The following is a 110939-nucleotide window of genomic DNA, read 5'->3' as shown; positions in this document are numbered from 1 at the left end:
GTAATCAAATATACTTACCCTTGGTTTCTGCTAGATTGTAGGGCATGTGTAGATTTAGGTTCTCAATGTACCTAGAACTATTATTTGGAACAATGATACGTACGTCCTGCTATACATGTGCATTATTCTTCACTTAACGCAGTGGCATGTTCCCTCCAACCTTATTGTTCATGATGTGCTGATTATAAATGCTATACCATCTTTTTCCTGAATTGGCTCATAAGTCATAACTTACAGTTAATGTTTAAGTCTTCATCTTTGGTTCAAAATATTACATATTTAACTGATTCTGTGAATAAGAATTTTCATCATTTGAGCATAAAACTACAAGAATTAGTTCCTAGTCCATTTTAAGGCTCAACTTTTTAGTGGACACAGTTGGCCTTCCAAGCTTCATCTCCTTCACTTTCTGTGAGGTCTCTTAGAGACAGAGATATAGAAGAGTGATTGGTTCTGCATGCAAGTCAGTAGCAGGCTACCGGAACCAAAATATGGAGCAGAGCAATACCTGCCTACTGCAAGTCTATGGTTCTCTTTAGGGTACATTTTGGATGTTTTCAAGGTTTAATGTATTCCTGATCGTGACGCAACTATTGGCTCGCCCGGACGGCTTCGGCTGCACACCAACAGTACACAAACACACCAACAGTACACAAACGCAAGAAGAGGAGGGAGAGAGAAATAATTCAGCAGGCAGCAGAAGCAGCACGAGCGCGAAGTGGAAGCAGCAACAGCGAACGAGGTGTATGTATTTCAGTAGAGGATGAGCTCCATGGCACAAACCTGATCGTGACATCCTGGCGACGTGGGTTCCTGCCGGCGTGAAAAATCCTTCGGCGACGTGAGCTCCTGGCGGCGCCGCTGGAGATCACGAGGGGGAGGTGGGCAGCTCAACTAATGGGTTCAATACGATGACATAATTTGTTTTGAAATATTGAGGGCTAGTTTTTAGCGTTCTTCTGTGGGCTAATATAGTTTTTGGGGGAAAAAAATTTTAGCATAGCTTCCAATACCTCGTTTTGGGGAAGAATTTTTGGGGAACTATTGGAGTTGCTGCACCACCGAACCCACCCCGAATCCACCCTCCATTCTGCTCCCCGTCTCCTCCCTCCTCCGACTCCCCCCTCGGAAGCATTCCGACTTCCGAGTGCCATTGCACGTTCCATTAATTCGATGATGTTCCTTTTCCGAGTTCCCGGTGAGCAGTAACCAGTAAGTGATGCGATCCTCCTCTCGCTACTGTTGCTTTTTATTTCCCGAATTTTTGGGGGGAACGAATTGCTTGCCTGCTGCTGTTTGTGTCTGCGAATGGGCGGGCACTGCCGTAGCTGGTGTTCTTGTTCGTTTTGGGCCGGAAAGTTGCAGTCTTCGCTTGGGGAGTAGTGGTGCGGGGAATGCTAGGTATTGGCTACCGTTTTAGTTGCTGCAGCTCTGCGGGCTTAGAAGTTGCAAGAAATTGGAGCGGCAGGGCGCGTGTTAGTGTTGTGGAGAACAGGTGTTACCTTTTGATAGCAAGCAAGAGGTCGTGGGATCGATTTTCGGACCCAGCAATTTTGGGAGAACTAAAAGTTTTTTTTGGGTCTTTCTCTTAATGATCAATGCATGCACATCTGCACCTACTGTTTGTTTGTCTGTGCGAATTGGTTTTCTGATATGTCCAGCACTCCAGCCATCTGTAGAGATTATTGCCGCTCCTGCATTGTGTGAAGCATTTCCTTTTCTGGTTGGAATCAAGGTTGCAGTTTAACTACGCCCTGTCAAGAAAGCTGATAATGTCGTATTGTTATCTGCAGTTATGGACCTGTTGGATGAGCATGCCAGTGATGATACGCAAGCAGGGGCTGCTTCTATTGGTCAATCCAGATTCAGAAATAAGATAGCTAAGCTGTGGGATGATTACAAGCCTGTGTGCGAAAATGAAGTGGTCGATAGAGTGGAATGCCGATACTGCCATGTTCACTTGAGCTGCAACATCGCGCGTCAACATCCAGATGTACTCCGTGAGGCTGGGCCCACGCGCTGTCCTTGACGCCAGTGAGCTGCAGGCTACGACACGACGGCAGCGCGCGCCGCCGGATGGTTTAATCATATTTTATTCAGAGTTTCAGAGAACGCATGTGAGATGCCCAGAGTTTCCTGGGGGTGTTTGGGAGGAGGGTCCTGGGAGTATTAAATCTAAATTAATTATAAAATTAATTACACAACTCCTAGGCTAAATCGCGAGACGAATCTATTAAGTCTAATTAGTTCATAATTTGATAATGTGGTGCTACAGTAACCATTCATTAATGATGGATTAATTAGGCTCAATAGATTCGTCTCGTGATTTAGCCTAGTGATTCTGCTATTAGTTTTGTAATTAGTTTATATTTAGTCCTTCTAATTAGCATCCGAATATCCGATATGACAGGATTAAAGTTTAGCACCCGTCTCCCAAATGGCATCAATAACAATATGATATGAATCCAATCTCATCGGTTGGATCACGCCGGAGGGCCGGCCGACACGACACGACACGACGGCATGACATGACGGTGGGAATCTCCTGCCGCTTTCAAAAGCGCTTTCAAGGTTTTCAAGAAACGAGAGCGCGTGTTGTTTACTTTGTGTTGTATTAGTCTATTTCAATACATAATGTTATCTTACTTTATAAAGGGTTGAGGTATTGGAAATTTTTATGTAGAATTGAGCCCATCAGAACAAGTGGAAGTGGTGTTAATTTATGAAAACATGTATGGTTTTTTTTGTCATGGAAGACTCTTAATTTGATACTTTTCTACATTCAATGTTCTACATATTGTTTGAGCCTATTTGTTGAACACTTGGAATCTAAAGAATTATATAATTATTTGTGCTCTTTAAAAAAATATTAAAAAAATATGTTATGTCTAATAGTGTATGGCTAATAAGATTTTAAACCTTCAGTTCGTTCGGGTTAGTTTGGTACGGGCCCGTGTCTGAATCCGGCACTGCTTACTTCCTTAACACTTCCTACGCCCAGGCGGCAGGTGAGGGGTGTCGACACCACGGCGGACCCCACGCATCATTTATCAGACTGTGCACCCGGCGGGTCGGCGGCCCGGTCACCTCTCGGTATAAAACTATAAATGTCCGTTGCCTTTTTCTCCTCTTCGGCAACCTCCTTCTTCCCCGGTATAAATGCCAGTATGCCACCCCGGCCTCCCCTACCCCAACCATCTCGCTCCTCCGGCTCTCCCCGTCCGCTGCGCACCGCCCAGATCCTCCTCCTCCTCCTCCCGCTGCATTCTTTGCCTCTTTGGCAACGCTTCCCTCCCCGGTGCGGCGGTGCCTCGCCTGCTCGCTCGACGGCCCTCTCCAATTAAGCAGGGGACTGCGGTGCCACGCGGCCGACGATGACCACTCCGGGCACCACGGCGATGTTCGCCGGCCTCGCCATCTTGCTGTTCTCCGTCAGCGCCGGATTCAACTCCGGCGCCGGCGGATTCGGCTTACTACTCTGCTTCGCGGGGGTTCTCGCCGGCGCCAACATCGTCGCCGTCGGCATCCAGATGTCCGACGCCGACCTGGCACCCGTCGTCCCGGCAGTGTTGGCTGAGGTGCGTGCTCTCGCAGAGTTCCTTCGTCGCAACGTCGCCGTCGTGGGGCTCGTGATGGCTTCCTGCGCCGTCACGGCGGTCTCCGGCGAAGCAGGCCAGGTGCTCTGCTTCGGCATGTTTGCTCTGCTCCTCCTCGGCCTCTCCCTGATCAGCGTTGGGATCCTTGGCCTCTCCCAGATGCATTGAGTATCTGTTGCTGCTGCTGCCTCCTGCTTGCTGTCATTCTCATGCCGCGTGGGCTCAATAATGAATGTGAGCTACTATAGTTCAAGTGTCCTTCTTCCCTCTGGCCATGTAATACAATAATACTGTCTCTTCTGAGAGATGATGACAATACTCTCTCTAATACCACTTTGTGTTCAGTATAGTTTGGCCATGTAATGCCATACTGTCTCTTCTGAGAGATGATGTAAGACAATACTGTGTGTCTTAGTTCGCAGCATGACAGGCTGCACACCTTGTAGTATGTTTTCTTTTCTGTTTTCCCTTTTGCTTCGCTCTCGTTTTGCTCTTCCTGTTTCTGTACTTGGTTTTCCTTTTAGCTTTTAATATATAACCAGTAGGGACCCTCCCCTCCTGTTTCTTCAAAAAAAAAAACTATGTGTCAGCATTGGATAAAATGCAATCACGTGCATAGTTTGATGAAAGCGTGATGTTTTGAGTATCTGTTTGCAATTTTCCTAAAATTATTCTTGTCCTAGGAAATGCTAATCAACTAAGAATCTGCTACATGCTATCTCTGTTCAGAATAAGATGACGTTTTGGACAAATAATTTGTCATGTAGCATGAGAGAACTGAACAGCTTCCACCGGGTGGCATGACTCTTTACTGATTTTGGTTCCTCGTTGTTCCACCGGCATGACTCTCTTGGATAGTAGTGTTGTCAGCACAGTTGAACACTCTTGGATATCCTACTATCCATCATCTTTCAACTGGTTCACCAGACGACTCACAAGAGGTGCCAAGGCGGTGAAGTCTGATTGCTGGCTTCACCGGCAAGCTGAGAGAGTCAGGTGTACGCCGCGGACTCGGGAATCATTCAGGCATCAATTCACCCCAAGACGGCAAGTGGGTCGCCGTCAACCCGCAGTCCGGCGCGCTCATCATCAACATCGGCGACCAGCTGCAGGTGATCAATTATCTCCTCAACATCCATTTCAGAACAAAGCTTAAAATCTGTGTTGGCAGCGGGAACTCGGCGACCAGCTGCAGGATATATCTTAATTAGACTAAAAAACTCCCTTGGCTATTTAAGAAAAAATACTAAAAATCCTAAACAAAACAATAAACGCCGGCCATTTGGAAAAATACTCGGGAAATGGTTTAAATCTACTAATGGATTACTGATGGAGAAGATGTTAACCCTTGATTCAAGATCCAAGGATGGTAAAAATCAAGTTCCAATTGGTCTAAAACACTTGAGTGGGCTCTTGACGTGCTCTAAAACTTTGGTTAGTGATAACACATGATAGTATTACAAGTTGGCAACTCTCCTGTCTGGTTTATTTCAACAAATAGCACTTCTTCCGTTCTAAATTATAGATTTATAATTTCGGATGGAGGGAGTACTACGCACACTGCACGATTGAACATGCACGAGACCGACGCGTACGTTGCATGTAGCATCATCTGATGCTGATAGCGCTATCGCCTACCGGCCGATCGAGTCGCACTACACGATCAATCCATCGACACGTGCGGCCCCATATGCATGCATCGGTCATCGCTGTCGTCACGCGTGCACGGCACCGACCGCCGGCGTCCCTCGAATTCCCGCCGTCGGCTGCTGCATCCAACGGCAGACGAAAAATCCAATGTGCAGCTAAAAAAACAAATAATCTCATCCGACGTGGCTTGCCCTGGGCAACTAGCTTCGTCTTCCTTGAGCAACTGCCCTTCCTCCCCTACCTCTCTTCTATATAACAGCCCCCGCCCCCCACCTCGCAAAATTTCACCTGCGAACGAACTCATTCCAGCAGAACAAAGCTTAAAATCTGTGTTGGCAGCGGGAAGTGGTGAACCCGCACCCCGGCGCGCTGATCATCGGCATCAGCGACATGCTGCTGCAGGTAATTAATGTACCCAACACCCAGTTTATTGCAGATGAAGTAATTAAATTGTCTCCAAGTCTTTTGATAATCTTTTTTAACTTGTGTTCCTGATCGTGTAGATTCGCATTGAAAAGTCCGCGGGTGCTGAGGCCGGCGATCCATTCCACCAGGAGCCAAGAAGGCGTCCGGTGAAGACAACGGGCGGGGGAACGGGCACCGTCACGGCCGTGGCAGCCTCTCATTTATGCTGGGGATCGTGGCCGCATCCTCAGCCGTCCACGCCGTCGCCGTTGGCGCCGTCACCCCGGTGGTGGCTTTCGGACTGGCTGTCGTCATGTTCGCCGGCGTCTCCATGGTGATGGCCGGTTTTCTCTGAGACTAGGATAGGCGGCTCTGGAAATTCTGTTCCACTGTCGTCGTTGTTATTGCTCAGTTTCTTACTCAGAGCTTCTCCAAAAGCCACTGGTCCGAGAATGTAAGCAGGCTCGTCTGTTTGATAGCCTAGACTTTTTTTTCGCTAGGCTGATGATTTGAATAAATCCAAAGGATGAGCTGTTTGAAATACGCACTAGTTATATGTTTGTTCTAGTTCATACAAATGTCTACTTATTTTAGGATAGCTTGAAATTGCTTTCATAAGGCACATAAGTACTACTCCATTCTTAGGAGAAGACAAACTGAGATTTGTCTTAAGAGATTGGAGTATCAACTCCTCTCATATTCTACTATTTTTCTTACAATATCAAATTTTCAATTTTTTATTTGAGTATATTATTATTTGTACATCTCTTTTATTTACATCATGTTATTTTTCTGATGTTCAGTCTTTCATTCATTATTTATAATCATTTGCTCATCGTGTTATTTTATTTGTTTGCATTAGACAATCATTTATTCTAGTTATTCAAGTATTTATTCGCTATGATCAAAATTAATATTTTCTATTAGAAAATAGTTTTAAATTTTTTGATCCAAACATAGTCAACTGTGATCCTGTTTTGAAAATTTTGTCAAAAGAAATACAGTGGTGCAATCGAAATCAAATATGAATGCTTGGTTTATGATTGTTTATTTTTTTAATTTCAAAAATTTTCATGCATGTGGGTATCCGTTTTTGTTCTGCAAGTTTGTATAATTTGTTTGATGTGTATGATTATTTTGTTCCATAAGTTTCGTAGAATTTGTTCCACGTGTACGTGTCTCGCAGAAAATATGCGACCTTAATTAAAAAATATGAATAAAAAATGCTTCAAAATATAGTCAAGTGGGATCTTGCTGTGAAGGTTTTATTATAAGAAACGCAATCGTGTAAGCTATAAATCTTACACCGAGCATCAAAATTAAATTCCGATTGCACTATTGAATTTCTAACAATAAAAGCTTTACAACAAGATCCTATTTGACTATATTTGGATGAACTTTTTTATTCATATTTTTTTAATCAAGGTAGCATTTTCTATGAGACATATACATGTGGAACAAATTATACAAATCCGTGAAAAAAAATCATACGCATAGAACAAAATATACGAACTCAAAAAACATATTTAATTTTTTGTTCACAGAAATAGTTATTTGTTCGTGGTATTGAAGCATTTGTTCGCAGTATTCATAACTAAATAATCCGCATCTAAAAAATATTTTTTAAAAATATTCTCCAAACACAGTCAAGTGGGGTCTTGTTTTGAAAATCTTGCTATAAAAAATTTAATGGTACAATCGAAATTTAATTTGAAGGTCCGATTCAAGAGTGATGACTTTTTTAGTTTTCGGACTCTCTTACACGGGGATGACATTATCAACTCTAGTGAGTTGTTACTCCGCTCAATTCTTTCAACGGCACAGCCTAATAATCATCACGTGACCTACCAATCAGGCTGCAGGCCAGCCGCAGAAGATAACAATGATTTATCTGTCATCTTCTGTGATGCATAACCGTGCCCTAGACGGAGTGCCCCTCAAATGGAGGGTACTACTCTTACCCGAGCTGCTCATTGGTTCTCTAGCTTATTCAGTCTCACCATGGCCAAATGGTCCCCAAGTTGGAGGCTAATTCAGGATGCCAAGTGCTCGGCAGCTTTCGATGCTGTCATGGAGGGTTTTCTCCATAGGCCTGGAGCTCCACCCTAGCTTCTCAAGCTTCTCCGTGTTACACCTGGTGCTGTTTTCTGCTTCCACAAAGCTGCAAGCCATCGCATTGCAACAGACAAGGATATTGTAAGCAAGCATTTGAATGATCTAGCAAAACATATAGTGTTTCAAAACATAACTTTTTCTATGCAGAGATAAAATCAGACCAAATCACTTGCTGAGAAAAGGGATTTACTTTTTGTGATAGTTGTACGTTGGGTACGAATTCTTTAATATGTTTACAATATCGGAGACTCTTATTAGTGCTGAACTGCAGAGGTACCTTCCAGACGCCTTTGGGTTTTCATAAGCCAACAGAAGAGCATCAGCAACATCACGAACATCCACAAAATGCTCAAACTTATGTTCGACGGACTCCTCCTCATCTGTTGCAGTAGAGAAGGTAGTGTTTGTTTCAATAGACAAAGCACCAAACTCAAATACTAGGATGATCGATTGATATGCTTCATTGTTTTCTATTCAAAACAAGCAACAGAGAGGTACTACCTTAATGGCTTAATATATACACTTTTTAGTTCAAATATAAAAGCTATATGATCATTTCGAAAAGGAAAAGGAAAAATCTCAACCCAAACTATTGCTGTAACTTTAGCGAAATACTTTATGCACGAACCATTTGTTACAACTTACAACCAATTGGTTTTTGGCCGAGTGAGGCATGACTGCATCAGTCAAGTGATTAGAGTCCTTTCGTCTAGTTGTTGTAAATAATAAGTTTTATGTCATCCCATTTTTCTCTTTTCTCGGCTCGCTACTAAATGCAAATCAAGATGACTAAATAGAAATAATTTAATCATATCCACCTTTGATATAATTAAGAAATATTTTAACGCTTGTGCTAATTGAAGATTGCATCAATGGTCCGATGACCAATGTTGGGCAAACAGTTACAACATCCAGTCCAGTTTTTGCTGCATAAGCAAAGGCCTCACGCTCCGCCAATGTTTTAGAAAGGAAATACCATCCAAATTCCTACAAGAACAAAAACAAGGACAACATTATTTTTATATGATCCAGACAAAAATCGAATCTGCCTATTCTTCCAGGATAGAAGCAGTCAAGTCATTGATGGAAGGATATTACATCATGCAAAAGCTATAAACCAAGTGTTGATAATGCATTCATATTTCAGAAAAGAAAAATCAAACTGAAACAAATCAATGTAGAATGCATGAAGAGGACATGCTCTTAGCACCTGATGAAGAGAGAAAACATGCTCAGTTCCATCTGAACATTAGCACAAAAAGATTTCAGCAGCTACTCCTGCGCTACGTTACTTAAATGATCTACTATGATATACCTGATGCTTTCTGCAATACTCCTCATCTGACCAGCTATCTTCGCTGAAGGCGATGCCCTTGGGCCACTTGGGATTGAAACCCACGGCAACAAATGAAGATACCACCACAACTCGCTTAACTTTTGCCTCGTAGCAAGCTTTCAACACATTCAGTGTGCCAGTTACAGTAGGAGCTAAGACATCTGCCTGCAACGCGGATTGTAAAAGGTAGTCTCAGGAGGTAATAGAATACCATAACTACTGGTTATTTCTAACAAATTGACAAGTGCTACCCCCGTCCATCAATATATAAGATGTATTTTGATAGGGTGGCTCCTAATTTCTGGTATAATATAACCATCTTAAAACTACTTTGAGTGCAAATCTGATGTTTTAGTTTTTATACACTAAAATGTAAATAATTTGATAAATTGTTGGTTAACTTTGACTTTTCCCTAGTCAAAAACTCAAAATATGCGTTATATTGGTAGACAGAGGAAGTACTAAGTATGTACTTAGTGTACTTGAAGAAGCCAAAAACTGGTGCTCCTCTGTCTACTTTTATAGGACGTATTTTCATTTTGTTAGAACAAAGACTTTTACCAACATTTACTCTATTAATACATAATTTTGTATCACAAGTTGATGTTATTAGATTTGTATTAAAATACTTACTTATGTTATAAGTTTATATCACATAAGTTACATATTAGCAGAGTAATTGTTGGCAAAATATTTGTCCTAAAGAAATAAAATATGTTTTGTAAAAATAAATAGAGGGAGAATAAGACTGGTATCACCCACAAAGAGCCAGAAAGCCTGGTTGGATTAGCAACACTGATATCCTATTTCATATATTTTGCATTGGAAGGAGCAGCAGACACATGGAAATATCATCAAAAGAACAACATATACACGAAAAATCCCGGGTAGGTAATTCACGCCCCACCCAATAGGTGAATCTTTCAAAGTGTGGGAAATCTCCCCTTTCTTCAATCCTAGAATCGATGCCTAAGAAAAAGGGTATATCTATGAAAATGCTCAACCCATTCATGCGATTCAATCCTCTGCTCTGATTCTATTAAAAAGGAAACACTCCACTAAGTCGTACACACTCCTCAATAAGTCTGGTAATTAATTCGTTCAAATCAATGCTCGGTGCAGCAGGTAATGTACGTATTTTGATTCAGGCATTTGCTCATATAATCTCAGTATTGTATATTGTCGGGGGAAGCTACTGCTTCTACGACAGCTCCGCTTCCTCACTTATGTGCGGCTAGTAAATGAACCAAACAAATCAAACACAATTAAATGACCATTTCAAGCGATTCTAAAGCTTTCACCTAGTTTATCAAAACAAAATGATCCTGCAGAAATTACATACTCTTGGCGTGCCAATTGATGATGTCGAAAAAAATCAGCTTAATTTGTTTTGTAGGAGTTTATTTTCAAATCATATTTTTCCAAAAAATTTGAATCCGAAAAGGTTTCTACGAAGCTAGCTCTACACCCCTGCCTTAAAAAAAGTCCTTACTAAAAAGGACGGCTAATGATGTTGTACACTTATCAGGGAAAAAAAAGAAAGAATGAAACAATGTACAGAAACTAATAAGAAAAAAAAAGAAAAACATAGTACTACTGTATTGCACTGTAGTATGAAGTCAAAACGCAAACCGAGGCACAAAATGAACTAGAGGAAGCTGGTGAAGCAAAAAAGAAAATAGCTTCCCCGGCTCCAGCTCGGCACGCGCTAGATGCACTACAGTGCCGAAACCGAAGTCAGCTAAAGCTGTGCCAAACGAGCCTTAAGTTGTTTCACCTCAGGTCGGGACATGGGCCGGACGGCACAGGGCTGGCTACATGGAAGACACCATCACAGCCGGCGATTGCCGACGCCACGCTGCTGTGGTCCAGTACATCAGCCTTGACCAACCGAAGCCTCTCCCCGGCACCTTCCAGCGCCATGAGATGAGCATTCTTGCCACCACCTACACCGCGAATGTTTCATGCTGGAATTAGTATATCCAGTGCCTTGTCAACTGCTTGCAGAATCAAGGGCCCTGTTTGCCATCAGAAGCTTCCCGGCAGGGAGCAAGGCCGGCGGCGAGGGTGTGGTTACGTTACGTACTGGGATCGCGCACGGTGCCGCGGACGGCGTAGCGGCCGGTGGAGAGGAGGAGCTTGACGAGCCACGACGCCACGAACCCTCCCGCGCCGGTCACGCACACCGTGCTCCTCGCCGGCGCCGCCATGCTTTTTCTCCCTCTGCTCAGTCCGTTGCTCTCCGGCCGTCTCAATGCCCGGCTGACTCCTGCCGTCTTGCTTCCAGACTGAAGAGCGATGCAGCCGTTGTGTATTTGGGTTTAGAATAGCCTTCAGCACTCTTCGTTTCTGGTAATTAATTTGAACGAACTGCTTAGGCGCATGTACAGCCATCAAATTAAAGCAGACGTCACATACGTGCCAAAATCATGCTTAGCACATGGTGCTAAAATAGTTAGGCATGGGCAGTAATGTACTGCCGTATGTACTGGGGTACTTCCAAATACATTATTCCTTGAAAATATTCCATTCAATACGGATGCCCTGTTACCTCTCGCTCACCTTGCTTAACCTTGGCCCTATGATGAAAGTAAAGAAAGATTTGAAAATGTGTTGCTGTACAAGCTACTGAGTCCTGCTTGACTGCTTCAATCCCTTCAGCAGCATCAGAGAGCCACAGACATTATTTTTACGAGCTTTTTTAGTGCATAATATTACCAGTATAAAGTATAACTTATTTTTAGTATGAGTAAAATTGTAATTAGCATAACATATATTATTCGGGGATTTTTTTTCTACACGGCATTTTCTCACTCGGCTGCTGCCACCGCCCGCACACAGAGCCCGTCCATCTGACAGCGCTCGACCGCCGCCGCCACCCGCACGCTGTGGCGCCTGTCGATCTCCCAACAATATCATTTTACATATTTCCAATCATACCACTATACTATTCATACTACTCATGCATACTATCTATACTACAGTTTAAGGTTTCAGTAGTATACAATTAATCTCAACCGTCGGATCCTTACATATGAGTTCTTTTTGAACAGTAGTATAAGGTAGTATTGTGTACCGTAAAAAAGCTCTTTTTTTACAGCTCAAATTTCATGAAAAAGTTCTTTTCAGCCATCTCCAAAAAATGAATCCTACTCAGCACCCAAAAAAAGCCTGAAGGCTAACCTGAAATATTTTCAGATAGCAAGTTTGTGGCCACATAAGTATCATCAAATATGTTGTGTCTGGCCATAAAGCCCATGTCAGCAATCAGGAAGTGCACATTTGGCCTGGAAACTGACCTGCCAATTGGATTTGTTCTTGAAAACTCTGAATTGGCAGTTCAACTCTGTACTCACAAATTTACAACACATAACAAGTAATCCTCATAGAATACTGCATGCTCTGCAGCCTAAAAGCCTAGAGACGACTCTGAAACGATGGCGTTCTGAATCTCAACATGTGCATCACCTCGCACCGTGCAGTAGACACAAACAGTTTGCATGTTTGCCTGTCAACACAAACAGTTTGCTAGTAGCGAAAGCTGGCAAAGGTGTCCCAGCCTGGATGGATGCTCAGTTCAGGATGCCCAAACCTCGGTAGCATTCGACGCTCTCCCGGATGGTTTCCTCCATAGGCCTGTAGGTCCACCCTAGCTTCCGAAGCTTCTCTGTGTTATATGTGATCACTTCCACAAAGCTGCAAGCCATTTCATTGAAATGGAGACGGATAATTTGCACCCCAAATGTGAGGGACTAACTTTCTTTCACATCAAAAGAAAAGGTTGAGTGACTAGAACAGAAGGGAAGGAAGAACATGGTGAACATGCATTCAGTGTTCTGGCAAAACAGTAGTTTTGCAAAGTTCCAAAGTGCATAATTCATCAATACCTGCTAAACAGCGTGAATAATGCCCTAGTTACGTAATGGTAGGCTTATAGCACTATTGCGCAGCCAATTAGGACAGTGCTTGGTTGAGGCGGATCTTTTCCTTAATCTAAAACTTAGGACAGTGCTAACATGTTAAGAGAAAAAACTGGGGACAGTTTCATTTTTCACCAATTCAACTCTAGATAATTCCAGCTATGCAGGGTAAAATCAGCAATCACACATGCAGAGCCGCATGCCAGAGACACAACAAAATTGTTTTCTGAGAAAGGGTCTTACTTTTCAGGATAAGTATGTGTTGGAAATGAGCTCTTTAATATGTTTACAATATCAGAGACTCTTATTAGCGATGAACTTCTAGAACTGCAATTGCAAGGACCGTTGGTTCCTGTGATCCTTTTTGTGCAACAGGAAGTCAGGAACGGATTTCAAATTTACCATAATCGAATTCTTTTTTGGAGGCGTCCCAGAAAACTTTTAGAGCATCAGAGATTCAGAGGCAGGATCCAAATATTCAGAGAACTTCAGTGGATGGGGACACGAGGAACCCAAGAAAATGAAAAATCCATTTCCTCTTTAGCTGCTTCGATCCATTCACGGCAGATGCAGGCTCTGGGAGGCAGGGAATCGGAGCAAGGGGCTGGCGGTACGTTCCGTGGCACGGGACCACTGCCTTCGAGTTTTTCCTATCTTGTGGCGAGTCCCTAGCCACGTCCGAAACCGGCCCCGGGGTGGACGGCTGGGCGCAACGTGACGGGCTCGGGCTCCGGTCCGTTCGGCAAAGCCAGCCGAAGCCCAGGCCTGCTGGCCGGCGACCCCGGTCCGGCGTCAGCAGTAACAAGCAGCTGGATGTTCTTCCATGTTCACTGTTCTTCCTCCTGCTGTCCTGCAGCAGCACGTTACCGTGTACCTCATTTGCTCATGCAAGTTATGCTGAATTGTGGCTAGCTCCAGTTTCGCCGCTGCCGCAGTCACTACGACTCCATGAGTCTACGACCGATCTACTGATAGGGTAAAATCTGCCATCACTTGGTGCTCGCGCAGGCGGAGTTCAGCGAGGTACAACTGACCGCGGCAATCAATTTAGGCTTTATCTGGGAAGGAGGGCTAAACTTTAGCCCTATCATATTGGATCTTCGGATGCTAATTAGGAGGACTAAATATGAGCTAATTACAAAACTAATAGCAGAACCCCTAGGCTAAATCGCGAGACGAATCTATTAAACCTAATTAATTCATTATTAGCGAATAGTTACTGTAGCACCACATTGTCAAATCATGAACTACTTAGGTTTAATCGATTCGTCTCGTGATTTAGCCTAGGGATTGTACAATTAGTTTTATAATTAACCTATATTTAATACTCCTAATTAGTATCAAATATCCGATGTGATAGGGGCTAAAGTTTAGCCCCTGTCTCCCAAACACCCCCTTAGATCTATTAGATATATGGGCCAGGCCCATATAAATGATAATTCTGAATAAATCTCAAAGGCACATTAGCGTAAGAGGGGGTACACCATCTATTAGTCCCATATTGCTAATAAACGAGGGTGTTGGGGCTTTTCCTCCCTATATATATGGACCACCTCCCTCATGGAATAGACGCAATATAGACTACTATACGGGAAGACCCCAAGTTAGGGTATCCCCAAGGTGGTCTGTACGAGTTACGCCGTCACCATAATCTACTCCATCCTGAGTGTCGGCGTGCACCGGTGAACGGGAGTGCAGGTCTCCGAAACCTCTTGCTCTTGTGATCCTGCATCGGGAGAGGGTGAATAAAGTTTTTGGGAAGCGCTCAACGCGACTGCTCAAGGTCTTCACCACGACTCGTCTTTTGTCCAAGTCCGGCGCTGCGGCGGCTCGTCGTCTTCAGCGTCGTCTGCTGCGCTCCATCCGCAACACCGTCGTTGTTCCGTCGGCACCGCTTCCCATCACGGCTGCGCCCGCTCAGTATGTATGATGTGATTTGATCTATTATTTTAGCATATTTTATGAGAACATGATGTCGTTCTTGTTGTTGCCTAGTATGTTAGAGTCTTGCATGTTTAATTCTTTTTATGAAATATAGTTCGGAATTTAATCATACAATTGCCTAATTTTCCAACAAGATCATGTTTGGATCCACCCATCTAAACTTTAGCTGGTTAAAATTTAGTGTATCCTTTTTAGCTAGTTTACCTTAGCTAGCTAAATTTTAGCTAGATGTGTCTGGATCCACCAACTAAGGGGGTGTTTGGATACGAGGTGCTAAACTTTAGGAGGGTCACATCGGATGTTCGGACGCTAATTAGAAGGACTAAACATGAGCTAATTATAAAACTAACTGCAGAACTCCTGTACTAATTCGCGAGGTGAATCTATTAAGCCTAATTAATCCATCATTAGCAAATGGTTACTGTAGCACCACATTATCAAATCATGGACTAATTAGGCTTAATAGATTCATCTCGCGAATTAGACTCCATCTGTGCAATTAGTTTTATAATTAAACTATATTTAATACTCTTAATTAGTATCAAACACCCCCTAAATCCACGCATACAATGGTTGGCGCATACAAAAATCCACGCATGAAAAAAGTTTGCAGATTTGACTCTCGGTGGTCCATTCCAATAGCTGGCGCATACATCTGGCCAACATCTTTGTAGTTTGGGCCAATATTTAAGTGATTGATGGATCCACATCCTCAAAAATATGCGCTGAACAATCCTTGACAATGGATCGATAGCTTATATGAAGCACAAGGGAGAAAAAAAAAGGTAAGGTGGTCCATTCGGTCCGCTGTCGCCGTCGCCGGCGCGATCGGCACACCCCCCCCACCCCGTTACGAACGCGCCGCCTCTGTCGTGGTCCGTCGCAATCTGCACGCCACCCACCCCGTTCTCCCGACAGACATCCACGTCAGCTCCATCGCTGTCCTGTTTGGATGGTCTTTAGTACTGCAGTGGCCATGATCGGGATGTAACCGAAAAGTGGCGTCGGATCTCGCAGGTCAGCGCCGGGACCCACATGGATAAGTCTTGTGTCTCGACTCCTGGCGTCAAAAGCAGGGGCAGGATGATCTTCTGCTACTCAACTTGGATAGCAGGTGTGGAATCATGGAGGTGGAATATCACATGTTCCCGTGAAAAGGTACTTGAGCTCACAAACGTAATTCAAGTACAAAGAAGCACGTAGTAATTAAGGAAAAACATACTGGTTGATTATTCAGAAATAGTACTCCCTCGGTTAAAAAAAATGCAATTCCAATTCTAATTCCATTTCCTTTATTGCTGTTACTCGAAAACTATCCGTGGACAGAGGCGGCGATTACTGACAGATAGTTGAGGGGAACGTCAACGTATGAAGAACGATGCGAGCACCAACGGACCGGAGCTGACACACCAGACTAGACGCCATGAACTCCGATGTTGATCAGAGAGACCCCGAACACCAGCAGGACAAACATCATGAAGGAGAACGCCGGGCCTGTCTCCCCCGCAACCGCTGTGGAAGCAGAGGAAACCATGACGAGCCCCACGACGGCGAGGTTGCGCCGCATGAACGCACGTGCACCGGCGAACGCTGCGGGCGCGGGGCCGATGGGTGCTGCTGGGTCGTCGGCCGTCCGGACGCCGCCGGCGATCATGTTGGCGCCGGCAACAACCCCCAGGAAGCTGAGGAGTGGGCCAGATAATCCGTCGCAGTCGCCCAAGTTGATGCCTGCGCCGACAGCGAGCAACAGGATGATCAGGCCGGTGTACATCGCCCTGCTGCTGCCCCGAGTAAGGCTCATTAGCATTGGCGTCGGCGCTGCGCGACTCCCTGTTAAATAGAGCAGCAGCAACGAACATGACGCTTATCACTACATCCATGCTCGCAAGAGAATTGGGAATTTCGAGAAATCCAAAGGTTTTGACCTTTTGACGTACCTCACGGAGCAGGAGACGAGGGAAGCAGGGAAAGGCAAGAGTTGAGTTGGACCGGAAGACAGGAGGGAACTGGAGCGACGCTGGAGGCTTGCCGCTTGCCCTTGGTCTTATGGGTGTACAAAACAAAAGGGGGATGCAAAGATGCAACGACAAAGGGGGATGCAGTTTGACTGTGGACCGTCCTTGAATAAATAAAGGGGGATGCGAAGATGCAACGACAAAGGGGGATGCGAAGACGCTGGAGGCTTGCCCTTTGTCTACGGGCCTACGGGGCCAAGGCCTTCTAGGTGGCACATGACGTTGTTCGGCTGGGACATGACGTTGGGCGGTTGGATACGGCCGGAAAACAATAGGATCAATATATAATGAAACTATGACAAAAGGAAACTTCCCAGATCCTTCTCCGCAACTATTTCTCCATGGTAAGAGATATTAGAAGTTGTTACACATATTGGATTGAAGTGCCCACAGGAGGATGCGAAATGGTGGCATAAAATTTACTTCAGGCTTGAAGTTTTTCTGCATTTCAAGAAGGCATTCCCCTCGGAAGAATTGTTATCTGCAGAAGATACTAAAACTGTGGAATCTGTTTGCAGGATACTGAGGGCTTTTTATCGTGCTGTTGAAGTAATTTCTGGTCCTGTTTGCTCCACAGCAAATATATACTTCAATGAACTATGGAAAGTTAGAACAACTTTGCAAGAAGAAGCATCCTCTGATCACACTGAACTTGCTAACATGGTTTGGGTGATGCAAGAAGCGTTCAATGAGTATTGGCAAAGTTCATACGTGTGGCTGTCAATACCTGTTGTTCTTGATCCGAGATTCAAAATTACTTTTATTGAGTTCCATCTAAAGCGAGCTTTTGGTACAGATGCAGAGAAGTATGTATCTGCCGTGCGTGATGCAATAAGGGAGCTGTTCCATGAATATTGTGGTCCTTTAGAGAAGTCGGGGCTTGACACATCAACTCGTGAAGCTCGTATTGTTGAGTTTGATGGATTTGATAGTGATTGATTGGAAGATTGGGATGAGCATCTTAATGCACAGACAAGGAGCCAACTAATGACAGAACTTGATAACTACCTTGAAGATGGTCTTGTCCCGAGAAAGGATGGTTTCGATATTCTGAACTGATGGATGAGTAATTCTACAAAGTATCTAACCCTGTCAATTATGGCACGTGATGTCCTGGCAATGCCAGCTTCTGCTGTTAATTGTGAAGCTACGTTGAGCAGTGAGGGCCAACTTCCCGAGTGCCATTGCGCGTCCCATTTCTTCGATGATGTTCCTTTGCCGAGTTCCCGGCGAGCAGTAACCGGTAAGTGATGCGATCCTCCTCTCGCTACTATTGCTTTTTATTTCCCGAATTTTTTTTGGGGGGGGGGGGGGGGAACGAATTGCTTGCCTGGTGCTGTTCGTGTCTGCGAATGGGCGGGCACTGCCGTAACTGGTGTTCTTGTTCGTTTTGGGCCGGAAAGTTGCAGTCTTTTGGCGAGCTGGGAGCTTGGGGAGTCGAAGTGGTGCGGGGAATGCCCGACTTTTTTGTTTTTTTAGCCCTTTTTGCGAAAGATTCTCACAAATAGACCCCTGGCGGAACCAATTCCAAAAATGGACCCTTAGCTTGGCGCCATCCACGCTGGCGCCAAGCTACAACGTCTCGGCACCAGCCATCCTGGCGCCAAGGTCTATACATAGCTGCTCACACGGATGCCGACGTGGCGGGGGCTTGGCGCCATCTATGATGGCGCCAAGCCTTGACGCCATGAATCTTGGCGTCAAGCTTGGCGCCGTAGATCTTGGCGCCGAGCTATCTACCCCGTACCCCTACGCGTTTCGAACTGAACAAGTATAATTATTCCGAGGAGTATGCAACAACCTAAGAACTCAGTTCTTCAGGATAAGAAGTCCACCTCCTAACCAGTTAAACCACAACTTAGTTTGTTGCATGCTCCTCGGAATAATTATACTTGTTTAGTTCGAAACGCGTAGAAGTACGGGGTAGATAGCTCGGCGCCAAGATCTACGGCGCCAAGCTTGGCGCCAAGATCCATCACGCCAAGGCTTGGCGCCATCATGGATGGCGCCAAGCCCCCGCCACGTCAGCATCCGCGTGAGCAGCTATGTATAGACCTTGGCGCCAGGATGGCTGGCACCGAGACGTTATAGCTTGGCGCCAGCGTGGATGGCGCCAAGCTAAGGATCCATTTTTGAAATTGGTTCCGCCAGGGACCTATTTGTGAGAATCTTTCGTAAAAAGGGCTAAAAAATAAAAAAGTCGGCGGGGAATGCTAGATATTGGCTACCGTTAGTTGCCTGCGGCTCTGCGGGCTTAGAAGTTGCAAGAAATTGGAGCGGCAGGGCGCGCGTTAGTGTTGTGGAGAACAGGTGTTACCTTTCGTTACCAAGCAAGAGGTCGTGGGATCGATTCTCGGACCCAGCAATGTGGGGAGAACTAAAAGCTTTTTTTTTTGGGTCTTTCTCTTAATGATCAATGCCTGCACGGCTGCACCTACTGTTTGTTTGTCTGTGCGAATTGTTTTTCTGATATGTCCAGCACTCCAGCCATCTGTAGAGATTATTGCCGCTCCTGCATTGTGTGAAGCATTTCCTTTTCTGGTTGGAATCAAGGATGCAGTTTAACTACGCCCTGTCAAGAAAGCTGATAATGTCGTATTGTTATCTGCAGTTATGGACCTGTTGGATGAGCATGTCAGTGATGATACGCAATCAGGGGCTGCTTCTATTGGTCAATCCAGATTCAGAAATAAGATAGCTAAGCTGTGGGATGATTACAAGCCTGTGTGCGAAAACGGAGTGGTTGATAGAGTGGAATGCCGATACTGCCATGTTCACTTGAGCCGTCGAAGTGACTCTTTGTATCAACACCAGGAAATCTGCCCAGGGAAGGAGAGATTGGCTACAAGCCAGCAGCAACAGGATGCAGAGTTTCGATAGGGTATGCTTTTAGTTACCGAGTAACTCTTACGCAATAGGATAAATTTGAACTTAAATAGCCACAGTTGTAGAGTTATGATCCTGCTTGATGATTTCTTTTCTATATATATTAAATAATACATAATCTCTTCATCCTTATTGAGGATCTTCATATTATGGTATGGCAAGTTTAGCATGATGGCTAGACTATAAGTTTTTGTTACTTTAATGAATTGAAATATTTCACAGTTCTGTTGGGGTAATCTTCTAGTTTGGGAGGTTCCCATCAACATTTAATTTTGCATGCTACATGTAATGGTAACTGCAGAAACTACCAACACTACTAATGGTTTTTTTTTTATCAGCAGAAGATTACTGGCAGTATACACCCTTGGTGCTTCGAATCTAGGATTCTAGGATGGTATCACAAACACTACATTTCCTAGTTGGCTTGTTGTGTCAGACATCTTGCATCTGCCAGTATGTCTGAATATTCTCTTTGGATATGATACTATTATCAGGAGCCTTTTGATTCACGGAAGCTACGATAACACGTGCTTCTGGTTGTTGGAGTTTCAGATGTACCTCCAATCGTCGTCAATCCACGTACTAGGGTTTAGGCCTCTGGCATAGATTATGCATACAGTGCAAATTAACTGGCGGTGGCAGGAAGTTTCCCTTATGAAGGCAATAATGAAAAAAAAAATACAAATTGCTGATCTGATGCTACTAATTTGTGTTGTGTGGTAACAGTTCGGTCTTCCTTTGTGATGGTACCTTTTTATGCTGTTTGTGGTACAGATGTGCTCATCTTGGTATAGGTTTCTTCTTCCATTATAAGTTTGCTTCTGTGGTGCTGGTCATTAGGAGCTGACTGGTCTCTTGATCAATTTTCTGCGCACAGGTTGCATAAAACTTAAGTTTCTCTAAAATTTTTAAAAGAAAGTGATTCAGAGATTATAAAAAACTGCCAAGTTTGATCCATCCATAGCATAACCAGCAGATTCAGTTAGCCAGATAATACAATTTGCCCCCAAGTAGCACGGAAAGGTGAGCGTGCGAGCAATTTATGCATTCATTATATGTAAATCATATAAACAACTAAAATCCAATAGCCATTTTTCAACAATGCAGAGTGTAGCACGGAATTAACAACTGGAATCCAATGCACATGTGACGAACTAAGTTCCTGTAATTACGACTCAAGAAGACACTAATCAACCAGCCCTGCTGCCTTGAGGTAGGCCCACGGCCGCCACTGAACTCGATGTCGGCGTACCCCTGGAGCGCGTACATGTCAATTTGCTTCTGAGAGTAGGCGGGCGAGTTCGTCTTCCTGGGCGCGGCGGGCGGGATCGCCCAGCTTGTCGTCGGACAACGGGCATGCGCCGGTAGCCCATGGGAGGAGGCTCGCTCATCTTCATCTCGATGTACTCCTTGCTGAGCCTCACCAGCTTCTTCCTCTTCCCGCCCCCCGCTGCTGGCTTCTTCGACCTGCCGCTGCCCAGCGCGGCGTTGGGGTGCATGGCCTCCTTATCCATGGTGATGTCGACGCCGCCGCCCTCCTCCTTGGACTGAGCTTCACCCGACTACCCGAGCAAACCCCAAATCCACGGTGACGCCGACGCGGCTTACCGTCACGCCGGCCGCCTCGGACTTGGAGGGCTTCTTCCCGCCCTCGGTGTTGGGGTCCTCGGACTTGGCGCGCTCCTCCAGCACCAAAGTCGAAACCGTCACCGCCAGCTGGGCCACACGCACCGGCCGGCGGCAAAACCGTTCGCGCGCTGGCATAGTTGGGCCAAATGAGCCATACGTAACCATAGGCCCAAACTCAGCATTTCAGCGACGAATTTGTTGTTTCCAAGAGTGTCACATCAATGGATAAAAATAAAACCATTCATGAAATTCTAAGTCTGCTTGGTTGTCTTGTTCAAACTTGCCTACTAGCCTTGCTTGCCAAGACTTGGCAATGCAACTGGGGACAGAAAAAAATTTCGTTGCCACGTGTAATGTTGGAGCCCAGATAATAAGCGAGCAAAGATTTTACCACTGCATGGTTGTTTTGGGAGGAAGGAGCGGTGATTTTGTTCTAAATGCAACGACCCTCCACTTCTTCTTTAGTCTGGCTCAAGCATAGGAAAACCTTTGTTCATCTCCTCTCGGTGTAAGGAAATCTTTCCGCATCTCCTCTCGACGCAAGTACAATGCTCTCTCACTAGTCACTATATCGATTTGTATGTACATTCGACCTTGGCCCCTCTTTGATCAAACTAATTTCTATTTGCATTTCGGGATCGTCGACATGGCTGCTCCACCTCCTCCTCTGGTCACCACTGTCTCCGTGTCTATGCTGCAACATCTTGGTCTCCAGGTGACGGGTCCATAGACTCGGGTCCCTAATGGGACCATTTCCCGAGACGCTCAACCCAACGAGGGACATCTCGGTAGCAGACGATTGGGCCAACTCGATCGCCCCGATTAGGCTAGAGGTCGAGGCTCAGTCTCCGACTAGGCTCTCCTGAACTAGGGGCCGAGCCACGTGGGTCCCACCGAGCAGGGGATCACGGTCCGACCCCAACCTAGAACGTCCAATCAGTTTCGCTCGGGCGGGCACCCAGGCCCGCGCCTCTGACCTAGCGCCCCGATCAGGTCCCGGTCGTATCGCCAACGCTGACTTCCGACTAGGGACGGCCACCCTGTGTGGGCCCTAGGAGCAAGTGAAGCAGCCCGGACAGTAGGCCCATACGCAAAACCATACCAGGCCAGGTCACGCGCGTGACCGCACAGTAGCGTCGTAAACCTACCCCCTACGGCGGGATGGCCAGACGTAACAAAATGATGACCTGACACGGCAAACAGGGACCAAGGATGGAGGCTATACCGTATTTGTCGGGCAAAGGATTCGACAAGATAGGCATGGCTCGTATACCAACTTTCTGACTTTCTTACGACCTGTAAGGGACGCCCCCTTGGACTATAAAAGGACACGTACTCATCCCCATTCCATAGGCTCATACACATACGAATTCAGCATCCTCATAGGAGATAGGATAGAGGACGTTCGAGACGCCCACAACGTTCAGGATCAAGTGAAAATGGATCTTCAAACTGTGAACTGCTGCGACTGCCACAGGTAGCCGCATGCCCCGCACGAGCTCTCGTCACGGACGCAGACGCCGCGGAATTAATCTCCATCCAGGTGAAGGTCCTCATCGCTGGATTAATCGTCTGATTTGGCTTCCTGCAGCGTGGGCTGGCGGCGGCGGGGTGGCCTAGCGGCGGCGCTAGGTTACGGCGAGCGCGAGCGCCAGGCCTACAACTTCGGGGGCGCAGGCGGAGCAGGGGGTGAGCCCGTGCAGCCTCCGACGGCGCTGCCGCCGCCGCCCGCGGCCGGAGCGGACCAGGTGGAGGGGAGTGGGAGGGACCAGGTGGTGGAGCTGTGTTCCGAGCCGTCCATTCCGATGGTTGGCGCATACAAAAATCCACGCATGAAAAAGTTTGCAGATTTGACTCTCAGTGGTCCATGTCAATGGCTGGCGCATACATCTGGCCAACATCTTCGTAGTTTGGGCCAATATTTAAGGGATTGATGGATCCACAACCTCGAAAATATGCGCTGAACAATCCTTAACAATCGATGCTCATATGAAGCACAAGGGAGAGAAAAAAAGAGGCGAGGTGGTCCATTCGGTCCGCTGTCGCCGGCGCCGGCGCGATCGGCACACCACCCCACCCCGTTCTCCAGACAGACATCCACGTCAGCTCCATCGCTGTCCTGTTTGGATATGGTCTTAGTACTGCAGTGGTCATGATCGGGATGCAACCGAAAAGTGGCGTCGGATCTCGCAGGTCAGCGCCGGGACCCACATGGTCTTGTGTCTCGACTCCTGGCGTCAAAAGCAATGGAATAAAGCGGCTGAAAAGCAGGGGCAGGATGATCTTCTGCTACTCAACTTGGATAGCAGGTGTGGAATCATGGAGATGGAATATCACATGTTCCCGTGAAAAGGTACTTGAGCTCACCAACGTAATTCAAGTACAAAGAAGCACGTAGTAATTAAGGAAAAACATACTGGTTGATTATTGAGAAATAGTACTCCCTCGGTTTAAAAAAATGCAATTCCAATTCCAATTCCATTTCCTTTATTGCTGTTACTCGAAAACCATCCGTGGACAGAGACGGCGATTACTCACAGATAGTTGAGGGGAACATCAACGTATGAAGAACGATGCGAGCACCAACGGACTGGAGCTGACACACCAGACTAGGCGCTATGAACTCCGATGTTGATCAGAGAGACCCCGAACACCAGCAGGACAAACATCATGAAGGAGAACGCCGGGCCTGTCTCCCCCGCAGCCGCTGTGGAAGCAGAGGAAACCATGACGAGCCCCACGACGGCGAGGTTGCGCCGCATGAACGCACGTGCACCGGCGAACGCTGCAGGAGCGGCGCCGATGGGTGCTGCTGGGTCGTCGGCCGTCCTGACGACGGCGGCGATCATATTGGCGCCGGCGACAACCCCCAGGAAGCTGAGGAGTGGGCCAGATAATCCGTCGCAGTCGCCGAAGTTGATGCCTGCGCCGACAGCGAGCAACAGGATGATAAGGCCGGTGTACATCGCCCTGCTGCTGCCCCGAGTGCTCATTGGCGTCACTGCATCCATGCTCGCAAGAGAACTGGGGAATTTCACAAGACATTATATCCACTGAAAAATCCAAAGGTTTTCACAAGAAGAAAACAACCTGCGGACCCTTTGACGTACCTCACGCTGTATCCTGCAGCAGTTGAGGAGCAGGAGACGATGGAAGCAGGGAAAAGGCAAGAGTTGAACCGGAAGACAGGAGGAAACTGGAGCGAGTGACGCTGGAGGCTTGGGCCTCGGTATGTATGCATATATATGTGAGGGAACATGACGGAGACCGGAGCGAGTAGAAAAAAGACGACTGGAGGGAACATGACGGAGACTGGAGCGAGTAGAAAAAAGAGGACTGGAGGGAACATGACGGAGTGGGCGGTAGCTTCTTGGAACCGTCGTCCAAATATTATTTTCAGTAATGCTCAGGTGCCGATGTCCTACGCGTATCGGAACCTCTAATCCCGTCACTTTTTGTTGGTAGTTAGAACAGTATAAAATGATGTGGCCTAACTTTGCACCATATATTTTTCTACTTTCATTCTTTATCTCTCCTAACTGCTCTCTCTCCAATTTCCAACCATTCAGCTCGATGAGACTTCAACGAGCGCAACGGCCGAACGGGAGCAGCGATATCGGGGCAGCGCTCGGACGGACGAGGAATAAGCAGCATGCCATGGCACTTCGACGAGCGTGGCAGCGAGAAGCAGCGTCAGTGTGGTGAGCGCGACAGCAACACGGGCGGCACTCCGACGAGCGAGGCAGCGGATTGCCGTGATTTCACCCGATTCCCGTGAGCTTATGGATTCTGTGGGGCAAGACCGTGGCCGATCTACGCACACTGCCGGAGCCTGGGAAGGGTGTTGGGTGCTGCTCGAGCATCGGGGCGCGGGCCGCCGCTCCCCCGTGGCCAGGGGGCGAGCCACGCCGGCCGCTAAAGGAGTTGCTCCGCCCACAATGAGCTTGGCCACCTGGGAGATTCACGAGGAAGGCTGTTGGGCGCCGGGGCGTTGCCGGGCGTGGGTTGTAGCTCCCCCGCGGCTAGGGACGAGCCGCGCCGGCTGCCGCCATCCTCCTCCAGCACCGTTTCCTAGCGTCGGATCCCGCTGTGCAGTGCTCCTTCTGCTAAGGTTTGCTTCATGTTGCAAGCGTATGTTTCAAGTATTTCAGAAGAATGTTGCAAGTGTTTCATGTGGATGTTCCAAAGTAGATCCAGATGTTGCATATGTTTCACACATATTTTATCTGGATGTTGCATTTTCAATAAAAGATTTGAATGTTCCATGCAACACGAAACAGATGTTGCGGCGTTTTTTTTCCTCATCATCAACGGATAGCCCCCCGATTGCCATGTTGCAATAGGTATCTCACGATGTTGCAGTAGGGATTCTCGGATGTTGCAATAGGTACATCATCATCAACGGGAACATTATGTTTACATTGAGCTATTTTTTCGCATCTTTTTCATGTTACAACCATATATTTTTGATGTTGTAGCTATTTTATTTTATTTTTTCGCATCTTTTTCATGTTACAACCATGTATTTTTGATGTTGTAGCTATTTTATTTTGATGTTGTAACGAAACGTCGGATAATTTTGATGGTATTTATTGTGGTACTACTGTAACCGTCAGATTTAAAACGGACGGTGAAGCGTACGTCCGACCAGAGTTGCTCCGCCGGAGGTCCAGGCGCTAGCAAACCCCTATTATTTTACACAAAAGTCAACCTGCAGTCCTTAAAATAATAGAATGTGTCGTTTTTGCTCAAAGGTCCTTGCCATCCACCCGTCCGTGTCTCATCCTTCCGTGCCCTCCTCTTCCAATCCGCCGCCGGCCCCCTCGCCATCCATATCCACCGGCCGCCACCTCCGCATCCGCCCGCCTCACCACCCCTGAGCCCGACTCCTCATCTCCTCTCCATCGACGTCGCCGCCGGGTCTTAACCACCGCCGCTGGTTGCGCAGATGACGACCCCCACGCCGCCGCCACCTCCGGAAGGGTAGGGAAGGGTCAAGATCCATGGTGCCTCCGCCGGATCCGCGTCCACAGTGAGGAGCAACTCCATGACGACGGCCCCTTGCATAAGCTTTGTTGTCGTGGCACTGTTTACAGGCGACGGCGACTAGGGTTTGGGCGTCGCCCCGTTCCCCAACGCCATTTGCGCCCGGTGCACTCCGCTCGTTCTCCTTCCCAGGCCCTTCGCCGACCGTGCATGAGTGGACACCCGAGCGCACTCCTCCAGGCCATTGTCGGATCTGGGATTTGGCCAGGCCATGAAGGTATGGTTTCCTCGGATTTTGTGAATGATTTAACTGATTCCTAATCCTAACCAAAATTTGCCTGCAATGTGCAGATCAGAGAGGGCAAAAGTTAATTTCAGTGGATGACTGGCATCGCTTATCATTGATATGGGAGAATCATAATGTAATTGATGCCTGAACCATGAACTGCAGTGGACTACATGAAGGTCTTTCATTGATGGCCATCAGACTGAGGTAGCAGGTGCCATCATCATCCAGGATCCAACTGCTGATTACCGCTGCCACGACATGTTATGGCCAGCAACAATAAATCCACCAAAGTCCTTGCGAGTATATGTGAGAATAGCTGACAGGTTTAACACTCCTGCTCCTATTTGTCTTTCTGTGTCCAATTGATATATGTGCTAGGCATCCCTCCTAATTTGATTGTTGTTATGTACTGAAGCTGATTAGCTAACCATCCCGATTAATTTAAGTACTGATTTCTTTTTTTCCCTTTAGAGGTTGCTGCTCAGTGCGTAGTAAAATATTGGTGTCCTATCATTTATTATTTCTAAGAGAAGGACTATCAGAGTGTCATCAGTTGAGGCAGGTATGGAAATCCCAATGCCCCTGTGCATCATGTTTCTATGCAGTTTTAGTAAAATATTGGTGGCCTAGCATTTATTATTGCTAAGAGAGTACTTTCGAATGTCATAAGCTTGTGCCTGTTGAGATCTGTCACTCTTCTATCCATGTCACTCTTTTGTTGCTGCATTTCCTGCACCGTGGCTAAAGATGACCCCCAGGACCACTCTTTTGGTGGCCTACCATGTATACTTTCTTGTTGTTAATAATGTGGGTCTTGCATTACATCCATTTTTAAGTAACAAAGGTCTGATGCCCTGGCATTACATCCACTCAGTGAACTCCATCTTTTGCTGCTCTCATGGTAGCTGTTTGTTGCCATGTTAATCAGGTGGGAGAGTGGATTTTGTTCTACACAGCCTGGAGCTACAGAATTGAAGTTTGGCACCTTCAAGCTGTTGATATTCAGGCTATATTGGTGTGTGCACTCATGACTGGCTTCTATTATGTTAAGCTTGTCATTATTCACGGTTTTTCTATTATTTAAATGTATTACATATTATCAGTTGTTGTCTTAGTGTATTAAATGTATTTTGCTATTTTTTTGGAGGTTCAGATTGCACATGGGCCGACATACTCAGACTTGTCCAGCATGAAGTGGAAACAGCATAAATCATCAGCAGGGCGTTTTGTTCCAGTCCAGTGTACCGAGTTTTAAATCTAGGCTTCAAGATGAGCTTTCACCAGCCTTGACAAATGGTAAGGTTCAGATTGCAGAGTATGCTAGTAAGTTCCTCAAGGGCAGTTCTGGTAATAGAAGCCCAGTGGAACGTCACATTCTAGCTTTGCCAGCAATGGATGAGACGAATTCCACAGAACAAAATACCACATCAGCTCAGACTGCTGCAGATATAAGCAGGAAATTTGACCAAGAAGCATCTTATCAAGAGCTAACTAAAATGATTATTTCACATGGCTATCCCTTGTCAATTGTGGAACATGAAGAAATGAGAAGGTTTGCAAAGAGCCTGAACCCTGCATTTAACATGGCTTCGAGCATTGATATAGAAGAGTATTCAACTCTTTTATTTCAGAAAGAAAAGACTGATCTAAAGGAAAAGATTGCTCTTTTATCCCATCGGGTTTCCTTATCAGCAAGTGTGTGGGCTCCTCATGGAGCTGAGGCCTCAGTGAAGTATCTCTGTCTGCCAGTGCATTTTATTGATTCTGAATGGAAACTTCAAAGGAAAATCATCAAATTTGGTGTGTTTTGGTCCTCACCTACTAGTATAGAAAGGATGATACATTTTAAGGAGGCCTGCGTACTGGATTCTGATAGTGGACCATTTAATGTCATACAGGAAGCTTTAAGAGATTGGAATCTTGATCAGAAGCATTTCAGCTTGACATCTGTCAATGCAATTAGAAGGGATGAGGGTACCTCAAAGCTGATGGACTTGCTCATCCAAAGAAAATGCCTTCCTATTAGAGGTGAACTGTACAATGTTGCTTGTGCGGATGATGTGCTTAACAGCATTGTTTCAAAAGGGCAACCAGTGCTTCACCATGTTGGTGACATACTAGAGAAATTTATTCAGGTACAAATGTCCTCATCGCTGACTCGGCAGCAACTTTTAGAAGTTGTTACACATATTGGATTGAAGTGCCCACAGGAGGATTCGAAATGGTGGCATAAAATTTACTTCAGGCTTGAAGTTTTTCTGCATTTCAAGAAGGCATTCCCCTCAGAAGAATTGTTATCTGCAGAAGATACTAAAACTGTGGAATCTGTTTGCAGGATACTGAGGGTTTTTTATCGTGCTGTTGAAGTAATTTCTGGTCCTGTTTGCCCCACAGCAAATATATACTTCAATGAACTATGGAAAGTTAGAACAACTTTGCAAGAAGAAGCATCCTCTGATCACACTGAACTTGCTAACATGGTTTGGGTGATGCAAGAAGCGTTCAATGAGTATTGGCAAAGTTCATACGTGTGGCTGTCAATACCTGTTGTTCTTGATCCGAGATTCAAAATTACTTTTATTGAGTTCCGTCTAAAGCGAGCTTTTGGTACTGATGCAGAGAAGTATGTATCTGCCGTGCGTGATGCAATAAGGGAGCTGTTCCATGAATATTGTGGTCCTTCAGAGAAGTTGGGGCTTGACACATCAACTCGTGAAGCTCGTATGGTTGAGTTTGATGGATTTGATAGTGATTCATTGGAAGATTGGGATGAGCATCTTAATGCACAGACAAGGAGCCAACTAATGACAGAACTTGACAACTACCTTGAAGATGGTCTTGTCCCGAGAAAGGATGATTTCGATATTCTGAACTGGTGGATGAATAATTCTACAAAGTATCCAACTCTGTCAATTATGGCACGTGATGTCCTGGCAATGCCAGCTTCTGCTGTTAATTGTGAAGCTGCGTTGAGCAGTGAGGGAAATATGATTCATAAGCAATGGAGCACATTAAATATCAAAACAATTGAGGCTCTTGTATGTACTCGAGATTGGATTAAATAGAAAGGTAATATTTTCACTTTGGTCGTTCTGTTGGTTTCCTTCTTTGCTTATTTAAGTTTTCTAAAGATACTCCTTTTTATTGGAATTTTTGTTTATATTTGGCATGTCAGTTCTCAATAAAATTTTGCACTGTTGGAGTTGGAGCATTCACATTATCATATTTTATTAGCTAGACAATTAGTAGCAGTAGGACCCTCACAGCATCCATTTTTTCTTACTAGATGGTTACTGGAAAAACATCAGTAAATCAATAGGATCTGCCTTAGGTCAAACAAGGGGTTTGCTCTCAACTAACAATATTGAAATTGCGTCACTAGAATAATTACTGAAAGATAAACACCAGTAAATCAGTAGGATCTGCAGTAGCTTACAGAAAAAAGGTTTGTTCTCAGGGCAGTGCTACAGTACACCGATTACCTCCTAGGAGGTAAGAGTTCAAATTAATGAGGCCCTTAAATATTAAAAAAGGCAACAAAAAAAAAGAAACAACCGGCTCCCCATTATCACGGCTTCCTTCAATTTAGGATCGGAGGAACAGGTCCAACATCTGCATGTGAACATGCAATTTCTTTTCTTTTAGTTGCAACCGACGTCATAACATTTTAACAGAACACACGGCCGCATCTGGATGGAGAAAAAAAATACTTGAACATCTTCATGTTTACTTGAACATCTCCACATGACATGCAATTTAACTTCTGCATCTGCATTTCTTCTTTGAAACGAAACATCTGCATCTGCAGTTCTTCTTTGAAACGAAACATCTGCACCCGCATGGGGGAAAAAAGAGATGGCCATGACACATTTCTCCGTGTAACACATTTACTTGACTTATGTCACATTTTTCTCGAACAGATCCATGTCACATAAAGGTGTCATGTTCTTCTCTCTCTTGTTTTTTGAACCAGAACCGCCATCCATGTTCACGTGGGAGGCAAAAAAAGAAACTTAGATATGATATAGTACAATCATGTGTGGAAGTTAGATCTAATAGAAAAATACTTTTCCTATTTTCAGATTTAAAAAATAGATATAATATTACTTCCTATGAGGTAATATGTTATTAGATCAACGGTCCACAGTCATTTGGGAGTACCTTAGCAAAACCCTTGTTCTCAACTAAAAGTATGAATAACTGTGTTTCTGTTATGGTGAGCATGCATTATCTGAACTTGGAAAAGATAGAGTAATATGCATTGCAGGCTTGCAGATCAAGGATGTCAGGGGTTTGTCATAGACCTTACCTTGCTAGTCACCGTGCCTATGATGCAATTTAGTCATGATGAATTTCCCTTTACGAAACAGTATGTAAATACACAAGTAATGGAGGGAAAATTTGAAACAGTATGCACTTTATCCTTATCGAAAAATTGTATTGTCAATTTAGCATCATGCAAATACGAGTAATAGAGGGGGGGGGGATTAAATTGCTTGTATTGCGTGGAATAGAAATATTCGTGACACTGGACGCTCTCTGGGGGCAAGTGGTTCCTTGCACAGCCCATTTATCATGCTGCTGCTAACTACCAATAAGCTGACAGCTGGTAGCATGCTTCCTTTTTTTTAATTATCAACAGAAGATCACAAGCAGTTCATGACCATGGTGCTTCTAACTCAGGAACCTAGGATGATATCAGAAAAGAGTGCACTGGCCAACATCTTGCAGCCACTGGTATGTGCTTGTATATTTGAGCGAATCTTTCCCCGGGAGTGTGTATTGCAGAAGCTAAAAAGGAGAGCTTCTAGGTGTTGACATGTATTATGCATTGTTGCCTAGGATTTTGTTAGGCTTCTGGTGCAGATTATTTGTACAGTGCGAATGATGTGCTGCTGCTTTAACCTGAGAAGTCATTTGATATTCTGTCTATCGTGGCGTACTGGGTGTGTTCCCCTGCAAAATCTCAACTTGAATTTTAAACGACATCCAGCTGGGCCCGAATCGCGGTGCGGCCCGAATCCATGTTGTGCCGTTGCCCCCAAAGGGACGACGGGCCGCACAGCCTATTCGGACCCAGTTCGCCGGGAAACGCAGAACTTTTTTTATTTTTATATATTTTTTTCCGATTTCTCATAAATATACGGTTGGATGAAAAAATTGCAAAATTAGGCAAGGGAAAATTATATGAAAATTATAACTAATTATAACTTTCAAAAAATTATAACTAATTCATATCAACTCGGATGGAGATAAACTTTATATGAAACTTGTAGATCTCGATGATATCTACAACTGTGTAGTTAAGTTTTTTTTCATTTGATATTATATTGATGCTCAAATAATCGATTCAGCGCGCGCCGCCGGATGGTTTAATCATATTTTATTCAGGTTTGGTTCCATTTGCTTATTTTTAAGCAAGTGTCACATCAATGTTTAGATACTAATTAGGAGTATTAAACATAGACTATTTACAAAATCCATTACATAAGTGGAGGCTAAACGGCGAGACGAATCTATTAAGCCTAATTAGTCCATGATTTGACAATGTGTTGCTACAGTAAACATTTGCTAATTAGGCTTAATAGGTTCGTCTCGCTGTTTAGCCTCCACTTATGTAATGGGTTTTTGTAAATAGCCTTCATTTAACACTTCTAATTAGTATCTAAATATTGATGTGACACTTGCTTAAAAATAAGCAAAGGGAACCAAACGCCCCCGTATACGTTGCCTTGGATTACGTTGCCTTGGATTACGTTGCCTCAAGATTCGTGTTGACTTGTGTTGTGTTAGCCTATTTCAATGCATAGTGTTATCTTGCTTTACAAAGGGTTGAGATGTTGAAAATTTTTACGTAGAATTGAGGACGTCGGAACAAGTGAAAATAGTGTTAATTCATAAAGACATGTATGGTTCTTTTTTGTCATGGAAGACTCCTATCTTGATACTTTTCTGTCTTCAATATTTAATGTATTGCGTTGAACGCTTGGAATCATCAAATACATGGAATCTTGAGAATTATAAATATCCACTGCGGACCCCACGCCTACTTCCTACGCCCAGGCGGCACCGCGGCAGGTTACTTCCTTAACACTTCCTACGCCCAGGCGGCAGGTTAAATATCGGGCGCATTCTTCCCCTCTTCGGTAACGCTTTCCATCCCAGCCTCCCCAACCCCAACCATCTCGCTCCTCCGGCTCTCCCCGTCCGCTGCGCACCGCCCAGATCATCCTCCTCCTCCCGCTGCATTCTTTGCCTCTTCGGTAACGCTTCCCTCCCCGGTGCGGCGGTGCCTCGCCTGCTCGCTCGACGGCCCTCTCCAATTAAGCAGGGGACTGCGGTGCCACGCGGCCGACGATGACCACTCCGGGCACCACGGCGATGTTCGCCGGCCTAGCCATCTTGCTGTTCTCCGTCAGCGCCGGATTCAACTCCGGCGCCGGCGGATTCGGCTTGCTACTCTGCTTCACGGGGGTTCTCGCCGGCGCCAACATCGTCGCCGTCGGCATCCTGGCGCCCGTCGTCCCGGCGGTGTTGGCCGAGGCGCGTGCTCTCGCAGAGTTCATTCGTCGCAACCTCGCCGTCGTGGGGCTCGTGATGGCTTCCTGCGCCGTCACGGCGATCTCCGGCGAAGCAGGCCAGGTGCTCTGCTTCGGCATGTTTGCTCTGCTCCTCCTCGGCCTCTCCCTGATCAGCGTTGGGATTCTTGGCCTCTCCCAGATGCATTGAGTATCTGTTGCTGCCTCCTGCTTGCTGTCATTCTCATGCCGCGTGGGCTCAATAATGAATGTGCGCTACTATGGTTCAAGTGTCCTTCTTCCCTCTGGCCATGTAGTATGTTTTCTTTTCTGTTTTCCCTTTTGCTTCGCTCTCGTTTTGCTCTTCCTGTTTCTGTACTTGGTGTACTTGGTTTTCCTTTTAGCTTTTAATATATAACCAGTAGGACCCTCCCCTCCTGTTTCTTCAAAAAAAAAAAAAACTATGTGTCAGCATTGGATAAAATGCAATCATGTGCATAGTTTGATGAAAGCGTGATGTTTTGAGTATCTGTTTGCAAGTTTCCTAAAATTATTCTTGTCCTAGGAAATGCTAATCAACTAAGAATCTGCTACATGCTATCTCTGTTCAGAATAAGATGACGTTTTGGACAAATAATTTGTCATGTAGCATGAGAGAACTGAACAGCTTCCACCGGGTGGCTGCCGACTGCCGTGCGGCAGGACTCTTACTGATTTTGGTTCCTCGTTGTTCCACCGGCATGACTCTCTTGGATAGTAGTGTTGTCAGCACAGTTGAACTCTCTTGGACATCCTACTATCCATCATCTTTCAACTGGTTCACCAGACGACTCAAGAGGTGCCAAGGCGGTGAAGTCTGATTGCTGGCTTCACCGGGAGCCAAGAAGGCGTCCGGTGAAGACGACGGGCGGGGGAACGAGCACCGTCGCGGCCGTGGCAGCCTCTCATCTATGCTGGGGATCGTGGCCGCATCCTCAGCCGTCCACGCCGTCACCCCGGTGGTGGCTTTCGGACTGGCCGTCGTCATGTTCGACGGCGTCTCCATGGCGATGGCCGGTTTTCTCTAAGTCTAGGATAGGCGGGCTCTGGAAATTCTGTTCCACTGTCGTCGTTGTTATTGCTCAGTTTCTTACACAGAGACTCCGAACACCAGCAGGACAAATATCATGAAGGAGAACGTCGGGCCTGTCTCCCCCGCAACCGCTGTGGAAGCAGAGGATACCAGGACGAGCCCCACAACGGCGAGGTTGCGCCGCATGAACGCACGTGCACCGGCGAACGCTGCGAACGTGGGGCCGATGGGTGCTGCTGGGTCGTCGGCCGTCCTGACGCCGGCGGCGATCATGTTGGGCCAGATAATCCGTCGCAGTCGCCGAAGTTGATGCCTGCGCCGACAGCGAGCACACATGATGATCAGGCCGGTGTACATCGCCCTGCTGCTGCCCTGAGTGCTCATTGGCGTCACTACATCCATGCTCGCAAGAGAATTGGGGAATTTCACAAGACATTATAGCCACTGAAAAATCCAAAGGTTTTCACAATCACATGAAGAAAACAAACTGCGGACACGACGCTGAAACCTGATGAGACTGGAGCGAGTAGGACTAAACAAAGAAAGAAGGAGACAAACGCGTGGGCCGTCAAACTTCCCATCTATAGACCCACTTTGGGAACGTGCGCCAGATTTACCCTGGTAGCATATCCCCGATGGGGATTTATTAATTTGCCAGTCGTTCGCCGATGGGGATTTATTAATTTGCCGGTCGTATGCGCGGGGCCCGAATCGCGGTGCGGCCCGAATCCATGTTGTGCCGTTGCCCCAAAGGGACGACGGGCCGCACCGCCTATTCGGACCCAGTTCCTCGGGAAACGCAGAACTTTTTTTATTTTTATATATATTTTTTTCGATTTCTCAGAAATATACCATCCGACGAAAAAAATTGCAAAACTAGGCTATTGTCATCGGCTGAGACAGCGGAAGGGCCTCATCGCCAGCCCAGGTGGCAGTTGGGCTGGCGGAAGGGTCTTACCGTCAGTCCAGCCGGCACCAAGGGGTACACACCTCCGCGCTACAATTTTAAAAAATTATAACTAATTCATATCAACTGGAGATAAACTTTATATGAAACTTATTGATCTTGACTAAACCTTTCCCAATCGCGATTCCCGCGCGCTGAGCTGCCCTTTCCCGCGCGCGAGCAGACCAACCTTCCCGCGCGGCCTCTTCCCGCGCGCGCAGCGGTGGCGGCCGGGCGAGGGGTGGCGGCCCTCCCCACTCTGGCGCACCCCCTCCGTCCCATTCCTCTCCTCCCGGGCCCGGCGCCGGTTCCAGGCGGCGGCGGCTATCTCCAGCCCCCTCCTCTCCCGGCGGCGGCCCTCCCCACTCCGGCTCGCACCTTTCCGGCCCACTCCTCTCCTCCCGACGCCGGTTCCAGGAGGCGGCGGCGGCCATCTCCAACCCCCTCCTCTCCTGGCGCGTAGGAACCGACGTGTGGCTTTCCGTGGTTCTCCCGTTGACTCTGCTGGTTCGAACCGCGCGCAGGAGGCCGACGTGTGCGCGCTCGGCGGCTGCTCGCGCTCCTGGCGCACCACCTGCGACGCCGACTGCGTCTGGGAGCACCTCTTCCGCTGCCGCTGGCCGGCCGCCGCGGCGGAAGTGGCGGTGGCGTCCCGTGTGCAGGTAGGTAAAGAGGGACCAAGTTGAGGTCTTGATGTAGCCATATTCGGATCATGTAGTCATCATAGCTCAATTTCACCGGAATTTTGTTAGTCATACTAGCTCAATTTCACCAGAATTCGAACCTCGAGCTGTACATCTTCGGGACTTCTAGTATCAATGTATCATCCTGCCTTTAGGCTCGTACTGGAATTTTATCTGTTATGCTAATTGATAACAAGGAAAGTTTTCATATACTTGATCTGAGATTAATATTAGTACTATTTCTTTTTTATGCCAATCAGAAAACTGTTGTTCACTGCAATACAAGTTCTTCTTGAATTTTCTACTGAAAAAGTGACCCTCACCTTTATGTTCTTAAGTCTTAACAAATGGGAGAATGGGCAATAATCAAATATACTTACCCTTGGTTTCTGCTAGATTGTAGTGCATGTGTAGATTTAGGTTCTCAATGTACCTAGAACTATTATTTGGAACAATGACACATACGTCCTGCTATCCATGTGCATTATTCTTCACTTAACGCAGTGGCATGTTCCCTGCAACCTTATTGTTCATGATGTGCTGATTATAAATGCTATACTATCTCTTTTTCCTGAATTGGCTCATAAGTCATAACTTACAGTTAATGTTTAAGTCTTCATCTTTGGTTCAAAATATTACATATTTAACTGATTCTGTGAATAAGAATTTTCATCATTTGAGCATAAAACGACAAGAATTAGTTCCTAGTCCATTTTAAGGCTCAACTTTTTAGTGGACACAGTTGGCCCTCCAAGCTTCATCTCCTTCACTTTCTGTGAGGTCTCTTACAGACAGAGATATAGAAGAGTGATTGGTTCTGCATGCAAGTCAGTAGCAGACTACCGGAACCAAAATATGGAGCAGAGCAATACCTGCCTACTGCAAGTCTATGGTTCTCTTTAGGGTACATTTTGGACGTTTTCAAGGTATAATGTATTCCTGATCGTGACGCAACTATTGGCTCGCCCGGACGGCTTCGGCTGCACACCAACAGTACACAAACGCAAGAAGAGGAGGGAGAGAGAAATAATTCAGCAGGCAGCGGAAGCAGCACGAGCGCGAAGCGGAAGCAGCAACAGCGAGCTAGGTGTATGTATTTCAGTAGAGGATGAGCTCCATGGCACAAACCTGATCGTGACCTCCTGGCGACGTGGGTTCCTGCCGGCGTGAAAAATCCTTCGGCGACATGAGCTCCTGGCGGCGCTGCTGGACATCACGAGGGGGAGGTGGGCAGGTGGGCAGCTCAACTAATGGGCACAATACGATGACATGATCTGTTTTGAAATATTGAGGGGCTAATTTTTAGCGTTCTTCAATAAGCTGATATGTTTTTTGGGGAAAATTTTTTTAGCATAGCTCCCAATATTGAGGAGCTGCTTCTATTGGTCAATCCAGATTCAGAAGTAAGATAGCTAAGCTGTGGGATGATTACAAGCTTGTGTGCGAAAACGGAGTGGTTGATAGAGTGGAATGCCGATGCTGCCATGTTCACTTGAGCTGTCGAAGTGACTCTTTGTATCAACACCAAGAAATCTGCCCAGGGAAGGAGAGATTGGCTACAAGCCAGCAGCAACAGGATGCAGAGTTTCGATATGGTATGCTTTTAGTTACTGAGTAACTCTTACGCAATAGGATAAATTTGAACTTAAATAGCCACAGTTGTAGAGTTATGATCCTGCTTGTGATTTCTTTAGATTTTGTTTCCTTTGGTGGGAATTTCTAGTATTTTCCTCTTCATTCGCAATTAGTATGGAAATTATGAACCTTGTATAATTTGTTTGTATTATGCCCGGCACTTAGTTATTTGCACAATGACTGTCATACGGTGGAATAAAAATATAGAAAGTACAATGTTTCGACATATTAACCCTACATTAATGTTGCAAAAGAGATCAAGTGTTTGGTATTTAGTTGGTTTGCGTACATGGTAAATTTGGACAATTATTGCAAAGTGGAGGGGCATACATTAGATTCTACACAGCTCATGGTTCAGTTACAATGATTGATATACTAATTTTTGCTGTTGGTCGGTTTGTATGGTGTAAATTTGGGTGTGCTATTCGCACATTTTATGTCCTTCATATAATATGCATAATTTTCTGGATGAATTATTCAATCTTTATGCATATTACTGGTGAATGATGTAGATCTTCTGGACTACATTCTTACAGATTCATATGGTGGCATTAACTTGGTAGCTCATAGTGACAACAAAAAAATCAGGTCAATGGTATGGAAAGATTTTATACCATTATATGTTGAGGGGAGGATCCAGGAAGCTGAATGCGTCCATTGCCACAAGCGACTCAGTGTGGATAAAAGTAGAAGACAACTAAACTGACATAGTCAGACTTGTCCAGCCCATGGTAGAACTAGCGTAAATCTTCAGAATAGAGTTTTTTCCCAGTCCAGTGAACCAAGTTCCAAGTCTAGGCTTCAGGATGAGCTTTCACCTGCCTTGACAGATGGTATGGTTCAGATTGCAAAGTATGCTAGCAAGTTCCTCAAGGGCATCACATCGGGTTTCCTTATCAACTTGCTTGTGGACTTCTCATGGAGCTGAGGCCTCAGTGAAGTATCTCTGTTTGACAGTGCATTTTATTGATTCAGACTGGAAACTTCAAAGGAGAATCATCAAGTTTGGTCTGTTTCAGCCACTCACTAATTTGGATAGGATGATACAATTTAGTGAGGTTACTGTACTAGATTCTGAGAGTGGGCCATTTAACATCATATGGGAAGCTATAAGAGACTGGAATCTTGATCAGAAGCTTTTCAGCTTGACATGTGTCAGCGAAATTAGAAACGATGAGCGTACCTCAAAGCTCAAGGACTTCCTCGGCCAAAGGAAATGCCTTCCTATTGGAGGTGAGTTATACAATATTGCTTGCGTGGATGATGTGCTTAACAGCATTGTTTCAAAGGAGCAACCAATGCTTCATCTCGTTGCTGATATACTAGAGCGATTTATTCAGGCACAAATGTCCACAGCGCTTACTCAAGAGCTACTTATAGAAGTAGTTACGCATATGGGATTGAAATGCCCCCAAGAAGATGCAAAGTGGTGGCACAAAATTTACTTTGGGCTTGAAGTTGTGTTGCATTTCAAGAAAGCATTTTCCTCTCAAGATTTCTTATCTGCAGAAGACACTAAAACTGTTGAGTCTGCTTGCAAGATATTAAGGGCTTTTTATCATGCCATTGAAGTAGTTTCGGGTCCTGTCTGTTCCACAGCAAATAGGTACTTCAATGAACTGTGGATAATTAGGACAACCTTGGAGAAGAATCATCTACAAATCATACTGAACTTGCTGGCTTGGTTTGGGAGATGCAGGAAGCATTCGACGAGTATTGGCAGAATTCATACTTGTGGTTGTCAGTACCTGTTGTAAAGTATGTGTCTGCTGTACGTGATACAATCCGGGAGCTGTTTCTTGAATATTGCAGTGCGTTAGATAAACCAAGTGTTGAGACATCAAATTCTGTTGTTCAAGTGGGTGGATTTTACAGGGATTCATTGGAAGATTGGGATAAATACCTTTATGAGCAGACAAGGACCCAAGCGTTGACAGAACTTAAGAACTACCTTGAAGATGGCCTTGTTCCAAGGAAGGATGATTTTGATGTTCTGAACTGGTGGATGAGTAATTCTACAAATTATCCAATCCTCTCAATTGTGGCACGTGACGTCCTGGCAATTCCTGCTTCTGCTATGCATGGTGAGGCAGCATTAAGCAGCGAGGGACCAGTGATTCATAAGCAATGGAGCACATTGAATATCAAAACAATTGAGGCTCTCATATGTATGCGAGATTGGATTAAATAGAATGGTAAAGTCTTCATTTTGGTTGTGCTATTGGTTTCCTTAGTTGCTTATATAAGGTTGTAAATCATGTGTTTGTGTTTTTGGCGGGCAGCCTATATTTTGCATCTTAATTATCAACGTTTGTTTATAGTGCACAATTGAAATGTACCACTTGCACCGCATTATTATTCAGTATTATCTAGACAATTACTAGCAATTGGACTGTCACAGCATCTGTTCTTCTTAATTGATAGTTACTGATAATAAGCAACAGTGGATCAACCAGATCTATAGTAACTTGCGCATAGGAAGGTTATTCTCTACTAACAATATTTAAACTGCATCTAAAAGAGAAGAACAATATTAACTACTGAGACTTCTTGTCCCATGCGATTGCATTTACTTAGATGACATGTGCCTACATAAGTAATATACATCAGAGTTGCAGCTAGTTATCAGGTAGGTACAGTGTGATAAGGATAAGGACTTTTCATAGGACTCACCTTCAAGTCCGGTGCAATTTACTCATAACACATTCTTTTCTATATATTCACATTCTTTCTATATATGTTAAATAATACGTAATCTCTTCATCTTTATTGAGGATCTTCATATTATGGTATGGCAAGTTTAGCGTGGCTAGACTAAAAGTTTTGAGAGTAGAAAATAAGTTTTTGTTACTTTAATGAATTGAAATGCGATGTTGACATGCGATGTTGTCATGCGGTGCGCAGCGCGGTTGACATGCGATGTTGTCCAGCCTTCGGGCCGGGCCGCCGCTGCAACATCGCGCGTCAACATCCAGATGTACTCCGTGAGGCTGGGCCCACGCGCTGTCCTTGACGCCAGTGAGCTGCAGGCGACGACACGACGGCAGCGCGCGTCGCCGGTGTTGGCTTCGCCTTCACTCGCACTCACGAACACAAAGCACCAGCGAGGGAGACGATGAACACGAACGCCGCGGCCACGTCCTGATCTGTATCTTGGCACTTTATTTTCTCTGAACTTACCTACTACCGACGCGCTCGGGAGGAGCAGCACAAAACCGAGCCTTGGGGACACACATGCAGGACCTGCTCCAGCCGGATGGTTTAATCATATTTTATTCAGAGTTTCAGAGAACGCATGTGGCCCAAGTGATTCCCAACGTAGTGTGGCGTATATAGCACCCCCGGGCCTCCCCGACCCCAACCATCTCGCTCCTCGCCTCCTCCGGCTCTCCCCGTCCGCTGCGCACCGCCCAGATCATCCTCCTCCCGCTGCATTCTTCGCCTCTTCGGCAACGCTTCCGTCCCCGGTGCGGCGGTGCCTCGCCTGCTCGCTCGACGGCCCTCTCCGATTAAGCAGGGGACTGCGGTGCCACGCGGCCGACGATGACCACTCCGGGCACCACGGCGATGTTCGCCGGCCTCGCCATCTTGCTGTTCTCCGTCAGCGCCGGATTCAACTCCGGCGCCGGCGGATTCGGCTTGCTACTCTGCTTCGCGGGGGTTCTCGCCGGCGCCAACATCATCGCAGTCGGCATCCTGGCGCCCGTCGTCCCGGCGGTGTTGGCCGAGGCGCGTGCTCTCGCAGAGTTCCTTGGTCGCAACCTCGCCGTCGTGGGGCTCGTGATGGCTTCCTGCGCCGTCACGGCAATCTCCGGCGAAGCAGGCCAGGTGCTCTGCTTCGGCATGTTTGCTCTGCTCCTCCTCGGCCTCTCCCTGATCAGCGTTGGGATTCTTGGCCTCTCCCAGATGCATTGAGTATCTGTTGCTGCTGCTGCCTCCTGCTTGCTGTCATTCTCATGCCGTATGGGCTCAAATAATGAATGTGCGCTACTATAGTTCAAGTGTCCTTCTTTCCTCTGGCCATGTAATGCCATACTGTCTCTTCTGAGAGATGATGTAAGACAATACTGCGTGTCTTAGTTCCCAGCATGACAGGCTGCACACCTTGTAGTATGTTTTCTTTTCTGTTTTCCCTTTTGCTTCGCTCTCGTATAACCAGTAGGGACCCTCCCCTCCTGTTTCTTCAAAAAAAAACTATGTGTCAGCATTGGATAAAATGCAATCACGTGCATAGTTTGATGAAAGCGTGATGTTTTGAGTATCTGTTTGCAATTTTCCTAAAATTATTCTTGTCCTAGGAAATGCTAATCAACTAAGAATCTGCTACATGCTACCTCTGTTCAGAATAAGATGACGTTTTGGACAAATAATTTGTCATGTAGCATGAGAGAACTGAACAGCTTCCACCTGGTGGCTGCCGTGCGCCAGGACTCTTAACTGATTTTGGTTCCTCGTTGTTCCACCGGCATGACTCTCTTGGATAGTTGTCAGTACTGTTGTCAGCACATTTGCGGATGGTACTGTTGATTCCATGCTGTTCGGAACTTCGGATAGTAGTGTTGTCAGCACAGTTGTACTCTCTTGGATATCCTACTATCCATCATCTTTCAACTGGTTCACCAGACGATTCACAAGAGGTGCCAAGGCGGTGAAGTCTGATTGCTGGCTTCACCGGCAAGCTGAGAGAGTCAGGTGTACGCCGCGGACTCGGGAATCATTCAGGCATCAATTCACCCCAAGACGGCAAGTGGGTCGCCGTCAACCCGCAGTCCGGCGCGCTCATCATCAACATCGGCGACCAGCTGCAGGTGATCAATTATCTCCTCAACATCCATTTCAGTGACTTGAGGCCTGCGAACGAACTCACTCCAGCAGAACAAAGCTTAAAATCTGTGTTGGATGATGCGTGCAGGCGCTGAGCAACGGGCAGTACCCCGGCGCCCCGCACCCCGGCGCGCTGATCACCGGCATCAGCGACATGCTGCTGCAGGTAATTAATGTACCCAACACCCAGTTTATTGCAGATGCAGTAATTAAATTGTCTCCAAGTCTTTTGAGAATCTTTTTTAACTTGTGTTCCTGATCGTGTAGATTCGCGTTGAAAAGTCCGCGGGGTGCTGAGACCGGCGATCCCATTCCACCAGGAGCCAAGAAGGCGTCCGGTGAAGACAACGGTCGGGGGAACGGGCACCGTCACGGCCGTGGCAGCCTCTCATCTATGCTGGGGATCGTGGCCGCATCCTCAGCCGTCCACGCCGTCGCCGTTGGCACCGTCACCCCGGTGGTGGCTTTCGGACTGGCCGTCGTCATGTTCGCCGGCGTCTCCATGGTGATGGCCGGTTTTCTCTGAGACTAGGATAGGCGGCTCTGGAAATTCTGTTCCACTGTCATCGTTGTTATTGCTCAGTTTCTTACTCAGAGCTTCTCCAAAAGCCACTGGTCCGAGAATGTAAGCAGGCTCGTTTGTTTGATAGCCTAGACTTTTTTTTCACTAGGCTGATGATTTGAATAAATCCAAAGGATGAGCTGTTTGAAATACGCACTAGTTATATGTTTGTTCTAGTTCATACAAATGTCTACTTATTTTAGGATAGCTTGAAATTGCTTTCATAAGGCACATAAGTACTACTCCATTCTTAGGAGAAGACAAACTGAGATTTGTCTTAAGAGATTGGAGTATCAACTCCTCTCATATTCTACTATTTTTCTTACAATATCAAATTTTCAATTTTTTATTTGAGTATATTATTATTTGTACATCTCTTTTATTTGCATCATGTTATTTTTCTGATGTTCAGTCTTTCATTCATTATTTATAATCATTCGCTCATCGTGTTATTTTATTTGTTTGCATTAGACAATCATTTATTCTAGTTATTCAAGTATTTATTCGCTATGATCAAAATTAATATTTTCTATTAGAAAATAGTTTTAAATTTTTTGATCCAAACATAGTCAACTGTGATCCTGTTTTGAAAATTTTGTCAAAAGAAATACAGTGGTGCAATCGAAATCAAATATGAATGCTTGGTTTATGATTGTGTATTCTTTTAATTTCAAAAATTTTCATGCACGTGGGTATCCGTTTTTGTTCTGCAAGTTTGTATAATTTGTTTGATATGTATGATTGTTTTGTTCCATAAGTTTCGTAGAATTTGTTCCACGTGTACGTGTCTCGCAGAAAATATGCGACCTTAATTAAAAAATATGAATAAAAAATGCTTCAAAATATAGTCAAGTGGGATCTTGCTGTGAAGGTTTTATTATAAGAAACGCAATCGTGTAAGCTATAAATCTTACACCGAGCATCAAAATTAAATTCCGATTGCACTATTGAATTTCTAACAATAAAAGCTTTACAACAAGATCCTATTTGACTATATTTGGATGAACTTTTTTATTCATATTTTTTAATCAAGGTAGCATTTTCTATGAGACATATACATGTGGAACAAATTATACAAACCCGTGGAAAGAAAATCATACGCATAGAACAAAATATACGAACTCAAAAAACATATTTAATTTTTTGTTCACAGAAATAGTTATTTGTTCGTGGTATTGAGAGTATTCATAACTAAATAATCCGCATCTAAAAAATATTTTTTAAAAATATTCTCCAAACACAGTCAAGTGGGGTCTTGTTTTGAAAATCTTGCTATAAAAAATTTAATGGTACAATCAAAATTTTTAATTTGAAGGTCCGATTCAAGAGTGATGACTTTTTTAGTTTTCGGACTCTCTTACACGGGGATGACATTATCAACTCTAGTGAGTTGTTACTCCGCTCAATTCTTTCAACAGTACAGCCTAATAATCATCACGTGGCCTACCAATCAGGCTGCAGGCTAGCCGCAGAAGATGACAACGATTTATCTGTCATCTTCTGTGATGCATAACCGTGCCCCAGACGGAGTGCCCCTCAAATGGAGGGTACTACTCTTACCCGAGCTACTCATTGGTTCTCTAGCTTATTCAGTCTCACCATGGCCAAATGGTCCCCAAGTTGGAGGCTAATTCAGGATGCCAAGTGCTCGGCAGCTTTCGATGCTGTCATGGAGGGTTTTCTCCATAGGCCTGGAGCTCCACCCTAGCTTCTCAAGCTTCTCCGTGTTACACCTGGTGCTGTATTCTGCTTCCACAAAGCTGCAAGCCATCGCATTGCAACAGACAAGGATATTGTAAGCAAGCATTTGAATGATCTAGCAAAACATATAGTGTTTCAAAACATAACTTTTTCTATGCAGAGATAAAATCAGACCAAATCACTTGCTGAGAAAAGGGATTTACTTTTTGTGATAGTTGTACGTTGGGTACGAATTCTTTAATATGTTTACAATATCGGAGACTCTTATTAGTGCTGAACTGCAGAGGTACCTTCCATACGCCTTTGGGTTTTCATAAGCCAACAGAAGAGCATCAGCAACATCACGAACATCCACAAAATGCTCAAACTTATGTTCGACAGACTCCTCCTCATCTGTTGCAGTAGAGAAGGTAGTGTTTGTTTCAATAGACAAAGCACCAAACTCAAATACTAGGATGATCGATTGATATGCTTCATTGTTTTCTATTCAAAACAAGCAACAGAGAGGTACTACCTTAATGGCTTAATATATACACTTTTTAGTTCAAATATAAAAGCTATATGATCATTTCGAAAAGGAAAAGGAAAAATCTCAACCCAAACTATTGTTGTAACTTTAGCGAAATACTTTATGCACGAACCATTTGTTACAACTTACAACCAATTGGTTTTTGGCCGAGTGAGGCATGACTGCATCAGTCAAGTGATTAGAGTCCTTTCGTCTAGTTGTTGTAAATAAGAAGTTTTATGTCATCCCATTTTTCTCTTTTCTCGGCTCGCTACTAAATGCAAATCAAGATGACTAAATAGAAATAATTGAATCATATCCACCTTTGATATAATTAAGAAATATTTTAACGCTTGTGCTAATTGAAGATTGCATCAATGGTCCGATGACCAATGTTGGGCAAACAGTTACAACATCCAGTCCAGTTTTTGCTGCATAAGCAAAGGCCTCACGCTCCGCCAATGTTTTAGAAAGGAAATACCATCCAAATTCCTACAAGAACAAAAACAAGGACAACATTATTTTTATATGATCCAGACAAAAATCGAATCTGCCTATTCTTCCAGGATAGAAGCAGTCAAGTCATTGATGGAAGGATATTACATCATGCAAAAGCTATAAACCAAGTGTTGATAATGCATTCATATTTCAGAAAAGAAAAATCAAACTGAAACAAATCAATGTAGAATGCATGAAGAGGACATGCTCTTAGCACCTGATGAAGAGAGAAAACATGCTCAGTTCCATCTGAACATTAGCACAAAAAGATTTCAGCAGCTACTCCTGCGCTACGTTACTTAAATGATCTACTATGATATACCTGATGCTTTCTGCAATACTCCTCATCTGACCAGCTATCTTCGCTGAAGGCGATGCCCTTGGGCCACTTGGGATTGAAACCCACGGCAACAAATGAAGATACCACCACAACTCGCTTAACTTTTGCCTCGTAGCAAGCTTTCAACACATTCAGTGTGCCAGTTATAGTAGGAGCTAAGACATCTGCCTGCAACGCGGATTGTAAAAGGTAGTCTCAGGAGGTAATAGAATACCATAACTACTGGTTATTTCTAACAAATTGACAAGTACTACCCCCGTCCATCAATATATAAGATGTATTTTGATAGGGTGGCTCCTAATTTCTGGTATAATATAACCATCTTAAAACTACTTTGAGTGCAAATCTGATGTTTTAGTTTTTATACACTAAAATGTAAATAATTTGATAAATTGTTGGTTAACTTTGACTTTTCCCTAGTCAAAAACTCAAAATATGCGTTATATTGGTAGACAGAGGAAGTACTAAGTATGTACTTAGTGTACTTGAAGAAGCCAAAAACTGGTGCTCCTCTGTCTACTTTTATAAGACGTATTTTCGTTTTGTTAGAACAAAGACTTTTACCAACATTTACTCTATTAATACATAATTTTGTATCACAAGTTGATGTTATTAGATTTGTATTAAAATACTTACTTATGTTATAAGTTTATATCACATAAATTACATATTAGCAGAGTAATTGTTGGCAAAATATTTGTCCTAAAGAAATAAAATATGTTTTGTAAAAATAAATAGAGGGAGAATAAGACTGGTATCACCCACAAAGAGCCAGAAAGCCTGGTTTGATTAGCAACACTGATATCCTATTTCATATATTTTGCATTGGAAGGAGCAGCAGACACATGGAAATATCATCAAAAGAACAACATATACACGAAAAATCCCGGGTAGGTAATTCAAACACGCCCCACCCAATAGGTGAATCTTTCAAAGTGTGGGAAATCTCCCCTTTCTTCAATCCTAGAATCCATGCCTAAGAAAAAGGGTATATCTATGAAAATGCTCAACCCATTCATGCGATTCAATCCTCTGCTCTGATTCTATTAAAAAGGAAACACTCCACTAAGTCGTACACACTCCTCAATAAATCTGGTAATTAATTCGTTCAAATCAATGCTCGGTGCAGCAGGTAATGTACGTATTTTGATTCAGGCATTTGCTCATATAATCTCAGTATTGTATATTGTCGGGGGAAGCTACTGCTTCTACGACAGCTCCGCTTCCTCACTTATGTGCGGCTAGTAAATGAACCAAACAAATCAAACACAACTAAATGACCATTTCAAGCGATTCTAAAGGTGAAAGTTTATCAAAACAAAATGATCCTGCAGAAATTACATACTCTTGGCGTGCCAATTGATGATGTCGAAAAAAATCAGCTTAATTTGTTTTGTAGGAGTTTATTTTCAAATCATATTTTTCCAAAAAATTTGAATCCGAAAAGGTTTCTACGAAGCTAGCTCTACACCCGCTGCCTTAAAAAAAGTCCTTACTAAAAAGGACGGCTAATGATGTTGTACACTTATCAGGAAAAAAAAAAGAAAGAATGAAACAATGTACAGAAACTAATAAGAAAAAAAAAGGAAAACATAGTACTACTGTGTTGCACTGTAGTATGAAGTCAAAATGCAAACCGAAGCTGGTGAAGCAAAAAAGAAAATAGCTTCCCCCGCTCCAGCTCGGCCCGCGCTAGATGCACTACAGTGCCAAAACCGAAGCCAGCTAAAGGCGTTTGGATACCAGGGGCTAAACTTTAGCCCTGTCACATCGGATGTTCGGATGCTAATTAGGAGGACTAAACATGAACTAATTACAAAACTAATATTAGAACCCCTAGGCTAAATCGCGAGACGAATCTATTAAGCCTAATTAATCCATCATTAGCGAATGGTTACTGTAGCACCACATTATCAAATCATGGACTAATTAGGCTTAATAGATTCATCTCGCGATTTAGCCTAGGGGTTGTGCAATTAGTTTTGTAATTAGCCTATGTTTAATACTCCTAATTAGTGTCCAAACATCCAATGTGACAGGGGCTAAAGTTTAGCTCCTGTCTTCCAAACACCTCCTAAGTTGTTTCACCTCAGGGTCGGGACATGGGCCGGACGGCACAGGGCTGGCTACATGGAAGACACCATCACAGCCGGCGATTGCCGACGCCACGCTGCTGTGGTCCAGTACGTCAGCCTTGACCAACCGAAGCCTCTCCCCGGCACCTTCCAGCGCCATGAGATGAGCATTCTTGCCACCACCTACACCGCGAATGTTTCATGCTGGAATTAGTATATCCAGTGCATTGTCAACTGCTTGCAGAATCAAGGGCCCTGTTTGCCATCAGAAGCTTCCCGGCAGGGAGCAAGGCCGGCGGCGAGGGTGTGGTTACGTTACGTACTGGGATCGCGCACGGTGCCGCGGACGGCGTAGTGGCCGGTGGAGAGGAGGAGCTTGACGAGCCACGACGCCACGAACCCTCCCGCGCCGGTCACGCACACCGTGCTCCTCGCCGGCGCCGCCATGCTTTTTCTCCCTCTGCTCAGTCCGTTGCTCTCCGGCCGTCTCAATGCCCAGCTGACTCCTGCCGTCTTGCGTCCAGGCTGAAGAGCGATGCAGCCGTTGTGTATTTGGGTTTATAATAGCCTTCAGCGCTCTTCGTTTCTGGTAATTCTTTTTGAACGAACTGCTTAGGCGCATGTACAGCCATCAAATTAAAGCAGACGTCACGTACGTGCCAAAATCATGCTTAGCACATGGTGCTAAAATAGTTAGGCATGCACAGTAATGTACTGCCGTATGTACTGGGGTACCTTCCAAATACATTATTCCTTTGAAAATATTCCAAACCAAAAATGTACTAGAGCCATCCAATACGGATGCCATGTTACCTCTCGCTCACCTTGCTTAACCTTGGCCCTATGATGAAAGTAAAGAAAGCTTTGAAAATGTGTTGCCGTACAAGCTACTGAGTCCTGCTTCAATCCCTTCAGTAGCATCAGAGAGCCAGAGACATTATTTTTACAGCTCAAATTTCAGGAAAAAGTTATTTTCAGCCATCTCCAAAAAATGAATCCTATTCAGCACCAAAAAAAAGGGAACAACATTCTGCCTGAAGGCTAACCTGAAATATTTTCAGATAGCAAGTTTGTGGGCGCATGAGTATCATCAAATATATTGTGTCTGGCCATAAAGCCCATGTCAGCAATCAGGAAGTGCACATTTGGCCAAGAAACTGACCTGCCAATTGGATTTGTTCTTGAAAACTCTGAATTGGCAGTTCAACTCTGTACTCACAAATTTACAACGCATAACAAGTAACCCTCATAGAATACTGCATGCTCTGCAGCCTAAAAGCCTAGAGACGACTCTGAAACGATGGCGTTCTGAATCTCAACATGTGCACTACCTCACACCGTGCAGTCGTTGCACTAACCGGTTCCATGACCAGCTTATTCTGTTTCCCTGTTTGCATGTCAACACAAACAGTTTGCTAGTAGCCAAAGCTGGCAAAGGTGTCCCAGCCTGGATGGATGCTCAGTTCAGGATGCCCAAACCTCGGTAGCATTCGACGCTCTCCCGGATGGTTTCCTCCATAGGCCTGTAGGTCCACCCTAGCTTCCGAAGCTTCTCTGTGTTATATGTGATCACTTCCACAGAGCTGCAAGCCATTTCATTGAAATGGAGACGGATAATTTGCACCCCAAATGTCAGGGACTAACTTTCTTTCACATCAAAGAAAAGGTTGAGTGACTAGAACAGAAGGGAAGGAAGAACATGGTGAACATGCATTCAGTGTTCTGGCAAAACACAGTAGTTTTGCAAAGTTCCAAAGTGCATAATTCATTACTACCTGCTAAACAGCGTGAATAATGCCCTAGTTACGTAATGGTAGGCCTATAGCACTATTGCGCAGCCAATTAGGACAGTGCTTGGTTGAGGCCGGATCTTTTCCTTAATCTAAAAATTAGGACAGTGCTAACATGTTAAGAGAAAAAACTGGGGACAGTTTCATTTTTCACCAATTCAACTCTAGGTAATTCCAGCTATGCAGAAAGTAAAATCAGCAATCACACATGCAGAGCCGCATGCCAGAGACACAACAAAATTGTTTGCTTAGAAAGGGTCTTACTTTTCAGGATAAGTATGTGTTGGAAATGACCTCTTTAATATGTTTACAATATCAGAGACTCTTATTGGCGATGAACTGCAGAGGTACCGTCCAGACGCCTGTGGATTTTCGTAAGCCAACATAAGGGCATCAGCTACATCACGAACGATCCACTAGATTCTTGAATCCATTTTGAACTGTCTCCTGGTCTCCTGCATGAAATGTGAAACAGAGTTTACTTCCATAGACAGCATACTTCAACTCCTTCACGCATACACTAAAATGCTAAATAAGGGTGCTTGATCTTTGGAAAAAAAATGAGTTAAAGACTATGGGATTGATTGATAAGCTTCATTGCTTTCTGTTGGAAACACACAACAGATGATACATTAGTATATTTTTTCTGCACTCCTGCTCAAATAGAAAATCTATAAGCTCATTAATGGTAGTGTTGTTGTGGATGCCAATAAATCTTGAAACACTGTACATAAGAGGAAACAAATATCTTTGTATTTACTCCCTCTGATATCTAATACAAGTCCATTTGGCTTTGTCCTAAGTCAAACTTTATTAAGTTTAAAGAAAAGTCATTTTTTTATGTGACCACGAATAACTAAAAATTTATATAGATTGACAATTGAGGTTGATGTGATTCATCATGAAAAATATTTCCATAATATGCAATTATATCTATTAAAAATAATACTTTCTTATAAATATGGCTGGCAAAAGTGTAAATTGAAGACCGTGCTGATGTCCTAATTTGGGATCAGAGGAGTAGCTGAAAAGCAATGCTTCTACCTTGCATTTCAAAAGAAAAAAAAAGGAAAATGTGAACTACTTAACCATCATTATCATTGTACTACTCGATGCAAATAAAAAAGACTCACTGGTAACAAGTTAAATACTGTCCACCTTTGATATAACTGAGGAAGACTTTGACACTCGTATTCACTGTAGGTTGCATCATCTGTCCAATTACCAATGATGGGCAAATAGTGACGATGTCCAGCCCAGTTTTTGCTGCATAAGCAAAAGCCTCATGCTCTGCCAGTGTTTTAGAAAGGAAATACCAATCCCGCAAGAACAAAAGCTCAGATGATTTATTATGAGTTCTTGAGGACATAAATATTACTTATCCCATTAAAAGCAGTAGTCCGTGAGGTTTAACAAAGAACTTATATTATCAAAATACTAAATCAAGGCTGGATGTCAGCATGTCAAAAACAGTTTGGCCTTTGGGGGGCGGGGGGGACGCCTGGCAGTAAGAACAAAGGGCATAATCCTGGACGGTCCTGTGATAATAACTTTGTTGGATAGTAGATTGTTTTTTTTTTGAATGAATGGGCACGAGACGGTGCCTATTTCATTGATAGAGTAGGTTATTACAGTAGTGTTTCATATTATGGTACGCTTACATGATTACTCTCTAGATAAAAAGGTCGCTAAAGCTTTTGCCCCTGCTAAGATCCATGTGCTTGCTTCCTCCTTGACTTTAGCCAGCAGAGAGGTTGTTGCCATCTCTTGATGGTTGAAAATTCGCCTATTTCGCTCCTTCCAGATTTCCCATATTAGCAGCAGCGCCACAGAACATGTGCCCTTTCTAGGTGCTTCAGTCCTTGTAGTCATATTCATCCACCATTCCAGAGCGGTTTCGGTTGGGGGCCATTCCGAGGGTTGTATGCTTGGTTGCGATGTCCAAGTGGCCACGAGGCTCCATACTCGCTTGGTGTATCTACACTGAGCCACTAGATTGTAGTTTCCATGTAAAATGTGAACTGCCACATGATAGATTTGTCTGTATTTTCTCAATTCATCATGCTGTTCAGATGTTCAGACCTGAAGAGAAAACATGCTATGATGTATACCTCATTCTTTCTGCAGTACTCCTCATCTGACCAGCTGTCCTCAGTAAAGGTCTTGTCCTTAGGCCAGTTAGGATTATTGAATACAGCAGAAACTGAAGACACCACAACAACTCGCTTCCCTTTTGCCTCCTTGCAAGCTTTCAATACATTCAGTGTGCCAGTTATAGCAGGAGCTATAACATCTGCCTGCAAAAGATGTCCAGACAGCCAATGAACACATAAACTCCAAAGGAATAGAAGTACAGAACATCATAACGCCTTCTGTTATCAGCAAAAGTAGCAAAAAGTGGAAACATTAAGAGAATGATCACCAGACAGCCAATGAACACATAAGTCTCCTGAACAGTAAAAAGATAATCTTTTGAGAAAATACAATCCATGAGGCCATGTTAAATATACAGATGCATAGAGTACTATGCAGATATTATTAACAGCATGTCAGAGCCTACTGGATCGCAGTGTTCAACTACTTATGCCCCTTCTTCTAAAAGTGAATAAAAGTTTGCAATACACAACCCAGTAAATAACCTGAAATTTTAAGAAAAAGAAAAAACTTTTTGTGCAAAATCACCTCAGGGTTGGAGGATTTGCCCGAGGGGACAGGGCTGGCGACATGGAAGGCACCCTCACAACCTGCGACCGCCGACGCGACGCTGCTGTAGTCTAGCATGTCAGCCTTGACCAACTGCAACCTCTCGCCGGCATCTTCTAGAGCGGTAAGATGAGCATTCTTGCGGTCACCTAAAGCGCAGGAGCACAACACATCATCATTACTATGAGCTGTTACGATCCTCTTGCTCCATAATAACAAGCATACGGGGTGGTGGTGGTCCTGATTAACAGGCCGGTTAACTGAGGGTGTGTTTGGATACGAGGTGCTAAACTTTAGTAGGATCACCTCGGATATTCGGATGCTAATTAGAAGGACTAAACATGAGCTAATTAAAAAACTACTTGTACAGATGGAGTATAATTCGCAAGACGAATCTATTAAGGCTAATTAATCCATCATTAGCAAATAGTTACTGTAGCACCACATTGTCAAATCATTGACTAATTAGACTTAATAGATTCGTCTCGCGAATTAGACTCCATCTATGCAATTAGTTTTGTAATTAGACTATATTTAATACTCCTAATTAGTATCCAAACATCCGATGTGACACGTGTGCGTTGTCAAACACCCCCTGATTGAGTTGATGGCAAATCCATGTGGGATACGTCTTTCAGGTTAACAATAAATAGGCCATCACTTTCGACCTATTTATTGTTTCGCGACTCAAGTCATTAGCGGCTTCGAAACCGATGTTTCCGAAGCTTTGGTTCTGATGATGTTTCGCAGGTCAACGCCGGGACCCACATGGATACGTGTTGTGTCTCGACTCGTGGCGTCAAATAAAAGCAATTGAATAAAACGGCTGAAAAGTAGGGGCACGTGTGGAATCACGAAGATGGAATATCAGGGCTTGTTTAGGGACAACCAAAATTACTATAGCGTAACTGTAGCGTTTCGTTTGTATTTGTGAATTATTGTCCAAATATTGACTAATTAGGCTCAAAAGATTCGTCTCGCAAAGTACAACAAAACTGTGCAATTAGTTTTTGATTTCGTCTACATTCAGTACTCCATGCATGTACCGCAAGTTTGATGTGATGGGGAATCTTCTTTTTGCATAGTGTCAAAGTTGGGATTTGGAGGTGAAGCCATGCAAAAACCCATCACATCAAACTTGCGGTACATGCATGGAGTACTGAATGTAGATGAAATCAAAAACTAATTGCACAGTTTTGTTGTACTTTGCGAGACGAATCTTTTGAGCCTAATTAGTTAATATTTGGACAATAATTCACAAATACAAACGAAACGTTACAGTGTTGCTACAGTAATTTGAGCACCTCAAAATTGGGTAACTAAACAAGGCCTCACATGTTCCCGTGAAAAGATACTTGAGCTCACAAACATAGCAGGTCGACACCAACGTAATTCAAGTATAAAGAAGCACGTAGATTTTAAGGAAAAACATAGCGAGGCGACGGGTGCAGATGGAGGAGGCAGCGGCTCGCGTCCGCACGTCACGCTCGCCCAACGCACTGCCGAGCCGAGTCCGTGACCTGGAGCCGCGTCTGCGTCTGGAGCGGCGTCCGTGACATGGAGCCGCGTCTCCTGAATCCCTCGGACGCCCACGTGGCACGTGGCGCACATCGGCGTCGGGTATGCAGGGAGCGGGGTTTGCATCCGGTCTCTAAAGAATTTCTTCCCACCCGCACCCCGTTACGACTTACGAACGCGCCGCCTCTGTCGTTGTCCGTCGCAATATGCACGTCAGCTCCATCGCTGCCCTGTTTGGATCCAAATTTAGCTGGTGGATGGTCTTAGTAGTACTGGATGGTCTTAGTAGTACTGCGGTCGCCCATGACCGGAAACCAACCCGAAAAATGGCGTCGGATCTCGCAGATCAGCGCCTTGACCGACATGGATACGTCTTGACTCCTGGCGTCAATTAGTCTCCAACGGCAATTAAATAAAGCGGCTGAAAAGTAGGGGCAGGATGATCTTCTGCTACTCAACTAGGATAGCAAGTGTGGAATCATGGAGATGGAATATGACATGTTCCCATGAAAAGGTACTTGAGCTCACAAACATAGCAGGTCGACACCAACGTAACTCAAGTACAAAGAAGCATGTAGTAATTAAGGAAAAACATACTGGTTGATTATTGAGAAATAGTACTCCATCGGTTCAAAAAAAAATGCAATTCCAATTCCAATTCCATTTCCTTTATTACTGTTACTCGAAAACCATCCGTGGACAGAGACGGCGATTACTGACAGATAGTTGAGGGGAATGACAACGTATGAAGAACGATGCGAGCACCAACGGACCGGAGCTGACACACCAGACTAGGCGCCATGAACTCCGATGTTGATCAGAGAGACCCCGAACACCAGCAGGACAAACATCATGAAGGAGAACGCCGGGCCTGTCTCCCCCGCGACCGCTGTGGAAGCAGAGGAAACCATGACGAGCCCCACGACGGCGAGGTTGCGCCGCATGAACGCATGTGCACCGGCGAACGCTGCGGGCGCGGGGCCGATGGGTGCTGCTGGGTCGTCGGCCGTCCGGACGCCGGCGGCGATCATGTTGGCGCCGGCCACAACCCCCAGGAAGCTGAGGAGTGGGCCAGATAATCCGTCGCAGTCGCCGAAGTTGATGCCTGCGCCGACAGCGAGCCACAGGATGATCAGGCCGGTGTACATCGCCCTGCTGCTGCCCCGAGTGCTCATTGGCGTCACTACATCCATGCTCGCAAGAAAATTGGGGAATTTCACAAGACATTATAGCCACTGAAAAATCCAAAGGTTTTCACAATCACAAGAAGAAAACAAACTGCGGACCCTTTGACGTACCTCACGCAGTTGAGGAGCAGGAGACGAGGGAAGCAGGGAAAGGCAAGAGTTGGACCGGAAGACAGGAGGGAACTGGAGCGAGGCTGGAGGCTTGGGATTGTCTAGGCTGGAGGCTTGGGCATGTCTTGTTTATAGACTGGAGCGAGTAGGACAAAGAAAGTACTCCGTAGGAGACAAACGCGTTGGCCGTCAAACTTCCCAATCCATGCCACTTTCGGAACGTTCGCCTGATTGGAACGTGCGCCGATTTGCCCTGGGTAGCAAATATTACCTGTTGGAAGCCGTTCTCCCTTCCCTGTCCCCTTACCTGTTGCTTCCCTGTCCCCTTACCTGTTGGAAGCAAGGCCTCTACAATCCTCGGGAGCCGATATTCCTTGGAATCACTCAGATTGCCCACGATGCCCACGCATATTATGACTACAGGGTGTTTGGATACCCCTTGCTAAATTTTAGCAGCTAAAGTTTAGCAACTTTTAACAAAAAATTTGCCAAACACTCTTGCTAAAGTTTGCTAAGCTATGGTTGCTAAACTTTAGCTCTTTAGCAAGTTAGTTGCTAAACTTTGCTAAAAGGTGAGGTGGACACCCTTTGCCCCTCATTATTGCTTGTCTGGCAAACAGGTCTTTATTCACCTCATTAAATGTTGTTTAGCAAAGGTATCCAAACAGCCTTGCTAAAATTTAGCAACTTTTAGCTGCTAAAGTTTAGCAAAGGTATCCAAACACCCCTATATTGATTACGAGCTTCCTCGTTGGTACGATACCCAGGATGTATGTACAAACTTGCATATCATGACATATTGATTATGAGCTCGTTGTAAGCTGTAAATTGCACATGTCCAATATTCTGAAACTCCAAATAAACACTCAAACTGACATCGCTCTGAAATATAAACTAAAAGCTAAAACAAGTGATCTACCTCAGCAATATAAACTGGAAGCTAAAATCTGCACCAATATTTAAATTATAGTCATCCAGCTCAGACACCAATATATTACATAGACGCTAGTAACATAAAAAATAGATAAATAGTAGATGCATGTATATAAAAATTGATAGACAGGAGGAGCAAAATCTAGCTACGATCTTGAACTTCTCAGATGCTAATGATGAAGGCCACTTCACATTTCTCTGATCATATGTTGCTTCCGCCAAGTCATATGCAATATGGTGCCTCATAATGCCACATGTTTGCAATATCAATTGGAACACCAAATTGTAAACATTTTGTCTCATGAACAATGGAAGCGAAAGATCAAGCAACAAAGAGATATGACGTGAATATATAGTTGACCAGTTATGTGTGAGGCAAGTAAACTAAGGCATTATACTTTACTCTGTATGTGGTACATTCTAGCTCTATTTCCTCGTATATAAATCCGAGAATGCTTGATTAAAAAGTAAATTTCTGCAAGACGGACCTACTTATCTTGGACTACACAAGTAGCAAAACAAAAAGGTTCTGAATCTACTATTAATGAAGCAACAGAGAATGAATGAATCCACGTTGAGTACTCTCTTTCAATTAATTCCATCTAGTATCGGTTAAGTCAGTTAGCAAGGGGCGCTTAGCTTCTTATCTGTCCTGAACCGAACTGATAGAAATTTAGAGAAACAAACCAGCTGAGCAGCTGAACTAAAAAAAGCTACTGCCACCGCTAGCTTACGTTCTGAACTAAACAAGAACCTGCACTGCTGCTGCCAAAGCAATCTGCCAATCTGTTGTTGTGAATGAAATAATTACAACTAACCAAAGCAAGCTATCTGAACAGACAACCAAAATAACAAGACTGATTCATTCGACAGCAGTATCTAACATAAAACATAGCCAGCATATCAATCTATGGCTGAATTACTACGTAGCGGTCTTTCCACCAACATAAAACAAACATCAGGACTAGTGGTAGGCATCATTCTTAATATTTTTATTTGGCCACATTATTCAGAAAGATGTTGTTTAAGAAAAAAGGCACATTAATTACAAGATGTACAATATTTTGATGCTAACTAGGAATCAAGAGAGACAAAAGTTAGTCTGCATATACATCCTGATGCTAGTGAAGGATTGATTATCACCTCAACATTAGCATAGTTGACGTGAGAAGCCAATATTGATCTAAGCAGCAGCAAGCAAGCTCACAAACCGGGATCGTGTTTGATAGAACAAAAATCTTATCACTATTTACAAAGTTATTTTTCAGTAATCATTAAACCAAAGGACGGATAAAGCTTCAGCATAGCATCACAATTTCGTTCAGCATCACAATTTTAGTGACTAAATACAGACTACAAGAAAATGCTACTCTGAATAGTCATATAGCATCACAATTTCGTTCAGCAGGTTCGCACATCTTGGATGCAAAGGTTGTTGACGGGCAAGAAGTGGATCTTGGAGCTAATACACCAAGATCTAAATGGAATCAGGAAAGGGGAGGAGAGGGTGAGGGAGAAAATTTACATATGTTGGCCGAGGAGGAAGAGGGTCTTGTCGAAACAGATCGAGATGGCGGAGTTGCTCCTAGGCAGGCACGGGGATGCGGAGGGGGGCGACAGCGCATGGACAGGGATGCGGAGGGGTGGCAGCGCTTGGTCGCTAGTCGAGGTGGTGTCGGTGTAGATCGAGAAATTCGTCGCGGAGAGTACCGGAGACGGCGAGTGAGTGGTAGTGTTGCCGTTGATGGGGGAGGCAGAGCGGCGGCGCCGGACGGGAAGGCGTAGGGGCAGCGGCGCCGGATAGGAAAGCTGATGGATGGCGGCTCTTGGATGGAGTGGTGGGGGCTTGAAGAGTTGGCGCTAGCTTCCTCACGTCGCAGGCGGTGACAACACTCGGGGATGCGCCGCCAGGACCCTCGAGGTGAGGACGGCTCGTCCTAGGGAAAACTCGCGGATGTGGTCAGGCCTCCCCGTCCGATGGGCTCCCAAACGACGAGGTGATTCGGCCCGTGGTGAGTAGCCCGCGTGGGCTTCCAACCCGTGAAAAATAATGGGATCCCCTCAGGGTTTCAAGTTACCAAAGAAGTCCTTATAATATTACGTAGAATATGAAGTTGGGTTCCCACCATCCTGAACACCTCTTAACTTTTTTATTACCTTTTTCGTAATCAACCGAGAGGGTTTTGACTTAATATTTTTACAAAAGTCCGTGTGCCATCCACCGTCCGTGTCCCATCCCCTTCCGTGAGCTCCTCTCCCAGTCCGTCGCTGGCCCTTCCGTGAGCTCCTCTTCCAATCACGCCGGCCACGCCGGGGCGCCTCTCCTCCACGCGGGCGAATAGGGCGGCGAGGAGACCGCCACAACGTGCTCCCTGACGATGAACTCTTCTTTCCTCGGATCCCTGGCTCCCTCCGAGATCCAGTCCTCCTCCATGCGTGCACACATCAACCTTCCTCTCCTGCTAGGTCTCCACACCGCCGCCTCCTGCCCACCTCGTCGCACAGAAGGTCTGCGCCGGCGTCTACAGGGGCGTCACTACCAGCTAGATCGGTGAGCTTGCCACCAAGACCGCCGCCGCCATGACCGCCTCGCACCCCGACTACGCATCGGTGACTGATCTGCTCGCCCCATAATTTAATCGTCTGCGAGATTTTTTTGGTCTGCTGCTAGAGCAACTCGATTGGATAATTATTGACTGCTTTTGCCTTTTCCTCCTTTGCTCTATGAAGCTGGCAGGGAGGATCGCTGTCTCCAACCTGCACAAGAACACCATGAAGCCCTTCTCAGAGACGTACGATGACTTCATTTTTCTTGTCTACTCTAGGAGGAGAGTTTGATTATCCGTGCCGTGATTGGTTCTATTAATCTCTGTATGCAGGGTAAAGGTTCTGTATGTGCATTGCGATGAGAGGTCTGGCTTGATGGCTCCCATGATTGCCGATGTTGTGTACGAGATCATAATGAAGGTGTGATGCATGGGCTAAGGGCCCAACAATTTATTTAGAGAAAAAACATGTATCATCTTTCTTGCCATTTCGATAGTTTGTGTGTTTTACTGTTTAAACTTTCTGTGATAGCTTATCATTGGAATGCTGTAACACTACGGGAAACAAGAAAATCGCCGAGTGCCCTGGCACTCGGCGAAGGGCAAAATACACTCGGCGAGCCGTTTGCCGAGTGTAACACTCGGCAAACGGCACATGGCAAACTCTGTGACGGCAAACAAGGATTTGCCGAGTGTTTTCTGTCGCGCACTCGGCAAAGACTTTGCCGAGTGGCCAGAAAACACTCGGCATACAATTGTTGAAAAAAATAAAAAAAAAACCTGTTCCGCCGCCGCCGCCACCACCACCAGCACCACCAGCCACCACCGGCCACCACCGCCAGCACCACCGGCCACCACCGGCCACCACCGCCAGCACCGCCACCACATCCTGCTCCGCCACCGCCGCCACCACATCCTGCTCCGCCGCCGCCGCCACCACATCCTGCTCCGCCGCCGCCACCACCACCGCCTGCTCCACCAGCACCACCTCCCATGCCGCCACCACCGCCTGCTCCGCCACCACCTCAGCACCACCGCGGATCTGTAGAGGAGGCCGGCGCCGCCGGATCCGGCGAGGGGAGGGCTGACGCCGCCGGATCCATCGGAGAGGGAGGGGAGGGGAAGGGAAGGGGAAACCGCACCTGCCGGCCACCCTCCACCACCGCACCTTCCGGCCACCACCTCCACCAGCGCACCCGCCGGCCACCACCACCACCACCTCCACCACACCTGGCCTGCCACCACCTCCACCACCACACCGGTTGAAGGGATCCGGGGCGGAGTCCCCCCCGGATCCGGGGAGGAGGGGCGGGGTGGCGGCCGGATCCGGGGAGAGGGGCGGGGCGGTGGCCGGATCCGGGGAGAGGGGCGGGCCGGCGGCCGGATCCGATCGGATCCGGGGAGGGGCGGCGGAGATGGAGTGGAGGGGGCCGGGGCAGAGGCGGGATTAGGGAGGGGAAGGGTAGGCGGCGGCGGAAATGAGAGAGAGGAGGGAGGGAGGGGCGGACGCCGGTGGGGAAGAAGAAGGGGAGGGAGGGGAGGGACCGGCCGGCGACGGGGAAGAGGGAGAGGAGGGAGGGAGGGGGTGGCGGCGCAGGGGTGCAGGTAGGGGGAAGAAGGAGAGGAGGGAGCTGAGGAGGGGGCGGATGCGGGGCTTGCGGCCGGGAGGAGGACGACGGCCGGGTGCGGGGCTTGCGTGCGGGGATTTGAGGAGCGGCCCGGGTTTTTTTTTGGCCTTTGCCGAGTGTCCTATGTGGACACTCGGTAAAGGGTATCTTCGCCAAGTGTCGGCAAACGGTTTTTGAAAAAAATTTAAAAATATCTAACAGTTTCAAAAAAATACCAAATTTTCACACGAACCAATATATGTTCTCTATTGACTATACAAAAAGTTTTGTGGTCAAACCAAACTCGACCGTCACTTCGATTCTAAATCTTATCGAATGCTCTCAAAGTTCTTATTTTTATTCTGAGATGCTTCGGTTTGTAAACATCGTACGTGACGAAATGTGCAAAACATTCTCAATTTTTTTTCCACAGCCTCCACCTATGATATCATCACATCATGACAAATCTCATGATTTTCAGACTTTGCTTGTTTTTTTTATAATTTAAAAATACCACTGCCACACGTTCGTGGTCGTGTTTCCTGAACAAGATGTTCGAAATTTTCTTGTCATTTCATGGGTCAGGTCTCAAATTGGGCCGAGAAACATGAATATAATTTTTCTACTCATTTTGTCCATAATTTGAATCACTTGCAGTTCAAATTTGACTTATACCAAAAATTCCCTTGAAATGCAATTAATTAAATAAATATAGCAAATAAATCCAAAAATATACCAAATTTTAACATGGAGTACCACATGTTGTATGTGGGGAGTAGAAAAAATTTCATGGCGAAAAGAGGAAAAAAAATTATTTTTTTGCCGAGTGTCAAAAAAAACACTAGGCAAACCCCCCTATTTGCCGAGTGTTTTTTTTGACACTCAGCAAACCCCCCTTTTTGCCGAGTGTTTTTTTTTGACACTCGGCAAAGAGGGGGCTTCGCCGAGTGTTTTTTATTTGACACTCGGCAAAGCCCCAAATTGCCGAGTGTTTTTTTTTTGCCGAGTGTTTTTGGCTTGGCACTCGTCGAAGAGCTTGTTTGCCGAGTGCTCGAAAAAAAACACTCGGCAAAAAAAATACACTCGGCAATTTTAAGGTTTCCCGTAGTGTAATTAAGATCCGATATGGTTCTTTTGGTGCTTAATTTTATGCAAAAAAAACCATGAAATAGATGGAATACTATTTGTGGTTGTAATTTACATTGGTGCATCTGTGTACTTAGTTTATTTTATTTCCGACTAACTCCTCTTATCATATAGTCTGACTCATGCAACTAAGCACTCAACTTTTGACTTCTGTATAACTTAAGAATGCTGCTCGCTTGGACAATGAGATAAAATATGACTGAGATTTCGACTATGATTATTTTGGTTTTAAGACACTTGAGAGGTCTTATCTGTTGAAAGTTGGTGGAAAGGTCGTGGAAAGGCCGCAGCATATGTTGATGAGAGTTTTTGTTGGCATACATAAGGATGATATTGAATCGGCTGTCAGAACATACCACATGATGTCTCAGCGCTGGTTCACTCATGCTTCCCCGACCCTTTTCAATGCTGGCACTCCAAGGCCCCGGGTACTGCAGTGCCAAATTTAACCAAAAATGCGTTCAGTGTGGAGTGTGGACTGTTAACTTGTGCATTTAATCTCATCCTTCTATTTAATGTTGTGCAGCTAAGTAGCTGCTTCCTTATCTGCATGAAAGATGATAGTATTGAGGGAATTTATGATACTCTCTCGGAATGTGCTGCGATAAGCAAATGCGCTGGAGGAATTGGTGTCTCAATTCACAACATAGAGCTACATTTGAGGAACAAATGGTACTTCTAATGGAATTGTTCCTATGCTACGTGTTTTCAATGATACTGCCCGTTATGTTGATCAAGGTGGAGGCAAGAGAAAAGGTAAGTAGCATCAGTAAGTTAGCCCGGTCCTATTTACATGATTGCTGAGGATTTCTTACAAATACCTTTTGTTAGGTGCATTTGCTATTTATTTGGGGCCTTGGCATCCTGATATCTTTGAGTTTCTTGATGGAAGAAAGAACCATGGAAAGGTAAAAGCTCTTGAACAATAGCACACATTCTTGAAAATTGCCAGCTGCGATTGAATACATTTTGACAGTTGATTACTGTCTTCGTAGCACACTGTATAAGAATTGCACTATAAGCGCTTGGCATGCTATTACATTAGATTGCCTCATCTGTGAAAAGTTTTTTTATGTGATATTTATAGGAGGAGAATCGTGCAAGGGATCTTCTATGCTCTGTGGGTTCCTGATCTATTCATTGAAAAGGTACAACGCAATGAATAGTGGTCACTGTTTTGTCCCAATGAAGCTCCAGGCTTGGCTGATTGCTGGGGAGATGAGTTTCAGAATCTGTACGATAAATATGAAAGAGAGGTAAGCTGGATGCTGCCAGCAGGTAAACATGTTCTCCATCAATCTACTAGCTTTCGTGTAGTTATTTATCGTTCTCCTAATGAACTGTGTTGCGCTCGCATGGTGTGGACATGCGGCCGTACTGATATCTTTATGGGGGATGCATCCAGGTTGAAATTGATTTCTTCTCTTTCTGTTCCGTATTGAACTACAATATGCTTAGACTTTCTAATGCAGGAATTGTACTTCAGCGTATGCAATGGTCTTAGAGAAAAGAATATCGATACTAGAGAGTGATTGGGTCCCTGTTTGTTTCATATGCATAGGGATGCTTGTGTTTGCAGGTCTGCAGTTTGACCCAAAGTAAATAGAATAAAAAGAAAAGTTTCAACTGTGGTTAATACTCTCACCATTTTTGCAGGCGTACCTCAAATACCACTAGACGCCTCAACTTGGGATCCTACAAGGCTACAAGAATCTTGGATTTGCTGCAGAAGATGAGTACTGCACTCCATCTGTTTTTGAGTCTGTTACTCAGCAAGCACCTACGGTGTTAGCGTTGATATTGGTATATTTGATTGGGAGATGGACATATGTTCACCTTGTGAGTACATCCATTTCAACTTGTCTATTCCAATTTCATAGGCATCAGGATATTTGGTAGATGTGTGCCCAGAACTGAGTGTTACGTGTATTGAGCTGTAGGAAAAACAGGACCCCGGAATGTGTGCTTACAGATTCGCAATTGGCTTTAAAGAAACTGATCAGGTGTGTAAACTGATCAGGTGTGTAAACTGATCAGGAGGTGGTGCTTGTGTTTGCACCGGCGAACGCTGCGGGCGCGGGGCCGATGGGTGCTGCTGGGTCGTCGGCCGTCCTGATGACGGCGGCGATCATGTTGGCGCCGGCGACAACCCCCAGGAAGCTGAGGAGTGGGCCAGATAATCCGTCGCAGTCGCCGAAGTTGATGCCTGCGCCGACAGCGAGCAACAGGATGATCAGGCCGGTGTACATCGCCCTGCTGCCCCGAGTGCTCATTGGCGTCACTACATCCATGCTCGCAAGAGAATTGGGGAATTTCACAAGACATTATAGCCACTGAAACATCCAAAGGTTTTCACAAGAAGAAAACAAACTGCGGACCCTTTGACGTACCTCACGCTGTATCCTGCAGCAGTTGAGGAGCAGGAGACGAGGGAAGCAGGGAAAGGCAAGAGTTGGACGGGAAGACAGGAGGGAACTGGAGCGACGCTGGAGGCTTGGGCCAAGGTCTTATAGGTGGGCACATGACGTTGGCGGCTGGGACATGACGTTTTGAGGTTGAATATGGCCGGAAAACAATAGGATCAATATATATTAAAAGTAGGACAAAAGGATCGATATATATTAAAAGTAGGACAAAAGGAAACTTACCAGATCCTTCAAACCCGTGGTCCGCGCCTGATCCAGCAGCAGCCAGGCAGAGTATGATAGTAAGTTCCTCAAGGGCAGTTCTGGTGGTAGAAGCCCAGTGGAGCAATTTGCGGAAAAGGCAAGAGCCTAAATGCAAAAGAAGCGGTGCGGCGTGGGCGACTGTGCGCGGAACGGATCTGTCTGTGGTGGTGGGACGGCGGCGCACAGCGGGGACTCGCCGGCGAGCGGCGGCGGCCGGCTGGAGTTGGCTGAAACGGCGCTCTAGGGCTCAGTTTCGCGAGCGAAAACCACCGGGAGCATGAGGGGAGCGCCGCGGTCACGTTTAGGCGGTCCATGCTGGGCGAAACGTGGCGGAGGCGGCGGCGCAGCGCGTGGCGGCGGGAAGTTCTCCGGCGAGGTCTTGCGGGCGAAGACGGTGAGATGATGCGTGGGAGTAACTCGGCCGGGAGCCTCACCGGTGCGCGAAGCTTCGGGCGGAGCTCAAGACGGCGGAGAGGCGATGGCAGCAACGTTGCAAGCTCGGAGGCAGTGGCGCTGCAAGCTTGGAGGAGGTGGCTAGGGTTTGGGGAAAAAGGGCCGGGGGCATCAGCTTTTATAGGGGCGTCTCAGCGTGCGGGCCCACGGGTGAGCGGACGCAGTGCGGGAGTCCCGCTCGGACTCGAGCTCGGGCTCGAGGCGGACTCCGCGCTCGGCATGGAAGGGGAGCGAAGAATCCAGCCGGCGGTTGGGAGGTGGGTGATGACAGGTGGGTCCCACCTGTCGGCGGCTGAGGGAGGAGGGGAGCGGAGCTGGGTCGGTGGAGAGTTGCTGGGCTGGAAAGGAAAACGGGCCACCTGCTGGTGCTGCTGGGCTGCAAGGTTAGGAAGGGAAGGAACTGGCCCAAGCAAAGAGAAGAAACTAAAGGGGAGGGAAAGGTTTTGAAATGAAATCGAATTTTGAAATTTAAATTCAAATTCAAACTCAAGCAACACAAAGATATGCACCAGCATGAATGCACAATGAACTCCTATGATGGATTAATTAATTGTGCAAAGATTATTAAATGCCTACGAATTTAAATGCGACCTTATTTGTATTGACACCAAAAGTGTGCTGACGCAAAAATCATGCGGTGACCTTCACGTACAAACACACGAAACCTGAGAGTTCTGCTTCGCTCAAGTATAGGTTGTAGATCGGCGCGCGTGGTATACGCGGGCGTGCCAGTCAGTTTGATCATTCAACTGACAAGGTGAAAATAATCCTTTGAAGTCCGAGGCAACCGGCCGATCAGGCTGATGTGATCCTAACACCAGTAGCGATGATAGTGTGGCAAAATAAATCATGATGACTAAATTATCAGCCATGAAGCCGATTCCAGCATCTTGACGAGCGTGAATGGCTCATCGACTATCCAAGACGATTTGATAATGGAGCATAAAAGCTATCAGCTAGAAAGCTGATAAGAAACAGAGGCTAACAGTCAACTGCTTGATATAAATAGATCTACGACTCATCAAATCTTCCCTATTATCCTTAACAGTGGGGTTCGATTGGGTCGATGGCAGCCATAATAAGGATAACAGATTAAACCTTAAAAGTAAACAAATTTATCTACACTTCAACAGAACTATGAAAACATGCCATGGGCATCGAAGCACGTGCAATCGGCTAAACAACCGATGCAGGCTATCGGCTAGAGAGCCGATACGAGTAACTATGATTCTACCACATCTAGCAAGAGATCAAATGATGCAGCCTTACAAGATATGATAAAACCGATAACCGGTGAATACCATAGATCGAGACAGAAACGATGCGTCATAAGACAAAGATCCAAGATACTCGATAACTTGTAGGTAAGAACTAGATCCAACAACAGCGATGTGCCTGGAAGTTGAAGTCTAGGATACCTGATAACTGGTAGATGAAACTAAACGAAACCACAGCGATGCGCCCGGTGGTTAAAGCCTAAAACACCTGGTGATGGGAACTTGCAGCTTGCCGGAGATCGAAGTCGATGCAGCCCAGCTTACTAGAAGGAACTCATCGAAAAGAAAAATCTACATTACTCCTACTCCTAATGCGATGGCGTGAAGTCGAAAAGGTAGATGCGTTGTATTGATCGAGAGATGATAATTACAATGGCCAGGGGTACATATTTATACCCTGGACTAATGACTCGTGACTAAGCCATACACAAACTTGCCTAATACTAAATACCTAAACAAAAAGAAATATTAAAATACATGGACTCTAATTTCCTTTCTATAGAATCCTTGCTATCGAAGCCTTCTCCAATCCATCCGTACCAAGACAGATCCACCTGCATGATTAATCTGGACTATTCCCAAGTGATGTATGCAAGACAAATAAACACACATGTCGTATCCTTCCATATTTATTTAATCACCTTTGCTTATATGTGGAGGCTTTTTCCTTCCATCTTGCCTTTTTTATTCTAGTTACCTTGCCTGACCAATCCGATAGAACCAATTCTTGTATCATAATCCTGGACTCCACATCTGACAACTTTGTCCACGTTGGATCAAAAAACATAACGGAGGTTTGGTCTTCTCTTGAACGAACAGTCAATCCACTAGCAAAAAATATCTCTGGATAGGCCATTATTTGAATTGTTGCTGCATAATTCTCTAGTCTTCTGCCGATCACAGTCTGCATGGATGCTCGCAGCCGGCCATCTCTCACTCTGTTTCTTATGGGATTTTACTAGTCAAAATCCGGTATCAACACAGCCTCCTAGTTTCGGAGTGTGAATGCTTCATATTCCAAAACTAATTATAAAAGTCCGATGCTTGTCTTTAGAGCCAATGATGTCTGATTGCAACATTCAAAGCCACATAGACTCCTCTTGAAATATAAAGAACCCATCGGCTTGATACCTTGATCCCACTCTGAGCCGATAAATTTGCTGACAGTGGAAACAACAAATCAGTCTGTTGATACCAAAACTTGGTGCAGTAACCAGCAAACTTTTGTTGTCAATACGTAGCCCCCCTAATTTCGGAATATGAATATTTCATGCTTCGAAATTAATAGCCAATATATTTTATAAGCAGCCCATACTATTTTGCTTGAAACAATCAGTCGTTGCAACTTCACTTGAACCAATCAGCTGGTGCAATTTTCTTTATTTACCGAGCAATCAGCTGATGCTATACTTTATTTTCCAGGCAGTCAGCCGATGCTATTATTTTTTTTATTTGCCAAGCAGTCAGCCGATGCAATTTTCTTCGTGCTCCGAACTATTTCAGTCCGATGATCTCCTCTGCTTTTCTTCCGTGGTCAGCAACAGAGCCTCCATGGGTTAATGATACACTGAGATCCGTTGCATTGGCCTCATCCATCGGCTCCATTAGGAAGTAGCAATCGGTTCTTCCTCTATTCCTTCCATCGGCTGTCCATGTACTTATAACAGGAGGGTACATAGCCGATGGAGACTCCGGATGAACAATATCGGCAGCAAGGAAAAACTATGAGCCGGCAGTCGCAGCAGTAGTTAAGTCCAACAATCTTTTGTTATTGTTAGCTTTTCCAATTGCCGATCAATAACATGTAGCTCTCCAATTGCCGACGGAATATTATAATCATCACTAGCAGCTACCCAGTATTTTATCATCCAATTGATTTGCCGATGCCCTCTATGAATATGGATTTCTTCTTCTTTACTGTCATTGGCTCCCAACTTATACATCGACTGGGTCATCGGCTGAGTTCTTATGGCAGCTCCAGTTATATTTGAAGATCGAGTGGAGCACTTTGTGAGCATCATAAGCTTCATTTAGCTAGCGATTCTCCTATGCGGGCCTCTTCTCTTCATCGGCTCAACTCTGTCACTAGTAGCCGATGCATGAAACAGATCGTCCAAATATTGAGAGGGAATCCATCCGTCGGCAATCATTTAATAATTGTATTCATAGGAGACGCTGGAGCTTCTTTGAACATTAATCTTGCTGCCCAGATTTTTAAATAAACATCCATCGGCTAAGACGCAGCAAAGGACTTCATCGGCTCCTTTTCATTCATTGGCTATATAAAATAACTCCATCGGCTCAAGAGTTGTTTCAGCGCCATCGGCCATCAGAAAAGCTTCTATAGTTAGAGTCCTGGCTGAGTATGATGTCGTAGACCAAACTTGCCCTTAGCTGATTGGTTTTCCTCTCGGCGGGATAAAAATGTCTGAACTGGACTTTCAGCCACGTAGATGAGTAGATCCTTGCACCACATGCATGCTTGTCTTCAAAAATAACTCGTCGTACTTATCAATAAAATAATATCAGTTGCTTCAGCAGCGCCGAATATTCGGCCGAACCAAAAGCGAATCGGACGTCGGTCTTAGCGATGGAAAATCGAGATCTTATTCGGTCCCACGGTCGTGCCAAAAGCGTGTTGACACAAAAATCGGACGGTGACCTTCACATCCTAACACACGAAAGTCTTGGGAGATTTGCTTCACTCCGGTGCAGATCCTGTAGATCGGAGCGCGTGGTGTACGCGGGCGTGCCAGTCAGTTTGACCATTCAACTGACAAGGTGAAGATAATCCTTTTGAAGTTGGAGACAACCGACCGATCAGGCCGATGTGATCCTGACACCAACAGTTATGATAGTGTAGCAGAATAATACATGATGAATAAATTATCGGCTATGAAGCCGATTCCAGTATCCTGATGAGCGTGAGTGGTTCATCGGCTATCCAGCCGATTCAACACAGTTGGTGATAATGAAGCATACAAACCATCGGCTAGAAAGTTGATAGGAAACGGAGCGCTGTTGAGCTCTTGCCCCACCATTGCTAGAGCCACAAGTCGATGAGATTTGAACTAACGTCACTACCAATATTTCTAGGTGGAACCACAGTGATGCGCCCGGTAGTTGCAGCCTAGAAACACTCAGCAGGACGTCAATCTAAACCCCGCTAGCCGATGAATCTAATCACAATGGAACTCGATTCCAACAGCACTCGAGGGGTAACCGAGATTAAGATGCAACAGGCTATTAAGCGATCTATCTTCTGTGATGATACGATCTAAAGCTAATTAAAGTCAACTAGACAGCAAGATGATAGATTAAATAAATATCAGCCGATCCAAGCTAAATCAAGGCAGGATAACTGTGATTCTACCACATCTAGCAAGAGATCAAACGATGCAGCCTTACAAGATATGACAAAACTGATAACTGGTGAATACCGTGGATCGAGACAGAAGCGATGCGCCGTAAGTCCAAGATCCAAGATACACAATAACTTGTAGGTAAGAACTAGATCCAACAACAATGATGCGCCCGGAAGTTGGAGTCTAGGATACCTGGTGGTAGGAACTTGCGGCTTGTCGGAGATCGAAGTCGATGCGCCCCGCTTGTCAGAAAGAACTCATTGAAGAAAACCTACATTACTCCTACTCCTAGTGCGACGGCTTGAAACCGAAAAGGTAGATGTGTTGTATTGATCGAGAGATGATCGGAGTTGGTAGAGTGGAGTTGAAGTGGAGTGAAGTTGGTGGAGTGGAGCTAAAAAAATTGAAGTGGAGTGCTGCCAAAAGCCCCCGAATTAACCATTTAAAAGGTAGTTATAGCCCATCCAAATAAGGTTTAACCTAAGCCACTGTACCTACAATGGGATGTGCACGATGGAATAGTTTGAGCGTGCCGTCTCCTGTTTGATGAAATACGGTGCATGTGAAATGATATTACATGGCCAGAAGGGCTAAAGAGCCCCACACGGTGACCAGCGGAGGCTGATTTAACTCTCTTGTTTGAATAAAAAAATATTTTAATTTAATAGGTATTTGAGTTGAAGGAAATAATTAAGTAAAAATTCTTTTGGTTTTCTATTAAATGTGTAGACATCCAATAAGTGGAATAAAAATTTAGTGATGGAAATAAAAAATATCATTAGTTTGGAAAACACAATTAATCTTTTACCGTAGTAATGCACAGGCATTTTGCTAGTATTATTAAAGTGAGGAACGCTTCTACTTACTTTTTTTTGTTTGGTCCAACCCTAGGCGGCGCGCGGCTAGCGACGGCGGCGCGCAGCTGGCGAGACCGACCAGAACCACCTCCACCGCATCCCCTCACGCCCCCACGCTCTATTGAATTGGCCGCCGGCGAGATGGTGACGTCGACGCCTCTCACCATGGAGGACATGCACGTCAACGGCAGCTGCCGCTTCGCCGCCGCGATGGCGGCGGCCTCCCCCTTCGCCTCCCTCGCCGACGCCCTCCTCGCCGCCCACCGCATCTGGCTCAACGAGGTGGCTCGCCTACTCGCCTTCGCCTTGGCCTCCACCCCCTTCCTACTTGAAATTCTTCCCACCAGGCCATCTTCTCTCCGTGTACTGATGATGCTTCGCTGCCCCTGTGCGCGCGCGGCTCATCGCTCAATCGGATCAGGTCGATGTCAATGGATGGCTCGAGGCCTTTGCGGCGCACCCGGCAATCGGAACCACCTCCCCCTCCATCTCCAAGTCGGTGGAGTGCATCCCTCCTCCCCCTCCTGTCCACGCAATCCCACTGTTTACTTTCAGTTCTCGTCTTTCTGTTGTTGATCGTTCGAAGCTCAAGTAACTGTGGTTGTGTGTATCTTTTAACCGGCGTACTAATAACTACTCCTATATAAGGCATGAAAACAAGTACATGACATGCTTGCGCGTTATGTTGAATCCAAAGCATTAAAACGCGGAAATTGAACTGATGGATTCTTTCACTCGACATGACTAAGGACAAACAAAATGGCACCAGTCTGTGTTGGTAATCTCTGTTAGCCTTTTGGTTTAGGTGGAGCAAGGAAGAACAATCGGCAGCTATCTCCACGGCCACAGATTCGACTTCCCAGGTGCCTTTTACATCAGCTCTTTGGTTTCCTTGTACTATGGTATATGATCTCTGGACTTAATTTGCTTTCTCCACCTGCTGCAGGAGCTGGCAGAGTGGAATGCCAAGTACAGGGAGAAGTTTGGCTTCGTGTTCATGATTTGCGCGTAGTCTTGGCTGAGCTTAAGGTCTGCACACATCACTTCAATCTTTCAGATTCCAGTGTTTGTTTTCCACAGTTGATATTTGTGCTACAAATTTCTGGTATAGTCCTCCGGATTCAGTGTTTCGATTTTTGCATTGGTAAGTCCTCAGGAAATACCAAGTTGAAACCCAAAGTATAATCAGGACCATTCCTGCACATATCTGTAATCTTTGAAAATAAAAGACTGGATGAATCTGAAATCTTCTTCCAAACTGAAAGCTAGAATGATATTGCTTTTGACTCTGTCAGGTTTTATATGTTTAATGATTGCTTTGGTATGCTTCACTGTGTTGGTAATATCATGGTCCATCGCTGAAGGATTAACTTAAAGAATGTATGCATTTTTTTATTTCATTCATTGTAATCACCTTCATATTGTCCTGCTGCTATTTCAGAGACATTATGTGAATAAGCCAACTGTTGAACTTAAGGCCGCAGCACAGGAAGAACTTACGATAACTGAACTGCTTCTTGCAAAGCTTTTCTCATCAGAGCCGACTGTTCCCTCTACTACTACTAAAGCCCCCAACATCCAATCAGATAAACCAGAGGTATCAATTCCATTCGATCTGCGGAAGTTAGGGTTGTCGAAACGAGATGGGGTTGCGGAGTTGGAAGAGTTTCATGTGTGGGTTCGACGTAATAAACAGATAGCATTAAACCATCCACAAATATCTTCTAAAGAGAGGACTAGGACAACGCACCAATATATTGTGAAGCGAATCTAACGTACTAGGAACCAAAACGTGCGTCTCGAGTCCGGTCAATCAAGGCTCCAGCGGCAACGTGATACGAGTTCTGTCAGGTTCAGTCTGGTCAGCAATTTGACAATACCGCTGTCACGCGTAGGCGTATGGTTGGCCTTTCCGTACTCTTGTCATGAGCGAAGACTGGGGAGGAATTCCACTCTTTCTTCCAAATATGCTCACAATATGAAGCACGTTCTCTGAAACTCTGAATAAAATATGATTGACAATATCTCAAAGGAATTCCACTCGCTTTTCAAAATTTTCTATGATACACATACTTTTGTATGGACCAATGTTCTCCAAAACCAAATATATGAGAATGTATATAGTATAGAAAAAATACGACGTTGCACGTTTCTTTGTGCAAGCAAAATATTTACAGAAATTTCACTATGCAGGTTGTTTTGCCAGCACGGAGTACTCCTGTTCCTGCTTAAAAAAATTACTCCTGCATTCTTGCTGTTCCAGGCGGCCCCGGCCTGGAACAAGACTGCTTACAAAATTTACGTGCTGGTCACTCCTGCTGGTCAATCCGGACTTGCGGCGCCTGGCGTGCGGGGCGCGCGCGCGCGCGCGCGCGCCGCAGGCGTCGCCACTGTTCTTGTTCCTTAATCAGGGCACCTTACTCGCTGTGGGGGGAAGCTGCCCAGAAGCAACAGTGTGACGTAGACACGATAAGGGTATATAATGTGACGTAGCAACGATCCCTCCACGGTGCGGCGGTGCCTCGCCTGCTCGCTCGACGGTCTTCACCTCTTCGGCAACGCTTCCCTCCCGGTGCGGCGGTGCCTCGCCTGCTCGCTCGACGGTCTTCGCCTCTTTGGCAACGCTTCCCTCCCCGGTGCGGTGGTGCCTCGCCTGCTCGCTCGACGGCCCTCTCCAATTAAGCAGGGGACTGCGGTGCCACGCGGCCGACGATGACCACTCCGGGCACCACGGCGATCGGCCTCGCCATCATGCTGTTCTCCGTCAGCGCCGGATTCAACTTCGGCGCCGGCGGATTCGGCTTGCTACTCTGCTTCGCGGGGGTTCTCGCCGGCGCCAACATCGTCGTCGTCGGCATCCGGATGTCTGACACCGACCTGGCGCCCGTCGTCCCGGCGGTGTTGGCCGAGGCACGTGCTCTCGCAGAGTTCCTTCGTCGCATCCTCGCCTTCGTGGGGCTCGTGATAGCTTCCTGCGCCGTCACGGCGGTATCCGGCGAAGCAAGCCAGGTGCTCTGCTTCGGCATGTTTGCTCTGCTCCTCCTCGGCCTCTCCCTGATCAGCGTTGGGATTCTTGTCGAATAGTTGGCTTAAGTAACTGGTATGTGTGCGTGTGTGTTCTCTTCTTTCCTCTGGTCATGTAATGCAGTACTCTCTCTTCTGATAGATGATGTAAGACAATACTGTTTGTGAGCATCGGATAAAATGCGATCACGTGCATAGTTTGATAAAAGCGTGATGTTTTGAGTATCTGTTTGCAATTTTCCTAAAATTATTCTTGTCCTAGGAAATGCTAATCAACTAAGAATCTGCTACGTGCTCTCTCTGTTCAGAATAAGATGACGTTTTGGACAACTAATTTGACCTGCAATTAGTTACTTCTTGTTGTCTGAACCATCAACTATATCTGATCGGAGGTACTACGAATTGTTATTGGCCCTATCCTATCAGAGTACTACCACTTTGTGTTACTCAGTATGGTTTCACTATCAGTTGCTATCAGCACTACCACTACTGTACACCGACCTAGACTAGCTGCTTCCAGGGTTTCAGCCCACCTGCGGCGACTGCGTGGTACAGGATAGACGACCGTCTTTTGGCCGCTGACTCATGTGATAGAGAAGTTCTCCCCTTTAACTGAACGGATTCGACGGTAGCAGGAGGGGGCAAAAAATGATTGGTCAATTTCTGTTGCTCTCGACTGATTGGTCAAATATTGCTCCAGAAACAATAAAGATTTAGAACAGGTGTTCCACCAGGATAAGACTAGTTTTAATGGAAGTTCATGAAGAGAAATATTGTTATTAGGTACTTCCAACATTTTAAAATGTAAATTTTTTTGACTTTTCTAAGTATATTATTTTTACTATATATCTAAACATAACGATTTTGTTTGAAATAAAGAGAGTATTTTATAAACATAAAACCTTATTTACTTTATTTTTTTAGAACACGACCGTGTCGCACAGCTAGCCGTGCGAAAGCCAACGCCGAGCTTCGCCGGCCCATAGGGAGAGCGGGCGGGCGCCGCAACTCACCCTGGCGAGCAGCAAGCTCAACCGCGTGGAAGCTGCCGCCGAGTCTCTCTCCCGTCGGCCCTCCTCTCCAGTCTCCACTAGGTCTGAGTAGGAGGAAGGAGAAGGTAAATGGAAAAGGGAAAAAAAACAAATCGGGCTGGGCTGGGAGACGGTGCATGGGAGACAGGTGAGCACTTCTCCCGCCGATCATTAACGCCGCATGGCCTTTTTAAGACGGATTCTCAACGTAACTTAGCCCTTGTTTACTTCCCTCCAAACTCCCAACTTTGACACTATGCAAAAAGAAGATTCCCCATCACATCAAACTTGCGGTACATGCATGGAGTACTAAATATAGACGAAATCAAAAACTAATTGCACAGTTTTGTTGTACTTTGCGAGACGAATCTTTTGAGCCTAATTAGTTAATATTTGGACAATAATTTATAAATACAAACGAAACGCTACAGTGTCGCATTTATGGCAAAATGCCAATTTGTCACCTCCCAACTTGGGAAGTAAACAAGGGGTTAGATATTCTTAGACGGATGCTAACTACTTAATGTGGTAGCATCACCAGATACTATCATTATTATTGCCACCATGCAGCATTTTCGCGAGACAGCTACGAGATACTATATATGAATATTCCTATTATACTCATGGCACCATCAAATCCACACGGATTTGCTGCTGCAGTCCCCAGATACTAAACACAGACGCCAGAACAGCTAGTGAAATCAATGAGATGGAAACCACTAAACACAGACGCCGCAAACACTTCCAGCATTGATCACAATCATGTCTCATGCAACCCAGCATATCCTGCATCATCTGTCCATCGACCCATGCATGCCTTTTCCAAACCTCAAAAACCACGCACACGTGCGTGAAACCAGCGGCGGCCCTCGCGGCCGCGGGGCCTGCGCTGACCCCGGCCCGCGACGCCGGCGCTGCCGGTACGGTACACCATGCATGCTCTCCAGTCTCCGCCCTATAAGTAGCCCGGCCCGTCTCCGGCCGGTCACCGCACCGTCGTCTGCACACCCTGACACACATATCTGAATAACAGTGTAGTATGCTAGTAGCAAGATGGGATCCCTGATGCCCAACGTCGTCGTTGTCGTCGCCGTTGCCGCCGCCGTCCTGGCGGTGCTCGTGGCCGGCGTGTCGTGCTGGGCGCCGCCGGGCCCCAACATCACGACGGACTACAACGGCAGGTGGCTCCCGGCGAGGGCCACCTGGTACGGCCAGCCCACCGGCGCCGGGCCCGACGACAACGGCGGCGCGTGCGGGATCAAGGACGTGAACCTGCCGCCCTACGCCGCCATGACGTCCTGCGGCAACCTCCCGCTCTTCAAGGACGGCAAGGGCTGCGGCTCCTGCTACGAGATCAAATGCAAGGTGCCTGAGTGCTCGATCCAGCCGGTGAGGGTGTTCATCACCGACATGAACTACGGCCCCGTCGCCCCCTACTACTTCGACCTCAGCGGCACCGCGTTCGGCTCCATGGCCAAGCCCGGCCTCAACGACCAGCTCCGCCGCCGCGGCATCATCGACCTCGACTTCAGGAGGTCCGATCCGATCCATCGTTATTAATTGCTCACCAGTCACCACCAACAATGGCATGGATTACATACCATGAACTGCCTGCTGCATAATGCAGGGTGCCGTGCAAGTACGTGGCCGGGCAGAGAATCGTGTTCCACGTGGAGGAAGGGTCGAACCCGTTCTACCTGGCGGTGCTGGTGAAGTTCGTGGCGGTGGATGGCAGCATCGTGCAGATGGACCTCAAGGACCAGGCGTCGCCGGAGTGGCAGCCGATGAGGCACTCCTGGGGCGCCATCTGGAGGTCCGACACGCCCAGGCCGCTCAAGGGCCCCTTCTCCATCCGCCTCACCAGCGAGTCCGGCAAGACGCTCGTCGCCACCGACGTCATCCCAGAGAAGTGGCAGCCCAACACCGTCTACAACTCCAACATCCAGTTCTAGATTATGTTTCTACCGCTTGATCGATGCAATTAATGCAGCTTGAAGTGTTAACCAGATTGAAGTTTCTGAATTCTGGTTTGTAATAACGGGTCCGTCTTTAATTTGTTTGAGTCCAAGATTTAATCAGTGGGAAAGAAAATTAAAGTTGTAACATATCTACATACTCAAGGCTCTGGTTTGTCTAATCTATGTATTCCGCATTAATTATGATTACTGATCATGATTAGGCTAAGATTAAGATCGTGTTTAAGTTAATGCTAGATTAGTTAGTGTCTTTGCAAAGATCTGCATGCCATCAAGTGGCCGACGGAGGACAAGGTGCACGGTGGATTCCTGAAGAATGTTATAACTGGCAAGTGTGTGCCAATCTGAAAGCTGCTTGTGTGCAAAGATGAGCAGCTGCTGGTACGGGGGAATGCCCATCCTATCCTGAATCTTCGCCTTGACATTGCTGATCTTGTCACAGGACTCAACCTCTAGCGTAATGATCTTGTCAGCGAGGGTCTTCACAAAGATCTGCATCTGAAGCAAGCAACAAATATGCTAGGATATACAATGCCAACATTCTAGCGTCATATTTGTAGGAGCAAGCAGGAGTTTGCAAAACAAGTCCTATCATGATTATGACTCTGACAATATGCAAACCCTCAGAACCAAATAGCAGCAGGAACGCTACTTGAAGAACTACTAGCACACTTGAAGTAGCACACATAATCGTTCAAATGTGCTGCCCCTAAGTGGCTAAGTATGATCATCATAGCAGTAGAAGTAAATGTAAAAATCTACCAAGATACATGGGAAAATCATTGATCACACCACACGCATTGGTAACCAGACATTCAAAATGATCATCCCAAAGCATGCTAGATTAGGTGCTATTAGTAATTTAATCCAAGAGATGCGAATCAATCAGGGAAATGATCACACTGACACATGAGTGGCAGCAAATTGAAGGGTGTGCAAGGTTGGAATTCAGAACTGAAGAAACACAGGTAATGCCACGAACTGACTAAACAAATAACTATTGCAAATCGCATGAGTAGAAATTAGCATGCCAGCGATCAATCCGAGCAGAATTTAATCCCCACATTTGATCAACGAAATTTGCAGACCAAATGAACATCGACTTCAGAACAGAATTTCGAAGCATCCTACAGTACAAGCCCCTGTTAACCCAACGCAAGATCTCACGGAAAGCCCATGAAATTCCGAGATATCATACATAGACAGGTTGAATGCGCCGCTCAACCGCACAAATCAACTAGCCGTGAGGGGAAAGATTAAAGAAACTAGGCTTACCGATGAAGATTGATGATTGGGGCCAAAAAGCCAACATGCCTCGGAACAAATTGGTACTCGACCAGTGCCTGCCTGCGAAGAGATGGAGCACGGCGAGATTAGGAGGAGCGGTTACCTTGAAAAGGCGATCAGAGGGAGCTCCGCGACTGGTATCGCTGGTTAGCCGCGAGCGGGAAGAGGCGGCGGGGCCGGGGGACGCCGCGGATGACGGTGGTGGAAGGGGAATGTGGCGCCCCGCCGCTGACTAGACAGGGTGGGAGAGGTGCGGCGGCAGTGGCGCGTTGCGGTGCGGGGGTGATGGCAGCGGCGGAGGGGCCGACGCCGGCGAGGAAGCCGAAGCAGCAGGGTACGAACTTACGAAGCGACGTGCAGTGGCTCGCTCACTGTACTGTGGTGTGGTGTGGTGTGGTGTGTACTTGAGCTTGCGTCAGCGCGTGGCCTCGTGGGCCAGGGCCAGGTTAGCCTGGTTAAAGCCTTTTTCTGTTTTTTTTTCATGGGCTGGAATTGCAAGACTTGAACCTAATATGGGTCGAAAGTTTGGGCTGAAGTCAATTGAGTCCGATATTACGTAAATTGACTAACTCACTCAGCAATAATATAAAGATACAAAGCACTCTAACCTAATTCTAGGTTACCACATGCCCGTTGTCGCAACCGGGCTTCTTCTTGGATCAGCTGGAAGACCTGCTATGGCCTCAAGCATTTTTCTTCAAAAACACGGGATTCCATTCCTTCCGGATGTTCCATGCTGTAAACATGAGTAATGCAGCGACAAACTTTCGTTGCTTCGTTGTGAAAGTTGCTAGCGATTTCCACCACCATTCTTCAACACACACATCCTCAATATTCGACACCTTGATCATTCCTCCGGTCTAGTTGCTCACCAACATCTAGTCTTCCTTTGCAAAATAGCATTGCAGGGAAAGATGTGTTGATGTTTCAGGTTCTTGATCACAAAGAGGATATGTAAGGTTGCATTCCCGATTCCTCGCTGCCATTTTGTCAGCTTTGTACCAACAACCATGCAAAAAATTTATATTTCCCTTCCGCATGAGCATGCCAAATTGCGTTGCAATCAAAAGTGTTGTATGTTCCTTGGCATTGTGCAAGGTATACAGACTTGGAAGTATAAGAATCATGCCCTGTCCATCTCCAAGTAATTTTATCCTGAGGATCAGAGGAATTCACATTCTGGACCAGATCCCACAGGGTAACAAACTCTGCAATTGGGCTGGAATTTCAAGACTCCTAAAAAGGCAACCGTCCTCACCCTCGTAAGCTCCTATACACCCGAGTTTTGTGAACGAACATGCATGCATCTTTACTTCTGAGAAAAATGGATTTTTTTCGAAAGATCCAGACATTGCCGGCATTAATTAATAAGAAGGAGACAACGTTACAGGCACAGCCGGGGTATCGGAGTAGCCCCCAACAAGAAGGGAAGAAAAAAAAATTGGAATACTCGCAAGAGTTCGAAACAACAATGCCAGTTAGATGCTTTGCACCGGCTGCACCCCAAAGACGTGCTTCATCCTTGATCTCGCTGATGATCCTGCACATGGACTTTTCCTTGTCGTTGAAAACTCTTTCATTCCGCTCACGCCATATGCTCCAAACAACAAGGATGGACAGTAAGCGAATGCCTTTCACTGTAGACGAGTTTGAACTTGATGAAACCAGTCCTGCATTGTTCCCGCATTCCACTGAATTGGGTCCAAACTCGGACAGTTTGCCCAGTTGCTGATCTCCCGCCAAACTGTTTGCGATGTTGGGCACTGAAAGAAGAGGTGCAAAGCTGTTTCCAAATTCAGAACTAGGAGTTCGGCCACTCACGCTCAGTGGCGTAGCCCCCCCCCCCCCCCCCCCCCCCCCCCCCAAATGTTTGTGCAAACATGTGAATATATACTAATTAATAATACATTTCTAAGTAAGTAAGCACACAAAACAGTGATTAATTGAATAAATATTGGTTATTTTTTTGTTTGTGCACTTGATAAAAACATGTAGTCTATTAAGTTAAATTTAAACTGAAATCAGGCACTCATATACTACATGTAATCTATTAAGTATTGTTTATGGCCCCCTCTGTACAAAAATCCTGGCTACACCACTGCTCACGCTGCAGCAGCCTATCTGCAGTCCAGACTCTGTTTTGCAGTAGCAACCACATAAAAAACTTGCGCTTGGAAAACCTTCCACACCATCTTCAGGAACAGTGAGGCCAGACCTCCATCAAATTGCATGCCATATGCTGATTTGGCTGTGTGTTCTCCTGAAGATGTTCTCGTCCAAATGATGGTGCCCTGATCTGCATTGCTTATGTCAAACTTCACCTCCTCGATCATCCCCCACAAGTTTACATATTCATCAATGCGGTTCACTGTGAGGTCATAAGCAATGTCGCGAATCCACTGGTCATTGACAAGCGCTTCTGGTTTCTGCAACAGTTCTGTTCTTCCTCTTGCTATGCTTGTAGAGGTTTGGAAACATAAGGACTGGTGAGCACCCATCCAGCCAGCTAGATGTCCAAAACCTAGCTACTGTTAACTGTGACTCTCGTTGCTGCAGCAAAACGTGCCATATTAATGTTGTCCACAGGTAGCTCCATTCCGACCCATGGGCGATCTAGGTGCTTCCATTGAAACCAGAGCCAACGCAATCTTAGTGCCCGGCTAAAGAATTCCAGTTGGTAATGCCCAGCCCGCCACGATGAATAGGGCGTTGCGACCGTGCCCAACTGACCTTGCATTTGCCACCATGTTAATACAGGAGGGAGTATTCTTTTGCTATATTGAAGTCGTTGGTAACACAGGAATGATCGTCTTCCACAATAATCGACACTATCCCTACTTCAGTCTAAAACTATGTTAAACCATGTACTACCACACAACCAGTTGTGTTTGCGTGCCAATCAGTTCGTACAGAATGAAAAGCCAGAAACATTTTTCGTCGATTCTTCAGATCCGGGAACATCCGAAAACGCGGTTCTTGACCGATTCATTCGCAGGCCTGTTCCTCAACGTGGCTGCATCTCATGCTTAATGCAATCCACTTCTCCGTTAGATTCTTAGCTGTGTCCGTGAGACAGCAGCTAGCCCATAAACAGGGGAAGAACGAAGAAAGAAGAAACAGTGCATTTCCCCTGCAGAAACAGGATGCCACGGCATGGGACGTAGATTACCGACAATGCCGTTTTCCCCCCTTCCTTGAAGGCAAGTCTAACCAAATTGTTATAAACAAAAACAGGGTTAAAAATAAACACATTGTATTCTATTCAAGGAAATGTTTGGATTTGCTGTTGTATTTTCTCTAAATGGCAGGGAGGGCATGCATAGACAGTCTTTGCCACTTCCTCGCAGTGAAAGCTAATTACTAACCACTCTCTCTGTTTAGTAATTACAAAGCGTATTTCATTTTGTTAGGACAAAATAATTGACCGATAAGTACTCTATTTTTCCTTTTTTTCAACAAATCAAATATGCCACGATATTTGGCATATAATTGAAGTTCTAGTTTTCCAGGTACTGTGATGAAAATTTGGAATTCAGCTTTCCGAGCTCAGATCCCATGAAATAGCCATTACTCTTTACAAATATTTTTTTTTATCAGGTCAAAAGACTAGCGACCCATTCTGATCCTTCCGGCAACATCTAAGAAAAGGGTTAACTTACTTATTATTTAATCGTAGAGGACGGTTGCAATCATAGAAACCTACTCTTCTGGTTTCTTTATTCCATTCCTGCTGCCAATGCAACGATATAAGTACCTATAGATGCAGTCTTCTCATGGTTGCTGCTGATGCCTTAGAGGAGAGGATGGGAGGTGATGGGACTGTTGCGTACTCCAAGTAATTTCATTGAGAAACATTCAACGAGGGTATCAACACCACCATCTTCTACCTTCAGGTATGCATTACCCAACCAATAAATTGCTCTTTTGGCTATATAAAACTTCTTCAGCTGTGCATATCTTTTGTTTTGGGAAAAAAAATCTTGTAGAAACAAAAGCAGTATTGAAACTAGCTATCTTTGATTGACATTTGCTGCCTTCTTTGCATTTCTGTCCAAAGGACCTGTTCTTGTTCACATCTACCAATGGCGTACAAGATGAAAGGCGTATTCAAGGGCCTCAAGGTCATCTCTCAGATCTTCGGTATGTAATCAGCATCAAAATGTGTGGCTTTTTGACGTGTTTTCATAAAAAAAGAAAATATGGATGGATTTGTGACGATTTCCGAGATGATCTTGAAAGTTCAAGTTCCTTCCTTTCAGTGGTCAAGGAGCATCAGATGGAGATCGGTCATCCGACTGATGTGAAGCATGTTGCGCACATCGGTTGGGACAGCCCAACAGGGAGTGCAGCCTCTCCTAGCTGGGTACATAATACATTGCAAAATTCACAATTCCGAACAATGCTGCAACTCATATTTTCTTACCATTGCCAGGTTGCTCCACTAGGTAGGAGTTTATGACCAGTTCAGGAGCTGATAACTTCCAAATTTCTTTGCAGATGAATGGCATGAAGGGGTCACCGGACGTCTCATCGCTGAGCAGTATTGGACCGTCGGCACGAACCTCCTGGGCTTCTCAAGGTGATTTTCAGATCTCTTCGTTCATGAGTCCTTGCAGTAGTGGTGCCCATGTTGGATCCAATTGCTTCTGCCTTTCTTTAGTGAAGAATATTCTTCCTTTAATTTATTTTAGTGACGATGTATGTATGGGGAAGGAAACTGCAGTTGTTTATCCCAGGAATGTGCTCTCATATTGCCATTTTTAGATAGCAATCTTATGCTGGTTCATGAATAATTGAGTCATGATCCATCAAGGATCAGAGTTGTTAGCAGGCATTCATGATGCTATTGAAAAAAATTGTGTGTCTTTCAACTGCCAACAGCATCTTGTGTGATTGGTGGAGCTGGGACCAATGCAACTTATGATAACTAAACAATAAGATTTGGCCCATATGGATCTAAATTATACCCTTGAGAGAATGCCTTTGATGAGCATTGTTGATACAGTTTCTCTAGATGTTTGTCTCTGGCATCATATTTGCATCACTTTCTTTCAGTGAAAATTTTGGCTAGTTGAGGTTCTCAACACGAACAGCAGCCTTACTGATTATCCTTTTACGAAATGCCATAAACACATATTTAGAGTATTCAAATATTTTTCCTTCTTAAAATCATTCAGCAATTAATGAACCAAAATAACTCAGAACATACTTTGCGGGTGACCAAACTTGCTTTAAAATACAAATAAAGCTCCTGCTGAACTGCAGCTGGTCAAACTTGATAACATGTCATCCACTAAGTTGTCTTCTGTCTGAAACCCCATATGCTCTATGTAAACAAAGAGATTTTCCAGTGTTCCCAACTAACAGATCCATTGCAAGTTGATGGGAAATCGTGAATAAAAGATTAAGAACAAGTGAAGGTGTATCATGGACCAAATTTATGAGATACTAACTTAATACTCGTGTCGTTCATGTTCTCCTCCCAATAAGGCGGCTATAATAACTCTGATTATCATACCCACATATTTATTGAAGTAAGCACATGATTAAGTATATGGCTCTATTAAAAATCAATTACAAAAGGTATAGCAAGATATTTGGAAAGGGTAACTTAATTTCCTCATACGCAAAAACGTATTTAAAAGCTTTTTTATATTCTGCTGCAATGTTTGTAACTTATTTGCTAAATTTCTTCCTTTTTTTCCTTCACAGATTTTGACGAGCCTCGTGATATATCACCCTTTGGTATATTCCCAGAAAATGCAAGTCGAGAAGCAACCCCATACCTTGACATACCAAAGCCACCCAGGAAGTCAAGAAGGAAGAAATCCAAGAACGATTCGCCGAGGGCATCCGCAAGATCTTCAAGGTCATCAAGATCAAGGTCCAAAAGCTCATTTTCATCTACAGCTGACAATATTGGTGCCAATGATAGGCAACCTGAAATCCAGACTGTATAGGTCTTTCTTGTGATCCACCGTCGGTAGTTGTCATATATTTGTTGATTTCAAGTGCAGATGAAAGGTTAAGTAGGCTATCTGCTTTGGTATTCTGTGGACATTGAGGCAAGACTGGTTCTTTTTAACTCTTTTTGTTAAGTGGCTGATTAGTTGTAGGGATTCTTCAATTATTTCCTGTTTAAAGCAAATCGGCAGTAGAAATTTATTGTTGTTGATGGCATTGTGCTCTCCAGCCTTCATGGGATTCCCAACACCGCATAAACAATTCAGACGAGGCAGCATTTGGATCCTCAAATATAATATAAGTCGGGGGAAAATTCTTCTCATAGTGAAGTCGATTGATGCATAAGTGAGTTCAAAATACAGGTTACAATGCCAAGAATTAAAAAGCAATATACGACATATAGAAACACAACCATTTGATTTCTTTTGAGACTAACACAGACATAATATGCTGCCATACAAATGCAAGTAAAATTCCAGAATAAAAGTTAAGCACAAATGACAAATCAACCGGCCATTTGTTCACCAGGTTCCTAGTAACCAAAGGGAACAAACAATGATACACATATGAGATCAGAGACAGTCACCCTTACTGTACCACACAACTCAGCATATAGTATTTGTCAAGTCTGGTATGCTAAAATAGTACACGTTTCAAGGATAAATCTGGCTGTAGCATAATGACAATCTTCCAAGAAGACACAGCGATGAGATAGAAATCACACTTGTATTACTGCCATCTAAGAACGAGATACATGATTATGGATATATCCATCATCAAAACTGTATAAGCTTATGGTACATACACTATCACCGCAGTTCAAAACTTTTAGATCATCTATCTAACCAACCCCTAGGATGCTTACTCTGAATAAATGAGAATCCCAAATGAAAGAACAGCCGAAACCACCAGTTGCGGGTGGTCTGGCAATAATGCTAGTATACAACAACATTTGCTCCTTGGAATCCTTAATAATACCTAGAAGCTCGTAGTCATTCACTCATAAAGCTGAGTGCATATGGCTACGCCAACGTCCTTCACGATACTTGGAAAGTTTCACTAACAACAAGAACAGGCTATAACAGTACAGGGTTGTTTGGAAGAGGGCATTGCTTGGCGATTCAAAAAAGAACAGGGCTATAACAAAGGGGTTGTTTGGATTTAGATCCATCCTATTACCCCTCTATTCAATAAGGCCCCTATCGGGTTAGGGACTAGTGTCGACCATGACTCCTCTTGTTAGAACCTTTATCTAAGGTGCCATAACGGTTCTGTGATTGCTGTGAGTTAGGCCTTGTGGGAGGTGCTCCACCTCCATAAGGTCGCTGCTGCCACTGTTGTGCTCCATATGGTGCAGGCTGGTAACCCCCACCATATGCTGGCGGGGGCTGTCCATACCGCCCAGGACCTGCTGATGAAGCAGCAGAATGCGAGTTGCCATGGTTTTGATGGCATCCAGGTGGAGGTGGAACTCTTCCTCTAGAGTCATGGTGATTATCTCTCGCATATGGGCTGTAGTGTTGCCTTCCATGGTTATCTCGTTCATACCGAGAAGGCCCTGGCCTTTCATGCTGATAATGACCATATGCTGCTTGACCATTGGTCAAGTTATCACCAGGAACATACCAGCCTTGTCCAGCAGGCTGTTCCATTCTTGGTGGCACTCCCTGATTACCCATATGGTGCCTTCCATTTGGATAGTTTGTACCATTCATTATCGTTTGATATGGCATAGACGGGGCATTGTGTTGCCCACCACCTCGAACATTCAAGCTGTTTACAACCAGTCGATGGGCAGCCTCCCCAAGTTGGTGGCCAGATAGAGCTCCTGCTGGGTTTTGCCTGAACCATTTCATAAGTAGACATGGATTTTCAATGTGGCTGCAAGATATGATAAAATTAAGGAAATAAGTGGTACAGTACCTGCTGCTGTTATCAGAAGGCCTCCGATTGTTGTTATCATAAGGTCTCCGGTTGTTGTTATCATAAGGCCTTCGGTTGTTGTTATCATGAGGCCGCCTACCACTGTCTTCATGCCACAGCACTGGTGGTGGTTTCAGATCACCAGCTTCAACACTCTGCAAATTTGATCAAACACAAAGATTCAATTACTCAGAAGAAATATGCATATTTTGGTCTATTAGGGGGCAATCCTATAGGGAGTATGTTGATTGTGCAAAGTTGTATACCTTCTTAGGTATGATAACACCAGCAGGTGGACGGGCAATGTGCTTGTGAGGATCCGGAAGTTTGTAGATTGAGCATCTGGTTAAGGGAAATGTTATGCTCGTTAATTAGATTGCTAAAAATCTTATCAGTGATGCTTGGCAAAAGTAATGAAGCTTACATCACTTGATTGTCCATAATATCCTCCAGCCCATCTACAGGTGATCTGAATACAGGAGGGGATGGATCCCCAGAACAAAGTGCAATGTAACCGTTCATTCCTCCACTAAATCAGAAAGACAAGAGAAGCAGTGTTAGAGAAATCACTCATGAACTTTTCAGGAAACTCCTACAGTAGGCAGACTTAATTTCCAGAGACAAGAAGCAGGTAGATTTGGTTCCGTTACATCAACTCATGGTCAATTGATTAAGAATGCTGAAAAGCTTAGCTAACCTATGAGAAGGATCAAGCTTTTCTTTGATTTCATTGCGGTCTTTGTCTGGCAGATTCCCAAATTTGCTGTTGAGAGAGTAGATATAAGGCGAAAGTGGATGGGAGCCATTCACAAAAAGCATATTGCACATGGTACTGTTTCTCATTGCTTCTTCAGGCTGCACAAAAGATGAGGAAAGAGATGCAAATCTTAGATAATATTTTTTATGCTATATGGCTTAAAAGAACATATGAACAGGAAACTGCTTCATTTTCGTACCGTCAAAGTATGCTCGACCTTCTTAATCTCAGCCAGCAACCGATCCTCATCAATAAAGGGCAGTTTTGCTATCCCCTGTGAAGTATGCATTGTTTTTAGTCATGGCTGATTAAAAAAATATGTTATCCTAGGACATTTAGTTAGACATGTCCGATGTATGACATATAATTATGCTCCCTTAAGTACCTGCCAAGAGAATCTCTTGCCATTCATATCTACCTCAAAATCTGCATAGTCAATGGGAGAACAGAGATTAAAAATATCTTATAGCTTAAGAGAGGGTCATTCTTATGTTTGCGAAATCAGCATACCAGTGGGATAAAAATCAATTATTGGTGAACTTGGATCAGTCATCAGTTGCCGATACTGAAGAGGGAGTGCATGAGCACTGAAAATGAAAGGTAGAAACCAATAAACAAAAAGCACAATGATTAATGAACTAAGACAGGAGAAATGCAATCTTCACATATTCACCTTGCAGCAGGGAAAACCCCCATAAGTTGATCAAATGGCTTGAATGGTGACCCAAGTTCGAAAGTTATATTGAGCTGACTCAAACTCTTTAAATCCGAAGCAAAAGGAGCATAATGATAAGGGTAAAACCTACATGTAGTAAGATAATAAATTTAGAATGATTCAGTAAATTCTACAGCTGCTTTACAAATAACTATTCATTATTTGCATAATTGGCTAACTAGAGCAAGCAATTACCATTGCCATGAGCAGACCCCTTCATAGTAGTAATGCATTACCCAACACAAACCTTCAGCATATTTGAGAGCCTAAAGATGGATAGAGGACATTAAGTATATTGAAAAACTAGAAAACTTTACATATCTAACAAAGATCAAATGGAATATTCTACCAAGCACAATTAGGTGTGGCAATATTGCTTCCAATATACTTACAACATCCCTACGTATTTCTTCCATCTGGTCAGATGTTCTTGCTCCAAACTTCTCTTCATAATACCTATCCCTCCATCCCGGTTCTCCAAGCTTTACCTGAACATTGATAAAATTGTGTGTCATTTTAAGCCTTTGATGTGCACAGATACTAGAGGCTAGACCGCAAGAAACAGAAATTATGTGTTATGTTTAAACAATTTAAACTGCACAGACACTGGATGTCAAACCATGGCAAGTAGAAAGTAACTACTAAATACAAGGTTTCGATTGTTTTTAAGTTTCAAAATATAGGAATGCTGATTCAAACCTAGAGACTCAAATGTTAAGTTCCACAATATTTGCAATCTATCAATTATAACCATATAAAATCAACATAGTGGGCATAATGGGATATGTTCGGTGCATACCTTGTCCTCTTCTGGATTTTCAGAATTAAAGACATCTGATTTCTCACGAAGAGCATCCTTAAGCCTTGACTTCAAGTCTTCTTTGTTTTCACGCTCCTAAGATACAAAAAGCAAGAAAATAAGATTAAGAAAGCACTACTTCCAAAATGCTCATAACATCTTCCAAGACAAAGCCAGATAAAATGAACTACCTGTGATCCAAGATCATTTTCAGCCTCAACAATCGCAGCAGCAATGCTGGAACCTGGTGATGATACCCGTGCAGCTTTCCGAGCTTGGCTATGAGCTCCATTTTGTTCATACGGTGATGGTACTGCCCCAGATGCAAGGCGAGATCCTCGGAAATTTGCAACGGGAACAATAAGATCCTCTCTGACATGGGGATCCAGATCATCACCACGCTTTGCTTGGGCCTTTTCCCGTTTTATTCTTTCCGCTTGACGCTGAGTACAATATTAAACAACTTTTTAACAATTAAGCTACCAAATATTGTGTTCAAATGTTTAAGATGTTCCTTCCAAAATCTTTAACCAATTCAAGCAGCATATTTGAGAGGTGTATTTATAATACTTATGAATGTGTTAAGCTACAGATGAAAATTTCATTCATACAAGAATTATAAGAAAGTAAATACTGGACAAAGGACCTTGAATTGGTAATTTTTTTATTGTGCCGTCCATTATATCGCACGCAATAAGATGCAAGTTTGGAAACTATATGAAACCAATACAAACATGATCAGAGATGGAGACTTGAACCCATGAAAAACACAACTCTTTGCTGTACCACTAGCCACATGGAAAAAACAAATACAGGTAGAGCCTAGAACCCACTGCAGACAGGGACATATTTGTTTTTCTTTTCTTCAAACAAGAATATAAGTTGCCACTCGCCAACATGAGCACACAACAGGAAATTGATAAAAAGTAAAAATGTAACCAAATAAGTTATGAGTTCTTTATAATATTATTTCCAGGTATAATTCAATAAGTTTTAAAAGAAAAAGATAAAATTTAGTAATCCTTGTGCACCTGATGCAAACGAGCCCTTTTCTGAAATATTTTATCCTCGTAAGAGCCAACTGCTTGAATGAAGTGTTCAACTCTATCCAAATCCGGCTAAAATATCAAAGAAACATTACAAGTTATAACTGAAGCGTATATGATTATCAAAGGTAAAGTTTCTTGAGAAAATGTTATGGACCAACCCCAATAAAATTTAACTTCCATTACCGTGCAAGAATCCGTTAAATAGCCACCCATTGAAGGAAATTCCTTCTTGTACACAGCCATTAACAGATTTATAGCCCCCTGCAGACACACAAGGCAGGAATTTGACAACAGTTACATGAAGTAGAAATCAAATTTTGTAAACTTTGAAAAAAAACTGAAGAGCATGCCTGCTAGCAAGAAAGTGACAACTTAAAAGCTACTAGCTGCCAAGGTAGATATTTAGTAAAAATTAAGTAAAAACTAGAAAACTAACCTCCCTGATCTCTAATGTTGGCATATGTGGAAGAAAATCATTGCCAACAAAAAAGCACATGAAGATGAAATCATCAACAATGCGTTCAAAATCTATCTGGAAAGGAGGATTTGGCATTCTGAACTCGTATTCTAAGTACTCCCGAAGGGTCCAGATATTCAAGAACTGCAAGGGCACAAAGTCAAGAAGCAATACAAAACAAAAAATTAAGACCCTTGGGGGATACAAATTGCAACAGTGTCATTACCTGGTATGGTTTCTTTGGAACAATAGGATCACCTTTCTCATCATATTCCCCAGCTTTTCTTTTGCCTTTTCCTTCACAGTTAGCAGCAAGATGTCCCACCTGACCACATAGGAAACATTTGTCCTGCTGTCCAGGAGTATAAACTACCTGCAAACACAAGATGCATGTAACTAATCTTTAACTTGAAAATCCTAAAAGGATATGGTAATGAATAACCACGGATAGAAGGTAAAACTTATGATTTTCTCGAGTAAAACAAAAGAAATAATGACAAAGACAACAGGAAAACCAGACGATAAGTTTTTCCTTAGCTTATGGCATCAACACTGCTTATGAAGAAAAGAGTAAATTTCAAATTTGAGAAGGGAGACTTACCTCTCTCAATATAGAGAAGTGTACTTCATGGGTTGCTAAAGCTAACATTATGAGGTCTGCATCCTGCATTTGTAAGCGGCCATGCATCAGCAAAACAGAAGAGATGAAATCAAATGGAAAATATAGAATTTAGTTTAAAGAACATACCAGGCCATACAAGCAATGGCGTGTGTTTGGGTTAAATCCAGGGAGATTCCGTTGACCACGAATATATGACATTATTTTATGTTCTCCTTCACCAGGAACATTGGCATCTGATAGAATAACCTTCAAAAGGATTTGGTAAAAAATCAGAATGTGCTACTTATTCATAATTAATCTCTTTCCAGTGCATATCCTTTTTCAACTTGAATAAATATGATGGAATATGCTAACAAAAAAGGCATGGCAAATCAGACTTCAACTAGCAACAGATAGCACTTACTTTAATTTGTTTCCATCCAGGATCGTAATTCAACCTGAGATGGATGTAGTACTGCAAAGCAACTGAAAGAACAGCCATAAACTCTGTTCCTGGAGTAATAACATTGGAATCACAAGTTTGTGATTGCTGTTTCGCAGGAAGCCTTCTCCCTTCCCTCTCAAACTCTTCGCGTAGCCGTTCCTCCTCTGCAGCCTGGATATAGAGCAATGCTGAGAAATGAGTGCCACTATGAACAGTTGATACAGTCCAAAACCAACAATTGAAATGACAGCATATGATCATACACTGAACATAGGAAGACAATTCCACTAGAATACTAACCGCGTCAGATGCATCTTTTGCAGCTCTGAATCGCCTAGAACGCTGCTGATTCATCTTAGCACGTGGAGCCACACCATCTGTAAACCCATTGTATAATCAGCATACACATCAGAACAATTTCAGCAGTGGCACAAATTCTAATAACATTTAAAAGAGTAACTATCCTGTGTATTCCTAATTGCATTAGAATAGATTGACAGAAAAAAAAAAGTAGGAACAGAGTAACCTGCATAAAGATTCATGGAAAAACGTACCAATGGCCATGTACATAAGTTTCCTAGGGCGAACCATGACGAAGAGTCTATCGATGTAATCAAACATGCACTGGAAAACCTCAGCAAATGTTGTCGGGGAGGGCTGTAGCAGGGAATATGACATCAGACAGCAGTCAATACAGGTAACAGAATAAGTAGTGATGAAGGGAACACTAAAAGGTTCCAACAGAAGAAAGGAAAAGGCTTCCTCAAAAACTACTGGCAGTACAACAGCATACAGTGTGCTAGCTCACACAGCTTCCAAGGGGCATGTTAAATGAAGGTGCTTAAATAAAATTAGATGTTTCAGGCTACATAGGACAGGTGAGGAACTTCATCATAGAATTGTTCGGTCCTAGTTGCTATTTTGCTATATGCGATTATGAAATTATCTAACCCCAATCAAGATAGACTATTGCATTAGAATCTTGATCTTTTAGATGGATGCTTAATGATGTGGCACCCCCCTAAGCATCTTCATAAGCCCTCAATGCATTCCACTACAAGCTGAATAATGAAAATAACCTCAGCTCCTCGTAGGTATGTGGCAAATCTGCAGATCACACCATTTGAAGTGCAGTTTCGGCATGACAAGAGAAGAATGGATTCGAATAATAAATCCCCCGAATTAATTTAAACAACGCGGGGTGAAAGGGCCTCTAGCCTAGCCTAGTGGTTAGAGCACCTGAGCACCCAGCAGGCTCGGGTCTCGAATAAAGAAAATTATAAAAAAAATAGGTAGAGGCTTCCCCTGCTGACTTCGGTCAAAAAATTTAAACAACGCGGGGGCAATTCAGCGGCCCCTTTTATCTGTCAGCACAAGGTCAAGCTCACGAATTCGCCCAAATAAAATCTCTCCTCTTTCTGTCAGCAGCTCACAGCTCTTACACATCGACAAGCCGAGCACAAATCCACCTCACATACCCCAGGCCAACCTGAGCCGGATACATCTGGTGGTGGAGGGCAGAGCGGGAGGGAGGAAGGAAGGGAGGGCGGCGCTGCGTGGTAACGTACCCTGTCCTCGGGGTGGAAGCAGGGGTGAATGATCCCGTTCATGTCGAGGTAGAGGTTGTCGAACTCGAGGCCGTTGGGGTTGGGCTTGGAGGTGTCGACGGGGACGCGGACGCCCTCGATCTCGACGGGCTCCTCCTCCACCACATCCACCACCACCATCGGGTACTTCTCCGCCAGCCACCGGTAGAACGCCGGCACGCCCATCTCCGCCGCCGCCGGGAACCCTAACCCTAGGAGCTTTCGCTGGCGCGGGTGCGAGAAGGAGAGGCGCGCGGCGCGTGACCTAGGCTGGCTGACGGGGCAGCGGGGGGGCGGGAACGCGCACGGGGCGGCGGAGCGAGAAGGGGGATATGCCGTATGCGCTTTTGCGGCGCGGCACAAATATCTCGGGAGGGAAGGGAGGAGGTCGTTTTGCGGTCTGGACCTTGGAGACCCGGCTTTTTTTGTATTTCTATCGACGCGTCGTCGACGAGAAAGACGAGCACGTGATGGGTCGGTGGCCCAAGAGTGAGAGTAAAAAAGTATGTAGAGGCCCAGCATATTTTTCTGGGCTCGTGATTTTGGATGCGGCTCAAACTGGCGAGGCCCAAAACTATGGGGCTGCTGAGATAAAGCCCAGATGAGCCTGCTTTTGCATATCGGCCCTTGTTCTCTCTTTCTGGGCTTCTATGGCTTCTGGCTGCATCCAACTTACCGGGGCAGAAGCCCACCAGAAGGCCTGATTCCTTGGCTAATGAATTCAGATATACTCCATCAAAAAGTAAAGACGCCTGATGTACCCTTTGTACCGACAGTCTAGAACTTACAATGCATCCAAATAGGGCACTCTCTTTCGGTTTTGTTATGGTTTTTGTTATGAAACATGTCCACCGTTGTTCAACTCAATTACTGGACGCTCGCATTTTCTCATATTTACTTTGAGAAAAAAATAGAACGGCATGCACACATGGGTCAAAGCACGTGCATTTGCTACTTCAGGCTAGGCATCAAATCTTGCTAGACACATGTGTTAGGATGTACCTAGGTTAGTGCGTGGATTTCAGTATGGTGTGTGGGTGTTTGACCTTCAACTCTCAAAAGAAAAACAAAGGTTGTGTGTGGCCACTTGAGCATTTACCCACACTCAAGCTTGGACTATCCAATATCCATAAAATACCATATTTTCAATTCCTCCGTATCCCCTGCAACTCCTTGATCACCTGCTTATTATCTTCTCTAACATGGGCAAGAAACTCCGACGAGCATAAGTTGCCGCTCATGTCCTTACAATCTTATTTTTCAACTCCTATGACCTTTCAACATGATTGCCCCGGTAGTGTCAGCGTGGGCGAAGGAGGAGTAGTGATGGAGGGAGCGATGCGGCAGAGTCACTGGTGGCGGTGAAGGCCGCCGGGTGGTAGGGGTGGCACAACGACCGTCATATTGTGGGGTGTCAGAGAAGAAAGAGGTAAGAGAGAAGATGGTCTTTGTTTGTTCAAAGGAAAATAAAAAAAATAGGTGCATTTATAAGATCAATCAGCGATGTACTAACTTCTTAAGTTTGGGACACTGTTCGCTTCAGCTTATTCAGCTGGCTTATCAGCCACCAAATAGTATTTTTCTCTCACAACAAATCAGCCGTTTTAGCTTTTCAGTCGGCTTATAAGCTGAAGCGAACAGGCCCACTCCAAATGGTTGGCCATTAGGAAGATCTCTTGCCACATCTTTTATATCAAGCATAGATTTGTCAGATTAATTGGACATCAAAATCAACACCAAACCATATGGACGTGCCTGGTTGCACGCCACCAAAAGCCTCACACTGTAGCGTGGCAGGTATAGGGCTCTTTTCTAACGCCACAGCCCTGTGGTGTGGTGTGGTGTGGCTTTGCTGGGAACAAGCACACCCTACATCGTGGCAGTCTTTACTTTTGAATCACAATTACGTCATGCACGATTGCACAGCTAGAGGAAATGATGCATCGATGTTGCAGTGTTGGTACAAGCTAGCTAGTTGCCGTACTTGATGGTCCAAATCTCAGATCCTATGCATCCCAGTGCCACATTGTTCGTAAGCTATTCACATTCAATTCTTTGCCTTCCAATCTTTGATTTGAGCTTTTGGTTAAAGATTTTCCTCTCCTTGCAAATAAAATGTCAACGCATGCATCAGATACAGCCTATCACCCATGCTACTACTCGTCCTATTTTCAATTATATATACTATATATGAGCCAATTATTATCATCTTCGCGGCTGGGAAAATCAACTTTATTTCTAACAAAAAATCGTTTTTCTCACAAAGTTTATGGTCAAATAAAAGTCGTTTCTCATGCAGTCATGCTCACGCAAGGTGAACGATTGATCAAGGTAATTAGAAGAAGCTACTTGGCAGTGTAGTAGGGTATGCATGGCAGGCTGGCACCTGCTACACCTCCTGTATTCTACAGGCGTAGTATCTGCGATGCGGGCACCCATGTCGTAGAAACAGCTGATGATCAGGGATAAATCCACGCCCCCACACAGGCACCATCGATACCAAAATAAATGCACGCTGCTCATTGCTGTACGCATTTTGCATGTCTATTTATTTAGTTCTCACCTTCTCCCTCTCTTGCACAATTTTTAGAGCTGTATTATTCTTTATTTATTCATTGGAAATGAAATTATTTTTCTCTATTGTAACAAGATTGGTGTGATGCCCTATATACCAAGGAGGCAAGGACAAGAGTTGACTGCAGACCTAATCATCTTTATCCCAAATGACTTTCTGCAGTCGACCTAATCCTCCCATCATCAAGCTGTGTTGAAAGCTCTATCACATTATTATTGGTAGCAGATTTGCCTAACATGGCACATAATTAGTTCTTTTTTTCTACCATTTGATCATGTATACCAAGGCTGCAGAGCATGCATGAAAAACTAACCATTTAGTTCAGATTGAAGAATGCATCGTTCTGCACTCACTACTAGAAATATGAGCATTCGTCCTTAATGTTAGTAAGCCGTCTGGTACTAACACGCGAATAAGCCGTCCGGTACTAACGCGCAAAATTAGTACTGGATAGAAATTTTCGATCCTCGGAGGACTTTTAGTACCGGAGTACTCCCATCGTCAGATCTTTTTCCCCTTCAGAATTTTTTTTCAGATCTTAGGAGGCATCCTCAATTTGCATATACAACAATTACTAATTTGATGGATAAGAACCGTACTTACATTGGCGCTTGGACTTGTGAATGAAGCAATGGTAGCAAAAGAAATACTGCTCAAACAGGAGATCCAATAATCCAAACTACCCAAATTTCATGCAGCAGTTGTCATTTCTTCAGGTTACAGACAGGTCAGTACAGCAGCAACTTTCATTATCACCTACAGTACACTTGTTTGTATAAATGCAAATTTATATCGCTGGGTACTAAGTGAGGATCATGTATGTATGTACCAAAAGGAACATTTTGCAATGTTAATGCTGTGATATTTATATCTTGGTGGACAGCCAATAAGTGAGGGTGCATGGAGTATTGAAGTGGTAAAGGGACAATCTTTATTTTTAATGCCGCTATAAGCCAACAAATTTAACGGTGGTTTCGAGGGGAGTTGAATTAGATCGATCTTGAGGTTAGGGAGCAACTTAATTATAATGAGCTAGTGGAACATAGTATGACAGTGATATGTCTAGAGTTTATTTAGGGCCATAATGTTTGTAGGCATTTATGGTTTATCATGATTTAACTTTGTAATGATGGCTTAGAAAGGAACCCCTTTCGTTTTTCTACTTGACAAAACTTTTGTCAATCTAATTAGAGTTATTGTTCAAGTTGTATAGATTATTCTTCCTACCTACAGCTCGCTCCAATTAAGTTGTTCACAGCAAACTCTATGTATTCAGGCCTCGTAAGACAGGAAGGAACACCTACAAGATATGCTTCCTGGAAGTTAAGGATCCCCCTTAAGATCAAAATTTTTTTATGATATTTATGGAAAGGGGTCATACTTACAAAAGATAATCTTGCTAAACGAAATTGGCAAGGATGCACAAAGTGTTGTTTCCTTAACTCTATGGAGACCATACAACATTTGTTTTTTGAGTGTCATATGGCAAGGTTTATCTGGAATGCTATGTTCATTTCTTTTGGTATTCAACCTCCGACTAGTGTCTCACATATGTTGGGTTCTTGACTGAGTAATTTTTCAGTAAAGACCATAATCAAATTCTAGTGGGAGTCGCTGTCCTTTGCTGGGCCTTGTAGTTGAGTAGGTTCCTAACTCTTTTTTTAGATAATTTTTAGAGAAACTTACTGAACAAGGTGTTGGTCACTGCTATCTAAAGACGAATAGAAAATTAGCTTGAAAAAGAGCTGTAGTTTGCTAGAGGTCACGGTCGTGGAGATTTTTAGTAAGTTTGGATGGAATCTCGGAAGCAGGCTTCAAGCATCGTCCTTTTAGTCTCGTTTTAAGTTTTCTGTTTTCCAACTTTTGTGGAGTTTTGTGCTCCTTTGTCAGCCTTAGTGCTGCTAAACTGCGTCATTTGGGTGATATAATTCCGTTGGTCTACATTCACTTGTGAATGGTTGAGGCCGGATTCTATTCCTTAATCTAAAAAAACAGCTCGCTCTAATCGTACAAGAATGTGTGTCATCTTGGGCATTGACGGATTATACAAAAGGCAAATTAATTAGACCCTCAGCTTCTACTGCAACATAATTGTAGTAACTATTAATAATATGGAAGCAATTTCATAACAAATTCCAAATGCTGTTTAATATTTAAAATCTCAATATTTTAATATAGTTTGCCTGCAGGGATCATGAGCTCTCTTTTCCAATAAAAATGAGTACTTGTCTGCATACTCTCTAATGATTAATATACCACCATTATATTGCAAAATACGTAATAGATTATTACAAGTCCAAAGGAACACGCACACACAAAATCTTGGAAATAAACGCACTCCACATCAATGAACACAAGTACTACTTATGTTGAAGAGGGACAATTGAGTGTTTGATCCCTTATGGTGAGACATCATTAACCATGCACAACGTAATGCTTCCTATCAAGTTTTCTCTAGGGGATACAAGCAATTATTGCAAGAACTTTGTACTAGCATACTGCTGTAGAGGAGCCTTGCAAGCATCACAGGGAATTGAAGTTGGTATTTCCGCATCAACCAGCACATTAAGACTAGTCTCAATGCACAGATTCATTGCACAGTTAGCAAGGCTGAGAATTAGGTAATTGTGTCAGCTGAGTATCATGGGGATGAAACTCCTTTCTCATCTGATGAAACTCCCCCTCTTAATTACCTTGCCAAGTCAACAATTTTACTGATGTGTCATTGAATTTAATTAATGCCATGAAACTCTCATGAAACCCTCCATTGAGACTAGCCTAATACAAGGACATGGAAACCCACATATCAAAATCAATGTCAATGTAGCATTAGTGATGATCCAGACTTGTTTGATTTTGAATGGTGTGTAGGCCACCAACATGTGTGGTTTTGTAATAAAAAATATTATATATTCATGATGCTGACCGACAGTATTAACTGGATTTCAGAATTATTCCAACCCAAAATGTGTTGTTTTGTTTTGTTGTAAATATCCTTAGTATTAATTTCCTAATATTAAATAAAATAAAGAACAAGTTAAACCTAGGTAATTGAACCACATTTGATATTTGTTATGAATATTTTCATATCAATGTTTATTAATAAAAGCTGTAGTTTATTTAGAGAAATAATACAATGGGCTATACACAAGTGGCATTTGATTTGATAACTCCTATTTGTGGGGCTCATTGTGACCATGACAGGGGGGCACAACAACATGTTTTTGGCCCACACATCAACAAGGGAAAAGGACGTATACCAATAATTTGGAGTCAGAGAAGCTAATACTTGGCATGGTTGCATCCATATATTCACTGTATGGACAACAAGATGTCATGCATGTTCTGCAAATGTGATGAATTAGAGGCCATGTATCATTTTTGTAGCTAATATAATAATCATTAATCGTTCAGGACTCCAATCTAGATATAGCAGGAGTTTTTTTAAAACTCAATCTTAAGGATTCTTGCCAATCTACCACTAGATAAAGCTAAATTGTATGCTTCTATTGACCGTGTTTTAGTTGTGGAACCTACTAAGGATGAACATACCAAGTAATAAGTGCCTTTTGAAGGCTACATCTTGTTAGAATATCCTTAATTATATTTTTATTCTTCCACTAAACCTCAAGAGTATTTATGAGGCTTTTATTAGTTTCATATTCTTGATTGGTCAATCAAACAAATTAGATATTTCCTTAATCTCCAGAACCTTTGATATATGAGTATATGACTACGTACTAAGGGGCCAAGCCCACCCCAACCCCCTAATCTCCAGGACAAGAGAAATAATCTAAAAATGCCTAAGTTTGCTAAGGATATTTCCTTTATAGTGGACCCCTCTCCAATTTTCTCCAGGCTGTCATTGTGCGTGCTAATGTGTTATCGTGCATCGCCTACATATATGGTGACAATATCTTGCATTGCTACATTTTGGTAATTCTCATATATTTACTTAATTTCACCTTTGTTGCTCATAATTCTCTTTTAGCCTTGTACTGTATAATCATATAATGTTGTCTAAAGAGAATAACGTGTCATACATTTTCCATAGTAGTTTTGTTTTATATTTTTGAATTTCTTTACTTGAAATCTAACGGTGGAACTCATTTTTTTTTTCTATACCTAGGTTAAACAGTAGAATCTCTAGTATCTGGTTCGAGATGTGATCCACTGAGAAGACATGTATGTTAAGTGTATAGATTATGTCCTCTCGGTCATTTTTTTTATAGATAGGTTAAATAATAGAAACTCTAGTATCTGGTTTAAGATGTAATCCACTGAGAGGACGTGTATATGTTAAGTGTAGAGATTCGTGCCATGCATGGGATATATACACTTAACTCCCTTGCACGTTTTTATATTAATGTTGGGTGGATTAATTGTAAGGCGGTTATGGGTTTATTGCGACAAAAACATCCGAACTCTTATTGACATGAAGATGCACTGGCCACAAAAGGTTTTTGCTGGCGGCTAGAAGGGGTCTAGGCTGGCAGGCCGAGCACCCGCTAGCAACCTTGAGCCAGCACAAATGCCGCCTGTGCTGGTGGGTGCTCGGCTACCAGCACTGGTAGGCGACGTTAGCCACCCGCTAGCACAGATGCTTTCTATGCTGGCAGGTGGTTACATCACCTGCCAGCACAGATAGCCAATCTCTCATCTGGTATTAAGTTGTAGCTAGTCGAGGGAAGGTAATACTTACCATTAAGAAGTTCTTGCGGGTGGAGCTCTGGCCTGATTTGAAGGTCAACCAGATCCTTACATGATTTTAGTCCGTCCTTTGCCTTGCCTGATAAGCCCAAGAATCCGATGGTGCTATCAAACACATTCTTCTGAAGATGCATCCCATCAATGGCATGGCGCACCGCCAGCTCTCGCCAGTATGGCAAATACTTAAAGAAGATAGACATCTCCTTAAACGGCATATCCACGACATTTGTAGTTTCACTCTGCTTCCTTCCCCTTTTCGAATTATCAGCACCACCTAATGAATTTTACCAAGTTTGAACTTGACCTTATCGCACATTTCAAATACTATTTTACCCGTAGCTGGTTTTGAGCAAAATCATTCTCATTGGTGCCATAAAAAAGTCCTTCATCCTGCGGTATGTGCATCTTCAATAAGAAGCGCCTATGCCGCATGAACACTATCTTCGTAGATCCCTTAAGGTACACATATGATGCTCCATCCAGGCAAACTACGCATGATGTCTTACCTTTTACCAGACCTATCAGGGCAACTAGGGCGAAATAATTATTGATGGTAACAAAGATAATGGCCCTTAGTGTGAAGTGCACATGTCTGTACTCATCCCCCATCCGAACCCCATCTTCCCAAAACTTCTGCATATCTTCCATCAATGGCTCAAGAAAAACATCTATATCGATGCCAGGTTGCTTCGGGCCTTGTATGAGAATGATTAGTAAAATGAACTTTCTATTGTGACATAGCCATGGGGGAAGGTTGTGGTCATCAGCACTGGCCATGTGCCAAACGGATTCATGGTCTGTACTCAATGCGAACCGTACATTCATTTTTTTCATCTGAAAACTCTAGATGATTGGCATCAAATGTCCTCCACTAGCTCGCATCGGAAGGATGTCGAAACTTTCCATCATCCTTTACTGGGCGATCAGCATGCCAAGTCATCATTTCAATTGTCTTTGGGTTTGAGAACAAATGCTTCAGACGGTCCACCACCGGCAAGTACCACATCACCAAGGCAGAGACTCTGCACTGAGTCATTGTGTCAGTACCTGTACAGGACTCGTCCTCCACTTGAGCACCAACACTTTTGTTTGCAACCTTCTTCCTCTTATTCCTAATGGAGGAACCGACATGGTCCTCATAGAAATTAGCATTAACGACTAGCATCGCAATTTGGACACTTCTCCAATGCTGCGTATGTCGGAGGTATGCCCTAGAGGCAATCATAGAGATGATGATATTCCATTTGTATCCATGATTTGTATATTGTGTTCATTGAATATCCATTAAAGGCTACTTGAATTGATTTGCAATTATGTGCATTGTATGTGAAACTCTTTACTTGTATGGTTATTCTAAAGTTGTCCCTAGTCGGAGTTCATGTGAGGACACATGAATATTAGACTAGCACATGTATTAGTTGATTAGTTGATGACTATGTTTCACAAGTCATGGACATGGAGATGTTGAACTAATAATGTGGACACATGTGGAGACATGTGCTAGGACTGACCCAACACGAGAAGTAGTTCTCTCTTTAAACAACATATACGCTTTGTCCTTAGACCTGAGATTGTCGCATGTATTCAAGATGTGGATCGACCTACTTAGGGGCTATCAAACGCTACGCCGTAACAGGGTAGTTATAAAGGTAGCTTTCGGGTTTGTCAAGAAGCATGCTATGAGACATGGTCAATCAAGATGGGATTTGCCCCTCTCTGATTGAGAGTGATATCTCTGGGCCCCTCGAGTGATCGGATCCGAAAATGCATGGCCATGCTACGTACGGTTAAGAGTTAACCTACAAAGGGATTCCGAATCACAGGATCGAGAAAGAGCGGTCGGCTTGAAGCTAGACCAAATATCGTGAGGCAAAGGGAATATCATGTATATTATGTTGTGATGGTTCGTCTGATATGATCTTCGTGTGCGTATAGGAGTTGGCACGTCTTGCTAGAGGCCGCTACCGACTATTGGGCCGAGTAGGAGTACTCGGGCCATGTCTATACGTATCCAAACCCATAGGATCACACACTTAAGGGGCTGGAAGCCCAATTCGGATGTGATCTGAGTTGGATTAGGTTTAGAAGTACTAATGGGCCTCGGACCTAGAGGCCCGTTAGGAACCTCTATAAATAGAGGGGTGGGGGCGCCCTAGGGTTTACACCTTTTTGCGAAACACATCTGCCGCGCCTCCCACGCCCTCGCCTGTTGCAACTCGCGGATCTAGCAGTCTGGCTTGCGACGCTTCCTCCCTGCACGTGTGGATACCTTGGAGGTGTTGCGCTTGCAGAACTTGGACGAGCCACCGACAAGCCACGACGAGCTGCCGACGAGCCATGACGAGCCGACGACGAGCCGCGGCACGAGGGCGATCTTGCTGCACGTGGACGAGCTGCTGAGGAGCTGCTGGACGTTGACGTGATCGACTACGTACGACTACGTTGATCGTCTTCGCTGCATCGACGCAAATCTACATCTTCCGCACCAGTAGTGCGTCGAGTGGTAATCCCGTGATCCTTATACGGCAGTTCTTCCTGGTTTTACGCGGTAGAAATTTTGATTTACGCTAGTGTAGCCTACCTCGTATCCCAACAGCGTACTCACTGTGGTACAATATGCAGTGATTCCTGCATGCGTGTGTTCTTTGCACATGCATCTTCATTGGATTGATAATCTTCTTTTCTTCATATGTATTTTTTGGCACAAAGTTAGGCTTCAGGAGAAAATTGCCCAGCAGAGTAAGAGATCATTAAAACTATTATTTGACCATCCGAATTTAGTCTTTAGGATCAGAAGATGAAGGACGAAACATAGCAATGTCCACTCCTTCCCACATCCCACATACATACGGTCCTTTGCTGCCTTCTTGAGTGTCTCGAAATTCTCTAACCCTTTAGCACTCCCTAGCAACACTTCCGGTTCAATGTGGCGCAACATGTCCTCCATATCAACATCATGTTCCTTGTCCACCTGTGGTTCCACACGCGCATCTGTTTGATCACCATTTTGATCTCCATGATCGTAATCATCATCCATCATAACATGATCATTTTCGTTTGCATCATCACCACCCACTTCATCACAGCCAGTATCGATGCCTGTGTTATTGAAGGTACCTCCTACCTCATCATGGTGGGACCAAATTGTGTATCCATCCATAAAATCTCGCTTTATCAAATACCTCTTGATGACATCAGTATCCTCCCATACAATATTGTTACTACAGTCAAAACACGGACAACATATTTGCGTTGTCTTGATTAATTCAATCAACTTCATTAATTAAAACTATGGATGTAATAATTAATAAGTAGGAAAAGTATAATAAAAACCAATTCTATATTACCCTAAATGAGACTCAATTGAACCGTGGATGTAATAATTAATAAGAAGAAGGAAAAAAATCAAACTCAATTACATATTAAGATAACCAACTTCATTAATTAAAACTATGGAGGTAATAATTAATAAGTAGGAAAAATATAATCAAACTCAATTCTATATTACATTAAAATGACAAACATAGCATTGTAATGGTTATAATATGACCATAGAATTTTATTTAAAAAAATAATCCATTTATAGTTATTTTCTCTCTCATCCCTCCTCTCTCTCCTAGGTTTAGATCTAAATCTAGATGACAACCTAATAAAGCTAGAAATGATCGATAGAAGTTGAAAAAGAAGGTTGGAATGGCACAAACTCACCTTATATAGTCACCTTCTCCAAATAAATCAAGAGCAAAACCTTCCCCCTTAGATTTGGTGTTTTTGGAGCTTTTCCCGAGCTCCCCTCGGGCAAGCTCCAAATGGAAGGTTGCATGGGGAAGAAGATGCCTGCGGTCATAAATGGACGAGCTCTGTGCTAGAAAGCTCTATGCTGGCGGGCAACATAAGCCAATTGCCAGCACAGATTGGGTGCATCTGTGCTGGCAAGTGCTTAGGTCGCCCGGCAGCACGGTGTCCTTTGTGCTGGCGGGCGACATAAGCCACCCGCCAGCACAGATTGGGTGCATCTGTGCTGGCAGGTGCTTAGGTCGCCCGGTAGCACGGTGTCCTTTGTGCTGGCGGGCGACATAAGCCAACCGCCAACACAGTGGCTTCTAGCGGGTGCTTCCCCACCGGCCCAAAGAAGCTTTGTGCTGGTGGGTGCCAATCACGCCCGCCAGCATGCCAAATTGCATGTGCCAGCACAAATCAAATCTCGCGTAGTGATGTAAAAGAACTCTTAATTAATTATAGAATATACTTAATAAGACCTGCATATATATATATATATATATATATATATATATATATATATATATATATATATATATGTATGCATGCGATTTCACTCCCATCTGTAATGTTGAATGGCTACCTGGAGGCTTAGGCCCTGTTTGGTAGAGATTCTCGATCCAAGCCGTTTCTCTCCAGAAACTTGAGAATCCATACCAAACGAGAAACACAGAATCCCTACTGAGTGATCCAGGGATTCAAAGATAAAACCAGAAATGCTTCTCAAATTCTATAAAAACGAAAAAGAATTATTTCTCAGGCGAATCAAAAACAGATTCTCTCCTGAAATGTTTCTTTGAGAAACTAAATACCTGCCAAACTGCCGTGTAAGTTTTCTTTTCCAATCCAATACTATGTGAGGATATAGTTTTGATTCCCTTGCTTTTCTCTTATGGACAAAATTACTTGTCTTAATGCTAGCAATTGTACCGTGTTTTTTATTTTATGAATTAAGATTAGAAAACAACAATAGGTTTAATTAACCAATTAAACATCGGAAGACAGAAATAAAATCCCACGCTAACAATTAACCGTATGTCACTTCTCGAATGCATTGATTATATGATTAGTCCAAGTAAACCGTACTACTACTACCTAAAGATCATTCAACCGTGGAGTTGACTTATTCTATGCAACTAATAAATTTGAGTCCAAGAATAAGTCTTACTATAGTCTAGTAGCATCAGACCACCTCAAAGTTCATAAAAGCCTGTATAAGGTCATCCTCTTGATCAAGTCAACAAAAAGGAAAACAACAAGACTACTATTGAGTGTATATATAGTACTATCAGAAGTTGACATGAAGTAATGACTGTATTCAATGTAATTTGAATTCTGGATGATGAGTCAACAGAAGAGCACTTGGTTGTTAGTTACTGCATGTCCCATCGACCTGCAGGTTACATTAATCCAAGTTTATGCTTACCAGCTTACGTAAGTGTACCGGTACTATATACTCCTTCAGTGGAGGAAATTAAAAGTGGTGACAGGACTATTGAGTGGAATCTCTGAACTTAGGCTAGTGATGTCGTCCCTCCGTTCCATATTTTGGTTTTTCTATGTGAATAGTTTTTGCTATGTATCTATATATAGTGTATGTCTAGATGCATAATAATATTTATGAATTAAAAAAATTAAAACGACCTATAATTTGGAACAGAGAGAGTAACGATTTACTAGCTAGCTCATGTTATACATAAGCATTCGGTTGACATGAAGTCTATATAGGTCATCATGCATCTTGATTGTTTCGATGTAAGAAACTGCATTTTCAGGCGAAATGAGCATTGGTGCCCCCATAATTTTCAGAAAGAAAAAACTTGGTAATTTTTAGTTGTTATCTGATAAGTGAAAATGCCATGTCTCTGATGAACCAATTTGTTGTCGGAAGGATTTTCTGTTTCTGCAGGGATGTATTCTTGATTGAGTCTAAATAAGTGTAGAATAAAATGAACAGTAGTATTCTAGTTATTTCGATGGGATATGTAAAATTACTTTTCAGTAGTAAGTAAATAAAGAAAAAACTACTGTAAGTTCCACAGCACTCTCAGTGAATAAACTTGCATATATTAGAGCATTCAACGCTTGTCTCACGTATATTGAATTTACAGGTCTTCAGTACGGATCAAGGTACACTCAATTTAAATGAATCCCAGGACGCAAACATCAAAAATTAACTCCACGTAGGGGGGAAATGAAGCTACAAAATTTTGGACTTTAGTCCTTTAAGTCCCTTTGCTTCATAAATATTGTCAACCACCAAACTGATGGTCATGCGACATCTGAGTTGCCAAATCACATCAAGATGAAATATATAGGTGGATGTTTAATGAATGAAGGTTAATTATATTAGCTTATGCCATAAAAATATGGATGAGTTTAAATTGAATTAGCACTTTTTGCTAATTTAATTGCTTCTCACAAGCGTGATGCACATATGTACCTCCGATGGGAGGTCGGTCATGACCCACCCATTAATTGGCTTTTTTGCCACTTAGAGAGCGTATATATCAGTTTCCACCTTGCACTTTTTCTCTATTCATGCAGTTACACACGTAGAAAGATTCCCTATGTCCTAACCATTTTTGGCTGTTTCATTGGTTATATATTTCTTCTTACAATTTTATCTAGAGTGGCTTCCTCCTCTATTTCCACCTAACCCTAATTGCGCCCGACTTAGCCAAAATTGGCATATAGGTCCGAGGATGCATACCAAGATGTAAAGCTAGCCTTTTGATTTGGAAATTATTTCATTATTTGAGTTGAGGAATTATTAACTGGAGCCTCAAACCCACACTGAAAATTTCACTACTTTGATATGAAAGTTTTCAACCATTTTCGTTAGACTATAAATTATACTGTTATATTTTATTTGAGTTAAAATCAATGCTTTTAGGAAATAGTTGAATGCGGAAGATGTATGCGTTGTGGTTGTGAGCAGAGGACAGTGTTGTCCACCTCATGATCTTGTCCATTGTCAACCGCAGGTACGGTGAGTGGTGAAGACTTTGCAGCTAAACGTCTCTAGGTGACAAGACGTATGTGTTGCATTGGAAGTAAAGCTCCAGGTGAATAGTTTTTAAAAATAAGTTATGTGTATTCTAAGAAAATATTGATAAACTATAAAAACCAAGCTAGTTTCTAGTAGGCATGGCATATTAGCACTTCAAAGATCAAATTTCTTTTCTCCCTGACATATTGAACTAAAAGAAAAAACACGGTTGAAATTCGAAGAATAATTCTCACAATTTGCCTCCTGAGGCGCCATGCCTCTGCACTCACATGAACAACATGACCGGCGTCAGGTTTCAAAACTTTCAATGCCTGCCTCCAATTTTTTAAAGCACAGCTAGGCTGCAGCACTGTAAATCTGGCAGTAGCCAAAGTTCCAGAGGAAAAAACAGGTCACTCATGAAGTCGTAGTAAGCTGTCACCGTGTACGTTACCAGTGCCACCCCTCTCTCTCTCTCTCGCTCGCTCGCTCGCTCGCTCTCCATCTCTGTCGTCTCTCTCTCCTCCATGGAAAATGTTACCTCTCTCTCTCTCTCCTCCATGGACTCTCTCTCTCTCTCTCCTCGCGCTGCCTCAGCAATAACGCTGCACCCTCTCCCAATAAATGCGTTTGCACCCATCCGCTCTCCACTGCCCAGCTCGCAATAACTCCTTCCTCCCCTCCTCCCCATCTCCACATTCTCCCATCGGCCGTTCCCCTTCCTCCCTCCCCCTCCCATGGCGGCGAGATCTCTCCACGCGCTTTCGTCAAGCTCCTGCTAGCCAGCTGCGTCCACGGAGAGCGCTCGTTTCCGCATCTTCTCGCATGCGATATCGCCGCCAGACGATTCTTCTTCACATGGCATCGCAAGAAGCAGGGATCGGAGGTACAGATCGCCTGTCTCAGATCTCTCGCGGCCTATCCGGGCTTCCTCCTCGCCGAGTTCTTGGCTCGGGAGCTCTTGCGTGCGCGTGCCCTAGATCTGCTGTTACGTGGCGTGTAAGCCAGTAATCCGTGGACATTTTTGGGCTACCGCTTACTTCTGTCGTTCTATCCTGGTTGACTTGGGCGGACAGCAGAGATATATATATGTATATATATGTAACATGCATCTTTTTTTCCTTCTTTTTTATGCAGAATGAGAGCTGGTAGAGGGCACGAGCTAGGGCTTGGGAGGAGGTACTAGGAGCGGGCTGCCATCGTTCATGACGCCGGCGAGGCGCATGCCGGCGATGATCGGCCGGAATGGAGTGGCGTATGGGTCCTCGTCGGCGCTGTCTCTGAACCAGGTGATTCCAGTGAGAGATCTTTTGGAGTGTGCAGGGATCAGTGTCTGAGCAGCAAGTGTTTTCTGTTTTGCTTCTCCTAGCTTTGCCAGTGCCTCTCTTAAAACAAAGCGAGGGAAGATCTTCTTCTTGTGTTCGACTGTTTCTTCTTCTTTCTTTTTTTTGTCCTTGCTACAAGTATTTTGGTGTCTTGTTCTTTAATGTTCATGCTTGTGCATATCTTTTCCTCGATTAATTTCGATGTGAAACGGTAGGCTGTACATGTATCGATGTATTGATGGGCGGCACATTCAAGGATACTGACCAGTTAATCTGCTATTTAATGTAAGCTGGGTGGTACTGGTAGGAGGAAGAAGACTAGATGCAGCTCCTAGTTGATCTCATGGGGTGTATAGCCATTAGCATACTTATAGGTGCAGCTGTTTATCTTTTTCTTGATCCTGCACACGTATTTTGTTTCTGAAAAATAAGGAGAAATGAAATGATCATCTTACGCGCTATGTAATAGAGAATTTTGTGCTTATTTTTCATCCTTTTTAATTTATTTGCATCCATTTAAAAGAAGAAAAATTCCTAGCTATCTTTTCATTTTGAATGGAGGCAGCTTGTCTTTCACACGCCCACAGCATAACAAAAGAATTCAACATGTTAGCAAATAGTTTGTGCATTCATCTTTATTCTGATTCAAAGTTGTACTGCTCCAAATGATTTTTTTATTTAATGTCCTGTTCGTATTTAATATTTCATTTACTTTATGTAATCCCCAGTATCATCTCCTCATTTATGTTCTCCCTCCTCAGTTTATTTATATAATTTTCAAATTATTCATATAATCTTAAACTCTCTAATAACTCTATCTTATAATTTTGGTTGCAGACTGACCTGCTAGACAGCCATCACCTGCAGCAAGCGTTCCAGCAGCAACTCTTTGATCAGATCCCAGCTGGTGCAGTGGACAGCGGCGACAACATCATCCATGGCCGCTCCGACACACTGGCAGATGAGTTTGAGAGCAAGTCGTGCAGCGAGAACCCCGATGGCACCTCTGGCGATGACGGCCAGGAAGACCCCAACCAGCGGCCGAACAAGAAGAAGCGGTATCACCGCCACACCCAACACCAGATCCAAGAAATGGAAGCGTAATAACCGTGACTCAACTCTTCTTCCTTTGAGCACCATTTGAAAGGCTTATTTTTCTAGATAATGTTTCATATCTGATTGTTTGGGGCGTTTTGAATTGTGATTGATTAGGTTCTTTAAGGAGTGCCCGCACCCAGATGACAAGCAGCGGAAGGAGCTGAGCCGGGAGCTTGGCCTCGAGCCACTGCAGGTCAAGTTTTGGTTCCAGAACAAGCGCACACAGATGAAGGCAAGCTCTACTACAACACTAGATACATTGTTCTTTTATTCTCGTATTATTTTTATTTCTCCCCTTCCATGGATTCTTGCAATGTAGAATTGTCTCCCTTTTTCATTTTGACTTGATTGAAATTAAGTGGATTCCATGACATTATATGGGATTAGAAAAAATGAATTTCATTTGGTCAAAGTTCAATCCATATGTGCAAATTTGTGGATATTTGTGGATCATGACCTGACAACACGCATATCACAAGTGAACAGAGCTACTAGCATATTCTGAACTGCATCATATGATACCATGGCATGCATGAAAATGAAAATGGAATGAACGTATGTGCTGTGCAAGTATACATGTAATTGATCGTGTCAATGTGATTTTGGGTGTGTGCAGAACCAGCACGAGCGGCAGGAGAATGCGCAGCTGCGCGCAGATAACGACAAGCTACGCGCTGAGAACTTGAGGTACAAGGAGGCGCTCAGCACGGCCTCGTGCCCCAGCTGTGGCGGTCCTGCTGCCCTCGGCGAGATGTCCTTCGACGAGCACCATCTCCGGCTCGAGAACGCCCGCCTCCGCGACGAGATCGACCGGATCTCGGGAATCGCTGCCAAGCACGTCGGCAAGCCCATGGTCTCCTTCCCCGTGCTCTCCAGCCCGCTCGCTGCCGCCGCGGCCCGCTCCCCGCTGGACGTTGTTGGCGCGTTCGGCGTTCAGCCGTCTGGCCTCGGCGCCGACCACCTGTTCGGCGTTGGAGCCAGCACGGGAGAGCTGCTGAGGAGCGTGTCGACCGGCCAGCTGGATGCCGACAAGCCCATGATTGTGGAGCTGGCCGTCGCCGCAATGGATGAGCTCCTACGGATGGCACGGCTGGACGCGCCACTGTGGGGCGCGAGCGCGGCAGGGGCACAGCTCGACGAGGAGGAGTATGGCCGGATGTTCCCAGGCGGGCTCGGGCTGAGGCAGTACGGTCTACGGCCGGAGGCATCGCGGGACGGCGCCGTCGTGATCATGACTCGTGACAGCCTCGTCGAGATACTCATGGACGCGGTCAGTACCTAGGCACAAACTGATCGTTGGTTTTAATTGGCTGAATATTGGTTTGATTGATCTCTGCTTGCTGATCTGTGTGGTTCAATCTTCTGCGTGCAGAACCGATTCGCTGCAGTGTTCTCGAGCATTGTGTCGAGGGCTTCGACGCACGAGGTGCTGTCGACTGGCGTGGCAGGGAGCTATAATGGTGCATTGCAAGTGGTGTGTATCTTCCACTATATTTCTGTTTCACTGTGCATTATCTGATCAAAGTGTGTACTAGACTCTGTGATTAACTGACAATGTTGATTGCCAACTTGTAGATGTCAATGGAGTTTCAGGTGCCGTCACCACTGGTGCCAACACGGGAGAGCTACTTCGCGAGGTACTGCAAGAACAATGCCGATGGGACGTGGGCTGTCGTGGATGTCTCGCTTGACAGCCTCCGCCCTAGCCCTGTCTTGAAGTGCCGGCGCAGGCCGTCTGGCTGCCTGATCCAAGAAATGCCTAATGGCTACTCAAAGGTTAACTAACTCCTTGACCATTTTTTTTGCTCAATCAACTGCATGTAATAGCAGTACTAGCATTTCTTTTAATGCGTGCATACTCAACAAATGTCTACCAGCAATTGTGTTTCCTGTCAGAAAACTCTTGTTAATATCAGTATGGGTTCTTGTGCATATGCAGGTGACCTGGGTGGAGCATGTTGAGGTGGATGACAGGTCAGTGCACATTCTCTACAGGCCTTTGGTGAATTCAGGGCTTGCATTCGGTGCGAAACGGTGGGTCGGCACCCTTGACCGACAATGTGAGCGTCTCGCCAGTGCCATGGCCAGCAACATCCCCAACGGTGACCTTGGTGGTAAGTACACATCCCCAACTCTACCCAGTGCAAGTCATTCACTGAGGTGAACACAGATAGCATAAACTTAGTACTTGTACATCTGCGTGCACCCATGAAACTGCAGTGATCACAAGCATAGAGGGGAGGAAGAGCATGCTAAAGCTGGCGGAGCGGATGGTGGCGAGCTTCTGCGGTGGCGTGACGGCGTCTGCTGCACACCAGTGGACGACGCTCTCAGGCAGCGGTGCTGAAGACGTGCGTGTCATGACCAGGAAGAGCGTGGACGACCCCGGCAGGCCGCCGGGCATTGTGCTCAACGCCGCCACCTCCTTCTGGCTCCCCGTCCCGCCCAAGAGGGTCTTCGACTTCCTCCGTGATGAAACTTCTCGCAGCGAGGTATATGCACAACACATTGCTGATGGCTTTATCTCTGATTTACTCTACGGCACACATG

At 44.6% G+C, this 110939-nt stretch overlaps 13 protein-coding genes and 3 pseudogenes across 15 annotated transcripts in view; 11 read left to right on the top strand and 5 right to left on the bottom strand.

The window, feature by feature from the left end:
* Window positions 1-2790: 2790 nt before the first annotated feature.
* LOC117860309 (uncharacterized) lies at window positions 2791-4089 on the top strand. Its single transcript, XM_034743581.2, has one exon. The coding sequence runs from the start codon at window positions 3375-3377 to the stop codon at window positions 3762-3764; it is 390 nt and encodes a 129-aa protein (XP_034599472.1). The 5' UTR covers window positions 2791-3374; the 3' UTR covers window positions 3765-4089.
* A 3430-nt stretch (window positions 4090-7519) lies between these two features.
* On the bottom strand, window positions 7520-11436 carry LOC117860308 (cinnamoyl-CoA reductase 1). Its single transcript, XM_072294654.1, has 7 exons — window positions 11189-11436; window positions 10904-11048; window positions 9554-9563; window positions 9082-9267; window positions 8585-8753; window positions 7957-8146; window positions 7520-7812 (listed from the first exon to the last, which is right to left on the bottom strand). Exons 1-7 carry the CDS (start codon window positions 11310-11312, stop codon window positions 7680-7682), a joined length of 957 nt encoding a protein of 318 aa, XP_072150755.1. The 5' UTR covers window positions 11313-11436; the 3' UTR covers window positions 7520-7679.
* Window positions 11437-23908: 12472 nt separating this feature from the next.
* Window positions 23909-25114, bottom strand: LOC117860786 (uncharacterized). Its single transcript, XM_034744165.2, has 2 exons — window positions 24607-25114; window positions 23909-24520 (listed from the first exon to the last, which is right to left on the bottom strand). Exons 1-2 carry the CDS (start codon window positions 24843-24845, stop codon window positions 24106-24108), a joined length of 654 nt encoding a protein of 217 aa, XP_034600056.2. The 5' UTR covers window positions 24846-25114; the 3' UTR covers window positions 23909-24105.
* A 1137-nt stretch (window positions 25115-26251) lies between these two features.
* On the top strand, window positions 26252-31701 carry LOC117860319 (zinc finger BED domain-containing protein RICESLEEPER 1-like). 3 transcript variants are annotated; one of them, XM_034743590.2, is made up of 6 exons: window positions 26252-26759; window positions 26834-27094; window positions 27243-27333; window positions 27700-27786; window positions 27925-29840; window positions 31455-31701. In XM_034743590.2, exon 5 carries the CDS (start codon window positions 28163-28165, stop codon window positions 29834-29836), a length of 1674 nt encoding a protein of 557 aa, XP_034599481.1. In that variant the 5' UTR covers window positions 26252-26759; window positions 26834-27094; window positions 27243-27333; window positions 27700-27786; window positions 27925-28162; the 3' UTR covers window positions 29837-29840; window positions 31455-31701. The 3 variants fall into 3 exon arrangements, with proteins under 3 accessions (XP_034599481.1, XP_034599482.1, XP_034599480.1); XM_034743591.2 differs by having other exon boundaries at window positions 31417-31701; XM_034743589.2 differs by having other exon boundaries at window positions 31414-31701.
* Window positions 31702-32382: 681 nt separating this feature from the next.
* LOC117860323 (uncharacterized) lies at window positions 32383-33722 on the top strand. The gene has a single exon (XM_034743597.2). It carries the CDS (start codon window positions 33129-33131, stop codon window positions 33498-33500), a length of 372 nt encoding a protein of 123 aa, XP_034599488.1. The 5' UTR covers window positions 32383-33128; the 3' UTR covers window positions 33501-33722.
* A 1754-nt stretch (window positions 33723-35476) lies between these two features.
* Window positions 35477-40023, top strand: LOC117860322 (zinc finger BED domain-containing protein RICESLEEPER 1). The gene is given in 3 exon segments (XM_072294651.1): window positions 35477-37585; window positions 38162-39266; window positions 39269-40023. Coding segments are annotated over 2 exon segments (1359 nt in total). The 5' UTR covers window positions 35477-37585; window positions 38162-38455; the 3' UTR covers window positions 39817-40023.
* Window positions 40024-40981: 958 nt separating this feature from the next.
* LOC117860324 (uncharacterized) lies at window positions 40982-41635 on the top strand. The gene has a single exon (XM_034743598.2). The coding sequence runs from the start codon at window positions 41169-41171 to the stop codon at window positions 41538-41540; it is 372 nt and encodes a 123-aa protein (XP_034599489.1). The 5' UTR covers window positions 40982-41168; the 3' UTR covers window positions 41541-41635.
* A 2671-nt stretch (window positions 41636-44306) lies between these two features.
* LOC117860321 (cinnamoyl-CoA reductase 1) lies at window positions 44307-48676 on the bottom strand. Its single transcript, XM_034743592.2, has 6 exons — window positions 48457-48676; window positions 48147-48316; window positions 46041-46226; window positions 45544-45712; window positions 44916-45105; window positions 44307-44771 (listed from the first exon to the last, which is right to left on the bottom strand). Exons 1-6 carry the CDS (start codon window positions 48578-48580, stop codon window positions 44639-44641), a joined length of 972 nt encoding a protein of 323 aa, XP_034599483.1. The 5' UTR covers window positions 48581-48676; the 3' UTR covers window positions 44307-44638.
* Window positions 48677-49592: 916 nt separating this feature from the next.
* LOC117860785 (cinnamoyl-CoA reductase 1-like) lies at window positions 49593-54185 on the bottom strand (annotated as a pseudogene).
* A 3813-nt stretch (window positions 54186-57998) lies between these two features.
* LOC117860784 (ribonucleoside-diphosphate reductase large subunit-like) lies at window positions 57999-63206 on the top strand (annotated as a pseudogene).
* Window positions 63207-70126: 6920 nt separating this feature from the next.
* Window positions 70127-72145, top strand: LOC117860343 (uric acid degradation bifunctional protein TTL-like; annotated as a pseudogene).
* A 565-nt stretch (window positions 72146-72710) lies between these two features.
* LOC117861654 (uncharacterized) lies at window positions 72711-73544 on the top strand. The gene has a single exon (XM_034745227.2). It carries the CDS (start codon window positions 73008-73010, stop codon window positions 73377-73379), a length of 372 nt encoding a protein of 123 aa, XP_034601118.1. The 5' UTR covers window positions 72711-73007; the 3' UTR covers window positions 73380-73544.
* Window positions 73545-75403: 1859 nt separating this feature from the next.
* On the top strand, window positions 75404-76302 carry LOC117861434 (expansin-B1). Its single transcript, XM_034744994.2, has 2 exons — window positions 75404-75885; window positions 75978-76302. The coding sequence occupies exons 1-2, from the start codon at window positions 75404-75406 to the stop codon at window positions 76300-76302; spliced, it is 807 nt and encodes a 268-aa protein (XP_034600885.1).
* Window positions 76303-81388: 5086 nt separating this feature from the next.
* Window positions 81389-83793, top strand: LOC117860670 (uncharacterized). The gene is made up of 5 exons (XM_034744045.1): window positions 81389-81506; window positions 81671-81753; window positions 81873-81976; window positions 82111-82192; window positions 83326-83793. The coding sequence occupies exons 1-5, from the start codon at window positions 81427-81429 to the stop codon at window positions 83571-83573; spliced, it is 597 nt and encodes a 198-aa protein (XP_034599936.1). The 5' UTR covers window positions 81389-81426; the 3' UTR covers window positions 83574-83793.
* Window positions 83794-84284: 491 nt separating this feature from the next.
* On the bottom strand, window positions 84285-92273 carry LOC117860669 (5'-3' exoribonuclease 3). Its single transcript, XM_034744044.2, has 23 exons — window positions 91892-92273; window positions 90878-90980; window positions 90624-90700; window positions 90303-90494; window positions 90026-90145; window positions 89879-89941; window positions 89504-89650; window positions 89257-89421; window positions 89004-89081; window positions 88803-88889; window positions 87963-88214; window positions 87772-87867; window positions 87365-87460; window positions 87168-87238; window positions 86931-87059; window positions 86768-86844; window positions 86643-86683; window positions 86457-86531; window positions 86198-86355; window positions 85925-86029; window positions 85767-85842; window positions 85501-85655; window positions 84285-85419 (listed from the first exon to the last, which is right to left on the bottom strand). Exons 1-23 carry the CDS (start codon window positions 92093-92095, stop codon window positions 84792-84794), a joined length of 3195 nt encoding a protein of 1064 aa, XP_034599935.1. The 5' UTR covers window positions 92096-92273; the 3' UTR covers window positions 84285-84791.
* A 14318-nt stretch (window positions 92274-106591) lies between these two features.
* The window catches only part of LOC117861215 (homeobox-leucine zipper protein ROC1), a 5661-nt gene continuing 1313 nt past the window's right edge, over window positions 106592-110939 (top strand). Inside the window, exons 1-9 of the mRNA XM_034744737.2 lie at window positions 106592-106852; window positions 107104-107255; window positions 108129-108391; window positions 108504-108621; window positions 109006-109659; window positions 109762-109863; window positions 109965-110165; window positions 110329-110503; window positions 110610-110881. Coding sequence (XP_034600628.1) covers window positions 107172-107255; window positions 108129-108391; window positions 108504-108621; window positions 109006-109659; window positions 109762-109863; window positions 109965-110165; window positions 110329-110503; window positions 110610-110881 — 1869 coding nt within the window. The 5' untranslated portion in view covers window positions 106592-106852; window positions 107104-107171. The remainder of the gene's footprint in view (window positions 106853-107103; window positions 107256-108128; window positions 108392-108503; window positions 108622-109005; window positions 109660-109761; window positions 109864-109964; window positions 110166-110328; window positions 110504-110609; window positions 110882-110939) is intronic.

This window comes from Setaria viridis, chromosome 6 (assembly GCF_005286985.2).
Source record: "Setaria viridis chromosome 6, Setaria_viridis_v4.0, whole genome shotgun sequence".
NCBI classification, from domain to species: domain Eukaryota; kingdom Viridiplantae; phylum Streptophyta; class Magnoliopsida; order Poales; family Poaceae; genus Setaria; species Setaria viridis.
Note: the sequence above shows the minus strand (reverse complement) of the source record. Positions and strands in the feature narration are given on the sequence as shown.

Excerpts from the sequence above, each read along its gene's own strand:
- LOC117860669 (XM_034744044.2), bottom strand. The coding sequence starts at position 92,095 with ATGGGCGTGCCGGCGTTCTACCGGTGGCTGGCGGAGAAGTACCCGATG. Across the intron at positions 90,701-90,877 it reads ACTTATGTACATGGCCATTG|ATGGTGTGGCTCCACGTGCT; the intron begins GTACGTTTTTCC and ends ATGGGTTTACAG. Across the intron at positions 87,868-87,962 it reads AAAATGATCTTGGATCACAG|GAGCGTGAAAACAAAGAAGA; the intron begins GTAGTTCATTTT and ends TTTGTATCTTAG.
- LOC117861654 (XM_034745227.2), top strand. The coding sequence starts at position 73,008 with ATGACCACTCCGGGCACCACGGCGATCGGCCTCGCCATCATGCTGTTC.
- LOC117860323 (XM_034743597.2), top strand. The coding sequence starts at position 33,129 with ATGACCACTCCGGGCACCACGGCGATGTTCGCCGGCCTAGCCATCTTG.
- LOC117860319 (XM_034743590.2), top strand. The coding sequence starts at position 28,163 with ATGGATGAGACGAATTCCACAGAACAAAATACCACATCAGCTCAGACT.
- LOC117860309 (XM_034743581.2), top strand. The coding sequence starts at position 3,375 with ATGACCACTCCGGGCACCACGGCGATGTTCGCCGGCCTCGCCATCTTG.
- LOC117860321 (XM_034743592.2), bottom strand. The coding sequence starts at position 48,580 with ATGGCGGCGCCGGCGAGGAGCACGGTGTGCGTGACCGGCGCGGGAGGG. Across the intron at positions 45,106-45,543 it reads ATTTCTTAATTATATCAAAG|ATGAGGAGGAGTCTGTCGAA; the intron begins GTGGATATGATT and ends CTACTGCAACAG. Across the intron at positions 44,772-44,915 it reads ACGTACAACTATCACAAAAA|CTTTGTGGAAGCAGAATACA; the intron begins GTAAATCCCTTT and ends GATGGCTTGCAG.
- LOC117860308 (XM_072294654.1), bottom strand. The coding sequence starts at position 11,312 with ATGGCGGCGCCGGCGAGGAGCACGGTGTGCGTGACCGGCGCGGGAGGG. Across the intron at positions 11,049-11,188 it reads CGGCACCGTGCGCGATCCCA|GTGGTGGCAAGAATGCTCAT; the intron begins GTACGTAACGTA and ends TTCGCGGTGTAG. Across the intron at positions 8,147-8,584 it reads ATTTCTTAATTATATCAAAG|ATGAGGAGGAGTCCGTCGAA; the intron begins GTGGATATGATT and ends CTACTGCAACAG.
- LOC117861434 (XM_034744994.2), top strand. The coding sequence starts at position 75,404 with ATGGGATCCCTGATGCCCAACGTCGTCGTTGTCGTCGCCGTTGCCGCC. Across the intron at positions 75,886-75,977 it reads ATCGACCTCGACTTCAGGAG|GGTGCCGTGCAAGTACGTGG; the intron begins GTCCGATCCGAT and ends TGCATAATGCAG.
- LOC117860786 (XM_034744165.2), bottom strand. The coding sequence starts at position 24,845 with ATGTTCCCTCCAGTCCTCTTTTTTCTACTCGCTCCAGTCTCCGTCATG. Across the intron at positions 24,521-24,606 it reads GCTGCAGGATACAGCGTGAG|TTCTCTTGCGAGCATGGATG; the intron begins GTACGTCAAAGG and ends GAAATTCCCCAG.
- LOC117860324 (XM_034743598.2), top strand. The coding sequence starts at position 41,169 with ATGACCACTCCGGGCACCACGGCGATGTTCGCCGGCCTCGCCATCTTG.
- LOC117860670 (XM_034744045.1), top strand. The coding sequence starts at position 81,427 with ATGGGACTGTTGCGTACTCCAAGTAATTTCATTGAGAAACATTCAACG. Across the intron at positions 81,507-81,670 it reads CCACCATCTTCTACCTTCAG|GACCTGTTCTTGTTCACATC; the intron begins GTATGCATTACC and ends TTCTGTCCAAAG. Across the intron at positions 81,977-82,110 it reads GTGCAGCCTCTCCTAGCTGG|ATGAATGGCATGAAGGGGTC; the intron begins GTACATAATACA and ends ATTTCTTTGCAG.